This window comes from Phalacrocorax carbo, chromosome 4 (assembly GCF_963921805.1).
Source record: "Phalacrocorax carbo chromosome 4, bPhaCar2.1, whole genome shotgun sequence".
NCBI lineage: Eukaryota > Metazoa > Chordata > Aves > Suliformes > Phalacrocoracidae > Phalacrocorax > Phalacrocorax carbo.
The window spans coordinates 80,298,004-80,406,649 of NC_087516.1; the positions used below are offsets into that span (position 1 = coordinate 80,298,004).

Genomic DNA, 108,646 nt, shown 5'->3' on the forward strand with positions numbered 1-108,646 from the left:
TGTGAAAGCAGGGAGTTTACGAATGGGTGAGGAATACAAGTAGTTGCCTCACAGACTGGACAAATTCAGACTAGAAAAAAAATACAGAAATTTATGAGTGATGCTGATTAACAACTGGAATAGCGTATCAAGCCTATGATGGATCCTCTGTAACTTTTAAATTAAGTCTGGGTTCATTTCTAAAATATTTGCTCAGATGCTCATAAGAGCATAAATTCAGGGAAGTTCTGCAGTCTCTGTTACATGAGCCGCTGTGTAGGTGATCATGGTGGGCTCTTCCAGCTTTAAAATCTACAGATAAATCTAATACCATCTTTGCTAAATGCAGCTCTGACTGCTTTGAAAACCTCACTGTTAAACTCCTCACAGCAATCAAAGCAAATGAAAGTTCTCAGAATATGTACTTGCACAAAGCAAACCAGTATCGCTAGAATGTACTCGTTCTCCCATGCTACCAAATAAATGGTAATTAATAATATATGTTCATATTAGAAATATAACTAGGGGATATGGGTCCTGAAATGTTTTTTCATAACAACTCAATGAGAAGATGGAAGAATTTCTGGATGAGGAGAGATAAACAGACTTGAACTTTTTACTAGTCTTCTCTTAAAGACTGGAAGAGTATCATGGTTATTCACAAAGTCCTGAATCTCGTGGGGAAGCTGTAGAGTGAACTGTCATGCACTGTCATGCAATACAAGACAAAGGGATGCAGAGCAACCCAGCAGGTGGTGGCTGTAAAATAAATAGAAGGCAGTATTTCTCGCAGTGCGTGAGGCAAATGATGACACTTATATCAAAGGTGGCTGTAAGATCAAAAATATGAACAGGTTTAATATAAAACTGTATAATTTCCATTTTGGTTATTGTTTGTGACACAACTGCTAACTCGGGAAATCCAAAAACTGCTGGTTGCTGGAAGGAACCCATTTCTTCAACAAGAAAGAGGCGTTTGTTACCGGGTCTAGGTAGATAAGAATCCACCAGATCAAGCTTTATTGCTTTTCCCAGGGCCTACAGAAGGAATGCAGTTAGCGTTTTTCTGATTTGACTAGTTAGTTCTGCTTTCCAGTTTAGTCCTATTGTTTGGTTTGTGAATAGCTCCAATTACTGAAATGCACGGGTGACATTTATGATCTATTCCCTAACACTTTTCTACAGTAATGACATTCTAGCGGTTAATAACTCTGAACTAGAAACCAGCTGAACTAAGTGGCCTAGTCAACGTCAAAGGAGTGAGGAGGTGGGGTGGGTTTGGGGATCTTTCTTGGCAGGGAGGAAAGACTGTGTGTTGAGAGGGTTTTGTTGTTGGGTTGTTGTTTGTTTTTTTTTTTTTTAGCTGAAAAAGGTAAAAAAAAGGAAGAAAGGCTATTAGCAACCAAAGAGCACTTTCCTGTAAAACCTATGATCTCTCTGTGTCTTCTTTGTTGACTTTTCTCCCTAAATTTATAGTTAGTGATGTCAACAGATGTTGTAATAAGCAAACACAATCTCAGAAAAACGACAGCAATTGTCTCGTTCAATACATCTATCTTAATTTCATTCAGTGGCTTAACGTAGTCCTTCCCAGCCCCGCTGAGAGACGTCTCTTTGGCAGGAGAGTGGCGAGGTGGTTGTTCCACCTACCCTTGAAGAAAAAGGATGAGATGAGAAGTGGCAAGAAATTTAAGCATTTCACGCAACTCCACTGCACCATTTGCTCTCAGTTTGGAGAAAAATCAGGAAAATCTCAATGAGGAATTTACTCTTGGTTTTAACTTCCTACCTTTGTGCAGTTTGTTGATGGTCAAAATGCAGAATAGATGTTTCCAGTCGCCGATCCCTGTCTATTCCCCTACATTGGTGCACAAATCATTGTGGCCCATAATCAGTCTTGCGTATTCAAAAGATAATACACTCAGGGACTGCAAGATTTTAATGAGTTTGAATAATACTGCCCTGCTCATCCATGTGAATCCTAACCTGAGAGCAAAAAAGGGTTGTTGGTTTCTTCCCTCCATTTGCACCAACTTTATTAAAAGAATTGAGAAGTGGATGAAAGGAAGCATTTGAAGTATTGTTCATGTGAGTAATACATCTTAGGAGCAAGAGCTCAGTAACTTTTCTGTCACGGTTTTTTTGCATGGTCTCTGGGATATTTTTTTTTTTTCTTAATCGTCTATGTAGAGAAAATAAAAATTCATCTATACCGTTGTTCAGAAGACACTTGCCCATATATGCTCACTTAATCATCAGTGTGGAAGCAGGCGCGCTAATTTAAAAAAATAAATTCTTTCTTACATCAAATTAACTCCGATCTTTTTAGAGATTTGCCTATGAAGCAAAGAACCAGTCTCATGTTCCGCAGAGAGACTTGCCAGACCAAAAAAAAAAAAACCCCATGAGAGACCATGTGATCAGTATTATGAAATAGGAAGGCAGGTGATTTCAGGCTGGTCTGAAGAATGACGGCTGGGAGAGTACAAGTCTAAAGAAGAGTTATTATTGCTTTAAGCTTTTGAAAATGGCACACACTAAGTTCTGTGCAGGTATTACTGGCTGGCGGTATATTCTTTTAGCACAAAGTGAATGTGAACATGGGCAACTGCTTATGCTTTGGTCTGCTCTTTAGTATTTTTTGTCAGTCCATAGATTTTCCAGTATTAGCTTAGAATCAAGGAACTCAACGCAAATCAACCCAACTCCTGTGTTTTAAGCAGCCTATATAGTACAAACTGAGGCAGGCCCAGCGCAGCTCTGATAGTTCCGACTGGATCTTTAAAATGTCATTTTCCACATTGTTTTTTTCGCACCCAGAGAAACCAATAGCAAAAAAACACCAAACAAACAAACAAAAACACACAAAACACCACCACCACCCCTGAAACTGATGAAGTAAGGACTTTCAAGTAGATCTATATTTAATAACCATCTTTTGAGTTCCTTGTGCTGTTATACAGACCTTCAGGGTCTCCTAAGACGTCTGCATACCTGCTGTCAGACCTTGTCAGGCCACTAGATATGGATTTGCCGTGTACTAGAGCTCAGCCGTCTCTGTCAATGACCACTGTCTTTTTACATACCTGTGACCACTTAGTGCATGTTACCTTTCTTATGGCATTTTTCTTCGTATAAATCTGTATTCTGCAACCACTGTCAAATAAGCAGCGAATATTTAATGAAATATTTATTTGCGAATCTTGAATCTCCCCAGTCATGCATAGTTTTTTTGTTTACTGTATGACTAGTTTTTAAGCATCCATGACAGTGAAATAATTTTCTGGCAGCATATATTTCAGTCTGGCCACAATTTATTTTTAATTTTTCACCAAAGAGAATATCAACACTGGCACCGGGGCTTTTGTGTGATACAGCACTATTATATTCAATCAAGTCTTTATTAGAAATGCTCTTTGGGGGGCAGTAGGGCATAAGAAGGATAATAATTTATGGGTGGTGGTAGTGGTAAAGGTAAAAGGAAAATAAAACTTAAACATGTGCATCTTTAGCTCGAAGTCTACTTGTCCCATAGGCAATCTGTAACAGATGTCCAAGAGTTTTCTATTTATAAATTTGTTCTAAAGCTTTACTTGAATATCAGGATTCAGCCGAGCAATCATGTCACACTGCATTGTGTATGGAACTCTAAAAGCTACGTCTGTGAAACATCGTTTCCACTGCCATTGCGCGGCTCTAGTTGTGCTAAAACATCGCAGCCACTGATTTCTCACGTTCTGGGCATGGTTCTCCCTCCCAGGCAGCAGCAACACAAACCAAGTTACGTTCCTCCTCTTTAGCAAGCATACCGGGAACTGGTATCATTCCGTTTGTGCATGGCTCTCCTGGAACCTTTTGGCTGGTCATTTATTTTGAATTAAATGTGAAAGAGGGAAGGAATGTTGTCAGTTCTGTCGATTAATATCGGCAGCCAGGTAGAGGAAGGAAGGAAAGTGGGTAGAGCAGTTCGCACGGCAGCAGCGGGTGGCACAAGCAATACTCGCACGCCGGGGTGTCGGTCAGCATGCACGTGATCCAGGCTCACCACCATAAATGCTATCCACTGCTCAGTGGGTATTTCGAAGATGTAGACGCGGCACTCGGGGACATGGTTTAGGAGACATGGTAGTGTTGGGCTGACGGTTGGACTTGATCATCCCAGAGGTCTTTTCCAACGTTAATAATTCCATGATTCTATGATTCTCATAATTCATATGATTCATTATGATTCTATGAAAGACCTTGGAGATGAAGCTGGAGAAGGAAAGAAGAGCCCTCTAAGGCACAAATGACACAAGGTTATGCTAGCACTGTGCAAATAAAATCATTCAGTTAGTTCAACATGCAACAGCCTACCTAGTATAAAACATCATCAGAAGAAGACACGTTGCACTAGCGTGCACTTAGAATGTCAGAAATTGCAGCGAATATAAGCTCATCACAGTTCATGGCCGCTCCTCACAGAAAAGGGAAATTTCCCAGAGGCTCTGCAGCCAGGATCTTCTTTAACAGGAGTTCCAGCAGTTGCATAGCCTGAAAATTTTGTAGATTCCTAAGAGGCCAGCAACGGCTAAAACATTTTGGGGCAGGACCAAACTATAAATATCGAAGTAGATGTGAGTTGTGCCAGAATATTTGTCACCATTTTTAAATATATCTGAAAGGATGAAAGCATGATTGGCTATATTTCCAAAAAAACCAAGGAGGACGGCTGACAGGAGTGTAATGTTAGGCTATGGAAACGAAGAATGAAGACTGTGATGGACATATCTGCGAAAAATGCACTCCAGGTGAGCGCAGGACAGTAACTATAGGAAGCACTTATAAGCGTACGTGAACATATTTCTACGTGCTTGTTATAACTATGTCGTAACCTCCCTTTTGGTCGGGCACAGCTGGTTGAACTATGGGACCGTCTGAAAATGTATTTAGATTTGTTTTAATTGCCAGCCTTGATAAGGCATAATTAAAACTTATTACCAAAGTAATCTCGGACATCACAATGTGTAAAGTTCTATACCCGTGACCTGAAGCTTGTATTTGGTATAGCAGTGAGTCATCCAAATTCCATTTGTAGTATTTAACAACTATTTAAAACATCCTGACCCTTACAAGCACTTCGTTAGCATTCTTCCCTCTGAAGATCATGCACCATTCCAAGTTAAAATCATCCCTCCCCCTTAAAGCTCGCATTAGAAAGGGAGACCTTTGCTGCAGCTGTGCAGCCGTAACCTTGAAATCAAATACTTCACGAGGCCAAGAGCAATACTTAGAATTATATTTTGCTACAGTTGTACCCTTTTGACCAATCTGTATTTTCAGCTTTGCTGTTGTCTGGGAAAAAAAATGTACTGTTTTGTGAATGACAGGCAGCTGGTAAAACACTTGCAGCAGGCTGTGGTATTATCCCTCATAAACTAGAGAAGTTTTTTTCTTTACAAAGAGAGAGATTTCTCCTCCACCGTTAAACTTAAGTTATTCTGAAAAGATCCATCCAGTTTAAATTTTCTAGATTTATGTTGCATTATAAGGTCATGCCTTGCCCCGGTTCTCTTGCTCTGGCCTTTTTAACTGCAGTAATATTGAGACAAGTTTTAAACGAGACAGGTGACCTTGTATGTAAAAACCCGTGATCTGGGAACAAATGACACTGTTCCTTCTGTAGTTTTTGTTGCGAGGAAACCATGCTGGAGATTACAGCGGCTCTCTGAGAAAGAGATTTTAACAATAGCGTGCCAAAGCTTCAAAGCAGTAATATGCTGGTGGCTATGGCAGCCTCGAAATGTGCACTGTAGCCTACTCAGATTATTTGGCTCTTCAGAAACTCAGTAAAAACGTCCACACCCCGTACTCGCTGACATCCAGACTGTAGAATTCAAAGGAGATTCTGTGTCCACATTTTAAAAGACGTGTAGACGTGGCACTTCAGGGCATGGTGTAGGAGACGTGGTAGTGTTGGGTTGATGGTTGGACTTGATGATCCTAGAGGTCTTTTCCAACCCTAATGATTCTGTGATTCTGTCTGAGGTTAAGGGTGACCTGAACTGAGAACTGGCGTTGTTGCAGCAGAAACCCACCCACGGTGCTTGGGTTAGCGGTAAGCCAGAGAGGCGCTCTGTCCAAGGACGCTTTCTGAGGACTTACAAGTGTTGATGCAAGTGTCAGAGATGTGGGTCCGTGGCCAAGCATAGGCACGGCCGTGACAGACCACTGAATGGGGTCTGCAAAGCTCGCTCACTTCTCAGTCCTGAGAGGTGCCTGTGATGGTCTCCAGAAACACGCGTAAGGGAGCTGCTCCATTGCCCGTGAGAAATAAATGATTTTGTCCTCATCCTTGGGGCAGCAAAATTCTATTTTGCCATTACGACTGAGAAGCCCTAGCTGCAAACAGGTGGTGTAAATGCCTAAATGCAGCTCCTTTGCTTCATTATTCTTAAATAAATCTACCATGTAGTGTCAGAGCCACATCGCGTCGAGAGGGGTTATATCACCTCTAATGCCACTGAGCACTGCGTGACCCTATTTTCAGTAAGGACTTTCCCTGGCCTCTGCTATAAAAACATCCCCTTTTCCTCAGGAAGCACACTGGGCAGCAAATCACCCAGCTGCTCTTTCCAGAAGCAGTTGTTTCAGTAGGACTATACAGATTTAAAGACTTGGTTCCATTTCATTTGGGATCATGAACCTTGCGTAACTGGGAAATGGGAGGGTCCTCCAGGAAGGCAACCGCCCGCTCTGCAGTGGTGGCGTTTCAGTCGTTACAGGGACTGACACGAGAGGTATATCTAAGGTCAAGTCCTAAATTTCCAGAGTGACTTTATCAGCATCAGTTGAACGACTGCACGTTTACATCACTGCAGGCAGCTGAGATCAGAATCTGGGCCTTTGCCTATGAAATACGGCAGGAAATTGAGGAAAATCTGCATTAAATATAGAGTAAGTTAACAGTTCTGGTTATGCCGTCATAAACCAGGGAGCAAGCCACGGGTGGAATCTGATAATTCACAAGTAGCACATCCGTGAGTTAATTACCAGGGTCCACCAGTGAAGGTGAAGGGAATGATGTAAGTCCTGTGACTCACCAGGTTTAGAAACTCATGTTTCTAATACGCTGTTTCCAGTGGTGAGTGCCTGGCAAAAGCACGGCATGCACCTGGGAAGCAGAATGCAGCAAAGTCCTGCTTTTTTCCCTTCCCCGCTAGGAAGGTACGCTGAGGACAGGGGCGGGCAAAAATTAACCGGGATGAAAGGAAATGCCTAGTTACGTTTCCTGCTCTTGGAAATATGAAGAATATTGGCTGTGTGCATAGGCCAAAGCCTGCTCTGCTCTTACTGTAGTTGTAGCTATTAAGCTAAAAATAACAGTTCAGAAAGCTGTTCTTTAGGCAGACGAGGCTCTCTGGCCTCAGGCATAACCAGGAAGAGCCCTGGAATGCACATCCTGAATTGCAACCTTTCTTGTTACTGACAGCTTTGCCTGCTAGCTAAGGAGAAACACGTAGTCTCCAACTAGTAAGAATTACCCTTCTGAGATTGTACCAAGTGTTAGAAGAACAGTTAGAATGTTATCGTAGGAGCGTTAGCACTTAAATCGATTTTCTCTGACAAACTGTCTTCCCAAGACCTCGTTTACCGTTATTATTCCTGCTTCTCTTGAGCTCAGAGCCGTGTGCCAGTCTCCTGCACCGCAGGAGTGTCTCGTTTCTGCAGCAGCTGGCAGGCAGGGCTAGGGAGGGCAGAGAAGGAAAATATAACATGTCTTATTTTCCTTTTTGGAAAACAGTTTTATCTGCATCCTCCAAGGTGTGTCTCGTTTTAAAACAGCTTTTCCCTCCCCAAGAAAGACCAGTTGAGATTCCCTGCTCCCTGAAGCCGTCCCAGCCCAGCAGCAAGCAGCTCGGTGGCGTGGAGGGAATAAGAGCGGAGCTGCGACTCGGAGACGTCCCTCTGAGTCGCACCTCCCGGGGCCATTCCTCAGAAGCCAGGCTTCGGACAGAAACTCCCGCAGCCAGCCTAATTCTTTGCTGTCCGTGCTAGTACCGACTCTGCTCGCTGCCGTGATCGGCTTTGAAGGAACGGTCTCCTTTAATTTTTCAGCTGCGCTTAACTTTAGAGAGCTGCTATCTTCCTGGGCTTAGGTTTGTGTGTCAGATAGGTATGTCTCAGAAACAGAAAGGTTAGATGCCGGCCTGCTCTGAAACAACTAGAAAAGGGCGTGTTCAACAGCCCCTACCTTGACTGAAGATAACTGCAGATGACCCTTCAACTGAAGCCATCCTCTCTCAACACGCTTAACTGGGTTAATTTTATGGTCTCGACACACACAAAGACTGCATAACAAGTACTAAAAATATAGCATTTCCTAATGGTATAATAAATTCAATTTTAACTGCTGTATATTTGAATTAATGTATTCACTGCACTCAAGCTTAAATACCTATGAAGGTTCTTTTTTTTTCCCCCTAAGGGAAAAACACTTCCTCCGGCTCTCACAACCCTTCTGCTCCTTTCACTGAGCATCCCGCATGGGCTGCGTAAACCATGCTGGCAACGCCTGAACGCCTACAAATATTTTCTTAAGTGGAATATTAATAGCACGTTATCTTCCAAGGCCTCTTCGCTCGAAGGTCAGCAGAGTATTTTGCTGACATAAGCCTACTTGTGTCTTTACAAAAAGCGGAGGGGAAAAAAACAACAAAAGAAAAAGGGAAGTTTTGTCAGGCCCATAAGGAAAGAAGGCCGAGTCTACAGATGTCTGACGAAGATTGCCCTCGAGCGTTTCCATTTGCAGTAGGGTGGTGACTAACCGCGTTTGGTGTGGCTAACGGGGCACTGCCGGAAGGCAGCACTGGAAAATCCAAGGCTGTGTTGTCCCGCTGCCTGCTAATAGCTGTGCTCTTCAGGGAGGCACACTCTGTTGCATCTGCCTAATGATAATTATATATATTTTTTTCTACTATTCAAACAATCTTAATTCCAAACCTTCTTTTAGATGATTCTGTAGTTCTGATGTTGGTCACCTGCTCGGGAATGGTCCCCTTTAGCCACCGTCCTGCCACTCTGAATATTTTGGGTGTGTTGGAAATATTTTGATTAGATAAGCAAAAATCATATTATGGCTACAGATAAATGTACGTGGATATCATCGTAATGCGTGGATGATAAAATAAGCTGGCGTTTGGTATTTTTAAAAAAGAAAGAATTAATGAAAAAATATGTAACTGCTAGAAAATATGCGTACATTTGAACAGATATTTAGTGTGATGCTTCTAATGTTTGTCTGGGTCCATGGTGCTGTTACAGCTTACATTAAAAGGACATCGTATTCTGTTTGCCATTTTGCCGTGGATGGGTTAAAGGCAAACTAGCATTACTAACCCATTTTGCGTTTTACCATTTATAGTCTTAGGTTTCTAGACACATTCTTTTGGTCTCATAAACATGGGGGGAAAGCAGGAGTACAAAATATTCGAATAGAGAACTCTCTTAAAGGGAATGTCGTTTCAGTATATGAAAATTTAAGGGTTTCTTCTAAGGTTTGGGAGGGTTTGGAGTTGTTTTTTTCTTTAAAGAACTTGATTTAACGTGCTGTAAAGTTCCTTTGATTTCAGAAAAAGGCGTTCTACCTCAGGAGTTAAACTTTATAGGTTTTACAATGCAGATGTAATTTTATCAATATCCCTTTCCAGTGTGGACAAGCCCTTCGGTGGTAGCTCATTAAAATCACTAAATCCACTTTTACTTCCACGTCCGCCCAGCTGCGGCATTGCAAACTGCAGCACAACCCTTAGTTATTTCTGAATAGCATTTTTTTTTTTAGTGGAAATTTTAGAGTGGGGGCATTTCTGTTCACATCAGCTTGTACAGAATCAGTTACATTCGACCCAAATTAAAGTTCCCCCAAGACAGCGTTATTTTTTTTTCCTCTCCAGAGCAAGGACAGCAAGTGCTGTTGTGAACTGAATGACATTTGCGCGGGCATCTAGGCAGGCAAAATACAGCCACTTGCATTAGACAGTGTTATTGAAGGTAATCAAGGCATGTAAACAAAAACCTTATATGCACTCTATGGATATCAGTGAAGAAGCCGCTTCTTCTGTCTGCTCTATCCATTTAGTGCACGGAAACTTCTCCGAAGCGTCTGTCGGAAGGTGTACCTGGGAGAAAAATATTAACTCTGGGAACCATTGACTGTCACACCGCCCCTTCTGTTCCGACACGATAATGCTGACGTTGGGAACTTTTCATGAGAGAGGCTGCTCCAGCTGATTTGATTTTTCATGCGGTGCGCAAGTGAACACCCCGCCGTGCAAGAGGGAAGTTGTGCTCCGTGAGAAAAGAGGGCCCCTTGCTCCCTCCCCATCCAAAAATACTCCTGTGTCGTACAGGAGGCTCTTGGAGGGGGGATTACTCAGAGCCGCGGGGAGCAGGGCAAACTTTTAAGGGTAATCTGAACTTTCAGAACTAGAATCCATCAGCTCTTAAGAAACGAGAGGCAGAAGCGTTCCTGCGGGAGGGACACCAGCCAGCCCGTCTGCTAGCGGGGACCAGGCGGAGCTGCTGAGGGCTGCCGGCGCAGGGGTGCCGGAGCTGCAGGATTTCATCCGAGCGGCTGTTTAAGAGTTAACGCTTTATGAAATCTAGTTTGAGTAAAAGTTGTTCCTGTCGTGATGACTCACGTTAGACAGGTCAAACCTGCACATTTACTTCCCTTCAGCCTAGTCATGCATGAACTGAAGTTTCTGCTTGCTTCGGTGTCTTTCAGGACTGGGGTGAAGTTGTATTTTGCAACTACAGCACATTCATACTTTAACCCGATTATTTTTTTTTTAAAAATGATAGCACTTCAAAAAGGCACATTCCTCCCATTTGCCACAGCCTTACCAGAATTGGAGGGGTTGGGATTTGGGACCGGTTTGTGGCTGAAAACAAATCCGGTACGTTCATACCTTCCAGATGTTTGTGGCCATTTCAGAAACACTTAAAACAATCAATTTTTTTTTTTTTTTTTTGGGGGGGGGGGGGGCAGGAGGGCAAAGCTCGCTTTGGGAAGGAGAAGCGGGACTCACTGGTGGAAAGAGCTGCCTTTTGGGGGGGGGGGGGGGGCTTCGCCTCCGAAATGGGGGGAGCAGCATCCAAGAGGGGGGCGCTGCCCGGGGGGGGGGGAAGGCGAGGAAGAGGAGGAGAGGCCGGGAGGGAAGAAAGCGCGAAAGAAGCTGCCGAGGGGAAGGAGGTGGGTTTGCAGGGGAGGGGGGAGCAGGGTTGCGGCTGCCCCCCGGGGCCGGGGTCCCCCTGCCCGGGCGGCGGGGAGGGGAGCGGAGAGGCGGGACGGGGAGGGGAGGGAGCGGCCCGGCCCGGCAGCGCCGGAGGGGGCGGGCGGAGGGGCCGGTGTGCGCGGAGGGGCGCGGGGGAGGCGGCCCGGCCCTCCCCTCCCCTCCCCTCCCCTGCCCTCCGTCCCGTCCCGTCCCGTCCCGCCGGCCGCGGCGCCCCGACTCCCCCCGCCATGGGCACCGGCCCCGGGCCGGGCGGGCAGAGGCGCCCCGGTGCCGGGCCGGGGGCGGGCCGAGGATGCTGTGACCCCCGGCGGGGCCCTGCCCACCCGCCCGGCACCGGCCCCGGCTCCGGCTCCGGCCCCGGCCCCGGGCAGGGCGGCCTCCGCGCCGGCTCGACTTGCTGAAGTCGGTGGTGGCTGCGATGAGGGGGGCTCCCCTCCGGCCCCCCGCCCGCCGGGACCTCTGACGGTCCCTGCCCCCGCCCCGGAGGCTCCTTCGGTCTGTTGGGTTTGTTGGTTTGTTGGGTTTTGGGTTTTTTTTTTGTTTCTTTTTATTATTTTTTTTCCCCGTCTCACCCTTGCTCCAGCCAAGGTGAATGGCCCGCGGTGGGTGCAGCTGGCCTCACCGCCTCTGCAAGGGGAAAATGCTGGCAGTAGGGGTGCTGGCCGGCCTCTCGGTGCTCAGCCTCCTCGCTTACGGCTACCTGTCCTGGGACAGCCTCGGACTCGGCCCCGGAGAGACGGAGGCAACGAGGACCGAGCTGGGAGAGGAGCTGGGGGCCGGCGCCCCCAGCTCGCAGCCTCACATCATCTTCATCCTGGCCGACGATCAGGGATTCAGAGACGTAGGGTACCACGGATCGGAGATCAGGACACCCACTCTGGACAAGCTAGCTGCTGAAGGGGTTAAACTGGAGAACTATTACGTTCAGCCTATGTGCACGCCATCCAGAAGCCAATTTATCACTGGAAAGTAAGTTTACTACTTCGGCACTCACCTCGCTGGCTTAAACGCTGTCCCGGTTGAAAAGAGCAGGGGTCGAAGCTGGCTCGGTACACCCTCGTCTTACCCCGCTGGCAGAGGGGTGCCTTTCTGATTCACTTAAAAACCCTGAACAAAACAGACTTTTTAATGCGTTTGAAATAGCGATATAAAAACTCACGCTCTGTGAGCCAATAAGGGTTCAGCACTGCGAGCTACCCCTGCAGAGTGCTACAGCACGCTTACATTTACTGCCTTACAAACATACGTGCTAGTTGTCAAGTAACGGCGCTATTACCGGGAAGCGATCGGCTTAGGTTTCCCGTGCCATTTCCAAGCGACTTACGGGAGGAGTCCGCGTTAGGGAGCTGAAAGCATTACTTTTTCCCCGGTACATTCATTTCAACCGGCACGTTGGATCATGGGTCTGGCTGAGCCGTGACTTAATGCGAGTTCTCTCAATTATATTGAATTTATGAGATGACTTCCCAGCGTGTCACATGTGGGTGAGCGCAGGGAACCCAGAGTCTCTTTCAGGATCCTGTGAGCCGCGGTATCGCTCTTGTCACAATGCGATTGCTGCTTTGCAAACGATTAGAAAGTTTTCTCTTTAGCTGCTAAAATAGGTGCCTCACCGAAGCGGTAAAAGCGGTGGGTTGGTGTTGTGGTTTGCCATCTCTGGGAAATTGTGTTTTACTGGGGTTTATTAAGTAAATAACCAATTACCCAGCCTAAGGCTCTTCTTACATGGGAAGGTTAATAAGGATCCAGGGGGTGGGGGGCTGTGAATGTGCGTGTGTGCATTTGAACAGTTCCCAAATAACTCAAGTGTGGACACATTTACTCCGGAACAAAACCGCCTTGTTTCTGTTTAGCTTAACTCACTTTGACAGGAACAGGGAACTCTTAAAAGAGCAAAACAAAATGAGAGGAAAAAAATTACATAGTTTATTTTCTCCTTTCCTTAAGTATAAACAGGAACAAGGCAATGTTAATATTGCTGGTAAAAGAAACACATGTTTAAATCAAACAAGTGACAGGCCTGGTGTCTTGCATCTCCGTATGGTAGAGCTAGAGACAATTCCTGGGCTCGGTCTAGCTCCCAGACTTGCTGGACCAGGGAGATTTGCACAGGGAGCTGATATTATCTAGAGCAAGACTTCCCCACACGGTTTTTTGTTTGTTTGTTTGGGTTTTTTCCTTTTTCTTCACGTGGACAGAGTCTTAGAAGAGAAGTTATCCTGAGACACGTACTCACTCATTCACAAGAACATAGTCACCCTGCGGCAACTAAAGCCACAGCTTACCAGGGAAACGTGTGTCAGGATAGTGTTTAAAGCCTCTTGGTTGTCTTTAAAGCCGTGCCGCAGTTGGAAGCAAGGACCTGCGCCAGCAGCGCGCAGCCAGCCAGCTTTCTGAGGACGGTGGTTTGGGAAGCAGTGCTTTACAAAGGGAATGCCGTGCTGCACAACAATGACTCACGCGGCGGCTGGAGGGACGGGGCGGCTGGGTTCCAGGGGAACCAGGGTGCTGCGTTGGCTCATGGAGACCGCAGAGGTTGTCTAAATGCGAAAAAGAATAGAAGGAATAACAGTAACTCGGTTTAACTGTTTTAATCCTTTTTAACAAAGGAAGCAGTTTGTGTGTAAATATATACTGGTAGGAAAAGGTAGGCATGTCCCGAGGAACCCTGCTCTTTTCATCAGCTCGTCAGGCGGAAATGGCTCTACAAATCTGCCTACTTTGGTTTTGGAACCTTTTATAGGAAAAAAAAAGGGAAATTTGCTTATACGTAGTTTTTATTTTCTTAGTCTGCTGGTCTAAAACCCTTAGAATATTTTTTTTCATGTTGTTCTGCTTTGGGAAGAAGGAGTAGCAGAGAGAAAGCACTGCCTTGCATGACTGAGAAATAAGCGAGGTAATGGTGAGGGGTTAATAGGTTTGGGTAGAGCATTAACAAGGCAGATTCAGAGGATACTATTATCCCTGCTGGCTGAAGAGAAATGCTAGTGATAACTACTTTTAATTAAAATGCCAGGACTGAGAAACCTCTAATCCAGGAGAAGTGCTATTCTTTCTTGAACTCCAAAATGTGTTAGTTCAAGGCGAAAAGCCTGCTCGTCCACTGAAGGATCGCCTGGATGCTCCGTGCCTCCCAACACACGTACCACGCTTAACGTGTTCCAGACGTTACCTGACTGATCTATGAAAAACAGAGGGATTTGTGTAAACCGTCCTCATTAGGGAGCACTCAGGTTGCCAAGTGGAGGTTAGACTTCAGGCAAAGAGACTTCGAATGCTCCAAATTATTCCTAGGTCTCCAGGCCTCTAAGGCTTGTCTTAGCAAAGAGACCCTTCTTTTGGTAGCTGTCCTGTGCTGGTGAACGAGCAAAGGGAAGGAGGTTGGAGGTGGCACGTCAAAAGGAAGAGGTAGAAGTAGCTTGTTTTTCCTCTTTGTGCCATACCACAGCATAACAGCTGGTCAGCCTGTCTTCCTGACCGCTTCTGCTTCCCTCTGTTTGCTTTCTCATGTCCTGTGCTTGAGGCTTTGGCCTGCTTTGATTTCTCGCTTTCCGCCAGTATTACCTCTTTCCCCATTCACTCCATTGAAAACAATTGCTTTTAGGCACATAGTAAGGCTGGCTTCCACAGCTTTTTTTATTTTGGGCTTTATTTATGGGTGTGGGGAGGGGGTTGCAGCTGAGCTGAATCTTGGGAACAGAGGAGAAAAGCGTGAGCCAGTGGGCTGAGTGCCACATGTGATGTGCTCTCCTGGCCAGCCGGGCTGGGGCCAAGGCAGGGAGGTGAGGGAAGCGGCTCTCGGGAAGCAGCTCAGCCCGTGCTCCGCAGCTGCACCGCTGCGATCCCAGCAGAGATCTGGGCCGGAGAGTTTGCTCTGGCTCGTGCTGCTCCTGGGACTGCTGCGGTTCCTGCCTGAGATCCTACAGCTGGATTGAAAATTCGGTCATCGGTGGTTTTTGGAGACTCATCCCTGTCATCGCTTTGTGCTGGTTTGAGCAAGGCAGCGGACTGTGCATACTCAAGAGGTTATTGACCTGCTGATAAACTGTAGAAAGACTGTAAGCATGTATGGCTTTTCGGGTGGGTTTTTTTCCTCCTCTCCCAAAAGATGTGAGTGAACTGAAGTTGTCCTCCAGACCAATTGTATTGCGTGATACAGTATTTTTTTGTTGTTTTTTTTTCTCCTTGAAAGTATCACAGAATCATTAGAGTTGGAAAAGACCTCTAGGATCATCAAGTCCAACCACCAACCCAACACCCCCCGGCCTCCTAAACCATGTCCCCAAGTGCCACATCTAGACGTTTTTGAACACCCCCAGGGACGGTGACTCCCCCACCTCTCTGGGCAGCCTGTGCCAGGGCCTGACCACTCTTGCAGTGAAGGCATTTTTCCTAGTCTCCAATCTAAGCCTCCCCTGACGCAGCTTGAGGCCATTTCCTCTCATTCTATTGCTAAGTAATAGGCCTGCCTCAATAAACTAAATAATTTAAGCAGAATAGCTCAGGATAGCCAGCTTTAAACTAGTGCTGAGGTGAAAACTATCTTACCCAGGCATGGAGTTAGGTGAGAAGGTGTTTGCACGTGTGTGTACATCAGCCGTGCTGGAGTATCCGTAAGATACTGAGACACGTGAACGTGGCACGGCATGCGGCTAAACTAAAAGACTACTTTTTAACTTATCCATGAAAGAAACGAGAAATAAACACATTTCTGTTGTTTATGCTATTGTGATTTACATAGAAGAACACGAAAAACAGTGGCTCAGAGTTCAAGTCTTCAGGTTCTCCCCCACCTAGGAAGAGGGGTTCAGAACACCCAAGGATACTCAGCCTGTGCCCAGCAGCGGGCTGGCCAAGCAGTCGGTGAGTTAGCCGTTGCATCTCTGTGCTTAACAGCCTTGATGATTTTTCGCTGCATCGATAATCTTGCAGAATGGTTTGGTAGTACAGTTGAAGAAGATCTTGGTTTATGGACAGCACGGGTCACGTAATGTACTAAGAAAAGTTTTCTGGACGTGTGTGTGTGAGAGTGGATTGAGGTAGGGAGCGTGAGATTGATTCGTTATGGTCACATGTGGTATTGCTTATTTAGATAATTTGTTCGGTTACATTATTGTGAGGAGTCATCTCCTTTTTCAGTGGTGAATGACTGAAGCGTAGTCAATGTGTGGACAGCTTCCCAGAGTTTTTTAAGGAATTTTGAAAGATTATGACTAAAAGGAGGAGTATTCCTTTGGGCTGGTGAGACTAAAAGGCTACAAGCTTAGATGAACATCTGTTGGTAGCTGACTCAGTTCTGTAGAAGGTATTATGCAGTGTAGTTGCATTTGCTGTAGCAACACTTAATTTAGCAAAGGATTTTGAGAAATCAGACTGACTGATAAGAAGAGAAGGAATCTAGACATAAGCGCCATAAATGTTTTTGGCATTACGTAGGCAGCAGGCAACTACTACTTCTTGTAGGCTCCCAGTTCTCTGATGACCATCGGACTTGAAACCTTAGGACCATTATGTGCACTTTGGGCCACAGGCAGGTTCCTGACCTACACAGGAGATCTGTTTGTACAAACCGACGCACCCCTAGGGTTACAGATCACTGAGGGATCTGAACTCACGTTTACAGTGAATGCTCATGATCATGGAAGCCCTATGCTCATCTCAGGAATGAGCTTTGCATGATGGATGGAATGTGGAGATGGAAGGTGCTGAGAAACGCTGAAGGGCTGGGGAAATAAATCCTTCTTTTTTTTTCCGCCGGGATAAAATGAAATATTGAGAATTCGCTTATCCAAAGCAGACAGAAAGAGACTGTACAATCAGTAAGCATAATCAAAGTCTTATTTTAATACAATTAATGTCTGTTATCTAATTATAGAAATATTACACATACATAAAATATATATAGCTAGTTAGTATGTATTCTCTTGTAGGCATCCCTGTGTAGCAATACATCGTTCACCACTAAAAATGACAACGTCTCAGCAAACTTAAGCGTTATCTTGACAGACAGAAATAGACTGGAGGAAAGTTGAAATACTTTGAATTGGAAGCAGTGCAGCTGACTTGCAAGCAAACAGAAATATTGTATTCCGGGGTTTCAGAGTCATTGGCAAGACTTCTCTTTCCCCGCCTCCTGGGCGCGTAATGGTCCAAAGTCCGGTTTGAGCAGTTTGGTTGCTCTGAGAAGGATCCGCTACAACGGTGCATGACTGGGAAGTTACCTTCTGTGCTCTGAGTTGAAAGGAAGGGTCTCAAAGGCTTGATGGGAATACTGGGAAATGTATGTAACACTCCATTATATATATTCCCTACTTTGTTGTTAACAAAATATGAAGGACTGCAGAATATCAGCCCCAAGTATGAAGAGATGGTCTGACACTTTATCTGCTCTGAAGTAAAGAGACTTGGCAGTCATCGGTCCCGAGTTTAATGCTGATCAGTGTTTCCATTAAGAACCTGGGTGATGACATAAAATGTTCTGATTAAATATGCCACTAAGCTAGGAGGGACTGCCAGCATTAATGGACTGTAGTGATATTGAAAATCTTCTTGACAAATTAGAGGAATAATCTGAAAAAAACCTGAATTAAAGTCAGCAGTGATAAATAGAAGATGCTATGCTGGAGCAAGAATGATTTTACAGCAGAGGACGGTGAACAACACTTAGACTGCATTTCTTTAGGAAAGTAGCTTTAGAAAAGTGAATCATGCACCGATTATAAAGTCAGCAATATCATGCTGTTACAAAAAAAGGCAAACATCATACCAGTTTGTATAAACAGGGGAGCCTAGCAGATATGTGAAGGAGTCGTTCTGCTCTGCAGCTGGAGCACTCGTGCCCAAACTTGGGCATCGCTCTCCAAGAGCAATGTGCATAACTGGATGGTGTCCAGATAAGGGTGATCAGATATCTCAGAAAGATAACTGTGGAGAAGAGATCAGAAGAAATTGAGTTGTTTAGTCTAAAGAAGAGAAAAATGAGATGGGACCTGATAAGTCTTCAGTGTTTCAAGAGCTATGCAAAGAGAAAGGGCATAATGTGTTTTCAGCATCATGATGGATGGTACAAGAAATGAGGGACTTTCTTGCGTAGAGAAAAAACTTTGGGTTAAGTAACAGGGAAAACTTTCAAATGCTAAAGACTGTGAAACACGGGAATAGCTGGCTTTGGGAAATTGCTGAGTTTCTTCATTGGCAGTCATTAAGAACAGACAAGACAAATATGTCAGGAATGACATAATGTAGCTGAATCTGTCTTGGGGAAAAGGGTTGAACTGGATGGCTTCTCTTCCAGCTCGTATTCATCTGTGGCTCATTTGAAGTACATATTAACTACAGCAGGCGTTCTGAAGGAGAGCGTTCATAAAATATTTTCAAATGCTAGGAATGATTTCAGCATTCATTCTGAGAGAAAGTAGTCTGTGTGAAAGGTTCATTTCAGTTTTCTCCTAGAAAAGCCTGTTTTCCATAACCTCATTTTCTCTGAAAATTTTCACGATTTTTTCCCCCCCTAGGCCTTCGTAACTCTTGCGGAATGTATTATTTACTTCTGCTGACTTCTTTCAGGCTAGTTTGTGGGACGGCTGCCAAAGATGTTGAGGTATCTTCTTCCATGTTCTTGTTATGTCTCTCACTTAGGATGACATTATCCATAGATAGATATATATATCTCTCGGCAGCATACGCAGAGACCGAATAAATAATTAAACGCAAGGGCTTCCTTTTCTTGGTTGGTTCTGCCTCTGTGCTCTCCTCTGTTCGTTCTGCAGAAAATTACATCCAGGTACTGAACTGCTCTATGGTCTTAGGCTATGAGAAGTCTGTTCATATCGCCATAATCACTAACACACTGTATAAAGGAGCATTTGGAGGAAAGAGTTGGAAAGGAAACTACACGCAAACAATACAGATTTTAAAAAAAACCAACACGGAGGAAGTAGCGAAGTGCAGTACAGGTTGTGATAACTTTTTCTTGCATCGCTTTCTGGTAACATTTAAGAATATTGTTTGATAGTTTAGGTCTGCTGCTTACAAGACAAACATAGCGTTACCTGACACACATAACTAGGTGGGTAGTGGAAATGGATTAACTTTTTTTTCCTCATTGTCCAGTTCATACAAAGTGCAGTAAGTTAAAGACGGTTGGAAATGAATTTATAAAATCTGTGATTGTAAATTATCAGTACTCTGAAAAATTTAAGTTATGGATTTTTAGCCCATGGGGATTTTTTATTTTTTTTTTTTTTTTAACTGGAAAAGAGAAATCAGATTCCATGGAAAAGTTAGGCTTAAAATAATTAAGCAGTTTTGCTCATTCAGCATTGTTCCTGATACGTTTGCTTTGTAATTGACGCTGCATATTGCTGCCTGTAACAATAACTTGAATGAGTGCTGGTGGAGGACTGCTCTTATAACACCTCTTACTTTTCAGTGTTATCCTTCCCTTGTGAGGCCCTTTAAGCGAATCAAGATGGGAAACTGAGGTGGGTGTCTGGAAATAAAACTGTGTAGTGAAAAGATGGGGTTTACTTTCATGTCAAAGGATTTAGACCAAGGCGATCAAGTTAGACGGGACTTAAAATTTAGACAAATTAAACTCGTTTTCATTAAAATACTTTACGTTTCCTAGAAAGATTTGCCAGACTTATGAGCTAAAGGTCAGAAGGGAAAGATCCGTCTGCTTTCTTTTTGTCTTTGTGACACTTACGTTGGCGATAACGTCAGGTTTGTTTTCATAATTTTGTGTGTCTTAGTTCTGGTTTTGAGTTTTTCTGCACTTCTGGCTTTAAATCAATTTTGTATTTGTTTTGTCGAATCAGGGCCTCTGCACATGTTAATAAAATATTGTTTTATGGTAACGGAGATCTTTAAACTTATAAAATGTTTGCTCATTCTGAAATCCATTTTAAATGTGCCTCTGTTGTATTGTTCGCATGCTGTGTGCCTAGCAAAGCAGTCCTCACAGAATTGAGGATATTCTTATTGTAACATTTAATATTCTTAGAGTAATAATTCATTAATATGTGCAGAGGCAAATAAAAATAATAATAAAATATGATGAATGAAAAGCATAAGCATTTGTTTTGTATTACCACGTGTCAAGAAATATGAGTGGATGAAAATTAAGCCATTAGATTTATGGAACCTGTGGTTATCTTTTGATTTCTTCCCCCCTTCCCCCCCCCCCTTGACAAACTAATAGAATAATCTGTTTCAAATTTTGGGGAGTTAGCTTTCCTTTTTTTTCTTCTTCTTGTGTTGTAGTAATTGCCATGAATTGATTTTTATATGAAAAGTTTAGAATTTGTTGTGGAATCTGGTCATTCCCATTAAAAATCTAACATGGTAATGTTTAGTAATGGGTACCGTGTGACACAGGGGAGCAATTGCCTCGTCAGCGCGTGACACTTCGCAATGCTGTTTTCCTAGCTGTAAATCTCTGAGATTTCCTACTCCCCCTGTATTTTTTGCCTTGTTTTGTATTGATTCATAGTCCAATTTTCTATCCTGAGGTGAGTTTTTCTTAGTTTTAGAATCTATGCCTCAGAATGAATGAGGTAATTCCACCAGCCTTAATTGGTTAGATTAATAGTACAAGGTAAACAAAGATTGCACCTGTGTGAGTGATCGTGTAGGATGCGTTTGCTTTCTCTGTATCAGCAGTCTAATATAATAGCTGTCCAATATATTCGTTTTCTTTCTTATAAGCCAGTAGATCTGGCTGGTGACCTCAGCTTGTCTCTGTAGATGTAAATTGGTAGGCTAAAATGCAGCACGAAGAGTTCAGAAAGAAATTAAGAGAACAGGAATGGGTAACAAATTTAAAATATTGATATAGAAGATGTTTTAATCATTGACGTTTGACTAAAATAGCTTTTGACGTTTTGTGGCCTGTGATAAAGTTGAAAAATTTTAAGTAGGGAACTTTATTGTACCTGCTGGCTCATAATAAGAAATAAATTAAACATGTTTCATCATTCTAGTTCAACTGCAGTTGTAATATGTTGATTAACTGTGTCAGCTACCACCTGCTTACTAATTCAGGCTGTTGCCACCAGATTATCAAGCTGTAGCTTGGGGGTGGGGGGAAACATTACTAGAGTTTGAACACAAATCTGGGATAATGAAATATGAAATATGTTTTTAATATGCTTCAAATATGAAATTATCTTCCCAAATGCATATATGAAGACACTGTGTTAGATAATAAGCATTAAGGTAAATATTATTAGTATCATAAGTATGCTGTGGCCCCAGGGCCTTTCTTTTCAACCTAGGGGCAGAAAATCAATGTATAGGAACCAAACCTATGCGTTATTTTTCTTACACTTAAACACCTGATGAATAAAGACATTTGTGCCCTGGCAGCTTTCGCACTGTCGTGGCATGTAGTCTTTGTAGGCGGTTGGTCGTGATCCGCAGGTGAACTGCATCTTGCACGTGGGCAGGGATGGAACAAGAAGGGGGAAGGCTGCTGAACTAGCGGCACCCGCAAGCGTGTGACCCCAGGGGTCCTCGCGCGCCGGGGAGGGAGGAACGTGAGAAAGAGCATGGAGCTAATCATGGTTTACATCTGAGGCACCAAATGCGCATTCCCATCCCATGTGCTGGAGGAAAAAGCAGTCTAGTGTCTCCTTTAAAAGGCATATAATAAGTCATAGAAATGTATTTGGTTATTAAGATTTACAGGCATAAGTATGGAAGTGTGTTTTCCAATATTTGGAAGCTTTAAGCGATATTAAAACCAGTACAAAAGAAAGTCCCACGAATTTTTATCTTCCTTAAAGTTGCAGGCCTCAGCAGATACGTAGAATCAGGCCTAACTCCTCAGCTTTTTGGAGCACATTTTAATTCCAATACATCCTTTTATCAGCATATTAGCTGTTTTCTAGATAAACCTCTTGTGTCCATTTCCAGATTCAGTCCATCTTTCTCTTAATTTATACATTTCTTCCCTGATAGAGAGTATTATACCCATATGAGGTAACGTTATGTCCTTTTTCTTTACATTTATAGACCATAAGTTGGTACCAAGGTACTACTGCAGAGGCAAGCTCTGTGATAATAAGATCTCATAAGAAATTAGTTCCCTTCTGTTTTGAAGAAAGAGAAAATTACACATTTGAAGAAACATTACAATTTGAGGAGAATGTGAAGCTGGAGGGAGTAGAGAAAATGACTCGTGGGGTAGGGGGAAGCAATGTAGTATCTTTAGACTAAATATACTCTGATAGGCATACTGTTACCTCACAAATCGTGCCTTTCTGAATTTAATAAACGTTGTCAAAACCATACTTACCATCACATTTTATATACACTTAAGTTTTACTTGTCATGTATTATAGTTCCTAGAATCATAGAAAACTGGGCTTGAGGGATCTCTGGCGGTTGTCTAATTAGGCCTTCTGCCATCTTATATTACATAGCAGGGACACACCGACTTTATAAACTCTCTTTTATTGTTTCCTCCTGGACATAAGAAAATACTGCAAAGTATTCAAGGAATTGGAATCTAGGCTGTTGCTAGGAAATTCCCTAGCTGTAGCAAGTTATTAATTTTGGTGAACTGAAGAGAACAATTTAATGAATTTTTTTCATATTTCCATTGATCTCTTAAAAATAGAGGGTTGTTGTTTTTTTCTTTTTAAGGGCCAACTGATGAAATTAGTTTGGTGAATTTGTTGATGACCACAGCATTATGGCAGCTCCTTCCTTAACTGTTCCATGGTCTTATTTTCGAGAGACTTGAGAGAAAGCTGTTCCAGTGTGTTGCTGATTTCTCTTAAAGCAGAGTTTTTTGACTTCTCTACTTACCTTACTACCATCACTGCAAATTAATTCTGATTTGCAGTCTGCTTCTAGAATTTACCTTCCTGGAGGATGCTTTTCTTCAGTTTTCTCACTGCCTGATACACAAGGTGAAGCTTTGAGAGCTGGGTTCATTACTGTGCAAAAGGCAAGGCTGAGGGGAATCTCAGCCCTGTCTTTAACTCCCTCCTGGCAGGAAGAGAGGAGGCAGAAGCAGGTTCTTTCAGAGGTGCCCGGGGAAAAGAAGAAAGGCAGTGGTCACGTCAAGGCTAGATCAGGCTGCTCAGAGAGGTTGTGCCATTTTAATTCTTGGAGAAATTTAAAGTCAACTGGAGAGTGCCCTGAGCAACCTGGTTTAGCTTGGAATTAACCCAGCTCTTGTAGGGGCTTGTACCAAACAACCTCCACAAGTCGCTTCCGACTTAAATTATTTCATGGCTCTAATTTGTCACAGTAAAATTCCTGGTGAAGGGGAGGAAGGAGCAACTTATTTCTGTGTTGCTTCTCCCCCTGTAGAAGTACTCTAGGGAAATAATGAAGTATTTGGAGTGATTGTCTGCTTGATTTATGGCTGTCTTAACCAGTCTGAACACTCGCTCTTCGGAGTCATCGTTATCACAGCCCTATTAAAGTCTTGTTTCTTTAAGAACACAGCATACTGGTAAGAATATAACACCACTAAATTTAGCATTGTATCTCAGTTTCTGCACCGTCGCCTGTACTTTTACCAGATCTCTGCAGGAAGTATATATGTTACTGAAGATAGACAGACTTGCATGTGTCAGGTGTGTACCTCACTGAAGCGGTTATACAATTTGTGAGATTGATTTATGTCTTCTTTCTTCTTAACTTAGTTGTTGCTGCTGTTAACAGTGTGGGATTCATTTTAATAGGAAGATGAGAGTTCGATCCCATGTAGAGTGCAGAAGGCAGATAACGTTTCCTTGGTTCTTAATTTTGTGACTCTACAGTTTTGACCCAATGTAAAAATTGCAAAACCTTTAAGGCTTCATTTTAAGATTAAAATGAATGAGCCTCTGTGATGAACTGAGGAACATTTGGCCATCGTGGTAATACTAGGTGTATATGCTCTAAGTGATGCGGGTTTATGTCATGATTAAGAGCTTAGGTAATACCGTTGGCACTATCACAGCCCTGTTGAGTATTTACTCTGTCACAGATTTCATTTTATAACCTTTATAACATGTGCTTCCCACGGTGAAAGTGCACATAGCGTCTCTCAGAGCTTTAAGGCTCCCTGTTGATTTCCATGTTTTGTATGTTTTTGCCACCTGAGGCAATTACATGCTTTATGTATTGGGTTTCCGTTGTTACCAGCTTCTATCTTCATGTTCCCTGTATCAATCTGAAGTTTTGGGACTGCTTTATCTGGTTGCGATGAGGCTTTGCAGGATGAATCTTGCCGGGGTTGAGCTGATTGCAGACCGGAGCCCCGCAGCAGTAGGCTTTTTAGCCTCCATTTGGAGGAGTCAAATATTTTTCATAGACATTTTCAGTAGAGATGCTTTTGCTCGCTTTGAGCTCAGAGCTTTCTGTACGGTACATTCGATTACTGCCGTGCAAAACGTTGGCTATTTTCCACTGGGGAAATGTAGCCCAAGTAGCGTGTTAATGTCTTCTGTACTAACCTCAAGGCTCTTCCATGTGTTGTTGCTAGAAGCCAAGTGGCTTTCTTCAGCATCCTTTTGATACTCTACCTGCTGCTACTAAATGTGACCTTGAAGCGCGCTGGAGTTTAGTAGTCTGAATTTTAGCTGTCATCTCCTACACTGCATTTATTAACTAGGCACAAGCCTTACCAGTAAGCTGATTTAGCGGTTTTGTTTGTGTAGATATAGCTTTTCTGTGGAAGTCCTTATACTGCTTTTGAATCTGAAAAACTGTCATGTCAAGGTGATGCTTTATTATTCAACATGCGTTTTCTGTGTAACTGAGTCATACCTGCTCACTTCAGTAACAAAACATAAATTTTGCTACCACGAACCGTGGTGAGTCAGCTTAGGTAAGGCAAAATTAAGTTTGGGGAGTATTTGGCTTTGCTTTTCTTCATAAATAAGTCAATCTGAGACATCCTAAAAGGAAAAAATCAGAGTAATACATTTCTGTGTGAAATGATTTCATGTCATAGTTGGGGTTTGGGGGGTACTTGGGGGGGGGGGGGTTCTGCTCCTTGGAAAACTATTGATCTTCATCATAGATGTATTTAGGATCAGAAGCAGAAACAGGAGGAAAAAAAATGTAAGCAGTCAGTCAGATGACAAAGATTTTACCTTGGGATCATATGCCCAGGTTCATGTGTTTGGAAGCCCTCCCTGTAGGGTGACGCACCCACCACATCAGAGGTAAAATGGTGAACAGTCCCTCGTCCTTCCCTGTGAACTGGGAGAAATCAGTCTCTGGTTTGTGTTTCCCTTGTGGTACACGTGTGTTTTAGACAATAAGGCGAGAGTAGCATAGGCATGATGGTAGGGATGCTTGTGTGAGAGTGGGTATTTTTTCTAATTAATGCTGAATGCAGTTAGGTTGATAGTAATTTTAAATTAAGAATAAATTCCTGTGTTAGAATCATTGATTGAAATTATTATAAGGAACGTATTAATGGAAAACAAAAGAACAAATATTCTGAATGCTTTAAAATTCAGGCATTCATGCCCAACATTAATTTTGGTATTTGTAATGCAAAGTGTAAGAAAAACAGTGGTAGTTGAAAATAATATGGCTGGCACCGTGAAAAGCGGCTCTTTTGTGCATTACTCCTTTAGGAAGTAATGAAGCCATTACCCATACCCTACTCCTGGCATCTAACTTACATGCAAATGAAAGCACTGAAGCTGGGACCCCGTACATATATATAGGGTCAGTGGAGACAAATGGACACCTCTGAAGAGATGACTCAAAATACCTTAGTTGCATACTTAAAGTATATGTAGGACTGCTCCCCCTGTGTGTAAAATGTGCTGAATAAAATTCTTTGAGCCTTAGCACGCATGCTTTCTGACAGCTAGAGAAATAAATAACAAGTGAAGGGCCATATCCAGCAGAGTTCTGCTGGATCAAGTTCTTTGAAGAAGGACAATGGCAGGTTTATTTACTGGGGCTGGGGAGAAGTGGGAGAGTAGCTAGAGCATACTACAGGGGTCACCACATCTGTGCTGGTCTAAATCTGTTCTGGGATTGACTTTATGGCCGCAGCAGGCAGCATAACTTGTCCAAGCTTCAGTTTGCACATCTGCACCGGTGAACCATCTTAAGATGTTGCTGTTACAGGTTTGGAGCAGGGGAGGTTTCTGAATTTTAAACAACATTTATTAACTTGACCCAATTGCCAGTTCCTTCTGCAATCTGCTGTCGTTCTAGGGGGAAAGCACAGGAAATTATAATGTCCATGGTAATACTGGTTCTCTGTGCAACGCCTCCCTCCCATGCTTCAGGATGCCTCTTTGACATTTTTTCACTCTATCCCAAAAAAACGTTTGAGCCTTTCAGGTTGCTCCAGAATCAGTTTTAAAACTTTGCAGCCTCCCAAATACCTTCCAGGCTTTCCTGGATACCAGCCCACCAGGTTCTCCTTCTTGGAGCCTTCTCTCTGCTTCCAGGGCTGATCAGTTCAGCTGCCCAGACTTAAATCAGTTTTCTTCATTTCCCTCCTTATCCTGTCTCTGGCACCAGGTGAAGAAGGAGCCAAACCAAGTCTTCTCTACAAGCAAGAATCATATCATCCAGTCCTTTAGTTCTCTCTCTAATTCTTCAGGTATTTTTTTGGCTGAATACCAAGCTTGATGTATCTTTCAGACACAATTAGAGTTTATGTTTGTGTTAATCAGTTACCAGCACGCATGCCGCTTTTTAATCTCTAAGGTAAGAACAGTTATACTTGCCTTATCAGAGTATTTTAAGGCTGGATTAATTAGAGCTGATCACAGTAGTAAGTAAACTTTAAGGAGTATAATAATAATAATAATAATGGTAATAATAACAATCCTTGCACGGTCTGAAAATATTTTTAAACAGTTTAAAAGCCTGCTGTCAAAGGAGATTTTTGTAATAAGTATTTTATTTTTACCCCGTAGCTTGCTATCAGCGTAGTATTTTAAAACTGGAAGAGAAAAGGTGAGACTAACAGGGAGAAGAAGGAACTTTACGAAGGTTGGGGTAATCCTAAGAATGTTTGAAAAGAAAACAAACCTAAGGCGCTTGGAAACAGTTCAGGGGTTTCTAATTAGATATGACATGATATGATACGTGATGTGATATGATATATAGGCAAGATTATTCACCTTTTAAGTTCACCCTTCTTTATTCAAACCAAACCGTGCTTTGCTGATTTACTGCAAGTCCTGGAATTTAGTTCTCTGCTACTGCCAGCTTGTCTAGCAGTGTAGGGAAATTTGTTACACTTTGGTTTGCAATCTGATATGAGAACAAGGTGTTTTCAGAAAAGCAGATGTTCTTTTTACAACTGCAGCGTCCTGGGTCCAGCCCCTCTTCGCGATGGCTGGCTTTGCTGGGCCCGGCTCCCGCAGGCGCTGCCAGCGTTCCAGTAGCGGGGAGGAACTTGCCGTCTTTGTGCTAAAGGAACAAATCAAACGCTGTGCTGCTCAGACTGGTTTTTCTCAGCTATTCTCTGTGGATCTCGTTGCTTTTGCCGTGCGGCAAAGTGGGCTGTCTAATAGAATCTCAGCTGGACTGACTGGCTTAGGCACAGCTAGTGCTCTCTGGATGGCTTTTTTATGGCTCCTGAACTGAAGCTGGCTTGCTTCTGGCCAGTTACGAACGGAGAGAACAAACCGGCATTTGCTGCTTTGTATCCAGACAGATCACTCCAGAAAACAGGGATTTAAGAAATCTTAATAAATTACCTAGCCCATCCTACTTTAAGACATTCTAACAAAAATATTATTAAATTATGCGGGAATAACTTGTTCCTAAAAACCTTCAGCAAAGATTTCCACACTTTCCCCAGGCAGTCTTAGCTATAATTTCGGTTATATAGCTTTTAAATTGTCTAACTTCCATCTTCCTTTCTGCAGTTTAAGTCTATGATCTCTTGACAGTTCCCTAGTGAAGAATGAACTTTGCTGTGCAAAGGCAATAAATCTCCTATATGTCTGAAATCTATTATCATGTCTCTGCCCTTCCCTTCTCTAGCCTGAGTAAAATCAGTTCTTTCCATCTTTCCACATAGATCCTGGTTTATATACCTCTGATGACTCTTAATGTCCTCCTCTGGACTTCTTATATTTGGGCCTATTTTTCATGAAAAGTGATGCCCAGAAGAGGACTTAATGTTCCAGCTTAAGTTTGACCAATACTGCCTCGATATTTTGTTCGAAATCCCAAAGTTTCTAAACTATTTTCACTGTTGAGTAACTGGAAGGCAGTACATCAGCTCCTTTACTGGCATGAATTTACCTCAGCAGAAAATCCGGCCAAAACATCTGTGGATCAAAATGCGTATGACTCTTTTTTCCACTGCTGATGGGTAGGAAACGTCACAAGAACAACAGATCTTGTACTATTTTTACCAATGAAGCTGTGATCTGCAAATTAAAACAAGACAATTGTCCTTACGGGTTTGTTCCTGCCGGAACACCCCCCGTTCTGGTGCAGTGCAGGTCAAAGTACGCTCAAGCCACCCCAAACCATGAGAAGATAACAGCCAGGTTTGCGGTATGTCCCCTCTTTGGTCTGAATGTTTGGTTATGAAGCAAATGCATTTCTTTTTCCTCTAACAGACCTGAAAAACCTTTGTCAGCTGTTTTATTGCTTTACTTTAAGCAAATGTCATGTGTTTTATTTAACCAGCCACTTTTATACATCCCAATAAGATGATCCTTTTTTTCACAACATCAAGTCATTGCTGCCTCATCTTCAGACTGGGTTATGACTAAGCCCCAGCCAATTTTTCCTGTGAGAAAATAAGTTTGTGCAGTTGATTATTCCTCCCTAAAAGCACTACTTTGCAGTTGTCGTAAGTGAATTGCCTTCTGTTTAGTTCAGGCTGTTCCTCTAATTCAAGTTCAATTTGAATTTCAACTCTCCTCTCCAAAAGGCAAGGCAGCAAGGTCACAGCCTCCACAGGTAATGAAATGTACTGTGTATAAATTTCACCTAAAAAATGTGTTCATAACCCATATGAAAATAATCACTATAAATATAGTCAAGCCAATTGCTTTTACTTACTCCTCACGGAAGTATTTTAAGAGTGAAAAAGACTGTAGCTTAAATATATTTATTCCAAATTCTTCATCTTCAAACTTGAGACTGAATTTGCCAAATACATTGTCAGGGTTAGTTAAGGAAATCATATGGATGTTTCATGATGTCTTTTTCAGCCTGAGGCTTTTGGAGTCTTGGGTGTTTGTTTTGGTTTTGAGGTGTTTCTGGTTCATCAAACAAAACAATTATCTCGGGTTTTGGCATTACAATGCCAAATGAACCATGCCATTGTCAATGTATCCTGCTATGCTGGAGTATCGCTGGATGTCATCTGCAGGTATTAAATGAAGATAGGAATAGGTTGATTGTCCAGTCTTAACTTGTTCCTATATTTCTCTGGAGAAATGAGGAGAACGAGTACCAAAATGAGTGGCCAGAACCTTCTCTGTAGCCACGTTGATGTGCTGAAGCTGGCAGAACAGGGCTGGTACAAGCCGGGAAACCAGGCTCTCCAGGTTTGAACCACAGCTGTGTACTGCCGATAGTGGGCAAGGAAGGATTTGCCATTTAACAGCTGTAATTTCTCCATAGGTGGGGTTGAGCCTTGTGGCTCATGAACCTTCAAGATAAAGTTGCCTGAATATATTTCTTCACAAAAAATCATCTGTATTGCAGACCAAGGTGATCATAAATCATATGCAGGGCTGGAAGGCTAACGTGCAGGTACAGCTCCTAAGGTCAGCAACGCGAGTACGCTTGTACTCTTCAGTATACTCATTACTTTGTTTCTCTGCTGAGGAAAGACCAATTTCATAAATTAACGGACATGGGCATTTGAAGGCGTTTTCTTAAAAGATTGTTTGGAGCTATCAGGTCTTTTGAGGTAGACATACGGTGTTTAACAGCAAGGACATTTTCTACAAAATTACTGTTGGGGCCTCATTAGGTTTTAAAGATTAGAGATGACCAACCAGCCACGCTCCAGGTGTTTCCTCTACTGTAGCTAATACCTGGTTTTATTAGAAATATGACCTTTATTTCCTTTTGAATCTGGTCCAACAATGGTCCAACAAAATGGAATTGTCACTTACCAGCGAATCGGATTTTGTTTTTAGGAATAGAGCGTGCCTGTTCTTAGTTGCACATAAGAGTTGCTTCTCTCCCTCTCCAAAGGACATGGATCTTGATGAAGGAGGTAGGAAAAATAATCCCTCACTAGATTGAAACCATCAACTTTATATCACAAAACCTTGAAATCGTCAGTTTCTTCATTTAAACTAGCATTAGCGGAGAGGGCAAGACCTGTCACTCAGCCAGGGATTCCTGTTTTTTCTACATCAGCATTTTTTGTTGTCTTTTTAACATTAATAAAACATTCTTGGGAATTGGTCAGATTCTGTGCCTAGCGCTGTAATTCAGTAAAATTCAGTGTTACTCATAATTTTCAGAAGAGTGCTGCAGATTTTAAACCTTCACTATTCAAAATAATAAGTGCTAAAGAAGTACCCAGGCTTTAAAAAAGGCTTCCTAGAAGAAGAAACTCTGTGCTCAAAAATACATTACTCCTAAAGAGAAACACTGTCTTTTCCTTGTAGTGATGATAGAACAGTCTGTAGAATAGATGTCTGTTGGCCTTCTTAATGTATCGTCTGACCTAATTTTTGTTAAGTGCAACTACTGTATTAGGGATCATCATCCAAATGAAACTTATGGCAGAAGAGCTCTAGTCTTAAAATGATTTATACCAAATGACCGTGTACATAACTGGAAGTAGTTTTTAAAAGAACTGTCTTCTGTCCAATTTAAAAGGGAAAATAACGGAATACCGAATGCCAAGTAAAGGTTTGGTATCTAGAAGAAGATTAGCAAGGGAGACATAAAAGTTTTCACTTTCTCTACCAGCATTCTTCTACGGAAAACAAATTTGCTGTCTCACTTGAACTTTCAATCTTCTGGCAGCAAATGTACATGGCTGTAGTAGTTGGCTTTAAAGAAAAAAAAAAAAACCAAAAAGAGCGTACAAAAAAACCCGCCCCTGTCTAGCCTAATTCCCTTGGCTTGCACGTGGGAAATTTTGAATTTAGCAAATGGAACAAGCGTGGTCTGAATCTGCTGTTTGGTAGCAGTTGACAAGTTGTGTCAAAACAGTCCTGCGTACTTGGAATTAAATTCTGCACATTTTTGAAGGAAACACTTGCAAATATTACCACGCTGCAAAAGTGTCTGAAACAGTTGGTGCTGGTACAACACTGGCCAGGCAGGAATGGAATTAAAATATTTCCCCTCCGCCGTCTGTTCTAGGCTTATCAGCTGCTAATGCCATACAGAAACGGTGTCTCTCTATAGTCGGCTGATCCACACTAAGAATATTTTCCGGCATAAATGGTTTTCTTTTCAAAGAAATCTTTCAGCAGTTGGGCTTTAGCAACCGTGCTTTAACTGCAGTCAGTTTGTCTCGCCCCAAAACGTCCAGTGCATCAAAATCTGCTGCCTTTCACAACTAATAACTGAACTTGAGTTGCATTGACATGAACGGAAGTACTCCAGTGCAGGCTAGTTAGTGACTTCATATTGGAACGTGTTCAGATTCTGATGAACTTGATGAACTAGGCACAGAGCATAAATTTAACCTCACGTCCTTAAAAAAATATATGAAAACATTTTATGCAAATGGCCCAAACACCGCAGACTTCATATAATAAATTTCAACCCTTTCTTTTAGGAAACGTTAGCAAAGAGAAGAGGTTACCTGGAAATGAACTCTAGAAAAGTTTACTGTAAATATAAATCAGTACAAACAAGGACTTACTTTAGTGGTTCTTGCAGTTCAAAAATGTAATTTTAAATATTCATTTTGTGTTTTTTATTTTACTCTCTTTTTCCAAAGTCAACCAGTGACTGTACTTCATCTCCCACCCCTGTGCTGGGCGTACGGGTCATGTTCTCCCCTGCGTTCCCATTCTGTCGAGCAAGTGATGCTCAGTCAGGGTCCAGGACTGGGAATGCAGCGTGCTCAGCCCATGCCCCCTCCTGTCATGGCGATGCCCTCTGCGTGCCTGCGGAAAGGAAGGGGGAAAAGGTGATATGCAACGATATACGAGGCGTTTACATTTTCTATGCTCATCGTGACTCTTCAGATGCTCAGGACAGCCTTAGAAAGCTGGTAAGGTGCCAGAGGTGCAGCGCAGTGTGCTGATAACGTCGAGTACATGGGTCCACCTCTTGCGTGGCACACGCAGGAAACAAAGCCAGCAAATGACCTTGGCCAGAGAAAACTTCATCCACATCCAGAGACAAAATCCTGATTAGATGATTTACTCATTTTCTTAACTGTTAATGATTGCGCTCTTCCTAGTGCTCGGCGTACGTTTCAGAAACATCCTTTTTCTGTTACTGTATTTTTACATTAATATATCTTTGTTTTGTTAGATGAACCTACATTTAAGAGCCAGTGAAGCTGTTATTTACAAGATTTTATTTAATATGCACACATGGTTTTGCCATGGTTAATGAAAAGATATGACTTACTAAAATAGAAATAATTAGTTAAACATAAAATGTCATTCCCTTATAATTTGATATACCGTTTAGAAATAACAATGTGGATTTTCTTAAATTAGTTGTTTAGTTAAATAAATCTAAATAAAGCCAAGACAGTCTGTTTAAGTAAGTGGTAGGCACTGGAAGACAGGTAATTAAAAAACCAGAGAAATGCACACACGCAAACACGCAAAAAACTGAGTGCAGCTTAACTGTATGTCCCCTCCCGCTTTCTGTCCCCTGCTGGGACTGAGGATCCTGGCGAAAAAACCGGGTGTTCCGAGTTCACGTGGTGCAACTGGAGATAGCCATGGCAGAAAACATGGCAGGGAGGGAACAGATTGCTTCCCTTCGCTGAAGGAGATGATCTAACCTATTTACTATGTATGGTACACAGTCATTAGTCTTTAAGAAGAAAGGGCTCACAGGCTGCGTGTGTTTGCTGATACCACTTGCTTCTAAATTTGCACCTCATCAATTTGTTATTTAAGGAAGTAAGGAAGGAAAGAAGCCATGTCTTAATCTGCGTAGGTGGATGATAATGCAGGAGCCAGCGAAGCAAGAGGACAACCTGAGGTTGAGCCAAGAGCAAAACGTTTTCTAGGAGGGAGAACGTGCTGCCGTCCTTGCGCTGCCTGTGCTTATGGGGGGCAAAGGAGCCCCAGTCGCGCCGGCGCGCTGGTTGGTGATGCGGGTAAACGGCAAAAGGGAAGAAATAGGAAAGATGGGCCTGGCTTACCCCTCTTTCTGTCCTTCTTCACTGTAACCTACCCTCCCACCCTGGACTCGCTCTAGGAATTTTTGAAATCCATTTTCAGAGGGATAAAGGATGAGAAATCCCGTATCTGTAATTGTCATCACAGACGTTTGAGAAAGTCACTGAGCCATGGAAACCACAGCTACCTCGGCCTTAAAGCTCTAGCCTTTCATAGCTGCTTCTGTCAAAGGATTTCACACAGCTTTAGAGACACTGATAAGGTTGGCTTCACAGTGCTCTGTGAGAGGAGAATTATTATGCTGGTTTGCTAAAATGAAGAGCTGCGATGGGCAAATTCACTTTAGCTTAGCTATGTAGCTTAAGATGCTTTCTGCCTTGCTCAAATCTGTCACCTTTCTGAAGTCAGAGGTTACTGCCCAGGTACCCACGGGAGCAAAAGGGAATGTAACTTTGTCTTGGCCAGCTCGGACCACGGGCTGGAGTGTTAGCTTAAACAGTCATGGACGCTAGGTTTCTGCTAGGACCAAGGCAAACTTTCTCTGAGGTGGGCAACCTCTAAGGGAGGGTAGAGAGAAGAAGCTCTCAAGAGGATGTCACTAGTTACTGAAGAGTCAGTTCTATGTACTTCAGCCTACGTCTCAAGTTTGAGACAAATCAATAGAGATTCCACCTTCCCTGAATCCGTATTTTGCTTCATTAGCTGCCAGTTCACGTTAGGATGGCAAAGTGCAATGTGCAGGCGTGGTGTTTCGTGTTTTGGGTTTCTGTTCTAGAAAAATAGACTATCTGCAGGTAATAAAAGGCCATCAAATGCTTTTTAAACCAGCAGCTGAAAACATGGCCATAATTGGGAAGAATTTTGAAGTAGGAATTATTGAGTCAGGAGAAGTGGAATTTTGTAAGCTCATTCCCGAGGGAGTGAATGGAAGAAATCATTCCTTCTGGTGAGAGCGTGAAATAGCGTGTATGCATTCAGGGGGTTTATTAAAAGGTATAGGGTGCTTCGCATGATTCCACTTGTTCAGCAAGCTAATTTAAATCTATCTTTTCCATCTATAGGCTAATCAAGAGTTCCGTAATAGTCATGCACTTGAAATTTTTAACATTGTGAGGTTGTTGTTTTGTTTCATTTTTCCTGTCTCGGTAGCACGCTTCGGAAATTGCAGATTCAAAGGGAAAATGAAATTTTTTTTTTCCACCTCACAAGAAGATAGGAGAAAAGAAAAATACTTTTTCAGCTAGAAAAGCAAAAGAAAAACAGGTGGATGAGCAAAATACAGTGCTTTTTATTTTGTTGGCTCCAGGATTCTGTTTCTTGCCACCAAAATATCTGCACCTGTATTAGAGGTTGTGTAAAACAAGAGTTTCAGGTGGTGGTAGGCTTTCTGTCTTTTTCTTCCTAAAAGACATAGCAGACTCTTAACTTCTAATGTTAAAGAACCTGGTTTTGAGACTGTGATGCAGGAACTTGACCCTGTCTGTCCAGTATTGCTTGTGAGTCCTGTAGCTGTAAGTAAAATGAGTCTCTCCGTTTCACCATTAGAGCTGCTGCACTAGTCTTTGACTTGGAGGCTGAGTCTGCAGAGCAATAATTCGAGTTCTCACCTGCAGCGTAGCTCGAGCCCCTGTTCAGTGAACATGTTAAAAAGAGCAACGGCTAGAGATGTGGGCTTCCTCAGATTTCAGGCCACGGCGCTGACGATAAAGGCTGACACATCTGTCTCTTCTAAGGCTTTTTTCCAGTTTAAACTTTTGGTAGTATTGTTCCCACTACAAGGTTGGGTTTCACTGGATCTTCTAATGAATCTATTTTGATGGAAATATTATTTCACCAGAAAGCTGATCAGATTTAATTACTCTGACTTTTCAGAAGTGCTTTTAGCGTGCTGGAGAAGGCTAAATCCTGAAATATGGCTGATGCAAAGGACATTTATATGCTCAGAAGGAATGCTGATGAGGGATTTTTCTGGAGCAAATGAAATAAAAAGGAGGTTTTTTCATAAGCAAGGGCTCTAAATCATAGTGAAGCAAAGTCTTAACTTTGAGTTCAATTGGGAAAGTTGGAACAGCTATTTCAGATCGTGTACGGGGAATGCAGGTAATCCCGGAAGAAAAGTAGATATTTCCTTGTCAAACCAATCATAACTAGCTTAGATTCTAGAATTGCAGTTGACTGTGATTTCAAGCGTGGGGTTTCTTCCTTCATCCCACAGGAATGAGATTGAAGACAGATGGGAAAAAGAGGAGGGAGATGGGGAAAGACACTTTTTCTGAGCTTGAAAAGTTTGGAGGGTTCTAGAGCGTTTAGAGTGTAGTTAATGCAAACCTGTTTAGCTATGTTGGACTGAGGTTCTTCGATAGGCTACATATAATGCCTGGCATTAGGTACTTATTTTTCCATAATACTACAAAACCTTCTGCGCTTTATGAAGCACTGCCTGTTAGCCCGGAATAGTGGCAGAGCAGCCTGGGTACCGCTGTCATCTGTAGTTCCAGATATGCAATAAGATACATAGACGTATACAGCCATGTTTTTATTTTTCTGGTGGAAATCAGGATTTATATTAATTGATGCCGAAAGAGAAGATATTCTTCCCTTATTACTCTTTTCATTGTATCTTTGGGAGTGACTAACTTAAGGTATAGAAGGAATGAATTAAAAGCTGTTTGAGCCGTAGTGCTTCTAATGTATCAGAATGCAATTGTCCCCACACAGCCTTGATGTTAACATTAAGTGGAAGTTTATCGTCCTTTCGAGTTGACCTGTTGCGTTGGCAACAGACAGAACTACTGTTGTGGGTTTTTTCCTGGTTTTTTTTTTTTTTCACAGACAAGGATGATGAATTTCTCATAGCATATAAGGTACAACTTCAAAGAGACAAATGCGAATCAGTCAACGGGTCAGAGAAACACAGTTCAAAGACCCATAGTTCATAAAATATTTATGCACTGTTATGAAAATAAAGGGGAAAGGGAGCTTATGTAACATACCAGAGAACTGAAGAGCCAGCATAAAACTTCCTTTCACATCCCACAACCAAACCTAACTTATATGTTTTAAGAAAAAGTGTGTCCAGCCACGGCTTTTCTGCAACTGTCCCAGGGTGTGTGCCATTTCCAAATATAATAATTCAGTTCTTTGCTATCCTGTTGTTCCTAGGCTGATGCATCACTTCCAAGCTATGCTCTTTGTGACTAAGTGCAGAAAGCCAGTTTGCCACAAGATAATTTTTTTTTTCAGTAAAGTAGTGAAATCTGCAAATAAAAAAGGGGCAGGAGGGAAGCAACGTCAGAAAATTTACTGGACTGTTTAAATTTGAATGACATTCTAAAAATAAAACCCCCCAAAACCCACCACCACCCCACGAAGCTGAAAAAAAATCATAACTTCCAGGCAATAAAAGCCTGAGAAGTAATTATGTTGTCTGTTAGCTAGCTCGTGGGGTCCTTTACACTGTTGTTATGTGTCATCCTGTCTAGATTAGATGCTTTTCAATTTTCTTTCGCTTTTAGATAAGCAGCTATTTGTTTTTAAAACGCTGCACTTACATATAACAATACCTACTGCTGACTTTATGTCTAAAATATTATTTACTGACTGTTGTAGAGAAAAGTGTCTGAAAAGTAATGAAAGACTTCATTTAAAGTTCTGAGTAACGTTAACAACTGGATCAAACCCTAATGAAATCACTAAGTTCCACTCTGATTCTAATGTGGTTTCCATGGATTTTTCATCTTTCCCTTCTTTCTTTTATCTCCTTTCTTCCTAATATGGTGCAGCAGGCACTCTTCTTACCAGGGGAGATTGATGCAGTTTCCCGAAATGATCGTCAGTACCGCTTCCCTGTTGGTTAAATAGATTATATCAGCAAGATAAAAGAAATTTCATTTTCCCAAGTCAGAGCCAAAATGCATGTTTAGCCCAGACTTAGCTTGCCAAGAAATGTGCGCTAAGGCTTTACAGATCTTTCGCTGCTATCCTGTTTGTTGCTGCTGACTCTTTAGCCACCTCTCTTTGTGTTTTGATTCTGAACAGGCATATGTGAGCCTGGTTTTGAAAAGCAGATTTTTGATTTGAACACAAATAAAAGCTAAGAAGTTGGTCCTGCAATTTATAGAGCGCTGGGAATGAAAAGCTGGGCATAAAAGGAACTGTTGAGGAATTTTACAGTCGGATTTTGCAGCCAGATTACTAGCATTCAAAATATATTACGTGCAGAATATTGAACAAGTCAGCTGGGACAGCTAGTGAAGAACCGGTGCATTTAGGCAGCGTGGTCAAGTTGCAGGGACGCGTTCGCAGAACAAGTTGAAAATGTGTTTTATAGTGTGCACCCACTCTTGTGAGAAACCTGGTTAATTGATCCTCGATAAGCCCTTTGCTCTCAGTATTTGCAAAGTTGGCAATGACTTATTAACTCAGGCTGTACCTAGTAAGGAAACGCAGTACAGGAAGTTTCAGGTTTGGTTCATGTAGATGGATAAAATTCTGTAGAGAAAGTTGTCAAGACACAAACTTGATCCAGTTTGTAACTGAAAATGGGTTAGTGTCATGCATCCAGCTAGGTTCTTGCTTTTCTAACCTGTCCTTGTGTGAGGCTGCCTTTTTCAGAGCTCTTTTTTTTCTTCCGTCTCTCGGGCACTGAACCTGATCGCGGACTTTTCTTATGCCACTGTGGAGCCCCAGGCTGAGACTGGGAAGACCAGGGCTCTTTCTGCAGTTATGCCTTTGGTGCTGGGTTACTTCTGTGAGATGCTTCATTTTTCCCTATCTCGGAGCGCCTATATTTAAAATAGGGATGTTGATCTACCTGTTCTGTGGGACGCTTTGAGACTGGAAAGGAAAAGCTGTGTAAATGAGTTCTATATTGTTATTACTAATGGGAGAATATAAGTAGGAATTTTGTTACTGAGTTAGCTGACAGCTCCCTGAAGGGTTTACAGCATCTTCTGGGCTGCTTCCCTCCTACGTGACCCACTGGAGCTACAGAGAAGACAGATTTGTTCAGTGAATGGAAAAGTCTTGTACAAACAAAACCGAACAGATGTGTTATTCTGATATTTGGCGGTTTTATTAACATCTTCACGTTCTTTCCAGCGAAGATAGCTCTGTGGTATTGTCACAACTCATCAGCTCTGTGTGGTATTGTACAGTCATAATGCAGACAATACTATACGATGTCAGCAAATTACTGTGCGTGCGTTCAGTTGTGCTGATTTTCTCTTCCTTGAACTCTCTTGGCTCCTGAAGAGGAAAGAAAGATTTTTGTCGTCTCATTCATGACAGATATGAAGCACGCCTGATTATTCTTTCTTCTCCTTACCTCTTTTCCTTTTACAATCCCCACAATTCCCGTGTTGCTCTCCCCGTGCGGAGGTAAATGTTGAAAATATCAAGAACAACCTCTAAATGATGATGCTTTGTTTGTTTGGCATTGCAGCATTCTGTTATTTTTGACATTTTTTGCCATGATTATAAACCACTGAAATCCATAATTTCACAACCTTGAAAGGACACAAGTGATTTGGGAGCCACAAGTTCTTTGCCACTGATTGAGTAATGTTCCATGTAGTTAATTGTGCTTGAAAAGGAGCGATGGGTTATGGTCCTTCTGTCATCTTTTTCAACAAATTCTTGGCTCTCGCAAGAAACCCTGAGGTTGAAGGTCAAATGTGTAGGAGCTGCTTTTTCTGTGATGATGGTAATTTTGTTTTGGAACCTCTGAGAAAACAGAGCATGCCCTTTTAATTTCCCTTTTGCAAAAGAAAAAAAGGGGGGGATGCCTACATCATTCATGTATTTACTTATACGATATACAGTTCTCCTGGGGCAAGATTACAAGTCAAAACAGAGAACAATTTACTGGTCTCCTTTGTCAAAATAAGCAATTTGGACAGTGTACTTATTTTCTCATAATAAAAAAGCTGCCACACTACTCTAAGGGCGTAGGTGTCATATTAGACCTCCCCATGCACACGCAGGTTAACACAAGTTTATAGCCACCTTAACAAATTCATTTGCCCTGGCAAGAGTGCACGGGTTACCAAAAGATCTTGAAGGACCAGGGTTTTTTTTAAAGGAAGCTTGTCCTGTTTTCGGCTGGGACAGAGTTAATTTTCCTCCCAGTAGCTGGGGCAGTGCTGTGTTTTTGGATTTAGTATGAGAATAATGTTGGTAACACACTGATGTTTTAGTTGTTGCTAAGTAGTGCTGACACTAGCCAAGGACTTTGCAGCTTCTCATGCTCTGCCAGCTGAGAGGGTTGGAGATGCACAAGAAGCCAGGAGGGGACACAGCCGGGACAGCTGACCCCAACTGGCCAGAGGGATATTCCATGCCATACAACGTCATGCTCAGTGTATAAACTAGGGGAAAGCTGGCTGGGGGGGCCGCTGCTTGGGAACTGGTGGGGCATTGGTTCGTGGACGGTGAGCAATTGCATCGTGCATCACTTGCTTTCTATATTCTTTCCTAATAATTATTATTATTTTCCCTTTCTTTTCTGCCTATTAAAATGTCTTTATCTTAACCCATGAATCCTACTTTTTCCCCCCAATTCTCTCCCCTGTCGCCCTGAGAGGAGGCAGTGAGTGGACAGCTATGTGGTGTTTAGCTGCCTGCCTTGTTAAACCACGACAGAGCTTAATAACGCAGAGCAGGAATCAGTGGTCTTTTTTTAGTTGCAGTAACTTGTATTGATGTCATGGAGATTTAGGGAGATGTTTCTGAGAATCCCATTAGGCACCTATTTGTGTCTTAGCTGTAAAAACATTTATAGAGTGGTTTCTACAATTCTTGTGATGTTGCAAAGGCTGGAAGTGCGTTAAAGCATCAGCTCAAGAACAGGCGGTTGTTTAAATCCATCCCGTTCGAGAAAGCTCTTCTACCTCCAAGGAATTTAAACAGGTGTGGAAGGTCTGTCCATACAAAGGGATCTTCCCAAGTCAGAGCTCTATGGCTATTTAATGAAACAAACACTCTGATAAATGTGTTTCCCTTTCTCCTTAACAAGTAATATTTCTCAAAGAATCTTTACGTCTTATTTTTATTTTTAATTTTTAAAAGAGTGTTTTATTTCTCGCAGCTCCAAAAGAAATCTTTGAAAAAGTTAATCCCTCACATTCTAAATGATCACAATTTAAATTATTTCAGTTTTTCTTAGTTTTTTTTTTTTAAATTTACAATATTATGTTGATTTTGTCTTTCAACTGTTGAAGGTAGGGATGGAAATTCACAGGCTAAGGCAATATATGCAGTGAGTAACGCGACACCATAATTTATGCTCATTCTTTCTGTATAATATACAGGGATGTAGTGAACCCAATACGAATAGCATACAGCTGAACGAGAGAAATATGAATGTATGAGCATCCTTCGGTTTGACTGTAGAACAAAACGGGTTACTATCAAGTGTCCATCTGGTAGTGACCCATTTGAGTGCCTTAGAGTGTGGAAAGGGCAGCTAGGTCCAAAGGACCAAAATAAGAGGTCTGAACAAGGGCCCTGTGAAGCCAGCGAGAACTTCATCCTTAGTTCTGGTGTCTGAATCAGGGTGATAAATCCCATCCACCCCTGCCAAGTTACTCTCTGTCTTGAAGTTCTTCTATAGCGTAGTATAGACTATTACAGATATAGAATAATATACCTCCTACCTCAATGTGAGCGATCGACGTTTTCAGGAGGGTATCTGTCCTTAAATAACTTATCACAGGGTATGTGATGCTAATATCACTCTACTAAACAAATGTTTTCGGGTAGTGGGGTAAAAGCCCCACAGAAGGCAGGTGTACAACGTTGATGGCATGGGTGCTTAGGTTTCATGAATATACTTAGATTTAATTGTTTAATATATTGAACGCACACTGCCAAAACTTTGTGTCTGTCTGATTTACACCTCACTTATGCTTATCCAACTCACTCCGTTACATGAGTCATTCTTGGGGTATTTTGTCTGGGATCAAAATCACTTACTAACATCTTAAACAAGGCACGGTTTCATTAATATATTAACATTTTATAGCAAATATTTTATGTATGCTTTGTCTGGTTTTAGACATAATTGCTATATGCGTAGGAGACGTGGTTTCTAGATTTCTGTGGGACTAACAACGACTAGGCACCTGTTTCCATTCACCCCCTGTCCTATACTCCATTTTATTTCCAGGCCTGTTGCTCTGCGGCCTCAGTTTCCGTCAGGCTTTTGGACGATCCCACAGTGCAAACAGTAAAGCAAGATGTGACTGAGGAGCGGCATAAATGAGAAATTACCGATCGCTAGAAAGGATTAGAGTGCAGTGCTGACATCCAAGATAGCACTACTTGTTTTGCTAAGCCGGTTTTAGGAGGGAAATAAAGAAGCGTTTCTCCAAATCACTTCATTACTCAATTGCACGGAGGCCTAGAAACAGGCATGCTGTTAACCTCCATCCCGTATTATAACTCTAGTTTGTTCTCTTCCATGGTGTAGGAGACTGAAGGGAAGGGAAAAGTGTAGCAGGATGGTAGGAGGGAGTTTCATAGTGCCCCATGCCCTGGCATCTTGCAACCATCAAGCATGTGGGCTGCCATTAATCACCGAAACAGAGAGCTTTCTGATTTCACTGCCCTCCTGCTCAGCATAGCAGCCTTATATTTTTCCTAGCCTTTGCCTAATTTGGACAGAGTGCCAAGATAGCAACTCGAACGTGTTTGGCACAGAAGCAGAGAACAGCCCTATGAAGTACCAGGCTCCGGGTGTTACGCTGCCTCGTCACGATCGGAGGCAGCTGTGGGAGCTGAATATCAGGGGCGTTTTAGTATTTCCTCCTGTTACAAGGGATGGGCTGCAGTGAGCTGGACGTGGTACCTGCTGAAGTTGTTTAGTTCCGTTTCAGTTCCAACATATGGAGCTTTTAAGGGAGAAAGAAACCGATGACCATGACGGTTGAGAGTATGTGGGAGAAGAGTTCAATTTGTCTTCACGCTTTTATTGCTTTCCAGAAGTTTGAAAATCCCCAAAGTAAGAAAGGCATCGTGCTTTGAATACAGACGTTTTACTTTCCTTTTTATGCCTATTATGTATGTCATATCTCTGATGTGTTCGTTAAAAATTGTCACATAAACGACTGACAGCCCTGAAACACTGCTCCCCACTCCTTCCTTCCTTCCTTCGCTACAAAAGCACACCTACATCGACATCCACTCAGAACGCACCAGCAAAAGCTTTTCATTTCCATGTTGAATCTCCCCTGTGACTAAACAAAGATGTTTCATTTCCCCATGCGTCAATCAGGAACCTTTCATCTGGGACCCAGGTTAGTAAAATACTTCATCATCTTAATACATTATTTCTTTGGGAACGGCACACAGTGCCGGCAACACCAGCCATTGTCTTAATCAAAAATGGACTCGCGTGCTGTGGTCTGAAAAATGGATTTTAATCCAATATTTCTCAAGTGAATCGGGAAGTAGGAAAGAAAATCCAGTAGCATTGACAACAGCCTGAATTTAATGAGGAAGCAGGATCTAGTTCGGTAGCCAGCAATATGTGACAGAACTACCTGTAATCTCTGTAAATAAGTAGGTGCTTGTAAATGCTGTGTTTTAACAAAGTTACAAACTGGTTTTAGCATCAGACTGAGGCTCCTTTGCATCCTGCCAATGTTTTTTATCAGAAGAGTAAAAAAGCCTGGTTTGAGAGTTAGCTGCGTTGTGCAAGGGGCATAGTGCCATCCCTGCTAAAGGGGGGAGAAACACAGAAGTCTAAGAAACTAAGATGAAAGCGTCAGAAGGACAAAAGAATTAGAGGTCATTTGCAATGCTCAGGGTAAAAACTATGCAGAACCCAGAAGAAAGCGTGCCTCTTGGCTCCCTGCCCTCTGTTTCAAGCCAAGGTTATTCCTTTTACTAACGATCCAGTGCCACTGCTGTTGCCAGTAAGTGTCAGCCCAGGAAACTGTGTTGTTGAAAAGTCAAAATGCGTATTTTTCTTCAAGCCAGATAAAGCTGTTCTTCATATTATCAGGGCTGTAGCTTTTCTCAGAAAATCAACTTCAGTTCTGGCAGACGTCGTGGAGTGGCGTGAGGCGATTTCTGGCATGTGTCTCTCCCAGGTGACCTGTAGGGACAAGAGCGTAAGGCATCATTATCTTGCTGACAAGAATGCTGGTGTTAAAGGTCTTAAACAGAGGTGTCTGGGTGGGCATCGCGGTCTGTGTCAAACTTAAAGTTGTGTTGCTTAAGTGGATTAAGTGGATTGCATGCTCTCACTCTTTCAGTTTTCAGTAGCAGTTCATCATTTAATATGCAACTGATGTGTCAGCAGTATCAATGGCGGGTGTCTAGAAATGTGCGATTAAGCTTTAAACGTAAACGCTCAGCTATATCACGTTGCTCTAGGTGGATGTCCTGCTACGTTGGATTGCTGTGCAGTACATAGGAGATGAAGGAAGAGATGATAACTTCCTTTTGATGCAAATGTACATGTTTTGCAGTAGCGTTATATGATAGACTGCACTAAGCAGAACAAACAGAATAGCAAAGTTGAGATGAAACAGAAATAATCATCCAAGAATATTTCTTAATTAATCAGCATTCACAATGAATCTCTATGCTGGAAAAGGGGTTTCGCGTGTTAATTCAGGGACTTATTTTGACATTTTGATGACACTAAGCAAAAATTTATCTAAAAGAGTATTCAATTGAAATTGATGGAATTGATCCTGCTATTTAAGTAGCTACATATTGATTAAGGGGGCTAGAGTCTGTTCTCTCTTTCCTGTAATAGGTTCTTTGAGACACTTGAGCTTGAGACATATCATAGAGCGGGGTAATAGGAACATTATAAATACTAAGGAGAGATTGTGGCCATTACCACTTGATTAATGTACTCTCAATAATAATTTATCTCTAGTTTTAAATTGGAGTCTTAAAGACTAATCTAAGGTTTCAAAAGAAATTTAATGGCCTGCGATACAGTTCAGCTCAATAAAGCGATGAAACTACAACATTCTTCAATGTCACGCTCAGAAATGGTAGTTTATGCAGTTGTTCAATGGTTAATAGAAAATTATAGCTCTCACGAAGTTTGGATGTTGTGTGAAGGTATCTAAAACGCTTGAGATGTCTCTGAAGCTCCGAATAATCCTGACTTTTTTTCAATGTCATAATGTTCTTTAATTATAAAGCAATTAGCTCTCTCAAATGATATCATATAAAACCGTGATATGGTAGTTGTCAACCTATATGTCGTTCTGTCCTCAGTCATCCTTGCTGTCAATTCAAGGTCATTTTAGAGTGTTTAGATTGATATAGATTCTAAGTACTGGACATATGAATAATACATAAGGGCAATATTAATTCAGAAATAGCAATAAATGGTCAAAATGGGTACTTTAATTAAAGCGTAAGGTAAGAAAATAACTGTTTGGCTGCTACCTTAAGGACTGCTATCAAGTATGTCATTTTTATGAAAGATGTCTTCTTATGAAAGGCAACCATATAATGAATATCTTTCACATCCCTTAAGTACATTCACTGAAAAAATTCTTATATAAAGATGAACTGATTTTCCTAAACAGTCACAGAATTATAAGTTTCAACTTTGAGAACTTTTCAACTTCAACTTTTAGCTGAAAAATATTTAACACGTGCATGTGGCAGGTGTTTTTTTTTTCTGGTCATGTAAAAATGCCTGTGTTGTTCCCAGTTCATGCGTTCTTTTAGGCGAAACCCTTCAATGAAACACGCTGAAATCTACCCTATGTGTAAGAACGACTAAGCCAGGATATTAATAGTATCTGAGATGGTATTCTCTCCAGCACCGCAGTGAACACACAGGTTAAGATGAAGGCCACTTGGACACACTTTCAGTGCTCAGGAGTTACGTGCCGTAGCACAGAGAACAACCTTTACAAACCGGTATGTGCCGTGTCCCCGTTCGGAGACGCTGGTCGTGCTCCAGCCTCACGCAGTGCGTGCAACAGGGTCTGCAGAGCAGGTTTTGAAGGACCCAAGGGGAGCAGAATTCTTCTGCATGCCAGTTTATGGCTTTCAGACTCCATTTATCTCATTTTCTTCTGTTTTTCCTCCTGTAAAAACGACGGAAGAGGGACTAAAAAATTCATCTTTTACTAATGAATTGGTTTTCCTGTGCCATTTGCTTGCCTTGACTTCAGAGAAATATGCAGGGAGAGTCTGTTTATGTGAGCTTCCCTTCTTGCCAGGGTAGCTCCAGTATGCTCCTGAACTCACAGCAGTGCACTTCTGTTCCTCGTAACATGTTGATTAGGTGGAATTTCCAATGGGATCTATTTTTGCTGAGAGCCCAGAATCTGGTGGCAATGTCTGGATTTGTGGTTGGCATGCAAAGCATTCAGTCAAATGGTTCGCTTTTCATGTCACTCACATGTAGACATGACACCGAGAGCGCCGGTTATGCAATCGCACATATTTCCCCCTTTTTTCTAAATGAATAACATTCAGTGATAAAGTTGGGAACGCTGTGCTCTGTTTCCACAGCTGCGGCAAACTCGGAGCAAAGAAAACAATAGCTGCATATACACATATGCACTCCAGCTGCTGCCGACTCCCACGTTCTCCTTTATCCTTTTTGTCCTCCCCTTTGAGCAGAGAAATAGTCTCAGTGACAGGAAGGGTTAGTGGCAGATACGCGGCCAGTTTAATACTGTTTTGTAAAAAATTGGAATTAATCTATGAAAATGCTAATTGCAGCTTAATCTGTGGGATGATTTGAAGTGGAAACTTCTGCTTGAGTTTCATGATATGATTTTTATGTTTCCCTGCGCTAACCGCCCCATGCAACCAGGGAGAGCAACCCCGAGGAAACACAGATAACGGTTTCTGTTTCTTTTCTCTCCCAGCTTGGTTCCACAGTCAGCTTTTTTCCCTTTAAAGCCAGCAACTCCAGAGACAAACTGTTTCTTTCCCGCTGTTGACCCAGCTCTGCCTCGCTGCTGGGGTGCCAGTTGCGTCAGCAGGGATTGGGAAGTTAAAAGCGAGTGGAGCTGGTGCCTGTCCTTGGGATGCAAAATTGGTGAGAATATAGAGCCACAAAGAACAATATTTTCTGGCGTGGTCCTCCAGCTTTGGAGCAGCAGGGTCCGTCACTGCACCGGGGCTTCTGAACCAGCACCAGGAGTTCACTGGAAGTCCCTCTGGTTCTTGCTATTGATAAATGTTTAATCTTGTTAATGTGATGGCATTTCTAGGCGCCGGCAGGTAAAAATACACTCGCGGTATAAGCGATATAATGGTGTAAGGACATTACTCAAGTGACCAAATGTCAGGGCTTGTGCATGAGATCAGAATTTCCACGTGATTTTGAGGTTGAGTGCATCGAAATCCAAATGGCGTTTGGTTAAACAAAGATACTTCGACTCACTGTAGGTCCTTGGAAAAACGTAATTGGAACAAAACTGTAACAGTCCACAAATAAATCGCTCCTTTTTAAAATTTATTTTCCTGTATTTGATGGAAGAGCCTTAGCTGTTTTAAAAACACACAGAAAAACCCACCCCCACCCCCAAAATCTTAGAAGTAGGGCAAGATTCAGAATCTTTCAAGTGAAATGTTTGCAGTAGCACTGCCAGAATTATAAAACAGTAAATAATTTGAGTTAGACTTTTTGTGTAAATACTTGGTTTAGAAATTGATATTTTACTGCTCTGATTTATAAGCACATAAAAATTCAAGGAATACATATGACGATGAAATGAATGTGCGTATGTCTGCATGTGAAAAAATCAGTTCCTTTTATGTGGGCTGACACAGTGAAAGTCTGTAAAGGTTTAGATCACATTTAGTCTTTAAAGTTGCATTTGCTTCTCTGATCCATCTACATTCATAAGATGCTCCTCCCCCTGCCCAAAATCTGGAAGTTATAAGCTAGAAGATAAAAATGGTTAAATGGAAGATTCATAGAGTTATCTTCTGGCATTTATTTAACGTTGACAGAAGACTTGAGCCGAGAAAATGTTCCGAGGGGCCTGTTCAGATTCACTCGGGCTTCCCTTCCCATACGCCTCTGTTTCTTTCCCAAGGAAAGCAGGAAACCTGAGGCAACGACATGCCCCCAGGTCTCAGCCCAGCGTGCGTTCGGTCCATTGAATAGTTGGGGACCAGGACTGTGGGGACCAAAGGGGTCATGCCTACTTCAGAAAAAGGACAGTCTCTGCCTCCCTCAGATTCCTGAAAAAAATTCAGCAGTGTGGGTCTGGCTGTGTGGCACAGTATTCTGCATGTCATTTGCTGCAGCAGAGCTCATTTGAACCCTCCAGCCATAACTCATCTCCCAGTGAAGTACTGCCTCCATACTCTGGTAATAAATCTTTGCTCCTCTCTTTTCTAGAAAGGAGATTTTCTTCTGTAAGTCAGGCACCCACCACCTCAGAGAAGTAACTCCCTAGCTAGAGTACCATTTGCACCTATCAGTAAAAATATTTCCTGTCTAATTCAAACCACTGCGACAATATTGTAGACGTGCGGAATATCTTCCCCGCAATCTTAAGCAGGTAGAAAAATAGGGAGCGTAAGCCAATACGTCCTTTCTACCCTTAATTTATATAGTTCAGGAAAAAGGGTATGTTTTGTGGCAGATCATGATCTAATGTAGAAGGCGTTTCCTTCACTCCTTAGTGTTGTTCAGAATTTAAACCAGGACAAGACACTGCACGGCTGACTTGAGAGTTATTTCCATACCTATACTATCACTCGTGTTCATGGCACAAACTTTGACTGCTTACTTTGGTCCTGTTTCAGCCAACTACCTGGCTGAAATCACATTCTTATTTAAACTCTATGTTGAACTGAAGACTTAGCTGTAACTTTACTTTGGAACCAAGTATCTGGAACTTAGGGCAGAAAAATCCACTTTCTCCCATGCTGCTGCATGGCTGCTGTTTTTGAAAGAGTAATTCACATAGTATAGGCTCAAGGCTCCTTAGGATGGTTTCTTTGAAGCCTATACTACATGCAAACCGAAACTTTTATGCTAGCATTTAGAACACGTATCATGTGCACTAGTACAGGGTTGCCATAGACCGTCAATACTGAAGAAACATGATTGACAGAGTTTAGCTAACCTGGTCTTGCCTAGAAGAGATATTCAAACTTGCTGTGGTAACAAATGGTGAGATGCCTACTGCCTGCTTTTGCTCTCCTCTGAGCATGGTACGTGGAAATTAGCAAAGGCAAGACTTGTCGTCCGCGTCTAAGTTAGGAAAAGACTGGAAATAAAAAAAGACATGAAAATTCAGAAAACATTTTGCTTATCAGTAAATGTACTTAATACAGAATGAGAAAGCAGCACTGTGGCTACAGGCTACGGCTTTCGTTGCCATCAGTCTGAAGGGACTGCGAATTGATACTCGCTGACTGCTTTGCACCAATTCATGTCAGGCTGTGATAGGTTTATTTGCATCTCATTTAAATCAGCTTAGCTCTATCTCTCTGCCCCAGTGTCTCCTGTATCAACCTGCCCCCTTTCCAGCTTTACTCTCTGATTTTAGTTTTAAAAGCTTAGCAGATTCAGCATAAAACATTTAGTTTTTATGGCAAGTATTTCTGATGAGAAATCACTTTTGTGTGATTCTTTCATGTTGGCTCGTGCCTGATCAGGAACTTTGCATCTCTCTGCCACGCTCTTCACCAGCCTGTTTGGAGGGCTGAAAGCAGAAGAGCTTCCAGACAGCTTCCGCTTCCCTCGCAAGCATCTTACAGAGCTCAAAACAACTTCGAGGTAAATAAGACTAAACATACCTGCCCAAAGTAACAGCTTTTTCAAATTATTAGAGTGCTCGGACTCCACGCTAAAGCCTCAGTCTGCTCTAAAGAAGTCTGTTGTATCTATTTTCTCTTACTGTTCATTGAGTCCAGCTTCTAATGATTTGCTGGAGGTAAGTGGGATGTTGTGGGGTTTTTTTTCCCCACTAACTCAGACCCCTGAGGACTGGGAACCTCCAAGCAAAAAATGTCACCCATTTTTATATTCTTTACTTACCTGGAATAGCTATATTTCTAGCTGTTGTGTTATACAAACAGTTTCAGGTAAGATGTCAAAGGCTGTTCCTTAGCAGTCCCTAAGCCTACTTTATAGACTGCTATCTACTTGCTGTATTTCATTGTTTTTAACAAGGAAATGCACACTCATCAATAATGATCCCTTTAATCAATGCAGCATGCATACCTCAGTGCTGTTGATTTGTTTGCTACTCCTTCTGGCAGATTATGGGGGGTTTTATTTAAAATATTCTTTTCTAAATTCTAGGCTAGGGTGTAGTATTTTAAAAATTGAGAAAAAAATTTTTGATATGTCCTGAGCTATGCAAGCATAATAAAAATACATTTTCCACTCATACTGACTAGAACTGTGCTAGCAAAAGTTCCTGAAATTAGAAACATCAAACTGTGCTTCTTTGTTAATCTTCAGTGAGCGTTAAAAGAATCTCCGTTTGAAGACAATTACTGCAGTATTTGAAAATTATGAAAGCTTAAAATCAATAGTTTTGTACATGCACATTACAAAATTAGAAACATCCCAGCTTCCTTCTCAGTGGAGAACCCACCCTGAAGTTAAGGGGGAAAATACTTCATAGAAAACTCCTTAGGGAAACCTTTTCTTAAGGAAAACTGGTTTGGCCTACTTAAGGTTAAGACTGCATAAGCACCATGCGACGTGAGGCGTGCCGGGAGAATCTCTTCTGCTGCACAGACCTTAAGTCTTGCTCTCTGCTCCAGGGGAGTAGTAGTGAAAATGTGCAAAGATTACTGTCATTGATCCACTTCTCTACTTTGGTTTGCTCTCCAGATGAGAGCTGGGAAACGAATTTGGCTTTACTAAGGACATAAGAAGGGGGAAATTAAGCCTCCAAATGTTAATGCGTTCCTCAAGCTCAGGTCAAACTGACTCTAGTGTTCCCGTGGTGACTGACATCCACACAGACCCTGGCGCTTGAGTGTACAGTTGACCTTTAACAACTGAATGGTCTCTGCATCTTGAGACTGAAGGTAGGAGTAATGCGAAAGCCACTGGCTCAGCTTTGTGTCTTTCTAGATTAAAACAGGAGGGGGAATCATGTTGGAAAGCAGTTTCATGAGCTCAAAGTCAGGATGGAGGATTTCTGTGTCGATTTATTTATTTATTTATTTATGTTAAGAAACCTCTGAAATATTTCTCTCAGCATCCAAGAAGCAAAGGACCCTGAAGCCATTAAGATACTCCCACTGGGAGTCCGTTGCTTTAAAGTTTCCACTACAAACAAGTAAACAAAGCGGTGTAACAGTCAACCAGCATTAAACAGCTGCCTTAGCTGGAACACGTATCACAGTGTTTTTACTGAAAACATCGGAACGACTTCCTCTCTAGGAAAATAGAAACAAGAGTACAAAATGCACAAAGAAGAGCCATCCCCATGTAGCGCGGGTAAATTAATTTTCAGTACGCGTATGATTAGCTGAACATTGCACATAAATTTTACTTAGTTCCTTGTCCTGCAAATTTCAAATATCAGGTATCTGATAGAGACAGCCATGATCTAGAAACTTGGAGGGGCAGGGAGAGAGCGTAGTACATAGGAAGTATTCACTAGTTTGGAACCCTTATACTTTATACTGAATATTATCAGTCTATTACCTTTATGTAAACACTGTCCACAAAGGTCAAAGCCTAAAAAACTAAGAAGTTACCTTCTGCGGCCTGTCTGCGTTTGCTTCCATTTAACTGGTTACTAGTGTTGTAATTATCATAATGAATTCCAGACTATTCATGATCATAACTTGCTTCCTGCGTTTGGGATTAAATTCAACCAATTTATTCTAAAGAATTAGCTAATCTTGTGGGAGAAGGCGAAGAAATCTATAGAATGTATTTCACAGGCATTTCACGGCAGTTAGTGAGCTCGTGCGTTTATCTTCTAGAGAACGCCCCCAAAATCAGCATCTGCCTCTTGTTTCCTTTCTGTTTTGCCTTGTTCGTTTTTTTCTTCTCTTGCACTAAATACAGTTTCAAAACTTCAATGTTGAGACACTTTTCCCATTGTTAGTAATGCCATTTACTTCCATATAATCACTGTCTTTTGCTCCAATTACTTTGTTTTCCCACAAATGGTCTGCAAGTCCTTTGAAAACAAAATACTTTCACTGAATAAGTAATATTGGCACATAATAGATCAATTAGGAAGGCATGTGGCACAGGAAAGTGAGCAAATCCTGACCATTTTCGTAACAGTGAAGAATACCCTGGTAACTAGGAGTTGATATTTGTTGAAAACGCTTCTACAGTTGACATATTTTAAGTAAAAATTGATTATTTTGCAGATCCCTTTTTACATATTTGACTATAAAACCGACTATCTACTTGTCTGTGTGCTTATATGTATATTCAGAAGCATAGCTATGCCATAAATAGCATACACGCACATATGGGAAACACAGCAAAGTCTCATGAAAAAGGACAGCAGCAGAGAACTGCAGCAGGGCTGCTCTGTGTGCGTTGCAGCCAGCGTATTGAATAACTTACTGAGGGGGCTGCTGAAATCGGATGCATTGCCGTGCGCCAGATATTTTCCTGAGAAGAATAAGCATAACTGATGCTAAATCTTGATATTTTTTGGTTCGGTATGTGTCAGGTTAACGGTGTAGGTGTTTCATGCTTGGCTGAAAAGCCCTAGCTGGGGAATCTGCGTGTTGTTTAGGACTTCTTTATGAGAACTAACTTCGTACGAATACCATACTTTCTGTGTAGGCTCTCTCAAGAGGCAAACTGGTTTGCAACATGTCGCAGATTATGTTGCCCGTTCCCCCCCCAGGCTCAGCTTCTGTGTCGAGGAGAAGGGTGGAAGGATCTCTGTTACAACAACGCCGCTTTAGAGAAAATTCTGACTTCCAGCAGAATTAGCTTATCGGGAGAAACTGTGCAGCTGGGACTGGGGGTTGATCTCAAGATAGAGGCTGTCAAGGCTTAAGAAAGCAGAGGCTATTTACTGAAACAGCAGGGTGGGGGCAAGGACTTTTTCGGTTGGATCCAATAAGGGGAATTTACTGAAAGAGTTTAACAAGGCGGAGGAAAGAGAAGGGGAAGGAAGTGAAATGTCTTGTGAACATAGTTCCCTGAGGACTCTGAGATGGAGCGAACCGAGGCACGGGGCGCTGCCATTGCTCAGCGTGGTTTCCTCGTTGAACTTTACCTGGTTTGAAAGGAGAACAATACTGCACTTGAGCCACGGGAGGGATGTGGGTGTTTGTGTGTGCATGACGTTTCTTTTAAAAAAGCAAAGTGTAGATCCCAGAAACCCGTAAATTTGAGAGTCTGCTTTGACTGCTGCAGTACCTCCTGTGCCAGCACCAGCTTAAGAGTTTGGGGACAATTGGATGGCAGGGCTCCAGCTCCACAAACTGGTAACAGAAACAGTGCTCCAAAAAAGGGCCAGAGAGACAAAGAAAAGCAGCAGCGCTGCAGTGTACTGAGTACAGGCTAGCTTAGAGCAGAGGAGCGCAACACCCAAAGCTTCTGCAATAAATTAGTTAGACGAGAGCTTCTGGTTCTGTGGAAATAAGTTCAAGACTAAAATGGGAGTTACACAATTATTACGGATTGGCAGGCATTAAAGACATCCATGGTGCCTTCTAAGATCTTGGCCAGGAAGACATCATATAAAAGCAGAGTTTAAGTTATTTATGGACAGGCAAAGCCTAATGTTTTTAATTTTCTAGATCGCTCAGGAGGCCCATCAGATTGGCAATACCAGCAGAATGTGTCAGGAAGTCCCAACTCCTACTACCACAAAATAATAAAAAAGTGTTTTGGGGGAAGATTCCCAGTACTGGTGGACCTAGCGGTCCTATTCATGACTGAGAATTTAACCTATTCCCACCCTTAGGGAGCAGTCGTCTTTGGTTTACAATGTGCCGTTAAGTTTTATTTCTTAGTGTCAAACTGATATAAACGGATTTGTCCTTGATTTTTGATACTTACTACTGCCCATGCTGAATTCATTTTCTAATCATATGGAGGCCATATGTATTTTTTACACAGAGCCTGTGCTGCACTGCAGAATTTATTACCCTATCCTTTAAATATACTGCTGTTACATGCTCAAAGTCCAGCATATTTATATGCTGCAGATATGTTTACCACTAGCAAATTACGAGGGATTGTAAAAATTGTGTTTATCCACGTAATTTTCTATAATCGTTGTTAAAACAGGGACACGTGAAAGCTTTCTGTGGAGGAAAAATAAAGTACCTCAAAATATCTGTGCTCCTCTGTAGATAGGTATCTTGTCTAGCTGAGTTCACGGAGCGAAACGTTTCATGGAACGGTTAGGCAAGGACAGAAAATGACTGCTGAACAAGAGATCCAGTGATGAAATTATCACTTCCTTTTGGGTGCTGGCTCATAAACCTCTTTCACTGTAACTGCATACGCATCCTTGGGTTTTGGCCAGGGTACTTACTGTCCATGCCTACTTATGCCTCGTACTCAGGAGATAAATGCCGGAGTATGGGACTGTAGGTGTTCCAGGAGAGAGCAGAGCCAGGCCCCGTCATGTGTGTGCTGACGACTGACTCGGTTGTTATAATGTTAGTAATATCTCCGCTAAGTCATAGCCCACATACATATCGCCTGAGGGATGACCAGAAATCAGCCCGTCGGGCTTTCAGTATTGCTCAGGCCGTGAGAGCTGGTCCCGAGTCAGTGCTGCGGTAATTGTTCATGCTCAGAAAACACAATGCAATCGTCCTGCTTTCTAGGGTTTGTCTTACACATGAGGGATACCACAAAGGTCTGCGAGCTTTGCTGCTAGCTTTAAAATAGTAATGCCCAAATAATGGTTCGCAGGCAGCGCGTTGCCTCTGAGACCCTTTGACATTGCTCACAGCTACAAGGAAATGAAAACATTAAAAACGAGGCCGGCCGGGAGAGAAGCGTGTGATGCTGCTGTGTCACGTTTCCTGTTCAGTATTGTTGCCCACCGGCCGAAGGAGGTGGGGGAACCGCTCTTAAACACTAGCGAAATGAAACAGATGCCGTTCTCCTGTTTCAGCGGATTTAGTAGTATGACCTCATTAGTTTTTGACATATGCACTTCAAAATATTTCCAGACAAAATTGCTGCACGCACAGGAATATTTTCTGTTAGTTATGCGCATGGGTGTCCACGCGTAAGGGCCTGAGCGTTTCTTTCCCCTCCACCGCCTGATGCCTGTCTCCTCCCTGCCTCCAGGTACCAGATACACACCGGCCTTCAGCACTCCATCATACGGCCAACCCAGCCCAACTGCTTACCTCTGGATAACGTCACGCTACCTCAGAAGCTGAAGGAGGTTGGTTATTCAACGCACATGGTTGGCAAATGGCACTTGGGGTTTTATCGCAGAGAATGCATGCCCACGCAGAGAGGATTCGACACTTTCTTCGGCTCGCTCTTAGGCAGCGGCGACTATTACACTCACTTCAAGTGTGACAGCCCTGGGATATGCGGCTATGACCTGTACGAGAACGACAACGCAGCTTGGGATCATGACAACGGCATCTACTCGACGCAGATGTACACGCAAAAAGTGCAACAAATCTTAGCTTCTCATAACCCCGGGAAACCTATATTCTTATATATTGCTTACCAAGCCGTTCACTCGCCTCTTCAGGCGCCAGGCAGGTATTTTGAACATTATCGATCGATAAATAACATTAACAGGCGAAGATACGCTGCGATGCTAGCTTGTTTGGATGAAGCCATAAACAACGTAACCCTTGCTTTAAAGAAGTACGGTTACTATGAGAATAGCATTATCATATATTCTTCAGATAACGGTGGGCAGCCAATGGCCGGAGGAAGTAACTGGCCTCTCCGAGGAAGCAAAGGGACCTATTGGGAAGGAGGTATCCGTGCTGTTGGGTTTGTCCATAGCCCCCTCCTGAAAAACAAAGGGTCTGTGTGTAAGGAGCTTGTGCACATCACAGACTGGTTCCCCACTTTGATCACGCTGGCAGAAGGGCAGATCGACGAAGATATCCAGCTGGATGGCTATGATATATGGGAAACCATTAGCGAAGGCAGACGCTCTCCACGGGTAGACATCTTACACAACATCGACCCCATTTACACCAAAGCCAAAAATGGGTCCTGGGCAGCTGGCTATGGCATCTGGAACACTGCGATTCAATCTGCCATCAGAGTGAATCACTGGAAACTACTGACGGGCAATCCGGGATATAGCGACTGGGTACCTCCACAGGCCTTCAGTAACGCGGGCCCCAACCGCTGGCACAACGAACGCGTTTCCTGGTCGGCTGGCAAAACGGTGTGGCTTTTCAACATAACCGCTGACCCGTATGAACGAGTGGACCTCTCTGCCAGGCACCCAGATGTAGTGAAGCAGCTGTTGCGGCGGCTTTCACAGTTCAATAAGACCGCGGTTCCTGTTCGATACCCGCCTAAGGACCCTCGGAGTAACCCGAAGCTGAACGGCGGGGTCTGGGGTCCGTGGTTTAAGGAGGACGAAAAGAAAAAGAAATCAGATAAAAGTAAAGGGGCGAATAAGCAAAAGAAGAACAAGAACAAGAAAAAGGCAAATCGGAAAAAAGCGCAGTCATTACATTGCCGTTCACGTCTTGCTGGCGGATAGACTCCGAGCACGCTCTTTTGCCAGGTCCAAGTCAGCTTGGCCCAACTTTTTTGAACTTCTGACAGAATAGACTAGAAATGCTAGCTCTGCACTATGGATGAAAGTTGTCATCTTTTCATTTTTTCTCCGATTCCATCAGCACAAGGTATCTCAACACTCTGCCTTGAGCGTACGTAAACATCCACGTGACAACCTTTCCCCGCTACGGGATGAACGGTGCTCACCTATCACAGCGACATTCCAGATGACAACGGCGATAACGCCTAATTTCAGTCAGCTCGTTTTTGCTGGACAAATGGCGGTCCCTTGCCTAAATTATTGGGAATATTTGGAGAGTATGGAGATGTTAATGGCAGGTGTTCTCAAACCGACAGGTGATTCATAGAGAGAAAGGAAAAACAAAACCTGAGAACCTCTGTGGGTCAGAAAGCATTAGTCACCCACCTATGACATTCTTTGATACGACAGAGCAAAAAGATGAAACCATCAGAGTAACCTTTTTAGAGGTGCCGGGGAGGGAGGCATGAGAGGAGGAAAGCTGCTTTGAATTAGACTTCGTCTGTTTCTCATAAATCAGAAATACTTTTAAAATTTTCTAGATGTGCTAAGCTCCCCCCATTTGTAGAGAAACCAGAAGGCTGTTATTCAACACACGTGAACAGCTAGCACACGCCGTGTATAATTTATTATAGGCATAGACAAAAACACATCACCAAAGTGAATGTAATAAGTAAACACTTTAAGATAACTATACAACAATATGTAAAAGGCGTAATTTATTTTACAGCACAATCCTTCTTCCTCGTCCATTAAAACTTTAATTACTGGGTGATGCAAGGTACCCCTTTGGGTGCAAGGGTTGTTTGGGGTTTTTTTTTCCCTTTGATTTTTAATTTTATTTCCACTCTATCACTCAGAGTTTTATTTAACAGATCCATATCCTCAGAGTACTGTAAAACAAGAAAATACTGTATACACTGCTAGGATGAGAAAGAAGAATGATTCAGGTGCTTCATTTCATTACGTATTTGCCTCCAATTACTTTGAATGTAACAAAGTGATTATTTAATTTAGTAGTCACGTGAATATTGTTCAGTTTCTGTACAGAAGCTAGGCCATCTTTATGTTTGGGGGGAAAATTCTACTTTAAACCTTTTATTTATGTATCTATTAAAATAGTTTATTTTTATGGCATTCATAAAAGTAGTCTGCCTCTTTTTTGCATCGAAGGTAGCAACTCTGTCCTTGTTTATTTTAAATGAACTCAGTAAGCTTTTTTTTAATTGCTATTATTTTTGGTGCAGGGATGATTTTATGACATTTTGCTTCTGAAACAGAATTTCTTCTCTGCCCTTTTCCAAGGTGTCTGCATGGATGACTAATGGGTGTAGTGACTGCATATTCTTGGTGATCTGTGATAACTGATACAATACATATGCACATATAATTTTCAAGATGAATTATATTAAGTAAAATTGATGAGTCATTTGTTAAACAGCGGTAACACATTTTGGTAAAATGGAAAATAAGCACGCTTTTCAACTACGTCTCACTTGACTCAGAAATCACATTTATATAAATGGATTAGAGGTGAAAAATTAAACTTCCGTAAAATCAGTGCACACTAAAATCTGAATCGTGTCCAATGCTCCAACGCCCCCTGACCTTTTTTGAAAAGAAACTAAATGCAGACATATACTGCCAAAACCTAGTAAATGGCATATTTTCAGCTATAATGCAGAATAAAGCTGTCATTAACGAAAACTTAGAAACAAGTTAGTCGTATTTTAGAGTTACTTCTGTAATGAATATAGTGGGGAGAAGATAGAAGTGGACTTCTTGAATAGTTATGTATAAATAATAATTATAAAAGGATGATGTGTATTTGCATAAGTGTTTCATATTATTGTCACTGTTATTTTTCATATTGTGTGCTCCTTAGAGGACTAATTAATTTTCTTAGAAATCTGTCTAGCTTTACTTAAGATCCAGGCTATGCAGTGAGTAATCAGGAACTCAAATGTTCTCTAATTTCTCACTTTTTTTTTTAAATGTACCACTGACGTCCTCAAAAAAGAAATCATAATAACGTCTTGAGATATTATACTCCAAAACGCGACATATAAAATTCATGTCTGAGAGAAAATACATGGCTCCTTTGTCTTCGAGAAAAAGTGAGACTTTTTAAGGTAGTCTGGAATATGGACAAATCAGAGAAATGTAGAAAAGATGACTTTTTATGATGTTCCTTTTCCAGTTTGGGAAAGAAACTACATTTCAGTAATAAACATTAGGAAAGAAGTGAAGGAAGCAGGTTGAAACATTACACTGTCTAGTTTACAACTTAACACATAAATCACGTTTATATTTGAAATACCCGTGCTGCACGCTGAGTTCAGCATTAGAAAGAAATAGTAACCTCCTGGCTTTCCAAGGTCATTTAAAAAAGGCCAAAATCAGATGTGTAAGCTAAACTATACATAAGGAAGGACTAAGATATTTTAATTTATTTTGGCATAATGGAAACGAGGCCCTGTAATAAAGTGTTATCCTCACAGAATCAATGATCACCTTTTTCCATGAAAGTTTTATGGTTGCTTTGGCTTCTATTGGACTGAAGCCACTAGAGAGCATTATTCTCTGACAACATTTTATGCTATAATTATTTATATCTGTTCTCTCTCAGGCAAAATGGGAGTCCTTGAAAGTAATCAGTGCAAAGCAGAGCGGCGGATCGCTTCTTGCATGCCTGTGTATTAAGTGAACGTGCCCCAGGAGTTAGTGTTTGTAGAGTACACAATGGGAGTACGTTTCCTAAGGCTGCACTGGCACTTAGCTCGGCTGATTCCCTTGAAATTGATGCTCTGATCTGGTATAGGGCACAAGTTGGATTTAGAGTGGGGTAGAAAACACCCACAATTTGGAAGCCTTCCTGCATCTTTTGCTGAAAGGATCCCGATGTGGAAATATCGTGTTGCCGTTTTCCTGTCTACTCTCACGCAATACTTCTTTTTTCACCCCAACAATACGATGGTCTCTGGTTTTTGGTGACTCCCTACAGCTGTCAAACCTGACTTTCTGTTTACGGAGCTGTCAGTAGGTCATACACTCTTGCAGCAGGATTTCACAGGTTATTTATGTCTCAGAACGTGTTACGTGTCCGATCTCAGGCAAGGTACGATAGGTAAACACCGCAAACGGTTCAAAAAAAGGCAACTAGACTTACTGAAACCACAGTCCTATACTCCGAAGGAAAACCAACAGTCCTAATTGCTGGGCAGACACAGCGAGGGAGTTATCGCTTCGCTCGGGCTGATACATATTTGTGCAAAGGCACTCCTGAAAACCAATTGATATTTGGCGTGAGTCAGTAACTGGTCTCTGTACCCGCATTTGTAAGCGATCTAGAGAAAGACTGGGTGGGGAGAGGAAAGGCAGAGAGGATTTACTTACTACTTTTAAGTTGTCTCAAGGCTTCTATTCTCCACATGCTATATGGGTATGAGAAAAAGGCAGGTCTGATAGTAACCCTCTGATCTGGTCTTAGTGACATCCACACCTTAGGGAGGACCAGCCGAGGCAGGGAGACAATATTCCTTCCTTTTCCATGTATTCTTGATAGCTGTCATTCTGGACCATCATTTCTACACCAAGGCAACCCGAGGAGTGAGAAGGAGAACTGCAGGGAAGAGAGGAAGAAAGAAAAACTTGAGAAAGAACAAAAAGAAAAACAAACCAGAAGCAAGAAAGCCTCGCTGTGTGATCTGTGCTCCCTGAGCATTGTATGTCATGCTGAATTGCTTCTAAAATCTTGTAAGTGTGAAAAATATTTGTGTTGTCCTTTGCAGGTTTTCTCAATTTTATTCTAAAACCCTTTGAATTGCTTTTCTAATGGTTAGATAATTTTATCAGGTTAACTTCTTGTTGTTGTTGTCGTCGTTGTCATTGTTGTGTTGTTGTTATTTAGTTTGACGTAAAAATGGAGACAAAACACTGTCCTGGCTACAGACAAAGACCAGTGGAAGGAAGTGCCAAGAATGGTAAGCAGATCTAAGACGGCAGTCTAGGTACGGGTCACATTGTAGGACGTGAGGGGAAGTCCATGCAGTTGTGATGCTCAGTCATGGATTATGAGTTATCATAAGTAATGGAGCCATTAGTGTCTGAAGACATCCAAAAGGTTCCTCTATCTGCTGGGATGGGAGGCTTTTTGGAAAGTGAATTAGACCATTAAACCCAGCAACTTTCTCTTTCTCCCTGGAAGTAATGGGTGCTGATTGGATTTCAAGCTGATGAAAAAGCACTCGTGTTCCTGTCTGTGCAGGGTTGTACCTAATGGGTTCCCTGAGGTATCGTCTAGGCAACATTGAAACTTAGGGGTCTGTGACCACGCTGCACAGAAAGAGCTGCGTCTTTCTCTGTGCTTCATGCACTGCACGTTCAGCAACCAACACTCACACTTTTACGCAGCCATCCACATTTTCAAAGTTGCCTTTTAGAAAAATCATTAGCCTTCTGCAGCGGAAAGTGAGACGGCAACAAAAGTTAGAACATATGAGGTCAGATACTGGGCTGCAGCATCTAGGGAATTAACTAGGAATGGACTTGCTGTTAAAGTTCCTTTCAACCGAAGGAGCTTCAGATTTGGCTGATGGCAAAGTAGGTTCTACGATACAATTAGACCAAAGAATTCTCCTTAAACTACAAGGAGATACTGAATTCCTCCCAGTGGCATCCTTCAGGGCAAATGGGGGTCCTGGATCCACCAGCTTCTACTCCAAAGGTGGTTCAGAAAAACTCTGAAGAAAGAAGAAGAAAGGAAAAAAATAACATATGGTAGGTTTTATAGGATTATTTTTTTTTCAGATACGGAGATCTATGAACAAAGGATTGTACCTTTGCTGACTGTTGTTGTGCACTATACGCAAGTCCTGGAAAAAACACTTGCTAATTTTCAGTATGTAACATTGACAGGCTAACTACAGGTTCCTTTTGTCATCTTGCTTTAAACCCAGTGACTAGTCATCAGCGATGTCCAAGCAATGCAAGTAAAATCTATTTGCTTCATCCTACATATACTATAAATTATACTGTCAATGTTAGGTCTGCTTTTCCAAAAAATAACATGAGCTCAGAGAAAGATGTTGGAACGTACAATATACCTGTTGACTACTGACTTAACGAACTGTACTCTCAGGACAGCAATAACTTCTCTTTGGCTGCTCTCAATCCTGTATTTTCTCGTTTCCAAGAACAGGCAGAGGATGCATATTCCCACAGAAAAAAAAAAAAAAAGGAGCGTAAGGTTTAATTTAGCCGCTAGGCAACACAAGCTTCACTTCAGGATTCCATTCCTGTTCAGCAGAGTACTCAATAACGTACTTCATTTCATTTCTGTGGAACACATGTCAAGGTCTTGGTGAAGTGGAGGGGTTGTGTAGAAGGCAGGCCAGTGTGAAAACAGGAAAATGTTCTCTTTCCCTGAATTATGCTTGTTTTCGCTACTGCCAAGCAAGTTAATAACAATAGATATAAGCACAGTAACAGCGTGAAAGAAGATCTAATTAAGTGAATTGATGTGATAAAGGTACGTTCCATTATATGGTTAAAATTATTAATTCCATTCGTTTCAATTATAATCAGGGCAACGTTGCTAAAGTTTAGCTTGCGACTGAGGTAACAGAACTGATTAATGACTGTTATTGTGAATTTCTGTGACGAGTGGAGAACAGGGTCCTGAAATGTCACACCAACACAGCCTGAAAAATATATTTTTAAAATTCCTTGTAAACATCAGAGTCTCAGTAAAAGTCAAGTATTTAATCACCTAAAATGAGTGCAGGCCGTGATCTTTGTTGTCATTCGCTAGATTTGCTCAAAGAGATCACTTTTGAGAATGACTTGGCAAGGCCCTGTTTATTCCTCCTTTAAATGCAGCTTCGCTTCTGGTAATTGAGGTTAGGCAGCACAGAAGCGCGCGCAGGAGAAAGTCAGAGGGGCTCTGCAAATAAGAATGGTTCTTCAGTTCAAGTATACTGAGCGCAGTTTGGAAAAGGACATCACCAGTATCAGAAGCCAGTACATTTGGAGAGCTTTGCCCAAATCTAATGGGATAGACTAATTAATTCCTTTTAGATAACCAAGATATATTTTTATTTTTTTTAAGATGGCTAGAGGTGGGGAAACACGGTCCTGTGAGAACATGAAGAGTACCAAGCTCTGACGGGTGTCATACATGGAATGAAGAAATTGCAAGTTGCTTAAAAGCGACGTTTTGGGAGGGAGAACTGACTGTCAGTAAGGAAATACTTCATCTATCATCGTCTGGTTTTCTTCTGGGAAAAAAAAAAAAAAGCCAACCTTCAAAGGTCTGAGTATTGGCAAAACTTTCAGGCCAAGGGTGTAACTAGTAACGTCTTACCTTTGGGCAACCCTCGTAAGTCTTCCTCTGACAGTATAACTTTTTTACAGAGATTGGTTCCAGTTTTATTTGGGGTTCGTTAGCAGATTTCATTACATTTTATCACTCTGGATGAAGTGAATGTAGTTAGAGTTGATAAAGAGCATATTGGAGCTTTTTGGTCGGTGTTATTTATCTCCGCCAAATTGTTTAGGCTCTCAAGTAATCGCTAAGCAATCTCTTAGCAAGGCCTATTTCTAACATACTTAAATAATGGATTTCTTATTACTGTGTAGCTATGGAGGATTTGAAAACTACATTTACATCATCTCCATTCTGTTTGGACAGCAGAGGAAAGTATCTGCAGTTAATAAGCGTTAAGCTCCACAAAGAAGGGTTTGTAGAGATAGAGTGCACAGCCCTGGCCTTCAGCCCAGACGACTTCGGCAGCTCACCACCTTTTGTCTTCAAACATGATTTCTTTGAGATTTTTACTGCCACTAGATCTTTTTTCCCCCTTCTCTTTGAAAGGAAAAAGGCTAAATGATTAATGTTGTTTTCGACATCGGATGTGAAAGTATGCTTGGAACCCCCCCTGCGTAGAATGGCAGCACGAGAAGAACAAGAAGTGCCTGGTTTGCGTCAGGAGGAACACGCCATGCTGCTTCCACTCCCACCGCTCTCCTCAGCCTCCCACAGCCCCAGCTACCAAGTCATTAACAGGAAAGTCATGGAACGTTTAGTGAGTATGCCAAGATCCAATAGCTCTCTCCAGATAATGAGCAAGTTGAGATGAAGTGGTGCCCTTTCTGGTTCCCGTCCTTTCTTTCCAATCACTTTCTTCCACACACTGTCTAATCTTGTGGGATGGTTATATTAAAATCAATGGACGGTTTTCTCTGTTACAGATTCCGCAGGCTGAGATCTCACTGACATCTCTTTCCTTCTTGTCCATGCCAGCAAAGACCAGCATGAGGGCTTGTTCCAGAATACAGCCCTTGGAGCCCAGCTTAAGATCATGTCTTTCTCGTGTTAGTCATGGTTTTCCTCAGAGGTACAAGGAAAGCATTTCATAGAATGTAATCCTAAATTCAGCTAAATTCATAAACAAATTACAACTGTTCTTATTGTCCTGTCTGCTTATGCAGTAGACTAGTTAAATATACAGTTATATTTAAAGATATTAATAGTTAAATATACCGTTATATATAACGAGTATATAAATATACTTGTTAAAGACGCAAGCTTGCCAGGTTGCCGTTTCCTATACTTTAACTCCCATTTCATTACCCAAACCTAGTCAACTCTGTTTAACTAGAGGGTAACTGTTACTTGAATAAACATGAAGAAAAGCATCCAGTTCTGATTTAAAGCAGAAAAATATTCAGACTCTATTACTTCCCATTGACAATCTCTTGCAATAGTTAATAACCGAGTTGAAAGTACGTATGTCTTCTTTCTAATTTGATTTTTTGTCTGGCTACAGATTCCAGCCTGATGTTATCTTTATCCCCAAGACTACAAGTCCTTTGGCACCTGGTGTTTTCCTCTTATGATTATTCATCTGTATCCCTATCTTTAATTTTTTTAGAAGCTGAACAGGTCGGGTCCTTAGAGTCTAATCATTGTATGGCGATTTCTCCAGCTCCTGAATAGGAGCTGAGGCTTTTTTGCGCACCTTCTCCAGTTTTTCAGCAGACTATGAAAAATGTGGCTATCAAAAGTAAATACAGTATGTCAGTATGAGTTTCACTTAAACTATAGAGAGGAAGAAATATCACCTCCTGAGAAGGAGTCCTCCTCCGCCTCTAATGAATCGCATGTGCTTTGTGACTCTCAAATTGATTTAAGGTTTCTCACCACTCCAACCATTCTACAGGTACGCCTTCCCTCCTTGCTACGCATATTCTGTGCATCAGTCCATAGCTGGTTTCAGCAGAATCTATTTTGTTGAAGAGGCTGAATTTCTATGATTCTATGAATTCTGCAGGTAACCCGCATCCCTTTGCGGCTGCCCTATCCTCCTTGTTGTATACCAGTCCAGCAGCTTCTGTCACCTGCAATCTTGTCTGTGGTTATTTTGCATGGGCTGGACCCAATGCTGCTTCCCATGAAAGCAGTATTTCCTTTTAATTTTTAATTTCATTTTTCCATTTCCTTTTAATGATGACTCCTCATTGACGGCTACGTTGGAGGCCTATCAGGTAGCCACTGCTAATGCAATTTGGTGTGTGCTCTGCCTGTGCTATCAGAGCTATTTTAACCTGTTGATTGCTTGCTTTAAGTAGTAAATCAGTTTGGCATCCAGGAGTCTTGAAAGCCTAAATCTCATGTGATGGAAGGTAGCTGTAATGTTCAAACTCTTCCCTGCAGGCTGCACTGAGCCTAGAGCATCCCCTGCTGCTTCAATCTCGGGATGGCACGCCCAGTAAAGGAGCCCAGGCAGGGAACTGGCTGTGTAGGTTGTGTTTGGTTTTGTTGTTTCATGTCAGTCAATCTTTTTCTTCTTAGGTGTTGTTCATTCTTTTACGGAAAACAAAAAAAAAAAACCCACGTTTGAAATTGTTCTGGAAAAAAGATTTGATGTTTTCTCACAGCAATTCCATTCTTTGTCTCAACTTCTACAGCCATTTTCTGAAAGCTCCCTATTCAAAAAAGAAGATGAAAATGTATAAAATAAAGAGGATACAGAATAAACTCTCTAGTTATATTTTATATGCCAAAATATACTAACAGCAGCCATGCCTATAATGTCCAATTCAGGAAAAACATGGACATCCTTCTCAAAGGAGTAAACTTTCAAAAGTCACCTTCTCACATTTCATGATTCCAGAGGGTAGTCACTGTTAACTCACACTTACTTAAATCAGATGTATTATATTTATTCAGCTATACCCTTCAGGGTAGCACGTGTAACTGGAGTGTTTTAGCAGTTGCACTTTCCCAACAGAACATGCTGAAGATTGTGTAGGTGAGTGATCGATGCCATAAAATAGCTACTCCACTTCCGTCCTCATTCCGATTTTCCTGGTTCTGAGCACGACGTGCTGGTTTATCACTGCCGAATGATGAAATTCACCTCACTGAAACAGTACTGTGATACACAGACCTAGTTTTTTCTTCCACTGATTTCCTTCATTGTGTAGACTCTTGGTTTTGAGCCGTTTCTGCCCATTTACTAAATCTGCCCTTAGAGTTTGCAGCGCAGGGCGTTATTTCTATCTCTGTTTTACATATAGAAAATAAGACGTAGGTTGTTCCAAGGTGACAAAGTCATTGGCAAGGCCTGGCAAAAGCCTGGATGTCCTGAATTGGAGCCTAATGTTTAAACCATAAGGACATCATTCCTCAAACACTTCATCAGGTGTGCTCTACTGGAGTTTCGTAGCAGCGGTGTTTAAATCAGTGTGCAGTAGTACTATGGTAGCCTCTCCATTGCCTGGTTTAGCTGCTGTGTACTGAGTTTGGAGACGAAAAGCAGATCTGGATGTTACCATCAACGTCCCAGTGGAATGGGGAGGTGAAGGTCACATTCAAAAATCAGCTACTACCTGGGCCCACAGTTCAGCTGGGAGGAGTGGGGGGGAGGGGAATCACAGAATCATTAAGGTTGGAAAAGTTCTCTAGGATCATCAAGTCCAACCGCCAACCCAACACCCCCAGGTCTCCTAAACCATGCCCTGAAGTGCCACGTCTACACGTTTTTGAACACCCCAGGGATGGTGACTCCCCCACCTCTCTGGGCAGCCTGTGCCAGGGCCTGACCGCTCTGGCAGGGAAGAAATTTCCCTTAATATCCAGTCTAAGCCTCCCCTGATACAGCTTGAGGCCGTTTCCTCTCACACAATCACTAGTAACTTGGGAGGAGACCAACCCCCACCTCACTACAGCCTCCTTTCAGGTACTTGTAGAGAGCGAGAAGGGCTCCCCTCAGCCTCCCCTTCCCCAGGCTAAACCCCCCCAGCCCCCTCAGCCGCTCCCCAGCTGACTTAATAATTTGCATCCTAAAATCTTTTGCTGCATCCAACAAGATGAGTAATATTTTCCTTATAACTATATCAAATATATTTGTAGAACTGTCTTCTAATTCCAGAATTTATTCAGTCTGTAATTGCCTGGTGATATTATTTCCCCAAATATAATTAATTTTATTTCTTTTTTTCACCAAGTACTTTCTGAAAAGATAAACAAAAGTAGAGTTGCACTGCAAGGGCATCAGTACTGCTGGAAAACATTAACAGCCTTAATAATGCAAATAAGGCAGGTCTGAGAGTTTGTAGTTACTGCTGTTTACAGGTCTAGGTGAGATACTGGCTTAAATGGGCATTTTGTGAATTACTAAGATATGTGAGACAGCAGTAAAACAAAATTGCAATTTCTTTATTACAGGGAGGGTAGAAGGAAGAAAAAACACTGTAGGTGTAGCGTTACCAATATTCTCTTTTATTCCCAGGGGAAAAGACGCATCAATGACTCTCTTCTGCGTTGTCTCCTGAAATAGAAGACCTCCCAAGGTATGAAAGCATGTTTCTAGTGCTGTCGCTGCGATTTATCCATCCAATAGTGTAACCGTGTCATGTTACGGCTCCTTAGTTTACCTTAAAGAAAGAAAAACTTACTTTTTATTGTCTATCAGATGTACTGCATTTCCCCAACACTAGTCCACTGCAACATCTCAGTGATATTTCAGGTATCTACCATTCATTATAATCACATTAAGCTTCTCCCGATTCACTCAGCCCTCGACCTCTCATTCTTTTCTAGAATTCTGCGTCTTGTTTGTCTTTCTCTTCACTTGCGATTTTCATTTATTTTCATTAAAAGCAGTAATGTTGTTCATAATTCTGCATCTGCACTAGTCCTGCGAGCATGTTAGTTTTTAAGCAATGCAGATATTTCCTGATCCGTAATACGCAATGAAAAGGTTACCCTGTGCAACTAGATGGAAGATTAAATCGATGCTTTTGTTAGCTAGTTGAAGCTCAGGCTTTTGCTAAATTATCCAGAATGCCTTTGCCTCACCATCTGTTTCAAACGGAAATGAATCTTTGGCTTTAATTACAAATCTCTTATGAATATTACTTTCTTTTTTTTTTCCCTAACCAAATCTGCCCTTTTGGGCATTGCTTGAAATCTCCCTGTATTGTATGAAAGGTGAGTGGGGGTTGCCAGAGTGGCTGATTCCATTTTTTGTTTTTAATTAGCCTTTGTTAATGATTTTAAATCTATTTATGCACTTGCTGCAAGTTGAAGCAAAGATCTGTGTTACCAAACTGTGTTTACAAATTTGCTACAAGATACCATGTTATGAAGCAGTCTAAGTACAAACATGTTAAACCATATGGAAAATCCACCCTAATCTTGCTAAATTGTTCCAATGTTTAATTACCCAGATCATTAAAAGCGTGCACCTTCTTTCTAATCAGTTTTTCTAATTTCATGGTCTAGCTCTCAGATCGTATTATAATTCTTTACGTGTTCCCCATGAAGGTGTGCGTAGATTGAGACGAAACACAAAAATCTCCTACTTCGGGTGCTCTTCTCCAACAAAGAATTACTCATCTCTGTCAGGATTTGTCATTGAAGTGCTTGGTAGGTTGTTTTTTTTTTTTTTCAAAGAAAGGGTGAAGTCATTCTTTTTATTTTCAATTAAATGGCGGAGCGGGGAGGAGGAAATGGAGAGCTCTGGGCTGGGGTGCCGGGGGGAGTCCTTACTATTGGTAAGACCCTCTCTGGAGCTCTTTGCTTTCACCTTGTAAGGAGTGGGAAGGGGAGCTCTCCTTTCCCTTCCTCTGGTCAAGTGGCTTCCTTTGCATTCCTGTTGTCGGCAAACCATTCTCCGTTTGGTTCCTTCCAGCTGGGTTGGCCAACATTGCCCTGCGCACCCAGCTCATACTTTTCCGTTCCGCCTACCCAGCCTGAATCATAGTACTGTCCTAACTTGCATCTTCCATGGTGCAGGGCAGCAACTCCTTTTTATGATCAAGAAAGAAAAGAAAACAAAAACAAACCCAGTTACGCTTCTTGGCACATTTTCCAGCTCCACTAGAGAAGTTGGCCCTTGCTAGTCAGCAAGAAGACCTTGAGCAAGCAGAGGAATCTTTTTCCTGCCAAGCTGCCTTCCCGAGCAGAGGCCTACTTGTAGCAACGCAGTCTGGAGATGAGTCAGTGAAAAGTGGACTTAGGTAAACACTGTTAACTGACGTTACAGAAATTTCTGCCGTGCCTCCAGAGACGGCTGCATTTATTTCTTCAGCCAAGAACCACTGAAATGGGGAGGTGTTTGAACGCTCCTAATGGAAATCCTAGGGTACGTGCTGGTCTTCTCCTCAGGACTTTTACCCCTGCAAACTTCAGTTCCTAACCCTCATCATCATCAGCTGTTGGTGCCTGTCATCACAGCGCAAGCCCGCACGTAGCACTGTTTACGAAAAAGAAAGAGTTTAGCTTATTCTCTTCAAAGGATTTCCAGTTTAGAAGGGTGCCAGATTACCATCTCATCTTCTCAAAGGTATTTTCTCTCCAGAATGACCGGAGTAACTTTTATCAAAACGTACTTTATTCAAACGGGTTCATAACATTCTTAAGTTGAAAGCAGTATTTTTTTTTAAATAAAGATTAAAAGAAATGAAAAGAAGAGATGTTTCTCATTTCGTATAGTTAGCTTTCGCTCTACACAAGTTGATCCAGACAAGGCATACATAGGATATTTGTATTAAATAAAGGCCTTTAATTTTTAGGAGAGAAATTTCCCTACTCTTCCCTCGTGGTCGGTTAGACTCTACTTGTTAGGCCCATTCTAAATGTACATTTTGCACCAGCATAATTTATTAATGTGATTTTGCACCAGCATAATTAAACCAATGGAACATCCCCGCGATTCCTTCTACAGAATCTACATGTAAAGTTGTTTTATAGTAACGTTGCAAAAATTTCCCCCACACACACAGGATGTAGGTAGGTATACCTATATGGGCATCTTCTGGGGGCACAGATACCCTCTTTGCCTTCATAGGGCAAATTGCCTCACTTTAAATTACGCTTGGTAGAAGGCGGAGAATCCTTCTGCACCTTTTGAAAGCCTTTGACCATCACAACGCTCCTCCGTTACCTTCGAATTGTGTCGATCTGCCAGGCTTGCAGTATCACGGGAAGATTTGTGCAGTACTTCCCTCTGTGCTGACCACCCAGGCCTCGCAGGCCGCGTCCCGTGTTCTGTCATCTTAGCGCTCGCTGCCACTGTCAAACCGGCCCATGGGGGTTTTGCCAGTACGATTGCGCTCTGCTGAGTGCATGTACAGAAAGTGTATCCGCACTAAATGCTTCATCCAGCTTTTAAAGGAGGCCTGAGGAGGTTTAGCTGTTATTTTATAGAATCACAGAGGCAAGTATCTTCACAGTCCTCCCTTTCCCCCCTCCCCCATTTCTGTACTATATTCAGTGAGTGAAAATGATTCACCATGATTCATTCTCGTTCCCTCCCAAGCTGTGTTCTTCCCTGAAAAGTACAATATTTCTTTTCATATTCTCCATGAATACTGTGGCTGTGACTTCTGTGTTTCTCACAGAGAAGTTTAGCAGCAGCCTCTGTAAAGAACAGGCATCTGAGGAGCATGAGAGAAAAGCTGGTGTTACATCAGGAACCACCTCTCTGTACCTCTCAGAGAATAATATATCAGCTCTTGGCAAAAGGAAACACGCACTGAGAATTGTCCAGCTGGACCTTAAAGTTTCTGGGCTATGAACTGCAGAATAATAGGATTAGAGAAGCAAGAGATGGAAGATATCTGCAGAATTCTCTTCACTTCCCTGCAAATGAAGGCTACGGCTTTACACGCTTGGCCTCTGAAAAAAATAAAAAAAACATCGTCGACTGCACAGATATAATTGCCTTGTGTAAAGCAGGAAAGATGTTGATGCTTCATCCAGTTCCTCCAAACAACAAAAGCGTTTGTCTGGATTTTTACAGTAGTAGATGACTGCTTAAAACATGTACTCTCAATCACTGTCTCTGTGTATATTTAGTACAATAAAGGGCATTATGCAATAAAATATAATCCAAGAGACTTGCAAGCATTATCATATGATGTTAGCAAAGTCACTCTCACAGCAAGACAAACAGTTATATTAAGCAACCTCACCCTGGAATCTGGGCACCTTTGCTTTTCCATTCATAAATCTAACTAAATCGATGGCTTCTGAGTGTTTATCGCTAGCGTTAGGCCCTCTCTATCCACACGGTCCTTAGGAAATGGAGCTCTGAATACATGTTTCAGGTCCCAGCTGCTGTGCTTTGGGATGCGAGAAGTGCGCTCAGACTCATTAAACCTCTACAGGGCTTGGAAGCTGTTCTCGTGGTTACGCCACAGGCAACGTCGCATGTGAGACCCAAGTGCTGTAACTCTTTGGCACGAAGCACAGCGCATGCAAGAGTTCAGTAGCAGTTCCAGAGCCGACTCTAACACGTCTCCTTGTTTTTCAGCTGCTGATGAAAAGGTGCTTTTTTTGAAAAAAAAAAAAAAAAAAAAAAGGGCAGGAGTTAAACAGATGTCCTCGGAGAAGCTGAAGATGGAAATAGTTCTCATGTGAGCAATTGCACGCACACAGACGGAGGCTGCTTTGGTAGGTTTCTCAGGAGACCAGCAGCCTTTCCTACAGGTTGTGGGGAGCAGAGCTGCCTTGCTGTTTCCTGCCTTGAGATTTGTGGGCAAAACATGATAAGGTCCTTGGTGTTGAATTCTTAAGCACATAGAGGATAAAGCCCTACAGGACTACATTTCCCCAGGCCAAGAAGGAACAGTGCTTTTTAAAAACGTGGATAAGCCAGCTATGCTAGTGTGCCACTTCAATTGCTTCCACCTACAAGCAGAGATCCAGAGGCTGTCTGAAACCTGCGAACTTATGGGCTTTGTGTCCGAGAGGTTGAGTTGCAGTTGCCAGTAAATAGCAGATAAAGTAGAAGCAACTTCTGTGCCGCTGTTGACGGATGGCAGGGAAATCAGAAGGAAATATGAAGTAGGAAATTATTAGTTATTGAAGGGAGGGAAAAAGAAGGAATCTTTTCCTTTAAGCTTGCTCAGTTCTTGAATTTAACACAGCTAACCTGAAATACTCTATTTCTTTTTAACTCTGCTTCTCGTTTGCTTTTGCATTGCTTTCATCTCGAGTGTGAAATTCCAAGTCACTGTGAAAAAGCTGCCTTAGGAATATTCTTGGCAATACTGCAAGCAGAAAGTACAGGAAACCTCACACGAGAGTTTGTTCCAGCAACACTGCCATCCACGTTTCACAGCTGCAAGGACATTCAAAGCAAACCTACACACCGTACCTTCCCTTCTACAGAACCTTGCTGAGGTAGACGTACCTGAGACCGGAAAAGTTTAAGTTATGCCACAATCGCGACCCACTGAAATAAAGGGAAAATAAAATCAATGAGAAAAATTTCACAAATCAAAAAGGGGGTGAAATAGTATAACCCAGTTAGTGCATGACAGGCTGGCCCCCAGGCAGAGCAGGAAAGCAAAGGGGAAAGATTATTAAGGGCAAACGTCCCCCTGCTGTTTATTGTCACCACATTTGGCAAACATCTGTAAGTGAAGAAGAGCCGGCGCAGCGATGACTGTTGGAAAGAGGAAGGTAGCGTTGTCTCTCCAGTGGTGTTTTGTACCACCACGGCCATTCCAGTGGGCCAGTGAGGCTTTTTTAGGACATGCTGGTGGTAACTGATCATAGGTTAACTTTCTGAAAGCATGTGTAAGTAACAAAAGAGAGCGTACATATTTATGGGGGAGTTAACCTTTCCAGTACTCTTACAGGTAGCCTAATTTAGCTGCTAAGCTTTACTGCACAGGTATATAGACTTCATCAGTGAATGAAATGAAGACTGTTACTGGTACAAGATCCTAAATATCGTCTTAAGTTCTATGCTCCATCTAAAAAGTCTGTGAGCACCCTGTTTTGACCAGGAGATTATTCTTCCAGAGAAGACACAATGGGGGAGACCTAAGGCTGTATCACGAAGACCTTACTGCCTCTTGAAAAGGCCAAGCCATGTTGACTTTGCCATTAAAATAGAGGCCTTCAGTCTGAAGCTGCGTAAGAATTTAAAGGGAGTAGAGGAGATTCAGAACTTCATTAGCTGATTTCGCCCTGTGTTTAAGTGCCGTCTTCCTTGAATGACACAAACTCAGCTTTGCCTTGTATATACTGTGCTACAGTCTCCAAAGCTCCTCAGGGTGCCCCTAAAGGAAAGGTAATATAGCCAAAGATACACTGAGAAGCATACTGGCATAATTGCTCCTCTCTTTGGTTTTCATCTCAGTTTTCCTTCAAGTTGGTGCTATAACCAACACTTTTTAAGTTCATTACTCTTAGAATTGTTTTGCTTTTAGACAGTAGGTGTGTTATTTATTTATTGGCATTATCGAATCTTCTCAGTTCTCCATGGGAATTGACAGGTCTCTTTTCCTAATCTTGGTAACTGTAATAACCACGTAACCCTGAACTTGCTATTTAAGCCACTTGCGTTCATTTAGGGAAAATCATCAGAGAGGTCTCCTGCAGTTTAAAAAGATGTCTATATGGAATGGCTTATGTGTAAACAGTGAGGCATATCAGGAAATAGTTTATTAGTAATTTTATCAGTAATTTTTATGCAGAAGTCTCACTATTTTCTAATATATAATATTGGAATAACACAGATTTCACTAGGCAAATTAAGTGCTGAGTAAAACTTCTGTGAAAATGCAAAGATTTGGCTCAATAAATTAGAGTGCTCTACTACTAGCCAGAAAAAAAAAAAATGCAGTAAATGGCCAAATGCTAGGCTGGTGAATTTATTGTAAGTAAAGTGTAATTTCTAAGTAAGAATGACTTTTGATGGGCTAAAGTCTAACTGGCGCAGGGCTCGGGAATTAAAAGCTGGCCTCAACATTAAGAATGAATCACGTATAGAAATACAGTTTTGGTAGAGTTCTGTTCCAGCTCTTGGGGATACAACACCAACTCCAGAAAGGCATCCTGGAGCCTGGCTTTATTCTGTGATGCCTCAGCTCCGGTTCGATTCAGAGAGAAGTTAACTAATAGCATTTAATTATAGCTACGTCAAAGGCTTGTGTCAAACGGTGTAGGTAAGCCAAAACGGAATAAAAGTCGACTAATACGCTTCTGAGACAACATTTATTAAACCTAGGGAAATATCTACATGTATTCTTAAGGTATTACAGGAACAGGAGACGTAATTTTCTTGCAGCAAATGACTTCCAAGCAGAAAATAGTAATCATGTAGAAGGGGAAAGCATTAACAGATACTTGATTGTGCTAAATAATCCTCTCTAAAAATTTCCCTGATTGTCATGACCTTTTCTTTTTCTCACTTCGGTGATCTGCATGGTATGAGGTACTAGTTGAAATGGGCGTAAAAACAAAATCAAAAAACCCCCAAGTCTTTCAGAATGACTTAAGTAAAAACAGATGACAGTTAGAAGATAGCTATGCTAGAACAACAGCATTCATTATTAAGGACATAATATACAGCAAGCTATATAGACCACTGGGGAGAACATGGGGAAGAGGGAGTATACATTTTTTCCAGTTGTTATGCTATCTTCCAGAAAAAGAGTCACACGCACACGCTATGTTTGCAGTAATATTGACGCATGGAAAAAAAAGGGCCTGTAAAAATTTCAGCATTCAAAGAAAATGATTCCTTGGACACTGCACGCACACACACAAATCACCAACAGTCAACCTTTGTTGTTAATAGTAGCTTTCCTTGCACTTTTTTAATAAATATGAAATCTTTGAATTACGCCACATTCGTCAAACTGTTACAAAAAGAACAGAATAAACTATGTAGCTATATTTTATACAACTGAATGGATACGGCAAGGAAAATAAGTAAATCTATGTGTTAGGGTCCAAAAGTAAACATGCAATGTCTTTATTCATGTCATTTACTCATTCATGTCACTTCAAAACCAAATCCCATTCTTTCTCCTGTAGTATCTGTGCCAGGTGCTTCAGGACAAGATGCAAGGACCTACCTGTAGCCTTCTGTGCTGGCTCTTGCTGTAGTTTGCAACAGTTCCACATTGGCCTAAATCGCTGTATATATGGCATTTGACATGATGAAAAACCCTCAGTCATCTTGATGTGTTTATAAACGCCTAGTCCCTCCCTGTGAATTTTGCCAAGCTGCTGGATTTGGGGGCTTCAGATAGCATTGTGTTCCACAGTTTAGTTACTATGGAGAGGTATTTTTCTGTCAGTGCTGGTTTTCACACCTTTAATTTAATTGAATATCATCTTGTTCCTGGGCGGTGAGGTGCAGAGACAGAAGCTTCTGAGTCACCCTCTTTATCTGATTTACTTTAACATATCCATCTCGTGAGTTTCTCGTCAGAAAGCAGCGCCTCCATCTTTTCTGTCCTTGGTCACACCGGGGGTTCTGTAGCCCCCTCAATCTCTTTTGTTCTCTTAATCCTTCTGCTTCTGCAGCACACTTTGTGCTGCGAGGTAGCAAGCGCCATACAGGCTGGCTGCAGAGGGCTGCGTTGTTGCTTCGTGTAACGGAATCGCAACTTTTGCCTTCTTTATTTGCTTATTTCTCATGCATCCGACCATCTTGCTAATGCTTTTTTCACAGCTGCACATTTTTCAGAGACTTCAGTAAAGTTTATGGTGAAGTGTCAGTGAAGTATGAGAAACGGTTAACTGATTAGAAAGAGATAGAATTTACTAAATATATTAAAGATAAAAGACACTCAATAACCATTTTTGCTCCCACAGTGGTTATAACATCGCAAAGAGGAAACATATAGTTTCGCCTTGTGCTAAGGTTTTACTTTCTTTTCTTTTTCCTTTGTCTTCCTTGTACGTAAAATAAATCATCTGTGCAGAAAATGAACAGCAATGGTGTAAGTACTGAAAGCTCGTAATCCTACAGTAGGCAGTGGAAGGAGAGAGCTATCTGGAGGTAGAAGGTACCCTCAGGACTTATTACACGTACCTAGATTATTTACTTTTCTTTTAAGAAACTGCTAAAGTGTCATTTTAGCTCACTTTACATTGATGTCATGCTTGATTTGTAGACATATTCTCATGTTATATTACAGAGAGAGGTGAAAAAGATGCCTGACAATTTCCTTATAATGACAGGAACGACGTCGGTTGCTAACTGTGGCTGCCCACTTCAGGTCTAGACCAAAGGCTTGGCAAACACAGGAGCGAAGAGAATCCAGGTACAATGTGAAAGCAGCATCTTATCGCAGCAAAATCTCCAGGCAGCGAGGCAGGATTTGGTATTATTAAGTGTTGCAATGGCCAAGGGAATGAGCTGTAATAGGCAAAAGTTACCGAATATTCGTATCCACCACATATGGTAAATGTATTCTAATATTGCTTTCATATGTTGCATCTAATCAAGTGTTTTTTCCTGGGAAGGTATGGGAGTTGCAGGCTGGGAGTGGCGACGGTGTTCAACACACATTCTTAGTAGGAGAAGTGTTTGGAAAAAGTTGGCCTATCCCATTGAAATGCCGAGAAGTTTCTAGGCAGGTGAGACGTCGAGGCACTCACGAGATTGTAAACTCTGATTCTGCGTTACTCAAACATTATAAGACTTCTGTTTATTAGGTACACTGTGGTCAAAATGCAGTTTTACATCTTTGAAAGCTTACATTCTGCTTTCCTACAGCACTACCTTAGCGCTACGCAAGAGCAGGCTCTTCCTGCCGGCTTATAAAGCCATTTTACCTACTGCAAACATGAAAACCCTTTGAAATAAACAGAGCCGCAAACGAGTTCTGCAGACGTTGGATTAGGTACAAAATGCTGCAGTTTGACATGGTTACCCGTACGCCTGCACGAAGACCGCACAGGCCTCTCTTCAGTTTTGCTAGGAAACTCTTATCTACAAAAGCTTCCAAAAATCTCCATTACTGCTCAGAAAGTATCAGGACGGACTAGTAAAACTAGTGGTTTTTTCATAACTTGGCTGGAAACACCATAATGACTCTCAGCATGCAATAATATTTTCCCCTTGGAGTTTGGAGAGTAAGAGTTAAGAGAGCTCAAATCCTTTATTATTCTGGGCAGCCGTAAAGGAAAGTATTTTGTATTTGGTCGAGAGAAATTACTTAAGCGTGTATTTTAAATTGAAAGTGTTCACAAAACCAAAGTGATCTAAATTGAAACTATCATAGTTGTTCACAAGCTTTAATTTGATCAAGGAGGGGGGGAAATTATTACTTTTTTAAAAGAAAAGTATAACACCACAACCCCCCCCCTCCAGTTTACTGTCTTCGCACCCTTTTAGGAAACTGATTCTTGTACATTTTACTCCTAGAAAGTGAATCAAACCCTTGTTTAATTCATGTAGTGATGCAAATATTGCAGCTGCAGAGTTTTCTATCAGGTTTCACTGGAACGGCTATTGGATTTATGTAAACTGTCAAGGGTTGTTAGGCTTTCTGGTTTTCGTAGTATTGGTAGCTGAGTTGTTGAAGCCTAGAGCTAAAGGGAACTTCTGCATGTAGCGATTGAGGCAACCTTCAAAAATACTTATAGTCAAGAATAACGCAAAAACAGAGTAGGTAAAAGATATTATATAATATCAAGAATGTCAGAAACTTAGTATCTTATAGAAAGGGAGAGAAAATGAATGTACAATTGATGGCTTAAACGCTCATTTATTGCTTTGATTTCTACATTTAAATCAAGCACGTTTCTAAACACTGCTTTTACAGAGACTTAAGCACGTGGGGATCTTCACTCACGTCAGAGGCCGAGAATGTTGTCTGTAGCCACAGAGCGAACATGCTGCATTCAGCATTTGCAAAAATGTAATGCTTTTCCTTCCAGCACAGAGCGATCCTGGAGCCGTACTTGTTCCATTTTCTTTTGATTCCTATAATGGGAAACACGACAACGATATTTACCTCCTGAACAAGACACAGCAAGTGGTAAGAGCAAACATCCACTCTGTCGGGTGGTGGCTACGAAAATACTGTCCTACCTGAAATACCAGTAATTTATGTTTTCTGGCTCAGTGTTAAATTTATCCTCATCCCAGGTGGAGAGGGTTTCATTCTTTCCTCTAGAGGCTGACAAGGTGATTTGCATTTCTTGTGCTTTGACTTTATCTCCTCTACAAACGAGTGGCAAATTTCAGCAGCTGGCATGGCTGTTACAGTCCTCCCATTGTTTACATTAAAAGGAAAGGAGAGAAGGAAGAGGAGGCTATCGGGGGGGGAAAATAAAAGAAAAAACAAATTTGAAGCTGTAGGGAAAATAGTTATACTTTTTGAGTACAGCAACTGAAATGTATCATAAATGGGGTCAGATAAAAAATAAATGTAAAGAACAATGAGCACTTATTGTTCTGTGATTTTATGGTTTAACCTATCTGGCTTTTCCTGGGAAGAACCCCGTATGCCATGTTTATTACTAGTGACGGCTGTCATTTGTTGGTAGTCCCTCCCACATTGCTGGAGGCGATCAGATAAACAAGCCTGCTCACCTGCTATCCCCAGTTCTTACTTGTTTCCCTTTATGTCAGACCTCTCTTCCCTGCGCAGCACCCTCCAGTACTAAATTAGGAAATTCAGCCGAGATTTGTGAAATCTTTATAGACAATGAAGTACTGACTCCTTGATATATTATGTTTCTACTTTAAAATACATACACTCATGAAGGGTGGGCATTTACCCTCTTAGATATCATTGTTATTTTCAGCCAGAAGCCTTTGTTGCTTTTCTGCAGAGAGATCCCTGAGTCGGGTAGGGGATGGCTACAGATGAGTTATCGCTATCTACCTTATCTGCCCACAGCAGAGGGAAAATGATAATGCTTAATATTTCTTTTTTTCATGACCCATCATCAATCTGTGACTTTGAAAAATAAGAAGTTAAATTAATTATTCTGATATCAATTTCCCTTTGCCAGATTGTTAGACTATCCTATCCCTGCACAAAAGCCCCCAAATACCGGTCTGGGTAAAACTTGGCAGAAAAAAAGCATTGCCTCCACAGAATGACTCATTTATATTTCATTGTTCTAAGAGGTTTCCTCTGTAAATATTTAACAGATGATGTATATACCTGGATGAATATCGAAGCAGAAAACTTAAAAAACCTTGAGTGCAAACTTTCATGGTTCCTGATACAATAAACCTTTCTAATCAGAAAGGAATTAACAGCTCACTCGTAGCACAAGCTGATCAGACTTTTACAAATCGTGAGTAATTGCATAAATACTAACATCTGTCCAAATACTTGCCGTTAACAAAAAGCACGAATTAGTAAATACTTGCAAACAAAACTGCAGTAGAGGTTCACCTGCGTTCTTGCAAATGAGTCTTATTATTCACATCAATAGTATTAGGCACAAGTTCCATTATTTGAATCAAAATTCAAATATCAAATAAATCAAAGTTGTGTCTCATGATGTAGAACAGAGGAGGTGTCTGTGTATTTCCTCCACGCTTCTAATACTTGACAGCAAAAACCGTAACTATTTATTGGCGGTTGCTTTCCATTTCAGCTGGTTCAGAGGGACGGGTGTGCTTCAAGCTTATAATTTACAAAGAGGATGAAGACGACTACAAAGTAAGTAGAGCCATAGTAGCTCACAAAGTAGTGACCCAGGAAGAGTTTCGTGTGGTAGTAGATACAAAATCCAAACATTAGACTTGTAAGCACGCAGGGCCCATCAAAATTAATTGTACTTGAGTGTAAGCTGTTGAAAAGCTAAATCTCTTTGGGGAGGGATTTGTGAAAGTGCAGTATTCTTCAGGGAACTATGCAAATCTGCATTGCAATAGCCTGTTTCCTGGGGTTTCCTTAGGGATCGTAGAGAATTTATAGGAAGGTTGTATTTTTTTGTAGTTACACCGCCTTTACCAGCTGCACAAAATTCCTTCTTGAATGACTGCGTTCCATAAAAGCAATTACAGAAAATTCTGGGATTCTTATTTTCATTTCCTTTAGTAGCTCTGCAGAGACAGAGTCTTTTTAATAAGCTGAGCGTGCACATGCAGCGATAGAGAATGCCACGAATGAGCCTGCATGTTTATCCTTTACACTGAGGATATTTGGAAAATGCTATTATGTGTCCATGCACGTTCTGTGCCACTCAATTGCAAGAATGTATGTCATTTTATAAGACGTGTGAAAAAGAGCATCGAAAGATCGACTTGTGCGTGAGTTGGGTGGAACGCACAAAGGGAAATACTGGAAGCCTTGAGCGCAGTCTTTGAGGAGGGCCTGGATACCAAAGGCCATGCAGACCAGAGGTTTGATTTCTGCTCTTATCTTTTCTAGTGCTGCTGCTTAAGAATGCAGTACTCTTATCAACACAGAGAAAAAGGTCTCTTCTTTCAAAGGAACAGCACAATAAAAGCAAGCAAAACTTGACCTCGTTTATTGGTAGCACTGTTGAGATGAACTCCAGCTCTGACCCGTTTCTCCAGAGTTACCCTCGTCTGCTGTAACGATACCACTTTACTTTTTAAATCCCGTATTGCTGTACTTTGAGATTTAGAGAAGTTACTCTCTCTCTGGTTACAGACCTTGTTACTTCAGGGGCAAGCCAGCATGAGGAATGAATGAATGCACGTGACTGAGCCGAGACAAGGCATGTGCTGAAGTCATCATAATGAATTTGTGATTTTTATTTGAGTGTGTTTATAATTTTATAATTTATTTCTATAACTTTGTTAATTATACACACTTTTATGTGCGTGCGTGTGTATATACAAAGAATGATCCGCGCCAAGGTCACGTGGTGAGGGATTTGGGTTTTGTCATTTGTTTGGCAGACTGCGCTTTGCTGAGATATGATCAGCCTCTCTACGCAACATGGGAACAATAAATACAAAAGACTCTAAGAAATCAAGTTCTTACATATACAGAACCAAACCCCTTGGTGACAGAAGTTGAGGCCTTTAAGTCAATTTAATCCTTGCATAAATCAACAGAAGGGAAGTGAATTGCATTACATGAGGGTCTGGTATTTATAATCTGATTTTTTTTTTTTATTAACAGTGTATCCAACCTTACAGAACAAACTTTTTCCCCCAAGTTTCATATCTATCTGTGTCACCAAAATGAATAGAAAACTTGTTCTTCTGTTTTCCTCAAGTCAAAATTCCTTAGTAAATTTTCAATCTTCAAAACATGTAATTAATCTTGTTTGTTTGTTTGTTTTACCACTCAGGAGACTGTTAGCAGTGTTCACAGCAACACTGCGCTGGTAACAAACACTGAATCAGGTTCTCACAAAGCACAGGATTAGCTCTAGACCTGAGTTTTCAAGGGAAAAAAAACCCAAACCAACAAAACCAACTCATATCTTTTCATTTACCCTCTGCTTTCCAGCAAGTTTTAAGTTTTGCCCCAAACCGTAACGCTGACGAAACACTTAACGCCCTGACTTTTAAACAATTGTACGCCAACTGCTATAAACATAACTCTCCAGTTTCCACAAGAACAGCACGTATTCCATTCAGGCCTCTCATTTCATATAGGTTAGACTTATTTTATTCAATCCTCTTACTTTTGTCTGCCTTCAGTTTAATGGAAAATCGTTCCCCATTTTGGTCACAGATCTGCTCTGTACAAGGTTATCACATAAAACGGTTGTCTGGGGCCCGTTTTTGCCCTGTTGCCTTTCATCCCTGGCAGTTAAGATGCTACAAGCACCATCCGCAGAATACATGAATTTTAAAGAGAGAAAGCCTTGCAGTGGTTGCAGAAGGCTGAGTTCAAGCAAGGATAGGAACGGAAGCTATAACCTGAATTCCTCTTAATGAGGGGCCTCATTTGTGTTTTGATGCCTAGGTGAAGTCGTTAAGTTTTGCCACGAGAGGAACGGTGCTCAATGCAGTTGTGAGGAAGGCATTTGTGGCCCCATCCCCACAGGGCTGACACGTAGGCTAAGCATCTGCTAGCATCAGCTAAATATGCAGGGGAGAATACAAGTATTTGGAGACGCATTAGGATAAGCTTTGGCCAAGGCAGCTGAGAAAGATGAAAAATGGTTGCTCTTATTTAAATTGCTTAAACAAATTTTAAATCTTTCCCTGTCCTTTTCCATCAAGATGGCAAAGAAGTGATTCAGATTCCGCTAATGGAAAGTTTTGGAACAGAAGTGAACAGAAGATAGTGCCATGGTTTGCTCAAAAATGAGACAGAACATTTTCATTACTCCCGAGGGGCATTAAGAACATGCAAAAGGTGGGTGCATTTGAAGTGACAAGAGAGCTTGGATATAAAAATGAGAGCATACACAAAAATCCCCAACACTAACTATAAGAATAAAACAAACATTTTCCTTGTTCTCTGAACAAAACAACTCAGAAAATACATCAGAAAAAGCAGATGAATAATCTATTCAGTCTTGGTTCTCATCTCCCCGGGGAATTTCGTGTACTCTCTGAATATTGTGGCTCGTCGCATAAGCAAAACATGCATTTCTTAGATGGGGCTTTTCTACCATTTTCTTCTTTTTGTCTATAAACAATTTTTGTTTTTGTGATAGCAAGATATAAACATTAAGATGTCTTCCACTATATAATCAACCCCATAGTTATGATGGTTCTTATCATAATCAATTACTTTGCTTCCCAATAAAACACGTAGTTTCTTTCAAGGCCAAGACAATTTATAAATGCCCAGTATTTAACAATTACTCAACACATATTCAAGTAAAATTCCTAATAACATCAACAGAGATCTTGATAAAGACTTAAAATTGTAAAGTTTGTTATAAAGATCTCATGACAGATAACGGTTTCAATTAGAAAAAAACCATACATTTAACCCTATCATCTAGTCGGACCAAGCCTTATCAGAGAATAAAACAGTCTGTGTTGTCAGTCAATCTGTAGATGCTGTTGACTCCAGCTGAACACGGTGTATTGCTCCTTGCACGTATTCCGAATAAAACCCAGGTATCGAAACAAAGGTTGTGGTGAAGGTTACAGCGACAGGAAACATCTTTTGAAATTTCAGTCCTTCAGAAGTATCACCCATGCCCAAATCAAGGAGGACTCAGTCTGAGCTAAACATCACCCGCCGTTTCGTGGCTCCTCGGGATACCACCAGCCATGGAATAATCCAATAGAGACAGACAGACGGACAAAAATGTATGTACCCGTTTGTATAGATGTGATGTAAGTACTAATTATCTCTTGCATAATGCAATGTTTAAATATTAGGTAACGTTTCTAGACCGTATATGAAATTCTGGATTATGAAGTGTATCCCATAGACATTTTTTCAGCTGTTTCTCTCATCTTCCTAGAACAGAACACTTCGCTGCAAGGAGATTGTAGCAATAGTAATTCCTTGCTAAGAAAAAATATAAACACATTTTATATGATGTAGCTTAATTTATTTTTCATTATTAAAAACTCAGAGTACCTCAACAATTGTATTTCGATATCACTACGTCTTAAAGACAAAAGCGGATGAACTGTATAAAGTAGACAACAGTTTGTCAATTTTGAATCAGAGTATGAAATTTGGAGCAAAATAGGGAAAAGAATTGCAATTAACATTTAAAACCTGACCAGTTCTATAGCCAAATGCTGATTAAAAACAAATATGTTTAAAATCTGAAGCATGTGTCCAGCTCTGCCCTCTTCTCACGTTTTCCCTGTTGGCTTAAATGGTAGATTTGGAAGAAGAGGAAAGAAAATTCCTCTTCACCATCTGTTATCTGACATTTGAAAAAAGTCATTGTTTGCCCAGTAATGAGAGAGTTAGCAGCATTTGGGCTACAAATCATTAGCCTCTAATTTGCAAAGCTGGTACATTTTTAAAGGCAAAACAGATAATGCCCTGTGTAGAAATGGCCACATCACCCAAGATACTGAGCCTCATCCAAGCATTAAAATACAAAACAGATGGAGGAAACCTTCCAAGGGAATATACATAGGGGGAAAAATAGCTGTGAAATATAAGGAAAGAAAACTCTGCCAAGCTCAACAGGACCGTAGAAAGTGTTAATGACCCAAGGATTACCTCTTGCAAAACTAAACGAAAGACGCCACTGTGAAGAAAGGTGTTCTCCTAGCAGAAACGTCTAATCTGAAAATAGCATAGATCAACACGGGATTATCCCCAAAAGATGAAATCGGAAAGTGTTTCCCATCCTAGTTACATCAACTTTCTAACGATCAAGCGTAGACAAAATATCCCAAAGCTGACTTGACAACTTCACAGAATAAGGAAAAAATAAGAAACAAACAGATGTTCTGTGTTGCGGGAGACTTCCTAATAATGAATCAGATGCATTATTTAAGCAAAGGACAAAAAAAAACCAAAAAAGGACCATCTGAAGGTCATTAAATAGATCGCTGTTGTGCTAGGCATTGTGAAAAGACGGAGCATGAGACACTCCTGCCTGGAAGAGTTTAAGCTCTAAAGAGAAATTGGGCAGGAAAGCGGTAGAATGCCAAGTCAAGGAGAACAGTGTCGTAGCAGTGAAACTGACGGGTGCTGGGGCTTATTCCCTCTGCTCCAGGGCAGCTTATCTGGGAAAGGATTACGCGATGCAATGGAAAGGAAATGAGAAAGGAAGGGAAGACGGGAACCACCGCAGAGGATTGACGAGGAAGGGCTGTGGGAACCGCAAAGCAAGGCGGAAGGAAATAGCTGACCTTCCCGAGATGGCAAGGGTTCTGTCAGGGCTAGGGAGAGTTTGCTGAATGTCCAGAGTCCTGGCTTCTCTGGGGCTGCGGCTGCACCCGGGGCTGGGGCCTCTGCCTGGCTTCAGGCTCAGGCTTTCCCAGGGGAGGCGTGATGATGAGGAAGGCAGGTACAAGCTGCGTCCTACCTGGTGCGGATGGTGTCTTAATCCAGTGATGGTTATAGGGATTTGTGGTGCTATGATATATCAGAAGATGATGGGTAGATGGATGGACAGAAGATGAAGATACATATAATCTTTTTTTTATAGCAGAAATAGAAAAGGTAGATCTCATTGACTGCAGTAGAATGTCATTACAACTGCAAACAACATTTGGGTAAGAAATCTGTGAGTAACTTTTGTTGCTGTTTCTGCATTCTGTGTCATTTGCTCATTAACGTGCCCCAAGATTGGTGAAGAGGACAGGCTCTGCAGGTCACGCTTTAAAGCCTGCAAAGGTCCCCTCTAAATCCACACTTCCCACACACCTTAGGCACATGCGAACGTGTCTTGGTGTTCTTACGTGCTCCCCTATAGGGGTACAAACATACCCTCTTGCATTATTGGATTAGCAGATTGCTAATTGTCAGCACCTTCTAAAGAGAATTCCACAATGAAGAAACATTTGCATTACACAGACCACAGGAATTTCTGCATGTGTGAGCGTGAACCAGGCTCCCTGAACGTAAGAGCGACTTGTGTCTTTCTGTTCTTGAACAAGAGAGGCGGTCTGTACGCTGCATGAGTGAAAACGGAATGTGTTTCTTCACCAGACATCCAAAGGGAGTCGAGTGGGAGGGGGGAGTACACAGATCTTTGCCCGCAGGGCTGCGTTAGGAAGGCACCAGGACTGACAGAGAAAATGGCTCTACAGGTGGGGCTCCGTTCTGCACGACAGTCACCTCATTCTCCCCGCGTGATAAAACACCCTGTAAAGGATTAGTTTTAGCTGTTTGGCTCTGGGCAGAGAAAATGTAGTGCGTAAGCTGTGTAAAGTCATAAATTGTTCAGAGCGGAGCTGCGCTTTGCTTAATCACAGTATCTTAACTGTCTCTTGCTCTGAGAGAATAATTTTCTGTATCTTCTGTTGTTTTTTTTTTTTACTTTCTACCTTGGCTGTGGCTCTCCTCTCTCCTTCCTTACTACAGTTTTTATTTGTTTGCTCATGGGGGGAAAGCAGTAGGTAAGAGAAGCCTAATTGAGGCAAGATTAATGCAGTTCCATTGAGAATAAGGAAAAGATTTATTCTCTCCCTCCCTTCCACAGATGTCTTGTTCGGGACTCAACCTCGCCTAACATATGTACCTTTATTCATTTACTTCCTTCGTGTCCTCTGGGAGAAGCCTATCTCCTGTGATTTATTGACTTGGCTGCCTTGTTTGTAGCCACGTTAATAGTAAGATGTATTGAACGCTCCCTTATTAGTCTTATTCTCAGATGCAAGTGAAGGGGGTTTATCTATGTTGAAAAATATGTACATTTGGCTTGCCACAACGAGGAGTTACCGTAAAGAAAATGTTGCAATTGGAGCCTCTGAGCTGGCAAGAAGTGTAAAGGTTTGAAAGAGTGGGATCCAGCAGAGCTGCTGAAATAAAGCATCAAGTCCAGAAGAAATGGGCAGCCTTGTGATCCTGCTCTATGATTTTCTTTCTCTTGTGAGTCCAAGGTGAGAGTCAGCTAACTTCAGCTAACGCTGACAAACATTCGGAAGTGATGGAGGAAGGAAATATTTATTTTAAATAACTGTTTGATGAGAGGCTGTGAGAGGAGATGGGGAGAATACAGGAGTCCAATTTAATTTATATATAATCGACTCAGGCAAGAGGAAGGAGCTCAGGCCAAGCACGGTGTGCGTTGCTTTCTTGCTAACCTTGTACTCGAGACCCTGGTACATCGGAAGATCCTTTACAGTTCTTTCTGGAAAGGACAGCTTTGAAGGTCACGCCATGGCATCACTGGAAAATTTTACTCTGTCCAAGGGACAGACCCTTACATCAACCCAGAATAGGAGTGTCTTTACTCAGTGTCAGATTCAAAAACCTGCCGTTGACGTTAATAAGCTCGAAAGAGGCGTGGGGCCATTTTACCGGACAGCTGTAGTTACAGAAACTGTCTATATTTTTCTATATTCCAAATGACTTTTTCATTTTTACTTTTCAGAAGAGGAAGGCTGCTGTTCTTTGCTTTCTAATATGCAACCTACCCTTGGTATTTCACGACTTCTCACCTTGCCAAACAAAACTCCTGGAAAAAAAAAAAAAGGTGCTTTTGGGGTGGTGTGAGCGATAGCTCCCGTTACTGCTTCCCAAACTGGTCTGAGACTGCCACGGACAGTGTAGGGACCGAGACTACGTTTTAAAAGCTTTCAGCTTTTCAGCTCTGCTTGCCACATCCATATTTTTGTGCCCTTTGCTTCCCTTTCTTTAAAGTGCAAGTTTTCACTTACATTCACTGCTATCACCTTCTCCTCCTCCTGTTACATGGGTTACCCCGTGCTTGGGAACAAAGGATGTGCTGTTTAAAGGACCAGCCTGACTTCCAAGGAAACGAAAGTAGCAATATTTATCTTGCTTTATTATGACTTTCACTTCTTTCAAAGCCAGGCTACTTTTTAACCTGCAGTTTTCTTTTTCAGCCCAAGCTTGTGGTTTTTTTTTATTGAGTTCTCAATTGTCCGTCACTTTCTCCAGTGGAATTCTTTTTCTCACATCTCAATTTGCATAAAATTGTTTTTGGCTTGTAAAACTGTCTCTGAAACACCAACTAAAACATACCGTTATTCGGTGTTGGAAATGGCTTTTTGATATGGGGACTCTTCTATAATTTGTAGAAATCCTAAGGCTCTTTCAGTAGTAGAGGCTTGAGGCTGCCATCAGACTACAGACGGGTACTTACTCCTACTCCTTGTGCCCAAGGGTGTTCTTGTAGCGGAAACTAATGATGAATTCCTCTTTGTGCTTCAGTTTGTAGAGCTTTGTTCAAGATGGTAAGTGTCCAGTTCGTCATCATCTCAGGACATGATGACCTACATTTTTTATAGGGTACTGATGCTACTTCCCTCCTGATTCTGGCTCCAGCCAGTGATTTGACAGTTCATTTGTAAAGAACAAAACCAGACAAAACCCCCCAACCCCACCAGATGCAAGTGATGCTAGCTAAAATGGATGCACGCTCACTAATACAAAATTCCAACTGTTTGTATGTATCCGCTACAATAGATTTAAAGTTCGTCTTCAGTTTTGCTAAGTGATTCCTTGATATTTTTCCTGCCGTCCTGACTCTTGCTAAGGGATTTTCGCTCTCTTTCCTGTTTCTACTTTTCCATTCTGTCTTGGCTTAAGGGTCTCCTTTCCAGTGTACCCCTGGTTCACCCTAGCATGAAAACTATCCCAGACGCCTCAAAACTTTTTACAGAGCCAATGGTGCGCTTATGGATATTCTCTTTTCCTGGGGGACGGGGAGGATTTCTAATAGGATCCTTTAATTATTCTTTTTTTCAATGTTCTTCTGAGCTATCTGAAACTTTATTGGGTAATTATGAGGCCATAAATGCCGATGAGCACTATTATCGATACAGATTTGCCTGTTAGCTCCAGAAACGTAACTCTCCTATGCATTGAGCACATGTCCTTGTTCAAGGAAGACCATTCATACTCCTGCTGGTTTATTTTTTACTGCAGAATGTAAAATGAATCTCAGATCATCGTAAGACAGGTTAAACTCTCTCAGACTGGGATGCTCGGCAGTCCATGGCTGCACGTTATAGATCTCTGTACTCCAATCCTCCAGGTCAATCTTCTGAGAGAGTTTCTGCACCACCTAAAACCAAGCCAAGAAAGCAAACTCGCCCTGTGCATCTCTTAATTCCCTTCAAAACTCCTATTAGTCTGTTTGCTATGGACTAATTTTCTATCATTTGTTTGATTCCCTACATGAGCGCACTGATCACATTTAATACTTTTTGGGGAAAGCAAATGAGATGGCAATTTGGGAGCTATTTCTGAACAATGGTGTTCGTTTTAAAGAAGAAAATTCTGCTGCTGCAAGGAATTAGCGATTGTTTTCAGCTCATGAATAATCAGTAGCGTTTGAAAATGATTTCCACTGATCCATTTCCAAATAACGAAGTGGCATTTCTCCTCTCAGTCTGAGATCAATGCAGAGAATTTATCTTAATCTTTCCTAAACCATCCAACCCCCAAAACTAATAGTCGCAATCAGGCAGTTGGCAGGTCACAAATACCGGCCCTGGGGGGGGGGTTGTCATGACTGTGAGTAAGCAATTTTACTGCTCGACAGATCACCAAGAGACGTTTTAACCTTAGCAATTATTTTTCTCAAGGTCAATGACATCATGAAAGGAGCCAGAAACTTATTTCTTTGGACAATTATAAGCAGAGGTTGTTCTTGTCTTTGATATTTATAGGGTCCCAACCACCAAGAGGCTCGCTGCAAGAGGTTATATGGGTCTCCAGAGCATCTCCGGAGCAAGTTCGGAAAAGTTCCAAAATAGCAATAATCCATGATTTCATTGTGCACGGCTGATTGTTTTTCCTGAAAGAAAATCTCACATGTTTGGCAAGTACCTTTGTGACAAGGAGATAGCAAGGGTTGTAAATCCCTGAACAGCTATTATTGCACAACCAAACCGTGTAACTCATATATATCTCCCCTGGAAATACAGTAATACGCTGCTAAAGTCAGAAAAAAATGGGATTTGGGGCTGCAGTATTTCATTACGTGCTGTACAGCAGAAACTTGAGCCTACTTTTAAGAAATTATTAGGAAATATATCAGTGAGGTATATATCAGTGTATATATGTGCAATATATATACAGTGAAGTGGTCTACTAAGTCACTAAGTGGAAAAAACCACTATCATAGAACGGTTTAGGTTGGAAGGGACCTTTAGAGGTCCTCTAGTCCAACCACTATGTATTTTTGCTAAACAAAATGGGGGACAGAAACACAGCAGTTTCCCACAGAAACAATTTCTTTCTGCCTATCACTGTTCAGGAGTGAAAGGAGAACACAGGTAAGAGGGAAGACTTTGATGAATCAAAAATCTGGTCTACTCTCCTCCTGCCACAGTCCAAACTCGCTTTTCTTTCATGCAGATGGGGGAGTCTCCTCCTTCGGACTAAATCCCCATTGAATTTTGGCTGTCTCTTGGATGTCTGAGCATCTAGTTTCCTTCATCACTCAGAAACAACCACTTGGAGGTAGGCTTTATCTTATTCAGGTGATGGTTGTATGGGATTTGTGGTGCTAGAATTTATCAGAATAGATATGGATAGAAACACATTCTTATATTTTCAGCAGAAAGAGAGAAGGGCTGGTGAGATGTGTCCCCCCCCCAAATGATAATAACGAGATTTAGACACGTAATTATAAGTAATACATAGAATTTTACTTTACCATATTAGAGAAAATCAAATCTGAACAGCTGCCAGGGGAAGATTCAAGGATGACAGAGAAAAGGAAAACCCTATTTCTGATCAGAGGCTGAAAACAAAGGCTGAAAGAGGATGCAGTTTCACTCTCAGCACAGAAGTGGCATTAACTGCATCTGGGGACAGGCTTAATGGAAATTAAAGGACAACATTGGAACAGAACAAATGGCTCCAAGCGGAAAATGGATATGTATAGGCTGGATATTAAGCAAAGTTTTCTAACCGTTAATGTTGTATTGGCATGGAGCAGAATTGTAATCTGATTAGCAGAGTAAGATGAGAGGAGAAGCTTGGCCATATGAAAGACTAAAATGGCCCAGAAGCATCCTTCTAGTCCTATACGTTTAACTCCTGCATGAGGCACACCTAGAACAAAGAAGAGGCCTGTAGGCAGGCTTACCTGCGAAGGAATCGGACAAGAAAAAATGGAAAGAAACCCAAGTAACTCATAAATTTCTTGCTGAGATTTCCTGTTTCGTCAAAAGTTGTCACCCACATTGCAGTTTCATACATTCAGTCCATTCTTTTCATTTTTACAAATCTGATCACAAAGAACCAAACCAGCACACACTCAGTTAAGCGAGCGCATTTCTAAGTTAATTAAAGATGGCAGAGCGAGCAGATACAGACGGTTGTTGATGGCATGAAACAGAACCACTTTTGTTCCACGCGCTTTGCTCTCACCAGCCTGTTTCCCGATTTCCCTCTCAGAGGCCATTAATTTCGTAGCATTATGACTCGTCTTGTACATTTGTGCATTTTAGGTGGCAAGCAATCTTGTTGGATTAGGCTGCTGTAGATTATCATAATTTATTAAAGCTGTTCAGTGTTTTTTAGAGATAATCCTTTTACATTTTATTTCTAAAAAATATATTTGAAAAAATCTATCAAGAATACTTGGATGACTCTTTGCTGAGAAAACTTGTATGAATCTTTGCAATGAACATAAAACTCATAAACTGAAAATAGTCCTTTATACAAATATATAATGACCTTATAAACATGTTTAAACAGCAGTACCCTCAGTGTTTCTTCAATTATTTCCTATTTTTTAGCAAGAAAGACTAAACCTTTTCCTGTCTCAAAAGGAAACAGAGACCAGTTTTTTTACACTGTTTGGGTTTGTTTTTTTTTTACTATTTTTAAATTTTATTTTTTTTTTTTACTAAAAACGTTGGCCACAAGCTTAATATGCCAATCATCTCTTGGCTTCAGATCTTTTAGGGGTTATCTGTTTCCTACCTGATTATCCTTGCAGATTGCATACCTTCGCATTGCTTATCACCTGGATTATTGTCTCTGATCCAGGATTCCCTATGGGACCCCATTCATTCCCTACCACTATCTTTCTAAATGAGCTCTTTCAGTTTTAATGATGTCCAGGTAGTTTTCAAGCTCTCAGCAGATAACCCCTCCAGAAGGCTTGGCTGGAAAGGCGGCAGTTAATCACAGGCAGGGCTGAACCCAGGCTCCCCTAAAAAGGCAGCTTCTCTGTGATAAACTCCTTACCTGCTGGCAACATTTAAATTCTCTGGTCACAGCTATTAAAGCCAGAAGAAATCACTAAATCACCGTGCCTGACTCCCTCCATCAAACAGACCGTTACGTTTCATGCAGTCACCTCTGAACCAAGCCTAGCAACTCGGATACGATGAAAATATGCTTTCCTTCTACAGACACACAAGTTAATTCCCTCACGAGTCGTTCCGTTATGAAATGTATTCATCCGCCTTAGTAAAAAACATCTGAAAGGCAAAGCAAAGGTGCTGTACTGAAAAACATTAGGGACTAATATACAACCCTCCCTGTTAAGGACAACACACTATGAGACAGCGCCTACATCTCAAGCAAAGCTCTTTCCTTCTCATTATTAGCAGGTGTCTTTTTCACACCAGAAACTTGTAATGTTTCTGCGAGCTTCCCAAAATGTGCATAACTGGTAAAGCCAGCACCGCCACTGGTACTTGGTGATTTTAATCTTGAGTAAACCTCGAAAATGACTGCAGCGAGGGCAGAGAACTGCACAGAACTGTTTTGCTTTAATCATCTAGAGAAGATCTTTTCCTCAAGCCAGAGGTTTCAAGGTCAAATAGGTGTCTTCTTATTTTTCAGCTGAGATTGAGAAGGTGATAAAAGAAAGGATACAACTTGAGTCCCATCTCCACACGCTGAAGTAAAGAAGCAATCTTACATCATGGATAAACTTACTGGTTTACAGCTGATGGGTGAGTTTATTCATAAGCTATCGTTGTTCACGCTTCCAGAGATGTTAAATTATAAATGCAGATGAGGGCTGTACTTTAACGCCCAGGAGCAGCCTTTCTAAACCCTTTGCGGGGCTGCTGAACTAAACACAAAGCTTTTATCTCTTAGAATCTCTTGGGGCATATTAATCCTTCACTTGCAGGTTTGTCAGATGAAAAGCAGCTTGAATGGTTTGATATTTTTTTGATTGTGTCTGAAATACTGCCGGTGCTGTACACAAAGCACGTAAAGCTAGCATCAGGATGCCAAAAAGCTGATGTGATGCCTCTTAATTTGCAAGATACCCAGCTGACCTGGCGCTCAGAAAAGCGATGGTTGAGGCTGAGGAACAGCCCATCGCTTGCAGTTCCCACTAACAAGCCCATTAGTGATGGCTGGCAAACAAAACCACTGTGGAATAAGAAATGAGTTTGTCTGGGAGGGTGAGCCAGACAATTATATGCATATACATGTGGGCTACTAGTGTGTTTTACCAAACGTAACACTGGCTAAAGTCACCTTCGTATCAACAGTTCAGTAAACTGCCGACTGAACTATTTGTGAGTGCTCTGAATGGCTTCCTTCGAGGAGACGTTTTCTAAGACACAACGTAGCTCTCTGTGAATGGGAAGATTTCACGTTATCCCCTCGCTTTCTTCCCGTCCCCTCTCGACTATTTGTGTATGCAGTATATAATGTGTACTGTTACCAAAGTCAAGCTGTGCGTGAGGTTTGGGGACGGCGCTGGGCTTGGCTCTGTGCTCCGACGCCTGCATGGCTTTTCCTCACTGTGAGAGACAAAATACGGGCTGGACGGGACGACGGTTTGACGCAGCAGGGCATTTCTTATGCTTTTATGCTAGTTTGATCCTACAAATCCTTACTTTATAAAGCAATGTTCTCCCATATAAGTAGCTTTGAGCACTCAGACGATAGATGATTCATTATCTGAGCATCAGATCCACATTTTCTATAGAACAAAATGGGTCACTGTAATTTTTTCTGGTAAGTCTTTCACTCGACAGATCTACACCAAAGGTGAATTTGCTTCGCTGGGTTTAAGAGGGAAGCCTGCTTTTCTATGCCAAGTACTTTGCCAGCCATTTTTAAAGCTTATCGTACTCAGGTATTCTACACAAAAATGACACTGATTTTTTTTCAACAAAACGGGAGAACAGCAGCCTGATTTAATGCAATCCCTGCAATGCCTCTTTTGAAACACAGACAGGATTCTGAGTTGTTGAGATTGTTCTGGTTCTGAACAGCTTAGTGAGTTTTGAAAATCTATTACTCAAATCTTTCTTTGCTTTTAACTTAGTTTTCACCCCCTTTTTACATGAAATTTGTCAAAAAGAAGGCAATATCTTTTAAAGTATTTCTAGAAGGAAAACTTGACCGCTGTTTTCTACCTAGTTCTGAAGTCAGGAAGACAAATAGGAACAGCGGGCAAGAAGTCAAGCCCTGGAGCAGCGTTTAGTTCTGTTCTGTAAGGAGGCAGAGAGGTAATTTTGTGCTACAAGGAAGCTTTACTCCATTAGATACTGAAAGATACCATTCCATTAATGGCAACATCAGATTTTCAGACAGCCATTTGTACATTTGTTCATTTTCACACGTTGGAGTAGTTCCACCCTCAGTGTGAAAGTACAAAAAGTGCTGAAAACTCATCTTAAGCCTAACCATTTTCTTCTCCACTTTCCCACCAGCAACCCAAAAGAGCCATAGCTTGCTTCAGGCAGAGTTAGCCACAAATGTGAAGGGTGAAGGGACCACATATTCACCATCATTGTATGCAAGTCGCTTGGGACCCTTGTGTATTCTGCAGTTATATAAATGTGTAAGAAAGGGGAAAATACATAATAAATCTCATTGAAATGAGTCACTAATACGTGAACATACAAAATTAATACATTGTCAGGATAGCAAGAAAAATACAAGAACAATATCATTAAACTCCTGCAGAACACTAGAGACTACGTAGGGACATAAAAGAGTTCACATTTCACATTTTCCTATTTCAGTTTTACATTTTACATTGGTTATTAACTTTAAATAGTTTACAGTAAGAGAGAGGAAAGCAATAAGATGGACAGGAGGAAGAAATGAAATGACAGACTGAAGAAAAAACCTCGTTAGTGATTTACACTGGTTCGATACGCCCATGAAGGAATGTGCGTGTTCTTTTTGTGTTTTAACTAACTCACTCTGGAAGTGAGTGCTGACTCTGGAAATCTCTCCTTCTGTCTTTTTCCCGGGGGACACACATATCTGTAGGTCAAGTAAAGAGGTTCTGAAGAACTACATCAACAAGGAAGCAACGCAGAAACCGAAACCTGACCCAACATTCACTCATGCCCATTAATTATGCAATTCATTTTGTACTGATGTAAGTAGATCCTTAATTGTGAAGTAACTTGTGTCTAGGGAAAAGGAGTGGAAGAGACTGTTACGTCCCTGTAGACAGCAGCTGATGATACAGTGAAGAGATGGAGAGCATGAGAGATGCAAAGCCTCAAACAGTCTGAAATTCAGGAGCAGCGGAGATACCCGGGGAGAGGAGAATACGGACCTCAGGAGAAGAAATTATTTTAGAAGCATGTATATATCTGAATTTGACCCATATTTATATCTGACGGGACATTGGACATAAAAGGAAATTTCTGTGATGAGGAGTGGAAGGTTGTCATCAGGCCATGGAAAAATCTCTTCACGAATTCATTACTTCCATGTTGGATTTCAGGAACAGAGGAATGTAAGATCAAACTAACTCATATGCTGCAACTCTTAAAGTAGCTTTTTTAAAAAAAGAGAAATAATATCTCTCCTTTTTTTTAAAAAAAATGTCTTGCACAGAGAGTTATGAAAAGTTCTGGATCAGATTCTGTGGTCAGCAGCTCAAGCAGCTTAATATGGTTAAAATATGATCAAAACTCCAGGTGAGATTTTTCGAAAGAGAGTTCAGATTCCTCCGTGTATGTGTGTGTGCTCGAGTGGCTGCAGCATGACAAACACCCAACCAGCAATGGCTAGCGTTATGAAACGGCTGAAATGGAGGATAGTGACAACCTTCTTCGGGGCAGAACTCCAGCTGAACCACAGTGAAACATCACCGTCACTGCAGAATTAATTACACTGTGCCGGTCATTGTAAACGTGACACTTAATACCAAATTATAGATGCTATTCGAAAGAATAGTATCCTGGCTTTAGACTACCTTGGTCTGAGCTCTGCCTCTGGTAACCTTCTGTATGAGATGCACGTAAGATATATATGTATATACGAGGCTGGCAACAACAGTCCACCGGGTCTGAACATCTCCCGTGAGTCCGGGAAGGCAAACAGCATTTGAACAGGCAGCAGCCCAGCAACTAACAAACAGGACGTTACTCTGCATCTCATAAATCTCCGTGAAGTTCATTTATTCTCTTCTGCGAAAGAATAACTATATGCGAAGCCTCTTCTTGCCAGTTATTGTAGCACTAGACAAAGCGATTTAGATGTGGAAGCTGCTATTAATAGCAGCGAACAAGCTACTAATTGGATTGTTATGTAATGGCATTGTTGTGAAACCGACTTTGGGTTTGACACCTTCTGTTTTCTAAAAACAACATTAAAAACCCCAAACAAATCCATGATTAGCAGTACGTACCATGAAACAAAGAATAAATAATTACCAATCTCTCAAAAATCAAATAGGATTAAAAAGGGGAGAAAAAAAAATCCATTTTTTCTGTATTCTAATAGAAATGAGGTGGAAGTGAATCATTCAAGAGATCTGCTGTTCAAAGGGATACTTTAAAGTAAATTTCTTTAATACCTGCCCTGCGAATACTGACAAAGAATTCAGTGTCCTGTTTCTGCAACTTGTGAAATCTCAGAAAGATTTTTTTCTAGCAAAAAAAATGGGCTTTGAATGAGTACAAACAGAATATTTAGGGAGGAAGAGCGACCAGGAAAGATCTCTGTGACACGCGCTGATGTAAATCACGTGCTAGGATTAGGCATGGATCTCTACTTTTGTAAATGACAATACAGATGTACCTATGCAATTTGACATTTTTTAAGCAACTTAAAAAAAAAAAAAAAAAGGAAAAAGAAGAGAGAAATAAATGGGGATGGCATTTTTGTTCCCTGCCATACAGAAGGAGAGAAAATTGCACTCCATTAAGAGAGAAGCTTTTATCTGGGGTGGCCCTTTGCAGTGCCTCTATTCTTGGTTGTTCTGGAGGCCGGAGAATCACTAATGCAACGTACAGCACCAGGAACTCCTCTTCCTCATGAAACCTAACTACCGTCCTCTAGTGAGGTTATTTTCCTTTTGATACATCAAACGCAGCAGCATACAGAGCCTATAAGAAGCAGGATCCCTCCAGAGGTTTCTAGTTATATGTATGCAATAGTATTTGAAGGCATGAAAATTCTTGGTCAACACTGCACAGCTCTAATGCCTCTTGGTTTAATCTTTGACCTTGAAATTACCTCTCAACACGCACAGTGCCAGCAACTGTTGTTTGATCAGCGTTATCTATAACCTTTTGTTGCCGAGGTAAATTAAGGCTGTCACTCCAGAACTACTTCCTTAATGAAGGAGCCCGGGATTCTCACACAAGCAATCCAATGAACGCTTCAGCTGCCTGTCTACAAACACACATCCTCAAGCCCGTGCAGAGAGATACATGAAGTTGCTTCCAATTGAGTCACCTCTTAAACTTCAGGAAGCTATGAGAGCGGTAGCAGCAGCGTGGGAGGAAAGCAGGGTGCGGTGGCAGCATCGTGACCCGCACGTAAAGGAATTTAGCCCCTGACACAGAGAAGGGGTACAGCAGCGTGCGCTGCCCTGCAGGAGCCAGGCACAGCCTGCGTACACACACCATCACATGGATCGCCTCTGTCATCTGCGGCAGTCTTGCAGCTGGTAGGATATTTTGGGTTATGCTCCTTTTGATTGTTTTTTATCTGGCAATGGACACTACTCAGCCATGCTGACTCCATGTTATTTTCTGCTCCCTGTCATTTTACACTGTCTAGGTGATGATAAAAACCCTGGTTTACCCAGTACAGTACATTAGGAAGGGCTTATATCAATAAAGGAAAACTCTACTTCAGTTCCTTCATTGTTAAAGCACCCAGAGGAAGCAGCCAAAGGGCTTACAGAGATTTGATGTCCCAGCACCACGGTCATTGCAGCAAGCATGCCTAAAAAGCCGTGATAACTTAGGATTCAGCAACTGTTGAAAGGAACAGGACATTATAGAAAGCAACCAGGAATTTGGGTGGTCCAGATGTCTTCCACATGTATTCGGTTAATTATCACGAACTAGAATATCTTACGCATTATATGTGTGTGTACACATATAAGTCAGTATGCATAAATAAATATATATATATTCAGACTATTAACCTCATTAGGATATTTCGGAATCACCACGTGGCAAATAATACCAGAATCTTCTCCAAAAATAAAGTATCGGCATGCTTTCCTACTCCTACACATCAGATGAAACGAGTTTTCTCTTATCTCTTCACTAGCAGCATAGTCTGCCTGTATTGTTACTGCTCTTCTGCAATCTCACTTGCGCGAGGAGGAGGAAGGATACAGCAGCTCCCCCAAGTAGTAACGCTATTTCATGTTTCTGTAGTGGTAGTACCAGAGGGTTCCAACAGGACACAAACTTGCTTTGTCACCCATTTCACTGCAGGACAGAGTTCATCAGACTTACAAAGTTCATTCACGGTCCTATGATTTCTTAATTATTGATTATCCTGAATTTATACTGGTATGAATTTATACTTTTAGAATATTTTTAAATACTATCTAAATCCTTAAATGCTGTTTACATTTTAAATACCTTAAAAATAGCCAGAAGTTACCTTTAAATGATGTTTTAATATGGGAGATTTTTTCCTAGGTCTGATGTCACTTTTTCCCCCCTGCAATACTGTTTTTTTCCCCCCTTTGCACGGCCTACCTGCAGTGATAGACCCTCCAGTTGCAACCTGCTCGCCGTATATACTGCTGATCACTGTCCTTCCCAGGGTATGGCAACCCAAGCTTTTTCGTTGGTGAGTGCATGTAATTATTGTCTATCTATTGCCTATTAATATCTGTTACCATTTCCTGCTGGGTTTATTTACACTTCATTTCACATGTCGGTTATACTTCAGTTGATTTCTGGCTGATTTTCTATTATTGGTCGGTCATATTTTAATTGATATCTGGCTGATAATTGGTTTATGCTGATGGCCAAAATAAATGAGAGAAGTAAGTGGACCAGTAATTTCCAGTGATAATTTTGCAGTCAGACTACTTGCTCACACGAAGAAGTAGTTTGTTTGTGACACCACTTTGATGCTATTTTGGGAACCCAGCTATCAGAGTGTTAAAACCCCAGACTCTTCCTGGGCCTTCTGGTATTGTTGTTCACAGGAAGAAACACTTAGCTAGGTCGTGACTACAGCATGGCTAAGGCTGGGAGAGAAAAGCCTTTCACGGTGATTAAGCTATTTAGGTGCTCGTTTCTCCTTTGTGGTACTTAGCCCTGGAAGGTGGAATCACAGAGGGAAAATACGAGCTGAAGGAAAGATGGTTTTCCAATGGAGAAACCGAGAAGCTACGTCTCTGCAGGATACCATCCAGGAAATAACTTTTGTTTTGTTTTGTTTTCCTCAGGATTTTACCAGGTTTTGTTTTTGTTGTTTGTTTTGTTTTGTTTTTTAAGTAAATGGAAAGACCTCCCTGCAATTGTGAATGAGAAAGATTCTCCAGACAGAAGTCAGGATGGGGAAGGAGCTTACCTATAGCTTGTGCCATCTGGAGGAGACCGTACTGAATATTCACGTATCGTGAGGGTAGAAATCAGACTGGACACGAGTAATTCCTGTTGACCTTAAACTGCCACGCTCCTGCAGTACAGACTGCGGCTTTCATTGCACTTCTGGTACTGTTCTATGCCAATAACCAGCACTATGAGGTGTGGTAAAATGTCTTCAGGGGAAAAAAAAAAACACAAAAGAAATAGAAAAAAGATAGTTGATTAAATCTGGTGATTAATGTGTTAAATCAGTATTTACAGCCAAAACAACTAGTAAAGGTATACATAAAGCACAAATGAAAACATTGCATATGTCTAATCATTGCTTGGGGTATGAATCACACTATATTTCACAATAATCACTAGAAAAATATTTACTTGAGCCAAAGCTTAGGTCAGGAGATGAATCTCATTCAGCAGGTTTCTATGCCCCGTATTGGCCATCAATTTTGCTTGAAATAAAAATTATAGTAGCACATCCATCATACCTCACAGTTCCAAGCGAAAAAAACTAGTGCTCCAAGCGTGAAAAATTCCTTCTGGTTAATTCTACAAGTTACTTAGTGCTAATACATTGCAAGGAAGATAGTGGTGTAAAGCTGATAAAGACCCAGGCTGAGTTAAAAGTTCCTCCCGGTAACACAGCACTTCCGAAAGCTAATTGCAACGCCTTTGTTTGCTAGAATCTCGGAAACAATGGGGTGTCCATCCCACCCGAACCTGACTCATCTGGTTAGATGTCCCACTGTGAAATGCCTCTCCATTTCAGCAAGGGGATGGTGAAGGACCCAAGTGTAAGCAAGAAGCAAGCGCTCTGCGCTTTAACGTACACCTGGAGAGAAGGTAGGCAGAGAACTGACAGGACCATCTTTAATTTGCACAGTAAACAGAGAACGGTAAAGATCATTACAGTAGCCTTTTGGACCATAAAAGCAGGGAGAACAAATATCGTCTTACATACAACTGAAACACAGCGGTCACATTCACAGCTGTGCCTTTATCAAGATCTTCCGCGCTACAACAATAAATGTTCTGTGGAGCTCGAGATAACATGGTAAAGGAAAATGTTGGGAACTGCTGGCACTCTTGCAAATGATCACAACAAAAACAAAGGAAAAGGGGTTTCTTGTATTACCGATTTACATTTTGCAAAGTAACTCCACTTGAAAAGGAAACCGAAACTTCCCTTATTCAAGTACTTTTGTTCCAGTGAGCTGATTTAGACCATTTGCACTTCATTCAAGGAATCATTTTTACTTGATGTTTTTTGGCCAGTAAAGGAGAATACATATGCTGCTCTGAGTGTTCCGAGCTATGCCGAGTGCAGTGTGTGAAGATGTAAGAAATGGCATTCTGACAAAGTTAAACTAGCCTACAGGCTAGCTGTTTGGAAGTTGTACATATCTTTATTCTTATTTCCTTTCATTTTTCTCTTACTTTTAGCACTCCCTGCTGTCTAGGTCACGAAATCAGCTACTGCATTTCTCTTCTACTTATATTTAAAGCCTCCGCAAGTCTTAGAACTGTGTTTTTCTCAAAAGTCAGCCTTCTCCCCAGCCAACACTCTCTCAACACTAGCCTCTGCACTGTTTTTTTCAGGATCTTCCCCTTTGCTGACCAAATCTTTTCTCCCCTCTTCCATTCAATCTGTCCAAACTATTGCCATCAAAATATTCTCCTTTTCTCACCACTGTGAGAATGTTCCCCTACTTCAGAAACCTCAACACTGATTTATTTCCCCCTTAGAATTCAAGCCTGCCTCTTTTCTTAGCTCTGATTAACTCCATTACTGCTTCGTTCCAACCTCACCTCCCCTTGGAAAGCCTTTTCGTCTCCAGTGCTGGGAATGCCTGTGTATGGGAAGCAGGGGACATTGTTATTAATTCCTTCTTTAACTTTCTTCATCCAAAGGATGCTCTGAATCTAAACTGTATGGTAGTCAGTATCACTTCGAGTCACCTGCCTCATTTGTTTTAGGAAACGCCTGGAAATATTTACAAAACAATCACCAAAAAGCGATCAGAATGAAGATTCAGCACGACTTCGACGATTGCATGGGATTTCTACCAATGAATAGAGATGTCTGGAACTTTTATTATCTATCCTTGACTTTCGGTCCCTGGTTAGACCAGCCTAGGGTTTGCTCCTCACCGTGATAACTGGCAATAATACCCAGCAGGCTTCTGGATGACTTAGGAATAACTGAAGCACATCGTGTTACTCCCATTCCTTTTCACTGCCTCTTCCTGTTCCAGCTCTTACGGGAGCTGTGGTACAGGATTCATAAGTCCAGCACGTAGTCACGGTGGGTTTGTAGCGTTTTGGAGCTGACTGCATTCTCCGATGCCTTTATGGAGCTTGCTTAATGCAAGGGGAGCACAGCAGATGAGCGAATACAGACTCCTGTGTGTTCTACTTCATTTGTAGACCTGTGAGCTTCTACCGAGAATGTCAGCCAAGATCAAAGGTAATTCATAATCTTGATGATATTGAGGTTGGCATAGCCACCTTTTCCAGATGCATATATTTCTCTTTAATTTATATGAGAAGGTAACATTAATATCAGACCTCTCACCGCGCCAAAGAAATGCATGTATTTCTCAGAGTCTATCACCACTGAACCAAAAGTAACAAACCCCTGGGAACTCTGGAAGGAGATATATTTATCCTTTCTGAGCCATCCAATCATACAGGGCTCAAAGCTGGTGCTACAACTACCAGAAACATTTGGAAGGCAACCACAGGAATCAATCAAACAAAACACTCGACGAGCGGTACGAAGAAGCTACAGAAGCACATCGGAGCCAGCACTTGATCGTCAGGATGTCCCTTCTCCGGTCCTTCAGCTTCTGCCGTGCGTGCCGCCTCCTCCAGCACACCGCCTCCAGAATTGCGGGGCTTTTTGCTCACGCGTTGGAGACCTGACACCTCCCGAAACTCTGCAAGTTAGGCTGCAATGACCCTAAAGCCGCGTCTCACTTAAACAATTGATCTGCTTATATTTGCCAATGCTAGTTTCCCTGAAGTAGTGCAACTGCTCCTACACGTGAGATGAGCATTGTCAGTAACACATCTATACCCCTGTACAGACAAGATTTCATGAGCCATTTTCCAAAAGTAACGGGAGTTTCTGGGGTCTGATCAGGTTAGTTTTGTTGTTTCTCTTCCTTTATCCTTCCTTGGAAGGAGATTTGTCAACGTAATATACCTCCCTGGCATCTTACCTATGACTGATTCTTCTACGTGGGAGATCTCTTTCCCACTCCTCCTCAGGGAAGACTGGGGAGGAATTTATTGGGGTCTGGGTCTATATGAGTTTCAGAGAAATTTGTAACAGTGACGTTTGTATTTGTCACATCTATGTTTCAGACCAGACCTGGGTTTTGTTAATGTTGGCAGCTCTGAACAAAGAAAATCTTCAAGTTATTAAAAGCAAACTGTGTTAGTCAGCTGATGGGGAGAAAAATCCAGACCACATTAGTGGCATCCTGGAATCATGCAATTTTAATTCTTGAAATTAATTTCAAATATACTTTTGCTGTATGGAAAATTTTCACAATTTTATTTCTTTTTTTTGTGCTTGTTCCTCACTGTACCGTCTAACTGCAACATAACTCTGCATATGAGCGTGCACCCCGATATATAGTTATTGACAGCATTTGGGAGATCAGCTCCTGGGTTTGTACGTAGCAAATGCGGAGAAGCAGTTTACAGCCCATTGGGGTCTTACAGAGTTCAGTCTGGGGGCGCTTGTGGCTCTAGTGCCCAGAAGAAAAGCACAGTCTGGAAAAGATCTTCTCTGTCGTGTCTGCTTAAGAATATTTACAGCTCAACTTATCCAAGCTGTTATCCTTACCACGGGCACAGGGTGATCTACTGACAGCAAGGAAATGAATGCCATGAACTTCAGCCGCTACTGGGATAAGTCCTTATTCAACTCATATAGGAAGGGTGCTTTGCCTACAGATGAATATAACTGATGAGGAAACCAGTAACAATCCAGCTGGTCAATGGCTCAATTTTGAGAAGGAGAAATATCCCCTTCCCTTTTAAAAAAATATATTGTTACACTGCAGTAATGCTCCTAAATGTTACAGTTTATAATACCTTTTTACTGAAGCATTCTGGGCACGTTCAATTAATCACTGGTCTTTCCTTAGTTAAATCAGAGGATTCAAAATGTTATTGCTCAGAGCAGTGGTGTTTGCTGACTTTGTCACTGAATTCCTGAATTTGGCATCCCACTGACATGGCTTCAGTCATTAAATGCACAAGAGAGCAACCTTCTGCATCCTCTTCTGTGTTCTGCTCTTCCTTCTCGCCTTTCAGTCCTTGCTCCATCGACTAATTAATTCACAGCTTGAAGTACCTTTTTTTTTTTTTCGTAGTTTGAATAGCTATTGAATAATCTATTCATTCAAATCCATGTCATGCAAGTCAGTGGCAGAAGGTATAATTCTTGGAGTGTTGCTGACTCTGCTACTTGCTTGTAAGAAGAGCTCTGTAAATAACATCAGATTTCGTTCACTAGGAATTCATAAAAAATAACCCAGCTCAAAATTAAAGCGCATTAAAAAGAAATCTCTCTCTTCAAAAGCATTATTTTAAAGGAACATGCTTAATTTTAAAACCCTTCAAATAAAAACGTATTATTCAAAGTTGTGAGATGAAACTTGTGTCTTGTTAGAGCATTTCTGGTTCCTTTCCAATGCAAACAAATTAAAACATCTCAGTTTCGCTAAGCCTGCATTTTTGTCCTTGCTGCGTAAAGAAAAAACAAATGCATTGATTTTTCACCTAGTTCTCCCTGTAGTGCTTCTCGAGGTAGGAGTTAAATGGCCAGCAATGGCTCCTAGTCTGTCAGGAGTAATGCTTTTTTAGGGCAGAGAGAAGTTTCAGTCTCCTGCATACCAAGAGCGTGACAGAATAACTGAGCTATCAAATCAGTTACTCTGCCAACATCTTTCTGATTCACTGAAAAGTCGATTAATCCTACGTAAGAGTGCTCCAGCAGGAGAAGAACAGCAAGCACACACGCTGCTGTGGTCAGGTAGTAAGGTGCTTGCCAGGAGTGTAAATAATGGATAATTAATTAATTTTCTTTGGGGAACCTTCAAGGACCTACTTCTCAGAGTGCTTATGCACACATGGTGGAATGAGTGCAGCAAGGGACTGAGCAGGATTGCTTCCCCGCGGAAAGAAAACAAGCCCTGGGTCAGGTTGCTCAGCAGCTCCACTGTGGCTCTTTGTGACTCACTGGAGACCTGGGGTGTCTGGGACTGGCACTGCCTTCTGGAGCCAGCACTGATCAGAAGGCCTTTGGGAGGGAGCTGCTCCGGCAGAAGACATTAGGACACACGTCGGACCACCATCATCGCTTGGAAATGACAGGCTACAACGAGCGAGTCTCTGCCATGCCGACCAGGTGATGTTACCAGTGCTTCTGCCCCCCCAGACTTTATTTAGGAAAGTCCAACGGCTCCGATGGGAAAACAAACGAGAGAGAAAATGCATGGTGCAACAGATAATTCGGTACTGACCTGAAATCTGTTGTCTCCAGGTCAAACTATTACAACGAACTGCAAACCCGTATATTGTCATCTTGGTGCTTTCTCACAGTTGATCCTTTTCTAAATCCTGTTCTTGCATCTCTCCTTGTTTCCACATATCTTTTCATTGATCAACCTGTCTCCATTTTTCCTGTTGTCTTCAGGTATTCGTTTTTCTACCCACTTTCACATAGATTATTTTTGTTTCCAACCCTAACTACTGCTTTACTTTCTTTCAATTTCCCTTTACTTCTTTTTCTTAGAAGTAGTTTTCTCCCTTTGTTCTTCCCTCTTTGTTCTTGTCCTCTTCATTTGTTATTTTTCTGTGATTCTCCATTCGTATTATAAAACTAATTTACTCCCTGTCTCTCTTCTCATCTCTCACTACAGAAGCCGGGTAACTCCATCAGCCACAGGTCCATCGGTCTCATTTCCCCTTTCCATCTGCTATCTAACACCTCTCCCTTCCTCTCGCTCCCACACAGCACTCGCTCTTCCGTTTTTGTTCCTAGTTTGACATCTCTCCTCTGACTCTTTCCACGGTACTCCTACCCGCCACCCTCCCTGCCGATCATGCTGGCAGAAATGTTTTGCTTTTGTGCTTCGTCCCACAGATCTCAGCCTCCTTCACTTCCTCGATGCTCTTTAGATCCAGCCCACAGCCACCTTTGCGGCCAGTTCAGGGACGTCTGTTGTGCATTATCAATGTGAGCCTCTGCGGAAAAACCGATGATACTTTCAATGCGCTGTTAAGGAGGCATTTGGATCTCATTTTAAATCAACAAGGTAGGGATATTTTATCGATCGAATTACAGTTTTTCAGCTTTACTGCAATAATGTACCTGTAACTGCTTCAAGGTTTTCAATCAGTTGTCCCAAGGCAATAAGCGCTTTGCCACAAGAATACGTGCAACCTTGGGAAGGACCGAGGATTTCTGTTCAAGACCATCTGGTCATAAAGCCTGTATTTATCTAAACCCAGGATTACTCAGGTTTTCAGGCCATTTTCTGTCTAGACCTCTGCTGTAAATGGCTGTTGCATTTGTTCACGAACTAAATATACAGTATTCCTAGCAGTCCTCGTAACGAGAAGTCTACGCGAATGACCTTTTGAAAGCTCTCCGACTCCTTCAAAACATAAGCAAAATGAAAAGCTGTATTTGCAAGATCAGAAATAAAATGAAAACCTCACTTTGGCTGCCTAAACATAAAGCCACGTGAAGCAAAGACCTTGCTGAACAGAAAACTCTTAAAATAAATACCATTTCCTTCACCACTATAAATGTTGTTTCAGATTCTGAAGTTGAATATATCCCTCGTCCCTCTGAGCTGTAACGTTCTGTTAAACTGCAGGAACTTTAGGGGAACAGCTCTTCAATGTCTTACAGACTCCAACTGCTTACAGCTCTCTTAAAAAAAAAATTCTGCAGAAGAGAAACACACCCTGGAATATTTTTTAAGCTTTTTTTCCTGTTGTTTATTCTTGAGATCTGAATTTCTGCATCCAGTTGATCAGCCACAGATTAATTGTTTCTGTGGTCTTAATAGAAACCTGAAGCTCTGACCAGCTTTTCGAAGTTAACCTCGTGGGCCAGATCCTTGGCTGCCATTCTGGCTGCTTTGGTCTGCTCGGGAGGAATTTGGAGAACGTATGGAGTGCTCAAAGCGAGCTACACATTATGGTTTTGTTCCAGCTTGAGAGTTAACAACTTTTAAGAGATGATTGTTGTAACAAGAAAAAAAACCCTCTGAACTGAAGTGTTTCCAAGCTATTCATCACTTCCGCAGTATGTCTCCTTATGGAAATTCTCCAAGTCCTGTGATACTGAGCTTGTAAACAATTATTTTCTTTCCGTAGCTCCCATAATAAAATTAACGTGTGGTATTTCTGTCAGAACTCCTTGGCCCCTTCTCGGACTTTTTTTTTTTTTTCACAGATTGGGAAATGGGAAAAAACCCAAATGGATTTTAAAAAAAAAATAATCTCCATTTGGATCATGCATTCTTATGTCACTAAAAAACCCTGCAACAACAACAGCAAGAAAAGAAAGTGAATTGACTTTACTGAACGTTTTTTGATTAAATAATAAATGTATGGCAGAGTACTAACAGATATCTTGGCTGAACGCTTGCTGTCGGAATGTGCTATTAGGAAAAAATGACATAGGAGAGGGGAATATGTTTAATTTTTGAACGTCTGTGTACATCTAGGTAAGGAACCCGGCAGTCTTGCCCCCGTGAATACAATCATCAGACCACTCTGGGGTTTCAGTACTGCTGATTGTGTTATTTATGCAGATACATACAAAATCATGCACAGCTCGCATGTTATATTTTTGTTAGAGGGAACTAAAAAATATGCTACTGTTCTGAACACTTTTTAATGCATGTTCCCGTCACTGATAGAATGGATTCATCCTTGGTTCAATGTAAATTTGCTGGTCTAAACCAAAACGCCCTCCGGTCTTTCCGCACTCGCACTGCTGCACATAACGTTTCCCTGGAGGGGAACTTACAGAGTAAACGCTTTGTACTTGCTCACAAATTCCAAAGGCTTCCTTCGCTGCCGCCTTTACGCCACGGATCTGACGTGCAGCTGCCTCACCCAGAGGAAAACTACCCTCGTGCACAGGCTCACACGTTCACACTGTACGCACGTGGGCGTTCACCTTAGTTTAGCAAAGAATTGGCAAGTTTTTAACTCTTCCAACAAGATCACAGATCTGGATCTGGATTCTAGAAACTCTGGAGCTTTAAAGAAACCTTTGTGGACGTATTTTGTACGCCTGTCTCCTCACGTAGCAAAATAAGGACTTAGATGCTTTAGGCTGCCTACTCGGACTCAAGCTGCGTGCTGCCTTTTAGAGCAAAGCTCTAGCTGTACTGGCAAACTCATACTCAAGGCTTTAAATGTTTAAAGCGCTGTGCAGATGTTACTTTAACTCATTACATATCTCGCCACCACTTAGTCTGTCAGAAAGGAGTAAACACAAAACAACATGGCTTGCCCAAAGCGAAGCAAATAATCGTTGACAAAGCCCAGGCTGGAAATAAGGGTGAAGTTACAAAGGCGCTGGTGGCACGCACGCATTTGAAAAGCTTTTTAAAGGAAAAAATTCAAAGTTGGGCGTTCTGGTTTTGAAAATTGGTATAGTTCTAACAACTAGCATTGCTTCATCTGCCACTGTTGCTTCAGCTTTAAATATTTTAGAAAAGGAAATCTCATGGATAAACCTAAACACACATTTTTCACTCACTCCCCAAAATTCCAACACGCAAACGCTTTATTTAATTCAACAGCGTTTTTAGTATTGCTTCCAGAAACATTACAGCAATTATGTACCAAACACTTCAAAATCAAATGTGTGTATGGTGTCTCGCAGAATCATCTCTTCAATTCCAACAGAATTCAGGTGGCCTCATAACCTCTCATTTTGTGTTCGTTTGTGGTCTTCGCTGATGCGGTTGCGTGCTATTTTAACAGAGGGGCCAGCCCTTATTTGGGACAGAATGAGCCCAAGGTCAAAGCACCCAAACAGCTGTTTACCATTACATTTTATCACCGCACACGCGCTCTCTGCTTTGCGTTCTCAACCCTCCCCGTCTGCCTGTGCTGCAAACACGGCACCATTCCCATCTCCTGCCGGTGTTGGGTTTGGCGCGTGCGGTGCACGTACATCTCAACATCCCCTTAAAGCTATGGCCGAGATCAACGTCCCTGCCTTCCCCCGAGCTGCTGATGCCTCAGTGCCTTCCACTGTCAGCGATTCTGGAGGCTGAGGGGAGACCTTATCGCTCTCCGCAGTGGCCTGAAGGGAGGCTGTAGCGAGGTGGGGGTTGGTCTCTTCTCCCAGGTCACTAGCGATTGTGTGAGAGGAAACGGCCTCAAGCTGTGCCAGGGGAGGCTTAGATTGGATATTAGGGAACATTTCTTCCCTGCCAGAGCGGTCAGGCCCTGGCACAGGCTGCCCAGAGAGGTGGGGGAGTCACCGTCCCTGGGGGTGTTCAAAAACGTGTAGACGTGGCACTTGGGGACATGGTTTAGGCGGCTGGGGGGGGTTGGTTTGGCGGTTGGACTTGATGACCCTAGAGGTCTTTTCCAACCCTAATGATCCTATGATTCCACAATTCTTTCGCTGCTCCCGCTCTTTTCTCTCAGGCTGGATCCCGCTGGATTGAGGGTGACCCGAACCGCTCACCACGGCTCACCAGACGCACCATTCAGAGCGGCCGGTTTAAGGCGTACCGCCTGTGTTCGGTACGAGCCTAACTCGGCCACGACACACGGCCTCCCTGACGGCGAGCCCGCGCCTGACGAGACACCGACTCGCTGGGAAGGTGACTGCGCGCTGCCCGCGGCCGGTGAGGCGC

At 41.8% G+C, this 108,646-nt stretch overlaps 1 protein-coding gene and 3 long non-coding RNA genes across 4 annotated transcripts; all 4 read left to right on the forward strand.

Moving 5' to 3' along the window:
* The first annotated feature begins 11,427 nt into the window (after nt 1-11,427).
* On the forward strand, nt 11,428-57,318 carry ARSJ (arylsulfatase family member J). The gene is made up of 2 exons (XM_009509357.2): nt 11,428-12,224; nt 54,723-57,318. The coding sequence occupies exons 1-2, from the start codon at nt 11,848-11,850 to the stop codon at nt 56,122-56,124; spliced, it is 1,779 nt and encodes a 592-aa protein (XP_009507652.2). The 5' UTR covers nt 11,428-11,847; the 3' UTR covers nt 56,125-57,318.
* Nucleotides 57,319-62,024: 4,706 nt separating this feature from the next.
* LOC135313186 (uncharacterized) lies at nt 62,025-80,913 on the forward strand. Its single transcript, XR_010372815.1, has 7 exons — nt 62,025-62,560; nt 63,056-63,578; nt 64,404-64,514; nt 66,978-67,038; nt 75,640-75,765; nt 79,067-79,131; nt 79,846-80,913. It is a non-coding gene; the product is annotated as an uncharacterized LOC135313186 (long non-coding RNA).
* A 1,456-nt stretch (nt 80,914-82,369) lies between these two features.
* On the forward strand, nt 82,370-88,881 carry LOC135313301 (uncharacterized). Its single transcript, XR_010372919.1, has 3 exons — nt 82,370-82,670; nt 84,491-84,554; nt 88,644-88,881. It is a non-coding gene; the product is annotated as an uncharacterized LOC135313301 (long non-coding RNA).
* Nucleotides 88,882-91,788: 2,907 nt separating this feature from the next.
* LOC135313187 (uncharacterized) lies at nt 91,789-106,384 on the forward strand. The gene is made up of 5 exons (XR_010372816.1): nt 91,789-91,895; nt 94,189-96,829; nt 97,890-97,977; nt 99,410-99,569; nt 104,890-106,384. It is a non-coding gene; the product is annotated as an uncharacterized LOC135313187 (long non-coding RNA).
* Nucleotides 106,385-108,646: the final 2,262 nt, after the last annotated feature.

Coding starts and splice junctions, on each gene's coding strand:
- ARSJ (XM_009509357.2), top strand. CDS start 11,848: ATGGCCCGCGGTGGGTGCAGCTGGCCTCACCGCCTCTGCAAGGGGAAA. Junction 12,225..54,722: donor AGCCAATTTATCACTGGAAA/GTAAGTTTACTA, acceptor CCCTGCCTCCAG/GTACCAGATACACACCGGCC.